At 32.8% G+C, this 120,488-nt stretch overlaps 2 protein-coding genes and 1 long non-coding RNA gene across 5 annotated transcripts; 1 reads left to right on the plus strand and 2 right to left on the minus strand.

Annotated features, from left to right (window-relative positions):
* The first annotated feature begins 6,929 nt into the window (after positions 1–6,929).
* Positions 6,930–39,147, plus strand: LOC143068629 (uncharacterized). 2 transcript variants are annotated; one of them, XM_076242842.1, is made up of 3 exons: positions 6,930–7,030; positions 8,717–8,819; positions 35,361–39,147. In XM_076242842.1, the coding sequence occupies exon 3, from the start codon at positions 35,423–35,425 to the stop codon at positions 38,102–38,104; it is 2,682 nt and encodes an 893-aa protein (XP_076098957.1). In that variant the 5' UTR covers positions 6,930–7,030; positions 8,717–8,819; positions 35,361–35,422; the 3' UTR covers positions 38,105–39,147. The 2 variants fall into 2 exon arrangements, with proteins under 2 accessions (XP_076098957.1, XP_076098958.1); XM_076242843.1 differs by lacking the exon at positions 8,717–8,819 and having other exon boundaries at positions 6,952–7,030.
* Positions 39,148–50,591: 11,444 nt separating this feature from the next.
* LOC143068630 (uncharacterized) lies at positions 50,592–79,397 on the minus strand. 2 transcript variants are annotated; one of them, XM_076242845.1, is made up of 5 exons: positions 79,214–79,397; positions 62,966–63,147; positions 60,536–60,644; positions 56,543–56,675; positions 50,592–51,520 (listed from the first exon to the last, which is right to left on the minus strand). In XM_076242845.1, exons 1-5 carry the CDS (start codon positions 79,307–79,309, stop codon positions 51,429–51,431), a joined length of 612 nt encoding a protein of 203 aa, XP_076098960.1. In that variant the 5' UTR covers positions 79,310–79,397; the 3' UTR covers positions 50,592–51,428. The 2 variants fall into 2 exon arrangements, with proteins under 2 accessions (XP_076098960.1, XP_076098961.1); XM_076242846.1 differs by having other exon boundaries at positions 56,468–56,675; positions 79,214–79,392.
* A 32,666-nt stretch (positions 79,398–112,063) lies between these two features.
* LOC143068631 (uncharacterized) lies at positions 112,064–114,660 on the minus strand. The gene is made up of 3 exons (XR_012976214.1): positions 114,415–114,660; positions 113,341–113,574; positions 112,064–112,093 (listed from the first exon to the last, which is right to left on the minus strand). It is a non-coding gene; the product is annotated as an uncharacterized LOC143068631 (long non-coding RNA).
* Between the last annotated feature and the right edge of the window lie 5,828 nt (positions 114,661–120,488).

Below are 120,488 nucleotides of genomic sequence, written 5' to 3' on the forward strand. Positions count from 1 at the left end.
AAGAATTAGGGGCAAAAAAGGGGGAAAACAAGGGTTTTCAGGTTTATTGACAATTAAGACAATTTTAAAGCAGTGTAAGGGAGGTAATCCAATCACATTTAAAGAACAATATAATTAAATGTGTATTTATGGTTGCAAACTCCATTAGAAATTAGAATTGAGATTGACCAAATCTTGAGGGAGATTTTTTGGGGGGAAAAGGGAAAGGGGAAGGGGCAGTGAAAAAAGGGGAAAAATAAGAAATTGTTGGAGGGGACAATGGACATTTTTTTCTCATTTCAGAAATTGAAAGAAAATTTCTTCAAATATTTTTTTTTTGCAAAAAAATGGGGGCGAGTCAATTCGCAGCAGCAAAAAATGAATATGAATTAAAATCATATAACCAATTCTAAGTTCTTTGACTACAGTTATTCTGTGTCAGAAACCTATTATGTGTCAAATATTTAATTACATTCCAAATTCAGACCTGTATCAAGTGCTAATATTGTGTCTATTTTTGAGTTTTATGTATATTTTCAAACTGAAATCAGTGTTGCATGCAACTGGAATAAAAGCCTAAAAATCGATAAAACAACTAAAAAAAAAATAATAAGGCATATAGATGAGTAACGTTTTATCATTATATGATAAACAGTATATTAGAATCCTAAAATTTGACAATGTGATTTTAAAGAAGAAAAAAATAACGTGTATGAAACTACCATGCAAATTTCTAGGGGGCAATGTTTATTGCTGTGTACTTTATAATTAGAAAGCAAATTATTTGGTGAACTACAGACTTTATGTCAATGCTGATTTAATGTATTTAAAAAGGAACAAGTTTTTTTTACATGCCTTAGGAGTCGATTTAAAAAAGAAATAATCAAACAATTTATTGAATGAATGTCTTTATCGGAATTGCATGAATCTCATAGTTTATACAAATGATTCATATAGTTCCGATAATTATTTTGCAAAAGAGACGATTTTTTAAAACTTTTATGCAGTGACAATCATACGGAAGTGGAAGTGTTGCGATTCTTTTGTCTTTCAGTCTCCTACAAAAGAGTACTCGACTAGTTTCGGATCCATTACAGTCTGTGCTAAACCGAAACCGCCCACATTTTTTTTTTTTATAAAACTGTCTGATTAGTGCTTGGTAAGGTCAGATTATTAAACATTCGGTAAGTTTTTTTTTTATTTCAACAGATAAGAGTATTCTTATAAAAAGTAAACTCACAAAAATTGTGAACTCCGAGCAAAATTCAAAACGGAAAGTCACTAAGGCAGCAACCATTTGATTTTCTGGGGGGGGGGCTATGGTTTTTTTTGGAAAAAAAAGTTTGTTTCCAGTTTTTGGAGAAAAAAATAATTTGTTTTTGATTCTGAGAAAAAAAAATTGTTTGTTTCACCCCCAGCTGCCACTATATGTAATGCTAAAATTGAAAGAAAAAAATTGTTTTCGACTTGTCGCAAAAAAAAATAGATTGTTTTTCGCCATAGGCGAAAAAAAAAGTTTGTACAGAAAAAAAAACCATAGCCCCCCCCCCCCCCCCAGAAAATCAAATGGTTGCTGCCTAATTATCAAATGGCAAAATCAAATGACAAAACCCATAAAACGAATGGACAACAACCGTCATATTCCTGACTTAGTACAGGCAATTTCAAATGTAGAAAATGGGGAATTGAACCTGGTTTTACAGCGCTTAACCCACAGGCACTTGTTTCTGTCGATGTGGGGTTTACTATCCATACCAGTACAAAAAAAAACACAAGTGTTTTTTTGTACTGGTATGGATAGTAAACCCCACATTGACAGAAACAAGTGCCTGTGGCTTAACCTCTCAATTGTATGACAGTCGCATCAAATTCCATTATATTTACAACGATATAAACGGACTACTTGTTAAAAAAAATAATATGACTACCACAAATAAATTTACATTTTCCTACAAAGTCATCCACCGATTTTGTTTTGAGAATTTTTTCATTTATTTTAAGTTTTCTGTTGTTATACACAAAATCGTACACTCACAGTGTAGTCTACTCTTGTCGCCCCCTATATACATTCTTATGTCGGCCAAAAATAAGAATAGACGTCGCCCCTATATTCTTATGTCAGGCGAAAATAAGAATAGATTGACAAAAGCTGTACGTTTGAACTATAGAAAACGTATCTATTATGAATCTAATTTTCAACAAACAATTTGTTTAGCATAACTCTCTGCTGCGTCTTTATCCCCCACCGCACCGCAGAGCAGGCAACATAAACGACAGAGGTGTCTATCTGTCTATCGGTCTCATTGTAATGTACATTTGTAAGCGCTCTCGCACTCTTATTTTTGTCTAGACCGAATTCTTCTGTCCCTATAATGCATATATTTACTAATTTACATTTGATTTTTATTAATTTTGCTCTTTCTATTTTTTTATTTTTATTTTTATTTTTGCAATATATTGAAATATATTATATAAATAGAAAATAGCAAAATTAATAAAAAGCAAATGTAAATTAGTAAATATATGCATTATAGGAATTTTGCTATTTCTGTTTTTTTATTTTTTAAGTTTATTTTTGCAATATATTGTCAAAAAAAATAAAATAGAAAATAGCAAAATTAATAAAAAGCAAATGTAAATTAGTAAATATATGCATTATAGGAACAGAAGAATTCGGTCTAATTTTTGTCATGTTTTAATGAAATGTATTTCAAAAGTTTATATAAGCAATGCTTGAACAAGTTCGAAAATCTTAACATTAAATATTTTAAGAAATATACTTTTAATTAGCCCTTAGAAATAGAAATTATATAGAAATTCAAATTGAAGTCGTTATCAAGCTTTAACTTTTGTCAGTCTTTAAGGAAATTTGTAAAAATGAAGTGCATATAGGATGAAAAATTTGTCCTGCATTTTGTTTTAGTTGTAATCCCTGTCCTGTCTTTTTATTTTCCACTCTTCGGTCTTCCCTTTATTATTCATTATCTGTCTCTTTTTACACAAATAGGCATCCTGCCTTTATTATTCATTTATCCGCCTCTTTTCCTCGCACCCCCCGTCCCCCATTTATAGAAATCAAATGGTAACTATAAAACAATCATTAATGAATTATGATTGTTGTATTAACTCATTGTAAACTATCTCCAGATATTTAAATATAAATAAAAAGATGTGGTATGAATGTCAATTAGACAACTCTTCATCCAAGAAAGTGGACCATTATAGATCAAAGGACGGCCTTCAACAAGGAGCCTTGCCTCACAGCGAACAGAAAGCTATAAAGAGCACCAACATTTCTAGTTTAAAACAATTCAAACAGGAAATCAACGGTCTAATATATATTATTTAAACCCAAGGGCGGATTTAGGCGGGGGCGTGGCGGGCGTGCGCCCCCCTAAAATTTGCAAAGCATGGGTTGACTTCAACATATTTAAGTATCAGAAGAGACCATTCAATCTTTTTTAACATTCAAAGTATATGAAACAGTCAGTTTAACAGAATCAACGTGATTACTAATCAACTGACCTACGCTTTATTAAAGTTCTATAAATAATTTCAAAGGAAGGTGTCAAACGCGGAGCTGCGTTTGATGATAAATATAATAGGTTTTTAGCAGTTAAAGTAAAAACAAATGTTTCATTGTATTTGCGGTTTTTATAATCAATTTGTTTGATAATCGAAGTTCCAAAACATCCCTTACTCACTTTCACAATTTCGTCCTGACACGGTCAAGAAAACAGTCGGCAGGTGAGCATGGTGAGATTCTTTTATAATATCCGTAATGAAAGATAGAAATACTGTTTCAAGCGAAAGGTTAGTTTATTAATTTGTATCTCTGTGTCTATATTTATTTCTCACTTGCAACCTAAATATTTAGCCGAATTCTGTACCGTATTACTGTATGCTTGGGATCCCAAGAAAATAAATATAACTGCGTAAATGCATCTCATTCTGATTTTAGTTGTTTGTGGCGAACACAGTAAAGTCTGGCACGACCTCCGAAAATCAAAAAAGTAAAAAACAGATAGTATGAAAAGACAATTAAAAATCGCTGGTAAAAGTAGAACTTTTCGTTTGAAAATATATTGGTCAGGTGAGCAATTGTAATCTGTCTCGTCTCACTTTGCGTCCGTCTGTCCGCCCGTCTATCTGTAGATTGTTGTCAGGTGTGGATTAAGGCGGTTTCAGCTTAAAACTTTAATTCCTCGCTAATTTTAACACACAATAGTTCGAGATATCTATATTTCACCCCTTTAGAAGAATATTTCAATAATTTTACCTAAAAAAAACTCCAAAATTTTTTCGCCTCGCTCCCCTCGGCAAAATCATAATTTGCGCCCCCCCCCCTAACTGGAAATCCTGGATCCGCCCCTGAAACCACATCAACAAACGATCACCCTTCTGAACCACTGAACAACGAGACTCCAGTTTTGGAACAGGTGCGTACGAATGCAGCGGGTTGAAACGTTTTAACAGGGGCCATCCTTCACCCTAACATGAAACAGTAGCGTAACATTACAAAATAAACAGCAGCCCGGCACACTATAAGTCATAATTTGAAATGGATAAACTCGATAAAAAGCATGATCATTGGCTTCGATTCTGACCCATCAACGCAAGTTTTAATCGTATACCATATAAATAAAAAAGAAGATATTCTACTTTACAGGTTTGTCGAAAAAAGGGATTTTGGTAGTCGGTCTCTCATTTGAAAGAAGGCTCAGCAGTAATTTCTACCGATCATTTGATCTACGACCGAGGGTAAAATGCATTGGAACGTTCATCGGTTGTAATATACCAACACCAAACGAGGTAGAACACTTTGCCAACAGGCCGAATGCGTGAACAGCGTGAAGTTTGTAGGCATTGTCAATATCCTGTCAATATGGGTGAAAATGATATTTACTTGAAGCAGTATGCAGTCACAAAGTTAAATGCATCATACCCGCGTTGATAGGCAACAATCAGGATATCATTTTATTAGCACAACCAAGAAACATAAGATAAACACAAACTTTGGTTGCTGAATAAAGAAAATCAACCTCGGCAATATATTTATAAATACGAATTTCCGTCGTGGATTACTTAAAGACTTTGTTCTGCTTCGGTGTTGTCTTTTTCACGGATTCTAGTATGGTAAAAAAAAACTTTTGCCATTGAAGCTGAAATTCTTAAGACATAGGAACTACATATAGAGGAATGCCTGTCAGAGCGAGAAGATAAACTAAAATCAAAATGATTACAAAAACGGCCTTTTTAGGGCCTCCAATATTGTTGAATCGAATTGTTGTACATTAGTTCAAAATCTTACAATAGCTAAACCCATTCTTCTTATAAACACTGTCGTTTTTTATTTGATACCATATTGAGTATTTCTTTATTTCTTTGACCCCAAAATGTATAAATGAAAATGACACTTAATTTATTGATGAATATTAAATGAAATACTATTAATTTCATTCTTTTTCAATTTACCATCTATTTTGTTTTAGGGATATCTGTTATATCTGCATGTATTACCGTTAAGGCACAACAATTTATTAATAGTATCCTTTGTTTATTTTTTTGTTGATTCCCAAGAAAGTTGGCAACATATATGTATAGATACTAAGACATATTAAAGACCAACTGATGTTGATAAAGAATCATACACAATCAGAAACCACTTTCTATTAATAGTATCTAAATATTTCGGTACGAAATGTTTAAAAATGTCTTATACACATAAAAAGCACTTTCTAGTAATGTTTGTGCTGTTTAATTTATGTTGTAATAATACTACGTGTTGGTTCTTACACAAACTGCCTGTTTCGCTCCACAGGCATTTGCCGCTGAAAAAAAAATCTTTTACCGGTATACCTTAACATATATATACCACTAGGATATATTTTTTCAGAGACAAGTGCCTAGAAAATATTTTATTACCGTTATTGTAATTTTTTCACCTCAAATATGAAAATGGCTGCAAACTTGAGTTACATTATTTTTGTTTCACAATTTATTACGAATTTATTAATCAATGACGTATCGTCACTCTCCACATTGAGACCAAATGAAATTGACAGTAATTGATTACCGTACGACGTTCAGAAATGATCATTCATATGTTTTAGTATTATTTAAAAAAAAAATGGCTTCTTCGCCAAAGAACGAGAACCCCCCACCCCCGTCTACAATTACAGACCAATTATCACCTATTAAGAGGTGGCTTAGTAAAAACTGTACTCTTTTTTATTCAACTCTATAAATACATCTTTTTGGTGATAAGGCTGTAAAAAAGTTGGGTTCAGAATTTTAAAGGAAAGTAGTGATTTGGTCCTGCTGAAAAAGGTTAAAAATGAGCACTTCGGAAGCTGTCAAAAAATTTCAAGACGCCCTACACATAAAATTGTCCATATTTTGAGTTAGAGCCGATGAAGTTTTCTATAATTTTGATATAATTTGTCCCAAAAGTAGTACAACACACTGTAAAAATTTCATTAAGAAAGCGCAGGTGTGATTTTTAAAATTTTCATTTATGTTCTAAAAGAAATGCACTACCAATTAATTGTGGTCTCGGACCATCGTTTTTAAAATACGGTAATAAACTAAAGTAAGACAAATAGACAAAAATACTAACTTTCTATCATTTACTATCAATTTTCAGTTTAAGTTTGGTAGAAAAGATAGTCCAAATAATTATGACGTCTGGCAAGGCTATTTTATTTTTTTCTGGGACGCCCCTACGTCTCGTAATAATTATGACGGCTTGCAAGGCTATTTTATTTTTTTCTGGGACGCATAGCCTTGCCAGATGACATAGGAAGGCGTCCCAGAAAAAAAAATTAAAATAGCCTTGCCAGAGTGAGACGTCATAATTATTTGGACTAATAGAAAAAGGTGCATTTCATTTTTGCATTTGTTGATCTGGGATCCGTGGAAATTCCAGGTGTTCTCTTTCAGGTCCGCGTTTATTATATGTAAAACGTATCCGGAGAATATGTTTACGCGGTAAAGTTGTATCTGTAGATGATCGTAGAAGAAATACATAGACACGTGCGACAAGCTTAAGGTAAATGACAACACATTTGATTATGTTGAGCCATATTTGATATCCATGTACACTCATTTTTAAACTTCCAAGTCCAAATAGTTATTTTATGAAAGGGCGATGTCATTGGGACATCCGCAGTGCCAAACTGATTTAGGGTTTGACTGCGGACCAAAAGAGAAATCTGAACTTTTCTACTATGATCTACTATATATTCAACAAATACACTCTTAAAAGTTCTGTCTGACCGAAAGATTTTTTGTCTGACATTTTATCGGTCAGACAGAGTTCACACTGCATTGACAGTTCATTCAGATGCACCATATTTGATGTACAATAATACTTTCTAGAGAAACTTTAAAAGTATCTATCTAATTATTCTCCTTTTATCAAAAATACAATATACATGACTACATGTACTAAACTTCAACAAGAACTAAAAGTGACTTCCGATGCATTTAAGCCTGCTTATCATCTTAATAGCTTAACATTTGTAAAATAAGATTTGAAGATAGAGCCGGGAGATAGACTAACCCGTATGTTTGACTTTTATATCCGGGTCCGTATTTATGAAATGCCTCACTGTCGGAGGGGGTTATTTTGGGCCATGGCGCAATGACTTTAAAAGCCAAACTTATATCTCAATCTGGAATTCTATAGTCTTTGATATTGTATGTATATGCTTTCAGTGGGAAGGAGGTTCTTCCGAAACATCCCTGGCTGCAAGCCGTGTGATTTTAATAAACTTGCTTTAAAATATTGCACTTTATGCACTTAAGCATTTTTTAATACCTAAGGCCAAATAAAAAAGACGTGTGTTTACTATTACCCTACTCTCCCTATTTTTTAAGCTAAGAAATAGCCTTCACTAAAGTTTTTTGGTCATTTTTCAATAAGCATTGTTAAAGTTATAATGTCCCTCCCAGAGTCTCAAAACAAAAACAAAAAATCGTAAAATAAAAAAAAATCCCTACCTACCTACCACACTTTTTTTAAAGATGTAATAGGAAACACACATATTATATTTTTTTGCGTAATACTTTCAGTGACAAGTGTCTGTGTAAAGATGTTTTTATGTTAAGTTTCTTTAGTAGGATCAGATTGTTAGGTCAAAGTAGGTTTGTTTTGTGTATTTGTGTATTCCATCCGTTATTTAAATACCATAAACTTTTGCTCTCGAGTATTCAATGATAAAATTATTTAAATTTCGAAAAAAAGCATTTAAAAGAAAAAAAATGTTTCTAAAACGATAAAAAAAAACCTCCAAAGATAATATTACATGGAACTCTCGGTTCAGACGTTTAGTCTACTAGTACATGTTAAAACAATATTCTAAAATCCTAAAATTCAACATTTGAATAAAACGAAAGTATGAAATTTTGGTACCTATCTTCAAATTAACTTTTGAGGGGCAGGGTTTTAATTCGGAATAAAAACGAAATATTTTTTTCAATAGCAATTTTTTTTTAATCACTGCTGAGATAATAATTTTTCAAGGAAGTTAGAATCAATCAATAATATTCATTAGAACCCGTACCCACACATTTAATGAAGGATTAGTGTCCCACAGGTTGATAAAAATAATTCATATAAGTCCTAGTAATATTTTGCATGAGCGATGATGTTAAACTTTAATGCAGAGAGACACTCCTACTGAAGTGTTGCGCTTCTTTCATTAGCTAGTATATATTGTTTTTTTTTTGCAAGGAATACTCGACTAGTTTCTCACAGCTGAAGTCCGTGCAAAACGAAATCTCCAACCTTTTCAACTTGCTAGTGTTTTGTTAAAGTCAGATTTTTAGAACATCTGGTAAGTGTTTTATTTCAACAGATGCAATACTATCTTTACTGTTAAACATATAATCTATCACAAATACCTAAGGATCATGTACCCTTGTGTCGATTCAATGCTATTAAAACACACGGAAATTTTATAGATAATCCAGCCTTTCCCCTTGTACTCTCATAATTAGCAATTCGGTGATTGATAGACAAAGGACTATTGCATGCAGTGCTAGCAATGATTTCCTTAAAACAAGTTTTTAAATTTAGATATTGGTTAAAACAAATAATGAACTAATTCAAGTACACCTTCTAGGGTGTGCCCGACTTTAGTGACTCAGCACGTTTTTATTTTGGAGAAGAAAGATTGTTTATGATTTCTTATAAAAAAATAAATGATAGCACTTCATAGACACACAAGTGAGTAATTTATGTTATGTATTTTATAACAAAAATCTCTGTTTTAAAGTCTGTTGATTTTCTGCATCATCTGTGTCACATGGCCACATTCCCAATGATATTAAGATAAGATATTTTTTATTTCCAATTATGGGCCCCAAAGGGCATAAACATTACAACATCAATAATTTTTTCATAATACAATACAAACAATGAGATAATAATAAAAAAAAAAAGATAAACGAGAACTATTTAAGTTCTTAAAGAATACGTAGATAAAGAATCTATAGTATGTTTTTTTTTTTTAATACTAATGCATTTTATTGCAAGTGTGGTTGATATAGATAACAAACAAGCAGCCCAAAAAGAAAAAAAGAAAAATAGATATCCACATATGTATAGTACACAAAAAGTTGGATCAATTAAATATATAATAATTAGCCAAAAAGAAAGTAGAAATTAAACATGTCCATGACTCATCCTGTGTCAGCAGCAAATAGGAAAGCATTATGGTTTCCTAAAGGCAGCTGACACCAGGGGGCGATACCTTATGGGCCATAGGCATGTAAAATGTGTGTAAATGTCTCCTTCCTACCTGTATCAAAAGCAAACAAGGAAGCATCATAGGTAACTTGAATGCAGTTGATACCAGGGGACGATGCCTCAAGGATATAAGAGAACATTTGGATAAATAATATATCTTAACAATTATTTTTTTTTTCAATGTATTTCACATATGTTTATTTTTATTCAAACTATAAAAACAAAGTCCCCATTCTTTATTTAATGTGTAGGTATATCCTTATTTACTTTATATTTCCATCAATTTATTACTATACATAGAAAAATGGGTTTGAACCGACCTTCAAACGCCATTATTCTAAAATGAGGACTACCCGAACTGCATCCATGCTTAAATCCACATCCGTTGTAATAATAACATAATAACTTATAAACTGATTTTTATGCCCCACCTACGATAGTAGAGGGGCATTATGTTTTCTGGTCTGTGCGTCCGTTCGTCTGTCCGTCCGTTCGTCCGTCCGTCCGTCTGTCTGTCTGTTCGTCCGTCTGTCCCGCTTCAGGTTAAAGTTTTTGGTCAAGGTAGTTTTTGATGAAGTTGAAGTCCAATTGACTTCAAACTTGGTACACATGTTCCCTATGATATGATCTTTTTAATTTTAATGCCAAATTAGAGATTTTACCCGAATTTCACGGTCCACTGAACATAGAAAATGATAGTGCGAGTGGGGCATTCGTGTACTGAGGACACATTCTTGTTTGTTTTATTTTCCAAATTTTCAGAACAATTTGACAATATTCCATACTTTCATTTTTGAAGGAATAGATGCAATTTGCATATTTCTTTGAAATGGTAACTCTAGAAAGTTGACCTTGTGTGGACGTCTCCGCTTTTTCTAGCCAATACAGCAGTGTTTCATCTGTTGATATATATACTATGAACGTTTTATGAACTTTTGAATATATTAAGACATGTAAAAATGATGAAAGACGTGCATAATTTTCAAATTTTAAAAATATCTATCATTTATTAGTCTTAAATAAAACTTGTACGATCTCCGCTGCTTTTTTTGTTGCTAAATTTGTGAAATTTGGGTACTGTGACGTTACATTTATTTTTCGAAATTTTTAACATGGTAATTGGTGTCTTGCGTATTGCTGTACGAAATGTGTTAGCACTTGTAAATCAACAATTTTCTGGCGTGAATCGGAATACTTTATTTCATCTGAAATTTTTGCACAGCAGATTTCAAGTTTACTACAAATCTTTGTTAATTTCGTCTTTTGACTTCAGATGATTCGGCGTAAGAACTTTTAGTGTATTTCTGGATGAACCAATATCATACAAAGAAAAAAACTGCAGAAAACGAAGTTATCTTTCAAAATTATATCGTAATAGGCAAAGGTATAGGAATATTCATTAGGATTTTTTTCTTAGAAACCTTATCTCGTAATCCTCGTAGTGAACAAATCGAAAGCGGAAGGGGTTATTTGAGAGTCAGGAATGAGTTTTGACAGCATAGAGAATAATTCGACCTCAACTGAATAAAACAAAGGAATATTGATATCAAATGAACAGAAAAAAGAGAGATGCTAAAATATAAAAAAAAAGAGAATAACTGTCTGATAAATGTTAAATGAACGATTTGTTTTTGCAGTTATTAGATATTTAATTGCAGCCGATCTGAAGTTATAACTCAAACACACGAATCAGCAGGTCACACCTTCATGAAAAACTTAATCTTGGACAGAGGTTCATCATAATCGAAACACAGTATAAACTGTAGCATTAACGCTTAACTTTTGAGTCCACAAGCCAGAAGCTCATTTTTTTGAAATTTTAATTGGATTCTGTTGGATTATAGAGAAGAATTTTACAAGCCAATACCGTAGAACTTGTGGTAAAGCGGGAAGACTTAATTATGGGATGTTTTGAATTATTCTGTTTTACTCAAAATTAAGCAAAGATATATTTTATGAAATAAAGGAGATATGGTATGAACTAACTATCCATCTAATTTCAAATAAAAAAGTGAATGTTAGCAATTAAAGGCAAACGTACGGCCTTCAACAATGTAAAAAAAAACACATACTGAATAGTCTTTTTCCTTTTTTTGAACGGCAATCTATAGTATTTATGAGGGAAAGAGAACTTGCTAAATAGTGTTGATAATACAGGGGCTTGAGCACTTGAAACGTAGTTGTTTCTGGTTAATTCAAAATTTGAGTAAAATTTGCGTAGAATATAGTGGAATGTATCCGAACACTTATAAAATTTGGCAGCCATGCACGTGCACATAATAGACAATTGTGCTGAAAGTGGCGTTAAAGATCAACAAATCAATCAAATAATCATAGAATGTTCGAGCATATGATGGCCTTTTTTCTTAAGTAGTTCACTGATATTAGTTTTTTTCAGTCTTTGGAATTTGTTTTATAAAACAATTGTGTATAAACCACTTTCTATAATGTTAAATATGTTTATCCTCTTTTAGCTTTTCGGACAGAATACCCATATGGCTTGAGCGTCCGTCGTAAAAATGTAATACGTAAACTGTTCAGAAATTCTATCCACTGTTAGTATCTTACCAGATTTACAAATTAATTAATCATTAGTTTGCTGATTTGAGTTTTCTAAATTGTTTTGACCAACTACCGTCATGGCTTACTTATTTATGGGTTTTTAACGACCTTGAATGGCTATGAAGCCCTCGCACGGTCGGCATGGCTTAATATTGTGTGACTTAAAAATGTACGCAACCGTCTTACATTTCTGTGCCACAACCTCTTGTTGTATCATTAGCAATCATATCTTTTTATCTCACCCGAACGGTTTCGATACATCGACAAACATGGTCGCCATAGCTGAAAATAGAACATAGGGGTCAGATGCAATATTTAGCTTATATCTTAAAAACTAAATCTCTAAGAGCAAATCTGACGTGGGATAATTTTGTTCAATTGGTCAAGATCTATCAGCCCTGACACTTTCAGATGAATCGAATAACCGATTGTTGGATTGCTGTCACTAAATTGTTAAAGGGGCACCAGCTGTCAAATTCATGTTCACCGATTTGACTCAAATTCTCATATTTGATTTATAACTATGTTAAACATTTATCCAAACTATCAAAAGTCTAAAATAAACAGTTTACAGAGCATGGGGTAGATAATATATATAGGTTCGTTTCGTGTGTATTTTAGTCCATCTAATTAACTATCGATTTGACCTCAGATGACCATATAAGCGATGTAAACATGAATAAAGATATAAATAGATTAAACCAACACGTGCAATTGGATTTTTATAGGTCTGTTTGATTTTATTTTATAGATTAAAAATAGATGTTTCTCATTGTTTTTAACCGTATAAGAATGATTTTATGTGCATCGAATTAGTAATCAAATGATTAACCGTAGTTTCACTTTCATTGTTGACATTCTTTTTCTTTAAATAACCAGTACACGTACAATGCATGCGTTGTCAATCTTTAGCTAGGGGTTAACTTGAAGTTCACATAAATACGGATTTAAAGAGGTCGACTCATTCACTTGCAAGTGAATAACTAATTATCAATGTTTCTAAGCGTAATTTGACAAAATTGAACCTTTTTGGCTGCAAAAAGTGAATTGTTATTTCACCTTTTCATTTTCATTATTGATTGAACAGAAAAAAATCAAACTTTAAATTTTTTATATATCTCGTAGCTAGTGCCCCTTTAAATAAGCAGCAATCAAAAATTTCACACTTTTATTGCAAGTAGACGAAACACCTAATCGCTGTTTATTCCATTCCGGATAAGTTCTAAAATTACACAACTTTTTCATCCAGTTGAAGCTATATCTTGGACCCTGTTTAAACAATTCACCATGCATGGTACTTTTTAATGAGACCTTTTTAAACTACCGTAAATACTTCAAACAAAATATTTTTTACTTCAATTTTAATTTCGAAAAAAGTGGATCATACTCTATCAAAGTGTCTTGATGATCGCTTTCTAAAGTTTTTCTTCTCTCATCTGACTACTGATGACCTCTATTATCGGCGGCCTGACCCAAACAGGAAGTTGTATAAATGACTTTTTTTCCCGGATTGGACTAAATAGCGATAAGGTGTATTTATATAGATTGATGATATCATATAAACGGTAAACAGCAATAATGTTCAGCAAAGTAAGATCTACAAAAAAGTTTATATGACCGAAATTTTCAATTGACCCCTTAAGGAGTTATAGCCCTTTAAAGGGCATTTTACAGAATTTGTTTGTCAAGTTTGTTAACATTTAAAAATCTTTTCTGAAACTATCGTGCCTTTTACTTCTTAACTTCTTAACTTTAAATGAATGTTCCTGTAGGAATTTTAAAAATGGCCAAAAGGTCAAGATCTATCAGCTCTGAAATTTATAGACAAACCGAACATTCCATTGTTGGGTTGCTGTCACTATAATAATGACAAAAACTGTCATTTAACCCCTAAAGGAGTTATTGCCTCAAAGGACAATTTTACACAAATTGTTTATGTTTTTCTACTTTAAAAGTTACCTCAAATGAATCTAGTATAAATTTGGAATTTTATTTCCTTGTACGCCAAGAAACATAGACACTTTCGTTAAAATAGAACATATGGGTAAAATGCATTTATTTGCTTTTGAAGAAAATATGACAGATACAACGAACAGTTAAATGGCATGTTTACGCCACTCATTACTATATATTGAAATAAATGCAAAAATAATCATTGATGAAAGATTCAAGCAAAAAAAATAACAGATGAGCGATTCTGGCCCTTGAGAGCCGGTCAAAAGAGCCACTTGTTTATAATATCTCATCTTTTTTATATTTACACCCTGAAGCCATAAATATGTTATGGGTTCAGGAAATCAGACTAACTAGTGGTTAAACTGGAAGCATATCAATTATCTGGAATATTCCTTCAAAAACGATTTTGTCCAATTTTAACGTTTTTGCTAAATGAACCCACACCTGTCTTGGCAGGGTCGGGATTGAGAAAACAAACAATACATAAATTAAGTCCCTATGAAGATATGCATGAGGGTCTAGATTGGGGGTTTGTTATTCTGTAAATATTTAATTTTCACCCCTTTTTTTTCTCTAATCTTCAAAAAATTAACCCCTTTTTTCTCTAATCTTCAAAACATTAGACCACGCATTTCTCTATTCTTCATTTTTTTTGCCCGTTATTCTCTAATCTTCATTTTTCAGGACATTATTCTTTATTCATTTAACCCCATCCAAACACTCATGCGTATATATATATATATATATATATATATGCAGAAATCGTAAATCACAAAATGATCACACATCAGTGTGTGCCAAAATGGTTTGGGGTTTGTTTGACCGAAAACAGAAATTTGAACTTTTACTTTATATTCAACCAAAATATCTTAAAAGTTCTGTCTGACAGAATGATTTTCTGTCAGACATTTTGTCGGTTAGACAGAGATTGGGATAAACTGACAAATTCTTCTAAATTGCATTAAAGGGGCACAAGCTACGAGATATATAAAAAATCATATATATATTTTTTTTTTTGCTCAATCATTAATGAAATGCAAATAGTGAAATATTAATTCGCTTTTAGCATCCATATTGGTTCAATTTTGTCAAAATAAGCAAGATAACATTGATTATGAATTATTCACCTGCATGTGAATAATTCGACCTCATTGAATCCGTATTCATGCGAACTTCAATTTAACCCCTAAACTTGAGATGGATAACACGTGAATTGTATGTGTATAGTTATTTAAAGAATTGAAAGTGAAACATTTGATTGACTGATTCGATCCATAAAGAATCATTCTTATTTAGGTAAAACGATTATAAACACTCATTTTTCATCTATAAAATGAAATTAAATAGACCTAAAATAATCCAACAGCACGAGTTTGCTTAATCTATTTATATCAATATTTATGTTTACATGGCTAATATGGTCATCAGATGACTTTAGAGGTCAACTCGTTAATTAATTAGATCGCGTTTAGACTAAAATACACACAAAACGAAGCTACGTATTTTCATACCAGTGCTCTGTTTATTGTCTATTTTAGACGTTTAATAGTTTTGATAGATGTTTTACGTTGTTAAAAATCAAATATGAGAATTTAATTAAAATCGGTGAATATGAATTTGACAGCTAGTGCCCCTTTAATTGAAACTATAATTTTGTCAACAATATCAATAGTGTAATTACGATTAACTGGGTCAACACCACTGCTGTTTGACTATTAGTTCACGAGTGCATCATGAGCCCCGTAGTCAGTGTTTTGGTTTCAACATGATTTTAACAATATATGCTAAATTTTTCCGTTGATGAATAGAAATTGTTATAAAAAAAACCGATTCAACTTCTCTCAAGCAAATCTGGTCTGTCAAATGAATTTGGCTGTTCTTTTTGTTTTTATTCACCTCCTTACGTTTTCGTGTATTTATAGTTCTACATATTTGGATTTAAAATTTTTAAAGAATTGAGATTTCTTTTCAAAGGTATAGCCAATAAATCACCTCTCACACAATATCTGCTATTTTCATTGATTCCTTATATTAGATATTGCCGTTGGATAATGATATTTTTGTATTTTCAGCACTTTTTAATAAAATATATAAATGTAAACAAAACGCGTTCTAAGTTATATGGAATTCGAGTTTTTTTTAACTGTTTCATATATAATATGGAGTTAGTATCCCTGAATGGCGATTAATTTGTAATTATGACTATAGAACATTTAACAAGAACATGCTAAGACTATATGACGTTCAATGAGTACCTGATTTGACTATAAGACATTCCAAAAGTACATACTAGGACTATAGACATTCAACAAGTACATGCTACGACTATATGACATTATAAAAGTTCCTGATACAACTATAAGACATTCAAAGAGTACCTTTTTGACTATAGAGCATTCACCAAGAAAATGCTATGACTATATGACATTCAAAAGTACCTGATGCAACTAAAAGATTTTCAACGAGTACCTGTTTTGACAATAGGTTATTCAACGAGTACTTGATACAAAAATAAGACATTCAATGAGTACCTGTTTCGACTATAGGACATTCAACAAGTACATGCTATGACTATATGACATTCAATGAGTACCTTTTTTGACCATAGGACATTCAACGAGTACCTGTTTTGACAATAAGACATTCAACAAGTACATGCTAGGGCTATAGGACATCCAACAAGTACATGCTACGACTAAATGACATTTAACAAGTACCTGATAAATCTGGAAGACATTCAAAAAGTACCTGTTTTGACTTTATGGCATTCAACAAGTACATGCTATGACTATATGACATTCAACAAGTACCTGATACAACTAAAATATTTTCAATGAGTACCTGTTTTATTATAGGTCATTCAAAGAGTACTTGATACAAAAATAAGACATTCAATAAGCACCTGTTTCGACTATAGGACATTCAACAAGTACCTGATACAACTATGAGCCATTCAACAAGTACCCGATACACCTATGAGACATTCAGCAAGTACATGCTATGACTATAGGTCATTCAACAAGTACCTGATACAATTATAAGATATTCAAAAAGTACCTGTTTTGACTATAGAACATGCAACAAGTACCTGATACATCTATGAGACATTCAACAAGTACCTGATACAACAATGATACATTCAGCCAGTTCATGCTATGACTAAAGGTCATTCAACAAGTACCTGATACAATTATAAGATATTCAAAGAGTACCTATTTTGACTATAGAACATTTAACAAGTACCGGATACAACTAAATGACTTTTAACAAGTACCTGATACACAACTTAAAAGACATTCTAAGAGTACCTGTTTGGACGATAGGCCAATCAACGAGTACTTGATACAAAAATAAGACATTCAATGAGTACCTGTTTTAACTATAGAACATTGAACAAGTACCTGATACAACTATAAGACATTCAAAGAGTACCTGTTCTAACTACAGGACATTCAACAAGTTCCGGATATTTATATAAGACTTTCAACAAGTAATTGATAAAATTATAATAAATTCAAAGAGTACCTGTTTTGACTCTAAGACATTCAACAAGTACATGCTAGGACTATAGGACACTCAACAAGTACATGCTAAGACTACAGGACATTCAACAAGTACATGCTACGACTATATGACATTTAACAAGTACCTCATACAACTAGAAGACATTCAACCAGTACCTGTCTTGACTATATGGCATTCAACAAGTACATGCTATGATTATATGACATTCAACAAGTACCTGATACAACTAAAATATTTTCAGTTAGTACCTGTTTTGTCTATAGGTCATTCAACGAGTACTCGATACAAAAATAAGACATTCAATAAGTACCTGTTTCGACTATAGGACATTCAACAAGTACCTGATACAACTATGAAACATTCAAAGAGTACCTGTTTTAACAACATGACATTCAACAAGTACATGCTATGATTATAGGTCATGCAATAAGTACCTGATACAATTATAAGATATTCAAAGAGTACCTGTTTTGACTATAGAACATTGAACAAGTACCTGATACAACTATAGGACATTCAACATGTACTTGCTATGACTATAGATCATTCAACAAGTACCTGATACAATTATAATATATTCAAAGAGTACCTGTTTTGACAATAAGACATCCAACAAGTACATGCTAGGACTATAGGACAGTCAACAAGTACAAGCTATGACTATATGACATTCAAAAAGTACTTGATACAACTAAAATATTTTCATTGAGTACCTGTTTTGTCTATAAGTCATTCAACGAGTACTTGATACAGCTATGAGACATTCAACAAGTACCTGATACAACTATGAGAAATTCAACAGGTATCTTATACAACTATGAGACATTCAGCAAGTACATGCTATGACTATAGGTCATTCATACAATTATAAGATATTCAAAGAGTACTGTTTTGACTATAGAACATTCAACAAGTACAGGATACAACTAAATGACTTTCAACAAGTACCTGATACACCTTTAAGACATTCCATGAGTACCTGTTTTGACTAAAGGTCATTTAAGAAGTACCTGATACAACTATAAGACATTCAAAGAGTACCTGTTTTGACTATAGGGCATTCAACAAGTACATGCTATGACTATTTGACATTCAACAAGTACCTGTTACAACTAAAATATTTTCAATGAGAACCTGTTATGACTATAGTACATTCAACGAGTACTTGATACAACTATGAGACATTCAAAGAGTTCCTGTTTTTAACTATTAGACATTCAACAAGTACATTCTATGACAAAAGGTCATTCAACAAGTACCTGATACAATTATAATATATCCATAGAGTACCTGTTTTGACTGTAGAACATTGAACAAGTACCGGATACAACTAAATGATATTGAAAAAGTACTTGGTACACATATAAGACATTCCATGAGTATTTTTGACCTGTTTTGACTAAAAACATTCAACAAGTACCGGATACAACTATAAGACAATCAACAAGTACCTGTTTTGACTAAAGGACATTCAATAAGTACCTGTATCTACTACAGGACATTCAACAAATACCTGTTTCGACTATAGGAAATTCAACAAGTACATGCTATGACTATTGGACATTCAATGAGTACCTGTTTTCACTATAGAACATTCAACAAGTACATGCTATGAATATTGGTCATTCAACAAGTACCTGAAACAATTATAAGATATTCAAAGAGTACCTGTTTTGACTATAGAACATTCAAAACGTACCGGATACAACTAAATGACATTCAACAAGTACCTGATACACCTTTACATTCCATCATTACCTGTTTTGACTAATGGACATTTAACAAGTACCTTATGCAACTTAAAAGACATTCAAAGAGTACCTGCTTTGACTATAGGGCATTCAACAAGTACATGCTCTGACTATAGGACATTCAACAAGTACCGGATACAACTAAAAGATTTACAATAAGTACCTGTTTTGACTATAGGACAATCAACGAGTACTTGATACAAAAATAAGATATTCAAAGAGAACCTGTTTTAACTATAGGACATTCAATATGTACATGCTATGAATATAGGTCATGCAACAAGTACCTGATACAATTATAAGATATTCAAAGAGAGCCTGTTTTGACTAAAGAACATTCAACAAGTACCGGATACTACTATAGGACATTCAGCAAGTACATGCTATGACTATAGGACATTTAACAAATGCATGACATGACTGTAGGAAATTCAGCAAGTACATGATTATACCGTAGGACATTCAACAAGTACATGGTTATACCGTAGGACATTCAACAAGTACATGATTAGACCATAGGACATTTTTTAAGCACATGCAATGACTATAGAACATTCAACAAGTACCTCTTTGACTATAGAAAGTTTAACAGTACTTGCTTTGAATATAGGACATTCAACAAGTACCTGATTTGACTATAAGACATTAAACAAATTCCTGTTTTGACTATAGGAAAGTCAACAAGTACATGCTTTGACTATTGGACATTCAATGAGTACCTGGTTTGACTATAGGACATTCAACAAGTACATGATGTGACTTTAGGACATGCAACAAGTACAAGATTAGAAAATTGAAAACGACACGTTTAATAATTTCTACGTCTAAAGCTCTTTTCTGGATTTACCTTCATTAGAAACGCTCGAAGACAAACATTTGAAATCCAAAGTTCCGAAACCGTTAAAGAGCAATAGGTAAAAAATACCTAAAATAAATAGCCAAATTCATCTAAAGCCAACTTTGCCTGAGGGAGTTGAAACCTTAGTTATAAACGGACAATTTTAGTAAAGTTTGTTACATCATGTCAGTACCGAAATACTGACTTCTGAGCTGATGATACCCTCAGGAACTGATAGTCCACCAGAAGTGGATCGACCCAGTGATGTAAAAAATTGAAAACAACACGTTTAATACGTTCTTGCGTCCGAAGTGCTTTTCTGGATTTACCTTCATCAGGAACGCTATAAGCCAAACATTTGAAATCCGAAGATGTATAAGTTCAGAAACCGTTCAAGAGCTATATGTCAAAAATAACTAAAATAAATTGCCAAATTCATCTCAAGCCAACTTTGCCTGAGGGAGTTGAAACCTTAGTTTCTTAATAATTTAAAAATTTATAAACGGACAATTTTAGTAAAGTTTGTTAAATCATGACAGTACCGAAATACTGACTACTGAGTTGATGACACCCTCGGTGACTGATAGTCCACCATCAGATAGAGGTATCGACCCAGTGATGTAAAAAATTGAAAACAACACGTGCGTCCGAAGCGCTATAGGACATTCAATAAGCACATGTTATGACTATAGGAAAGTCAACAAGAACATGATATGACTAAAGGACATTCAACAAGTACATGAGTAGACTATATGACATTCATTTAGCACATGCTATGACTACAGGACATTCAACAAATACATGTTATGACTACAGGATATTCAACAAATACATGTTATGACTACAGGACATTCAACAAATACATGTAAAGACTACAGGAAATTCCACAAATACATGCTATGACTATAGGACATTCAACAAGTACATGATTAGACGAGAGGACATTCAACAAGTACATGATTAGACTAGAGGACATCCAATGAGCACATGCTATGACTACAGGACAGTCAACAAATACTTGTTATCACTATAGGACATTCAACAAGTACATGCCATGACTACAGAACATTCAACAAATACATGCTTTGACTACAGGACATTAAAAAAATACATGTTATGACTATAGGACATTCAACAAATACATGCTATGACTACAGGACATTCAACAAATACATGCTATGACTATATGACATTCAACAAGTACATGCTATGACTACAGGACATTCAACAAATACATGCTTTGACTACAGGACATTGAAAAAATGCATGTTATGACTATAGGACATTCAACAAATACATGCTATGACTACAGGACATTCAACAAATACATGCTAGGACTATTGGACATTCAACAAGTACATGCTATGACTACAGGACATTAACAAAATACATGCTATGACTATAGGACATTCAACAAATACATGCTATCACTACAGGACATTCAACAAATACATGCTATGACTATAGGACATTAAACAAATACATGCTATCACTACAGGACATTCAACAAATACAGGCTTTGACTACAGGACATGCAAAAAATACATGTTATGACTATAGGACATTCAACAAATACATGCTATGACTATAGGACATTAAAAAAAAAATGCTATGATTATAGGACATTCAACAAGTACCTGTTTTGACAATAGGACATTCAACAAGTACATACAATGACTATAGGACATCCAACAAGTACATGGTTAGACAATCGGCCATCCAATTAGCTTATGCTATGACTACAGGACATTCAACAAATACATGCTAGGACTATAGGACATTCAACAAGTACCTGTTTTGACAAAAGGGCATTCATGAAGTACATTCTATGACTAAAGGACATTCAACAAGTACATGCTTAGACTAGATGACATTCAACAAGTACATTATTAGACTTTAGGACATCCAATGAGCATATGCTATGATTATAGGACATTCAACAAGTACCTGTTTTGACAATAGGACATTCAGCAAGTACATGCAATGACTAGATGACATTCAACAAGTACATGATTAGACAATAGGACATCCAATTAGCTTATGCTATGACTACAGGACATTCAACAAATACATGCTAGGACTATAGGACATTCAACAAGTACCTGTTTTGACAATAGGACATTCATGAAGTACATTCTATGACTAAAGGACATCCAACAAGTACATGCTTAGACTAGATGACATTCAACAAGTACATTATTAGACTTTAGGACATCCAATGAGCATATGCTATGACTATAGGACATTCAACAAACAAGTACCTGTTTTGACAATAGGACATTCAACAAGTACACGTTATGACTAGGACATTCAACAAGTACTTGCTATGACTATAGGACATTCAACAAAAACATGCTATGACAATAGAACATTCAACAAGTACATGATATGACTATAGAACATTAAAATAAATACATGATATGACTATAGGATCTTCAACAAATACATGCTATGACTATAGACCATTCAACAAGTACATGTTATGACTATAGAGCATTCAATAAGTACTTGCTATGACTTTAGAACATTCAACATGTACATGCTTTGACTATTATACATTCAATGAATACTTGCTATAGCTATATAATATGAATCAATGACCTATAATAATACTTAAGTGTTTCGTTAAGATGGCAAGCAATGCCATCATACTACAGTAAGGTTTATGAAGAAAAACACTTTTTTCAAGTTAAGATGTTAAACATTTTCCCGAGTTATCGAGTACACGTGAGTATCAGGACCGAGTACTATGTACAGTATTAAGTTTCAGATATTTTGACATCCCTAGTATCCGACTATGATAATATCTAGACAACCCATATATTCAGATACACCTATATTACGCCATGTTATTCAGCAGTCTGATATATAATGATAAGGATAAACAGGAAAGCCAACTTGTAAAGTGAAATCAATGTTCATGAAAAAAAGAACCAATATTTTAAAATGCCAAAACTAGAAAAACCTGTACAGCTCGTGAGTCGTCTTGAATATGCATGGCATATTTGCTACTCGATTTATTTAACAACGCAAATTAAGTCAGTGATTTGCTTCTTGGAAACCAAATGGGCCTTTAAACTCAACCATAAACCATGTAGCGCAAAATTTCCTTAGATTTGACGATTCTTTGACAGTGTCGTGGAAAGTACAACATGGAATTAGGGAAAATAACATTTCTTGGCCGTCAACATGCATGTTCTACCAAATTGAATTCAAAGTTTTATGAAAGATTGGTCAAATTATTAATTTGATTTTAGGGGCAAATTCAGCAAAATAAAGGGTATGTTAATTTAATATTTAAGAAAAAAGATGTGATCAATGATTTATAAATAATGATATTAAATAGAGAATAAATTTCACAACGGCTTGCCAAATATACGAAATTAGTGCCAGTTATAACTTATTTACTTATAAATATCGTTATATTAAGTATACTATTACCAGGATTCTTGTTTGTTGCAAACTGGCATCTAATTTTGAATTTCGTATTAATGTAACAAAAAAAAAAAAGCAGCAGTATTCAATTCTTAAACACTATCAGTTGACAGTCATTTGAAACGATGGATATGATTGGACAATTTAATTTAGCATTCTCGATCACCCACTGTGATTGGGAACATATCCAATGCCATAGAAAACAGGGCGTAAATTTATTTACGAATCGCACGTTTAACTGTTATTATCCAATAATGTGGTTCCGACGTTCCTTTATTATAGATTATCGATCATTATCGACGTTAATGCATTTATGATCGAAAATGATAGATGGTCTCAATAATTTCTTAAATGCATTTAGGACCGATAATAATAGTTGAGGTAAATTTACGCCGTTCATCTATTATGATCGACCACAGATAATCTATCATTATCCTCGATAAAATGTGATTATCTCATTTATGTGGTTCTAGTGTACCATATGTAACGGAACATTTCGCGCTATTATATTATCGTAATAAGGACAACACTTATAACCGTTACAAATAATATCTTGAACCCCAGATATACAAGATGAAAGAGTCAACATCAAATATGATCAGCAATATAATAACAACAACTACGTATTAATAAAGACGCAAAAAATAAAAATAAAAACATCTGCCAATTGAATAGTTCAGAAAATTTTCCATAAATGATAAAAACCAAATATTTGTATTTCATTTTAAATACTTTTATTTCGAAAACAACAGAAACAGTTTAAACTGAACTTGACCGGAATGTTCTTTATCGTGGGGAAATTTGATATATGATTTGTAAATCTATAATCTAACGTTAGATATTGCTACTACCACGAAAAATAGCGTTAAGTAAATATTTGACGGGAATTTTTTTTATAGAAATGCTGAAATAAAAAATTCAAATCATACATGAAAATAAAGATTGATTCTTAAATTTTCACACTATGATAGAGAAAGAATAAAAATATAATATTCATAGGCTTAGGAAGACACAGATTACGTGAGGAAAAAAAAAACGTTTACTGAGCGTTGTCCCATGTAACAAACTCGAAACATAAAACTCGAACAATTCGCGAAATGTTCACGCAACTCTTCGAAATTTTGCATGAACATTATATGACGTGAAATATTTCAGTATTGGTTAACATGGCTGTCACCATTTGAAATTTGCATACATATTTTCAAAAGAAAATGATGTACGGAAATGTCCCATCGGAAATTTAATTTGGAAACTTGAAACATTTCAGTTCAAAAATAAAATTTTGACAGATAATTCATTAAATTGTAAGCACGATCGTTTTGTACTAAGTGTTAGCTCCCAAAATTCGAATTGAAAAATAAATTGAGCAACATATTCAATTCAAAACAATAGATTTGCAATGTCTTGCAGGGACTAAACTTAACTGTTTTTCCATAGGGGCCAGCTGGCCCCCAAGATATTTTTTTCAGAGGCCCGCTTAAAATTTTAGGAGCCCACTAATCTTTATAATAAAATAAAACAAAACTGAAAATTACTTAGTATATACTTACTAACAGTGTTCCAGCTTAAATCTCAGGGCAGAAGGGTGCTAGTTTTCTGAAAGGGCACTTTAGCGTAATAACCGGGATTGTAAGGATACTTTGTATAAGTTACCTTGAATATTGCTAGCTATAGGCTCAGCTGGAGAACATTAGTTGTATTTAAACCTTATTCAGAAATTAATATGTTCTTGATGTTGGTTCCAGTCAGATTTTTTTTTATCAAATTATCATACCATGAAGCAAAGCAAATCATTTTGATGTTTATGTTAACAAACTTGTACATTTGTTAAGTGCTCCCACGTAAGGAGGATCATTCATACAAGAAGTAAAACAGGAAGTAGTCTTCATATATGTTCAAATACAAACTTCTTTGATTCTTCTTTAAATGTATGTTCATGGTATGAAACAAAACAGTTTTTCTAATGAAGCCTTATTGTGAAATCCTACTTGTAGTCTTGAAAATGTTTTCTATGGTAACCATTATAATATTTGAATTATTGCCACCAGAAATGCATCATAAGATTTGACAATATTTATTTTAGGTTGTTTCCTAACAAAATTATCTCCCTTCAAATTTTCAACTTCCTGTTGACCTTAGACAATATGGCTTTTTCTTTGAACATTAAATATTATCTCAATCCAAGCCATCCTCTAATATTGATGATCAAAATATATTTTTCAATAAGTTTTTAATGAAGATTGGATATCAAACTAGATATTGGGATTTTTATTTACGAGATTTTAAATTTCGTTTTTTATTAAATATTTTTGTAAAAAACGATTCAGGGACAAGTTACCGTCTAACACAGGCTTGTAATGAATCGCAGGACAATAAAAAACATCCCTTTCACGATGCTTATTGAACAGTCAAATAGAAAACACTGTTCAATAATGAAATTATCGTAGAAAATTTAGCAGAATTAAGAAAACATGCGGAAAGAAGAAGGTATATATATGCAACATCGTGACTCCGGATTGAAAACATAGCTATTCGACTGGGTTCAGTTATTAGAAATAACCTACTGGTTTTCGGAAATACTCTATATTTCTATATCGCTTTGATAAGACAAACAGGTTTCCTTTTGGGAACAGTCTTTGTTAATATTTCGGGGGAAAGGGTACAAATGGGATTTACTTCAATTTTTTTACAGTCGCCAGCTGGGCGACCATGATGACTAAATATATTCGCCCAGCCGAAAATCTGGTCGCCTCGGGCGCCCGGGCGAGCGTTAAGTTTAGTCCCTGTCTTGCGGAAATGTCCGAGTTAAACGTTCATGCCTTCGCAAAACTTTTACGGCCAAAAAAACAGAGATTTGATTTCGTGAAGATTATTTTTCGGCTTTGATAACTATACCAATAAAAAGTACTTTTAAAGTTGAAGTTGGTACACCAAATAGCATTAAGATTACAGGGTTATCTATAAATAATACGGATTAATGAAAATGTCTTGCAAGTTTGTCCGTTATCATAATTTGACGTCGCCACAAGCGTAATATGCTAGGGACGGCATGAACTGCATTCGCGTGTTCCTACCTCCACCAAATATAAATGTACTGCTTTCAACAAAACAAATTGATGCACACATTACAAAAATACACATCTATAAGACGATCAAAAAGTAAGAAAACTTCAGTATCATAAGTATAAGCTATTGTATGTCACTGCTTGAATAAAATCATACTCGGCCGGTTGAATATATAATAATAATAATAATAATAATAATAATAATAATAATAATAATAATAATAATAAATTCTTTATTTAAAGAGGGTAACTCAATTTGAAATAGTCTAATTTTCATTGAGGCCCTCAAACAAAATACATGCATACAGTTAACATTCCTACATTCATACATTAATTTACAATATATATTACTAGTATATACACAATTCAATCATTGAAATATACAAAGGGTATATAATGCAGCAATATTCCTCCAAAAACACATAATTGCTAGCAGTAAAATTGAATATCCTATATTGATTATAAATCATATTGGATTGGATTCTCACGGCATTAATAATTGTGTGTTATACTTTGCATTTACCCAAAAAGGAAAGCAGGAAGAATAAGAAAAAGCGCGTTTCCAATTACCTTTTACCGCGTTTATCTGACGTTGCGTCGTTATTAAACGAGAAGACCTCATTATGTGTGTCGCTTCTCTTCTTTTCACAATAAATTAATCAACACGCATCTGTGTCCTATAGGTACAGTGCATAGTCGCATTTGTCATCCATTTATATGATTATTCAGATTGAGTTATTTTGGGAGAAAAAAGAAGAATTTAGGTGTCAGACCACCAATTACTCCCTCCAATAAAAGTAGGCCTACTCGGACAAAAAATAGTGCATTTGATGTCATTGTTTACTTAAACTACCCAACAAATTTGCAGAAATGAAACTTTTGGTGAAAGAGAAATATATTAAGACTATTTTGAGCCCAAATTTACTTGTCTATGAGTTGACATTAAAAATTGAGGATTAATGCGCTCCATAGTATACTAATTTAAGATTTCCAGAAAACCGGGAGTTATTTTGGTAGTACCTGTCTTTTCAAAATCAGAAATTTGTTACAAGACTTTAAACATTGGTTGAAAATTGGCATGTAGGAAGGTGATACATGTACAATTCAGGATATACCTGGTTTCCTTGAAGTTAAACTTAAGGTAAAATATTTAGAAAGCTGTGAAAATTGCAAAATTTGGTTGAACAGATAGGGATTTTTAATTGGTGGTCTGACACCAAAAGGCATCCGGATATTGTCCCGTCATTGGCCGAAATTTTAAGTTAGATTAGACTTCCGGTTTGCGTTTTTCTGTATACTTTGAACATACATATACTACGAATAAAGTGTATTTTAATTCTATCTGCTATCATTTTCAAGTTTACTATCCACGGCGGTCACAGAGTTTATTAAATGGAGAGGGTCTGTATACTATATCAATAGACCACCCATGGATGGATTAGTAAACTTGGAATTGAAAGTAAATACACTATTTATATAGTAATGAATGTTCATAATATACAGATAAGCGCTAAAATTATTCATGTGAACTTTTGATACCTTTTCTTAAATTCTCGAGTCATTAAATCTTTTACAAAATTCATTTATTACAACAACAAAAAAAGATGTGGTATGATTGCCATGTTGAGACAACTCTCCACAAGAGACCAAATGACAAAGAAATTAACAACTATAGGTCACCGTACGGCCTTCAACAACGAGAAAAGCCTATACCGCATACTCAGCTTTAAAAGGCCCCGAAAGTAAATACACTTTATTTATATAGTAATGAATGTTCATAATATACAGATAAGCGCTAAAATTATTCATGTGAACTTTTGATACCTTTTCTGAAATTCTCCAGTCATTAAATCTTTTACAAAATTCATTTATTACAACAAAAAGAGATGTGGTAATTGCCATGTTGAGACAACTCTCCACAAGAGACCAAAATGATACAGAAATTAACAACTGTAGGTCACCGTACGGCCTTCAACAACGAGCAAAGCCCATACCGCATACTCAGCTTTAAAAGGCCCCGAAATGACGATGTAAAACAATTCAAACGAGAAAACTAGCGGCATATATATTTAAAACAAAAAAAGAAAGAAAAACAAATATGTAACACATAAACAAACGACAACCACCGAATTACAGGTTCCTTACTTAAATGTTCATAATATACTAAATGTATGTTCATATTGAAATTGATAGAAAATCAAAAATTGGGAATTTTGGAAATGAAGGAGGAGGGATAAAAAAAAACATTTTCCTGTCCCAAATAACCTATGACTTATGATACATTTGCTGAAATTCTCCAGTCATTCAATATTGTACAAAATTCTTCAAACAACACTTTACATACTTTAAACTACGCTCTGAATGCCCGCGATTTCGCGGGTGTGTTCTAGTGTAATTGATTTTAACTCTCATTTAACCATGCTGAGTGACAAAGTCACATATCGAAGTTTTAGCTTTTTAAAGATCAAAATACAAATAATTACTGGTATTTTTAATATGACTCTTGATCATACTCCGAAAGTCAAGATTTGTAATCAATGATAATGAAGATTTTATACATTGTCAATAGCTTCTTAATCTTTTTTTTTTAATGTATATTAATGTTAAAGGGAAACTTCGCAAAAAAATCAAAAATTGATATTATGTTTATTCTGTATAAAAATGCTCAAATTCATAGATATTAAAGTTTTATTCTGCTAGATAAGAGATCACCATCGATTTTAAATTTAGAGTATCAATTCTCTGCGATCAGCCATTTTGTCACCTTCTCCGATTTGCAGTCACGATATGTCTAAGGACCAAAACTACAGTAACCCGATGTAGTCGTAATTGCGTGTCGATATCTCGTCAATCGTATGGTTGTTTTATCCGACTAGTTAACTAGTTAACTAACTTGATTATTGATACGGAAAATTTTCTTCTTTTTTTTTTTAAATAACCATGATCTGTTATTTTTAGACTGATAATATAGGAATTTAATAGTGAAAAAGTCAAAATTTCAAATCATAAATAAGTCTTCCGTGAATCTTGAATTGTTTTCGGAAATCTAATTAGTTCTTTTATGTAATAAACTTTATTCAAATAAATTAGGATCTTCGCTCCCCTGATCACCCGCATGGCTAAAGGTATTACTCCCAAAGATATTGTAGGGTGTGTGAGGTGACACGTTCAGGTATTCAAGCGATTTCCTGTCGAGTTTGCAAATTCATGCATCGTTTCACTTCTTAGTGTATTGATAAGTGTACACGGCCGATAACTTATAACTTTCCATTTTGAACTATTAGGTGTATAATATAGATCTCTATCTTGCGTGTCCGAAAGTGATATTACTAAACTCATACGCTTGTTTATGAATAACATTTCTGGTGAAAAGAAAATTATTTATAAAAATATAAATAATACCAAAAAAAAACCAAACAGATTTGATGAAATAAAAATCTATATACGTATTTTTTCCGGGCAGAATCAATTTGCGCCAATTGCAGTTTTAAAAAGGTATTAATTGCGCCACTCTCTTTTATTTTGATGGTATTAATTAAAATTGGCGAAATTAGATGATTATTTTATTGGCGCAAATGATACCTATAGTTTTGAAAATAAGGTGGCGCAAAAGAAGTATTGGCGCAATTAAGTTGTGGCGCAAATGAGTTACTTTTTGGCGCAAAAAGATACCGCCCTTTTTTCCAAGGGTAAATTTGGTAAAATGTAATATATACTCGTTGTCAATGGTGAAGGCCAGAAATATTGATTTAAAACTAGAGGCTCTCAAGAGCCTGTATCGCTCACCTGATTCTACTTGGGTTTTTGAAATCATATAAAAAAATATAAAATTTGGCTAAAAGTGACAACACAACCTCATTTATAAGGAAAGGAACATGTTTAATTTCATTCAAAAGTCCCCCACTGGCGGCCATCTTGGATGACGGATCGGCTACAAAGTAACAACACTTGGTCAGCACCTCATAAGGAACATTCATGCCATGTTTGGTTTTATTCCATTCAGTGGTTCTCTAAAAGAAGTCATTTGTATGCATTTCCAATAGGGTCCTATGTTAAACTAAGTCCCCTGCTGGCGGCCATCTTGGATGATGGATCGGCTACAAAGTAACAACACTTGGTCAGCACCTCATAAGGAACATTCATGCAATGTTTGGTTTTATTCCATTCAGTAGTTCTCTAAAAGAAGTCATTTGTATGCATTTCCCATAGGGTCCTATGTTAAACTAAGTCCCCCGCTGGCGGCCATCTTGGATGATGGATCGGCTACAAAGTAACAACACTTGGTCAGCACTCCATAAGGAACATTCATGCTATGTTTGGTTTCATTCCATTCAGTGGTTCTCTAAAAGAAGTCATTTGTATGCATTTCCCATAGGGTCCTATGTTAATCTAAGTCCCCCGCTGGCGGCCATCTTGGATGATGGATCGGCTACAAAGTAACAACACTTGGTCAGCACCCCATAACGAACATTCATGCTATGTTTAGTTTTATTCCATTCAGTGGTTCTCTAAAAGAAGTCATTTGTATGCATTTCCCATAGGATCCTATGTTAAACTAAGTCCCCTGCTGGCGGCCATCTTTGATGATGGATCGGCTACAAAGTAACAACACTTGGTCAGCACATCATAAGGAACATTCATGCCATGTTTGGTTTCATTCCATTCAGTGGTTCACTAGAAGAAGTCATTTGTATGCATTTCCCATAGGGTCCTATGTTAATCTAAGTCCCCCGCTGGCGGCCATCTTGGATGATGGATCGGCTACAAAGTAACAACACTTGGTCAGCAAACCCATAAGGAACATTCATGCTATGTTTAGTTTTATTCCATTCAGTGGTTCTCTAAAAGAAGTCATTTGTATGCATTTCCCATAGGGTCCTATGTTAAACTAAGTCCCCGGCTGGCGGCCATCTTGGATGATGGATCGGCAACAAAATAACAACACTTGGTCAGCACCTCATAAGAAACATTCATGCCATGTTTGGTTTCATTCTATTCAGTGGTTCTCTAAAAGAAGTCATTTGTATGCATTTCCCATAGCGTCCTATGTTAAACTAAGTCCCCTGCTGGCGGCCATCTTGGATGATGGATCGGCTACAAAGTAACAACACTTGGTCAGCACCTCATAAGGAACATTCATGCCATGTTTGGTTCCATTCCATTCAGTGGTTCTCTAGAAGAAGTTCAAAATGTAAATTGTTAACGACGACGACGACGGACGACGACGACGGACGACGGACGCCAAGTGGTGAGAAAAGCTCACTTGGCCCTTCGGGCCAGGTGAGCTAAAAATGTACGCACTTGTCGACCATTCGTATATACGCCTGGATTATAAGTTACGGACCTATAGCGCAAATTAAAACATATACATGTATACATAGAACATAAGAAAGAAACATACATTTTGCGTAAATTGGGGTAAAAGTTTTGTAAAATGACAAGTCCACGTATGCCAACATGCAGTATGTAATCATCAAATGACGATAGACTATAGTATACCAAAAGAAGAAGAAGAAGAGATTTAAATACAGGTCGATGTATAACTTTATTTGGCTCATCGAAGTTATGGACATTTATATATCACTTAGATTGTTCTCGAAAAAAGGAAGAAATTCGCCATCATCACCATTGTTCCGACATGCATGTAATATATACGCAACTGGAAGTACACTAATACCGAGGGATGTGAATATTTTCCAGGAAAACTATAGAGTATCAAAGTTTCAAATCAATTTCGGGATTTATTTTCTCTCTTGATATTCAATGACAGCAATTTAAAGAATAAACTGCTTGTCCGTTTTAGTGGTATTCTTGCCAGTTGAAACAGACTTATAATTACATTAAAAAAACAGGGAAAGATGACATTTAATTCGTTCATTTTTTTTAATACATCGTTGGTCAAATAGCTAAAGTATTATATATAGTTACGGTGTGAGACAAAGAGTATTTTAAGAAGGACATTCCCGATTATGTATAAATTTTGTTGATGTTTTTCACACTTGAAAAGCATATCTGTTCGTAATTTGTTGATTCCATTCCAATTAGATCCTTTAATTTCCTGTCAATTTTTTAAAACATCTTTTTTCAAACATCTGAAGTATTCATGTGTTGTGAGATTTAAAATATTTTGATGAGCAGTTTAATTCCTAAATAGGTAATTAAAGATCACTTTGGATGGACTAAATTATATAATTGCAATTGTTAATGATCTGTTTGAAATATTTAAGGTTGCCGTTCCTAATTTGAAATAGTACAATTTTTAGTTCATAAACTCGTGTTTAGAAGGCAATTTTATTTATAAATTCTTCAATTAAAATAATTCAGTATTTTATCGTTACTAAAGTAATCAAAAGTCATAATTCATTAAAAGTGATCTTATGCAAAATATAAAAATATACAACAGCTATCCAGTTATTGTGCGATCTTTTTATTCCCGTTATTTAATTTTAATTTTTTTTTTTACATTCATGTGAAACTTTGTCTGACTCCCGTTTACAATTGATACGAAATGTTGTTCACACCTGAAATGCCAGTGAACCGTGACGCCTAGATTTCACTGAATGAGGATCAAAAGATTAGAATTACATAATGCTAATCTTTTAATTACCTTGAGTTAAACTACGCATTCCACATTCTTTAGGTGTCACAAAACAATACACATTTTATTGTTTCCACCGTACAAGCAAGTGAAAATGATTGCTGGAATGAAGCAAAAAGGTCAGAATACAAACATGTATTTTTAATACACTATCGATCATGTCAGTTTCGTATGTTTGTTTAAAGTATTTTTAGAAAAAAAATCATAAAAATGTTCTATTGTATAATTTACTTTTATTATTAAAATTCGTTTTAAAAAAACCACACGATCTTATTTTAAAAGTTGCATGGCTATCACTTATTTTTCGTTGGTTAATAGCTACACCAAAAGTCGTCGATGCGCTTTAAATCGCGTTATTAGATGGTTAACGAACAAGACTTAAATGAGATATTTTCACTCCCGGCATGCATCAAAGACTTAAACTACGTCACATAAGTCAGGAAGTTTCAAAAAATAAAATTAATAATTCCCAATTTTCTTCTTTATTAGATTTCATATCAAAATAAAACTTGGTGAATATGTTTTTTATGGTATTATGAACATAATAAGATGAAAAGTGAAAAATCGCGAATTATCCCTTTAAGGATGTTTTTTTACTCCAAGAGTTATATAATGGAATTTAATGCGACTGTCGTAGAGGTTTAGGTAGCTTTGAAACCAGGAATAATCAAGCATTTTGTACATAATTAAATACCTGTACCAAGTCAGGAATATGACTTGTAATCCGTTCGTTTCGTGTGTCTGAGTTTAGTGTCTTTTGCCTTTCGATTAGGGACAATTTGAAATTCCCATTGGAGTTCACTAGACAGTATTTGAGTGATTTTATTTTTTATTCTAGCTCATTAGAGCCTCTAGTTCAGACACAAAAAAGGATAATTATCTTAAAGCGTCATTAAAATCAAGATTAGCAGTAAGATGAGCAGCAGTAACTGATGTAGTAACAAAGTCTCTTCCAGCAGATTTTAAGAAATTGAATGAGTTTTTCTAAATATTCAGTAGTAATATCACCATTATTCTCCTCTAATCATAGTCTGTTAAATGGCACTTTCCAAAAAGAAAAAAAAGAATAATTTGCAGAGTGTTATTCATCTTTGTTTCAAATAAAGACATACTTGACATGAATAAAGTTTTATCCTGTCAAGTACTAAGACACGTTTTCAGATAAAAATTCATTGCATTTAAACTAAACAACCACACTGGGAGTTATCAAATCAAATGTTTACCTAGATTTTTTTCTGTAACCTCAAGTTTTCAAATTCTTTTATAGAAACACCAAATAAGAAAAGAATGGCGCTTAGAAACACCTAAGATATTTTCATAATTTTTATAATCCTGGTACCTTTGATAACTATTTACACCACTGGGTCGATGCCACTGCTGGTGGACGTTTCGTCCCCGAGGGTATCACCAGCCCAGTAGTCAACATTTCGGTGTTGACATGAATATCAATAATGTGGTCATTTTTATAAATTTCCTATTTTCAAAACTTAAATTTTTTTCGAAAAACTAAGGATTTTCTTATCCCATGCATAGATTACCATAGCCGTATTTGGCACAACTTTTTTAAATTTTGGATCCTCAATGCTCTTCAACTTTGTACTTGTTTGGCTTTATAAATATTTTGATATGAGCGTCACTGATGAGTCTTATGTAGACGAAACGCGCATCTGGCGTACTAAATTATAATCCTGGTACCTCTGATAACTATATTCATGACTCAGGAATTTTTTTTGCAATGGAGTTCAGGGTTAATTTCCTTCAATTTCAAATCCAATGAAATGTTTTTGTCCCTTTACATGAAAGAAAATGGATGTGACGTAATAGAATTTATGATTTGGATGTATTATACCTTTGATAAAATAACTTGTTGATAAATGATTAACTTTTTATATTTTAGAGTCATCGATATCAAATAATTATTTGAAACAAAGGAAGATATATAGAAAGTGAGAACTATTTATGAGTTACATTGGTGCTGACAGCATAATGACCGAGAGTGCACTCAATTCAGCAGCAGCTATGGATATTGCTAATCCCGAAAATATAGAACTAAACAAAAGTTATAATGGTTCATCTGAAAAATGTCAACTTGGCATTGGGCAGCAAGAAAATTTTGACCAATTTAATACAGGTATAACTACAGTCCATAGTTTACCTTTCGAATCTCATAAGATTTTGGTTCAAAATGAAAATATAATGGCGGTTTCTTCCACTGTTAATGAAGAACCTATCAAAATCGATAGTTCAAAGAATAACAGGATGTCGAATGGGAAATTGTACAGTTTTGAAGGTGGAAATTTAAGAAGTCCTATAAATCCTTCTTGTGGTAAAATTCACAAAAAAAAATCAAACAAGGAAAATGTGAACAATGTTAACATTTCACCACTAGCTGAACTCAAACACTTTCCAACCCAACCAGTAAAAGCTAAACAAAATATTCATCAAGAAAAAGGTATAACCGAACTCATTAATGCCCTTTATGGAAAACGTGAAGGAGATTCTGTTGATAAAGAAGACAAGCTAAAATCTAGTATTTCCTTTTCAAAAATAAAGGTTAAAGAAGATATTGTAGATAAAAAGGATGTGAAACAATCAAATATTTTCGAAAATGTTTATGATGGTGTTTACAAGGGAGAAGACACGAAAAAGCCTGATTTAAATTCTTGTATGAAAGTTCAAACTTCTGATGAGAAACCTAATTATGTTTCGCTTACACACTGTAAGAAAGACATCTTAACAAAGGTTGAGGTTGAGGTCACTGAAGCTAAGATACCTACCAGTTGTACTGACTCCAAAGATAACAAGTTTGTTAAAGATGATTTAGACAAATCCGATGTAATCGCATCACTTCAGGACGTAAATAGGTGTGATTTCTGTGGATTGGAAATTACTGATAATATTAAGTTCAAATCTCACATGAGATTGCACTTACGAAAGAAATCGTTTCCTTGTGACGCATGCGATAAAAAATTTAAAACTTTAGATTATTTAAAGACCCACAAGAGATTTCATACTGGTCATAACCTGAGCAGCTGCGATGTTTGTGGTAAAGATTTCATTTGTAAGAAAGATTTACTTAGACACATGAGAATACATAATGGGGAACAACCATACGTTTGCAGTATATGCTCTGAAAGTTTTAGCTCTCCACAAAGCTTGAATATTCACATGAGATCTCACACAGGAGAGAAACCGTATAGCTGCAATATTTGTCCTAAAAGATTTACAAATCATGGCGACATGAGAAGACATAAGAGAAAACATGATGGCAAAGTCGAAAAGACGCACAACTGTACAATATGTAGTCAAAGCTTCAAATCTATGAATGGATTAGAAATTCACAACATGAAGCATACCGGGGACCTCCCTCACTCATGTGAGGTTTGTGGGAAAGGCTTTAGAGGTTTCGGAAACTTATCGCTTCATATGAAAATACATACTGGAGAAAAACCGTATAATTGCAAAATATGTGGTAAAAGTTTCGTACAGAGTACACACTTGAGAAGTCATATTAGACAGCATAACCAAAGTCCATACTGTTGCACATTATGTAGAAAAATGTTCAAATTGTCGAGTGATTTGGCAACACATATGAAAATACATACTGATGAAAAACCATACATTTGTGTAATATGTAGTGAGAGTTTTGGAGACAAACATGAACTAAAAAAACATATACGTGTTCATAAAGAAAGATCGAAGCCGAAACAATTTACGTGTCGTATTTGTAATAGAACATTAAGTTGTGGAAGCCTGACAACCCATATGAGAGTACACACTAATGAAAAACCCTTCATTTGTAAAATTTGTGGGAAAGGATTTAAACAGGGTAGTAATCTTAAAACTCATCTGAAAATGCATACCGGCGAAAAATCACATAAGTGCGATATATGTGGCGAGAGTTTTCGATTTCCAAGCATTCTTTTGAACCATGTTCGAGTTCATACAGGTGAAACACCTTACGTTTGTACTACTTGTGGCAAAGGATTTACCACAAACTCTAGTTTGAGTTCTCATCTTATGATACATACAGACATAAAGCCTTTCAAGTGTGACATTTGTGGTAATACCTTCAGACGGAGTAATCATTATGATAGTCACATGAGAACACATACTGGCGAAAAACCGTTTAAATGTGTAGAATGTGGTAAAAGTTTTAGCGAGAACAGTGCACTCAAAGGGCACATGAGAACACATACAGGTGAATTGCCTTATGAATGTGAAATATGTAATAAAAAGTTTGCCTATCTTAGCAATTTACAAAGGCATGTGAAAACACACTCTGGTGAAAAGCCAAGATGTTGTACTACCTGCGGGAAAAGGTTTGGAGATAATGCCCAATTGAAAACGCATATGAGAACACATAGTAAAGAGATGTTAAGCTGCGAAACATGTGGTAAAGAATTAAAGGACAAACGTTCAGTGAAAAGACATATCTTAATGCATTCTGGAAAAACGCCTTACGAGTGCGATGTATGCAGCAAAACGTTCTTCACAGGAAAAGAATTGAATCAACACCTTAAAACACACACAGGTGAAAAACCCTACAGTTGTCCTTATTGCATCGGACGTGACTACCTTTCAAAACAACGCTTTAATGATCATATGAGAAAACATGACATTAAGAATGATCTGTCATAAAAAGGTCTGACTCAATGGTTTTCTTTTTCATAAAAAGTTAGCTTATTTTTGAAAACATATTCTGATCCTGAAATTGTTTTATGTACAGTTATGAATGAACACTTGTAGTACACATAATTTCGATATTAGTATTACGAGTTTATTTTAAAACATCAACTCTAAAAGGATATGTACTACTGTACATGTATTTAGGTTGCACAAAATCTGACTGAACTATCTGTGACAGAATTTAAGGGGATACAACTCAAATGTAACGTCTTGTTTTGTAAATTGAACATGAAAACCAATAGGCACCAGGAATAGTTGATAATATATAAACATTCAAAATGACACTGCTTTGCAAACCACGAGCGCTTTATACAAATACTATTTATTATCCTCATGGTTCTAAAGGTGTCTATCATGTACATTCATGTTATTTAATTTTTATAAAATTATAAAAAAAAGGCAACACTTCTCGAGCTGCTTTCCTCACAGTTTTTATTTGGATTCAAATTTTTGATCTTCGTGAATATAATTATCAATTTCCCAAACATGTTTTCTACATTTGGTTTGCATTTCGAGTGATTTTTCATTTTCCGAAAATGTTTTATTGGGATAATGCTCTGTGTTCATCTTAATATGCAGATAATGTTACTAACGATTTTGTCAATCGCCATTTGAACACAGTTTTCGAACTAAAATTTGTAGTTTAGTTTTTTCCCAATGATGAGTTATATTGTTATGTAAGTGTGTCCGTCTGACGTGTTGTGTCTGACATTGACTAATACATGGACACTTGAAAATGTTAAGTTTATATTTCACTGTTGTAAAAGTTTTTATTCACATACAAATAGTTATTTCCATTAAAGTCGGCAATTTCAGCGTGTTTTTAAACAATCCAAACCTTAAACGAAACCAAGTTTCGGTCTTAAAATTGTATTTTCATGGAATAATGTTTGATTATTTGATTTGATTATTAAGTTTGTTATCGGTTTAATTTTGTTTTAAGTTTGTTTCATTAGTTTTTTTAATTGATTCATTAAAATAATTTGTTTTCGCTTTTTAAAGTTTATTGCCATAGGTACCACATTAATGTGAAAAGGAGTTTCACACGCTGCTAGTTTAAGAGTTTCTATCAAATTGATATTACATTGTCTATGAATGAACGTACCATAGATACCAAGATTTAAAAAAAAATATCGTCAGGGCAGACCCACGGTTCGCCTAAACTGGACCCCTGCTGTGTTCACTTATCGCTACACTGACAACAGGTATGGCCTTAATCCCGTGGTCAGAATTCTGACCACGGGATTTAATAATGCGACGAGACTAGTACATTATGTGCTATGGTGGTTATGTATTCTTCTGATAAAAAAAATAAAAATAAATTAGCACATTTATCCCTGCTGAGTTCTTAAGGGAATGAAAGATACCGGCTCAGTTTGTCAAGAAGATGTTAACACGCTCGTTGGTCATTTATCTGCGCTACCACCATAGAGTTAATTAACAGATACTTGTTTATTTTGCGGCATCGCAGTATTAACATTTGAGGTCAATTTCCTATCACTTTTGTTGGCCAATTTGATTAGCGAATCGTTGAATTTGTAAGACTCGTCCAATTAATGACAAGGTGACAATAGCTCCAACCCGTTCCTTCGGTGCGAAGCTATAGATAGAACGGTAGACCAGTTTACGGTTCGTCTAGAAAAGACTCATCAGTGTCGGTCTAATCGGCACTTTGTGTCTTACCTTTTTTTGTGTTTATTGTTGTCACTCTGCTCTTGCCAGGTTTAACCTTTTGGTTCCTATTAAACACTACTGGATTTACCTTCATTTGGAGGACCAACAAAATGAAAGTTGATGAGGCATTCCGCTCTGTGATAAGAGAGGAAAGGAAGACACTAAATGTTATTATAAAAAATATAACTAATGTCATCTGTGAAATATACACTAGGTCCTAGAGAGATAGAACAATGATAATCGAATGCACAACACACGCAGACGCATGTAAGACCAAGGCTTAATCATGTCTCTTCTGGACAACCCAAAATCAAAAGAGATTTATGTCAATTATGCCTCGAAAAATACCAACCGTATATTTAGTACAAGCATGTTATTTATTTAATTGATATTTTTACATGGATATGTATTCAAATAATACAGTAAAACTATTTCCTTTATATAAAAGTGACAGTTCCAAGCACTAGTTTGATTTCTGATGGCGACGTGGATAACTGGCAGTTAATTAACATATGACAGACCTAGTGTAAATCAAAAGAATGCTACAACATGGTTTCTAAAAAACAACAACATATTACGGTAGTTATAGACGAAAAAACAAAGGCCAAATGTGTTGAAGACGAAACAATGAAATAACACCAATGATAACAATGTACTGCACTAGATATGTATTTGATGTTCGTCAAAGATGTGTGCGAGGTGACAATGCTTGAAAGTAAAAAAAACCTTCGTTAACTTTGAAAAGCTGGTTAAACAAGAACAACAAACGAACCAAACCTTGACCTCGAATTTGAACTTTGCAAAAGGGAGATATGTTTTTAATCCAAAATGATTACAGAAATTTTAAGTCAAAATTAGAAAACAAAATCTGAATGTTTCTTTAAAACTTAGAATCAAGTTAATGTGAAGAGGAAGAGAAGAGAAGATCACAATATTTAATTTGAAAGGCTTTTATCAAAGAAACTAAAGAATATAAGATTATTAAACGCTCATCCATTTACAAATTTAGGTATTAATAGCTTTGATAGTAAACATTGATTATTGAGATATCATTCAACGGATCGGCCAGTCCCGGAATTTTGCGTTTCACTTGTCAATCAACGAGAAGATAAATTGATTCGTTTAATTTTTCTTTAAAAAAAACAGTAATCAACAAATTCCTCAATAAAAGATAAGACAAAACATTGATTGACAATATGTGGTAACGACAATAAAAGTAACTTTATCATTAAGTTTATATCGCGCTTCTCTTCATCTAATAGAGAGGACATCAATATTTACAATAGTTAATTATTTACGTGATTTTATCCATGTTTTCTGTTAAATTTTAACATTATAAAAAAGTTACGAAACGCGCGTCTGGCGTACTAAATTACAATTCTGCTACCTTTGATAACTAATTACGAAGGCAAAAATGTGTCTAAATGCAATGTTGAATAATCAGAAAAGAGACATCCATTCAACCATGCATTTGATAATCGCCCATTCTATATGTGGTTGACCGTTATGGAATAACCGTTTCACAAATGATATCGGATATGTTACTTACGTCGTAACTACAATCCCTTTCCCTTTCATGAATATGACCTACCGAATTAAACTATTACCGGATTTGTTTTTACATAAGCAACACGACGGGTGCCACATGTGGAGCAGGATCTGCTTACCCTTCCGGAGCACCTGAGATCACCCCTAGTTTTTGGTGGGGTTCTTTAGTTTTCTATGTTGTGTCATATGTACTATAATTATTGTTTGTCTGTTTGTTGTTTTTTTTTTTGCCGTGGCGTTGTCAGTTTGTTTTCGATTTATGAGTTTCACTGTACCTCTGGTATCTTTCGTCCCTCTTTTTGAATAGTTTCAATCGTGACAAGATTCATATAAAAACATAATTGACAACATATGCCATCAAAACCGTTTCAAAAATGGTTATTAAACCTTTGCCTGCTGGTTGTGATTTATTTCCCCGAGGGTACCACCAGCCCAGTAGTCATTACTTCTGTGTTGACTTGAGTTCTCATTGATATGTTCATAATAATAAATTAACTGTTGACACAACTTTGAATTTTTAAATACTAAGGCTTTTCTACCTCAGGAATAGATTACCTTAGATTTGGCAAAACTTTTAGGAATTTTTGGTCCTCAATGCTATTCAACTTCGTAATTTATTTGGCCTTTTAAACATTAGTCTTTTGTAGACGAAACGCGCGTATGGCGTAAGTGTAAAATTTTAGTTCTGGTATCTATGTTGAATTTATTTGTTATTCACTCTGAATATGATAGTAACGTCACCATGATTCGGGGTTTTGAAAGCGCAGAATTTACCTATTGTAAAATTATTTATTCGTTTAAAAAATGCACCGATTCCTTGTAATAAATAACTTAATTCTGTACAGATATTTTCTGAGCATAGTACACAGTTTTCATATTGTGTATGATGATACAGTATGAAATATACTTTGAAATATAACCTGCTAAATTTTTCAACAGGTTGGGTTCAGTATTATTGTTATTATTTTTAGACATTTTATTGTTTTGCTTGTGATGTAGATTTAAGTGTTCTACTTATACTGTTTTTTTTTACTTTTTAAAGATCGAATTAAATATGGAGCGATGAGATATCAGAAAATGTATTTAACTCATCCGCATGCGCCTGTCGAAAGTCAGGGACCTCATCAGTGATTATCTTATGTCATGTTTAGTTTTTCTTGATATTATCCAATATTTTTTGTCATTGAAATTATGACAGAAATAGAGGATATTCCAGCAATTCAACTTTAAAAAAACAGAAGATAATAAATCCATGTTGGAATAGCAGGAACAATGACTCATATAAACTTTTAAGTTGGATTAGGTTGTAAAATATCAGGTTGATTTATTGCAGCCAATTGTCATAAAATACGTTTGGTTTTAATTCAATTTGATATTTGATAAACTGTTTTAAATTTGTTTTTTTTTTAATATAATCCTATCCTGTTGTCTCATTACCCTTTACTCCTATACGAATTGGTTGAACTGAACCTATTCAAATCTCCCAAAAATGAAACTTCTGAACAACAAAATAAGTTGCCTTGAATAAATATATTTGAACAAAATAGAATGAAATTCAAAACAGTGTGGCTGTGGCCATTGATTGACACATTAAATTCATCCATTGACTGGGACAATTTACGTGAACGTTTGTCTGTAACGACCACTGTTCACGACGTACCTACGATAGACATTTAAACTGTGGGGTCACCAAAGGTTTCTTAACGCCTTTAATTATAAAATAATTCGAAAAATTAATCAGGAATAACCTTTATGTTTTGATTTATGTAATTGATATAAATCAAAACATCGTGTTATTTTTGATTAATTTTTCGAATTACTTTATTAAGGTGTTGAGAACCTTTGGTGACCCCATAGTTTAAGTGTCTTTAAAAAGTACATAGTGAGCAGTGGTCGTTACATACAAACGTTCACCTAAATTGTCCCAGTCAATGGATGAATTTAATGTGTCAATCAATGGCCACAGCCACACTGTTTTGAATTTCATTCTATGAATAAGGTTACTGTGCGCGATATCGCTCCTTTTGGGATTCAATCGAATTCCTCAGTTTTTGTTTGTGTCTTGAAAATCATTTATGAGATCTGAACATCAATTAACTAGTGATGCCTTAATTTTCTCTGCACATCAATGAATATGTCACAAAGATCAGTCCACTGGAAACAAGGCTGATATACAGCATCTGCTTACATTGATGATAACCAAACAATAATATACAATGACGGCATAGATAATCGTTGGGGCAATTTTATCTACATAATTCGTATCAAATGTGATGAAAAGCATCCCCCTATGACATTTCAATCAAATCAATATATCAGTATAATTTTGGAAGGAACTCTATGGTTTGTGTCCCAGCGACATTGCTTATCATATCAAAACATCAATTAAATTCAAGCAATTTTTGCACTTTTTATGTTTCTTAAACACTGAATTTGATAACCAAAACAATGTTTGTACGACAAATTTCTACCAAACGTATCTTGAAATTATAATCTGTTTTAAAGTAATAATGTTTCCCGAATTGTTGAGACTTAAAAGTTATAAATTAAACTTGTTCATTGCTTCATGTAAATGCTGCCAAATGAATAATTAAAAAATATTTTCTGAACCTATGATGAAAGAAAAACACACAATTCAGTTTATTTATCAATAAAAGCGCCGCGAAGAGAAGACCATAAACTATGTAATGACAAAATACATTTATTGCAGTTTCAATATTTTTTCGGATCTGTAAAAAGACAGCTGCCAACATCCCTTTTGAAAGTCAAGAGTTGTTAAAATGTCAGAATTTGTCTTGAGTCTTAATAATTGTATAGTTTAAAGTTGATGCATATATGAATACCATGAAGCTGACGATGTAAAGTGCTATTGGAGTATATATTTAGGAATTATGTAATGTCAAGGATTTACAATTTAAATTGATGAAAAATGCCCACATTGGTGCAGATTTGAAAAATGAATTATTATTACTCCGAAATTTGTCTCTCTTGTAAATTCGCATGTTATCTATAGAATTATCCACCAACGTTTTAATTTAAGATTAAAGGTTTACATTTATGTTACCCAAAGACTCATAGCAAACTGTATTCCTTGTAAACACATCTTGCAATAACACAACCAGAGAACAAAACATATCAATCAGATTTTGTGCTCTGGTCGTCTGGATAATTTGTTTACTTTAATAAAAGCAATTTATATCACTTTTATGACTGCTTTATTAACACCTAGAAGTTGTCAGTTGAACAAAATCAAGACAAGCAATAATGACCACATCCTGCACTGATCGCTGTTATCAAGTATTGCAACAGAAATTAATTATAGATGACAATGGAAGGAAAGGTTTATTTGAACGAGAAAGGAGAATATATAACACTTTTTTGTACATTTTTGGGAATCATATGGCTCATACGACAGTATGATAGGTACGGAAAAAACAGACGAAATGAGAAGAGTTTTGAAATACAAAACTTTAGATCAGGTCAACAGTAAAGATTTAATGTTCTTTTAGGGTAAAAAAAATTGGGAAAAAACAAGCAATAATTTGATGAAAATACGGATTTTCTGTCCATGCCATGCTAGGAACCGACAGCATGAAACAATGATGAACTGTTCTAACTTCACACATAATATGCATTCATACGGGTGATGTCTAAAAACTCACTTTTATGTAAAAAAATCCAGGTTTAAATAAACATGTTAAAAGGGATACATTCAATCGTGTATGCTTTAGGCAAGACAAAATTATACTATACATTTAAAATATGGGCAAGAATTTGATTGTTTGAATTTATTTTAGATTGTTTCACTTAAAAGCAAGTTGCACATTTAAGCAACACGTTCCCGAAGTAAAAAAAGTATAGTCATTTTTCTGTCATAAGCAGTATTTAAACAGGATATAATTTATCAAGCAAGCATTGTGAAAAGTATTGTAATTATACGCTAATCATGTTCAATTGATAACCATATCACGTACAGGCCACGGTAATTAAGTATTAGCCTTTTGTAACTGATTAATTTTGATGACAATAAAAGAACAACATTGTACAAATGTATTATATTTATAACAGTATTGACAATAATGCAAGAAAACTTAGTAAGATATTTTTGTTATAAAACACTAGAAAACACCCGCAAAATCTCGGGCATATTCAGCTTATGAACTGTTGTAGGATAATTTTTGTAAAATATATTATGTATGGAGAGTTTCATAAAAGGTTTCAAAAGCCCTCTCCGATATTTGTTTCCTTTCTGTTAAATTCAATTATTTTTCGTGTTTCTGGCCTCAGACCACAATTATTCTTTTCCTTTGCTGCAATGCATCTTGTGGTAAAAGTCAAATTAAATTAAAAATTTGCGCCGCTTCAAATATGAAATAAATGTAACTGCTTATATATAGACCATTATTAGTCTAATTAAATATGCTTCTAGGACAGCCCATTAGTGCTTTTTCTTTTGAGCGCCTTATTAACATGCCAATGGTAGGATATGAATCTTGTATAAATAACTAAAACCAACTAAGGCTAATTTGAGGGGTGGTAGGAGGGGTCCTGATCCCGAAACCCCGGGCTTAAAAACATGAAATCCCGAGATGCAGAATTTAGAGAGATTAATAACCAGAGATTCCGCAATCGAAAAATTGTAAGGTTCAATCCCCAAATCCCGAGCTTAAAAACACACGATTCCGACGTCCCGAAAAAGGTCCTGCCTCCCTCTGATCTCTACCTACTTTCATTTTTCCCAAATTACTACTTTGACTTTCAACAATAAATTTTTATGCTTTATGAGCATTGTGTTCTCTAGTCTGTGCATCCGTGCGTTCGTTCGTCCGTCTGTCCCGCTTCAAGTTAAAGTTTTTGGTCGAGGTAGTTTTTGATTAAGTTGAAGTCCAATCAACTCGAAACTTGGTAATATATAGTGCCGATGTGGCATCCCTATACTATGGATACATTCTTGTTTCCACATGTTTTACTTATTTTAATATATACTAGAACACACCCGCGAAATCGTCGGCATTCAGAGCGTAATTGAAAGTATGTAAAGTGTTGTTGGAAGAATTTTGTAAAATATTGAATGACTAGAGAATTTCAGGAAAAGTATTAAAAGTCATAGGTTCTTGGGGACAGGAAAATGTTTTTTTTTTTATCCCTCCTCCTTTATTTCCAAAATTCCCAATTTTTGGTTGTCTATTAATTTCAATATTTAGTATGATATGAACATTCAATTAATGAGCCTGTAATCAAGTGGTTGCCGTTTGTTTATGTATTACATATTTGTTTTTCGTTCATTTTTTTGTACATAAATAAGGCCAGTAGTTTTCTCGTTTGAATATGTTTTATATTGTCATTTCGGGGCCTTTTATAGCCGACAATGCGGTATGGGCTTTGCTAGTTGTTGAAGGCCGTACGGTGACCTTTAGTTTGCAAATTTCTGTGTCATTTTGGTCTTTTGTGGAGAGTTGTCTCAACATGGCAATCATACCACATCTTCTTTTTTTTGTAATCAATTTTTTTTTTTTTAAATTTAATGACTTGAGAATTACCGAAAATGTATCAAAATTTCACATGAATAATTTTAGCACTTATTTGTATGATCCTGTATATTATGAATATTCATTACTATATAAATAAAGTTTACTAATCGATCGGAGGTCACTGATATATCATACAGACCCTTTCTATTTAATAAACTCTGTGACCGCCGTGGATAGTAAACCTGAAAATGATAGCAGATAGAATTCACAAAATACACTTTATTCGTAGTATATTTTATGTTCAAAGTATACAGAAAAAACGCAAACCGGAAGTCTAATCTGACTTACAATTTCGTCCAATGACGGAAACAATATCCGGATGCCTTTTTTTCTCGTTTTTCTCCCAAAATAACTCAATCTGAATAATCATATGAATGGATGACAAATGCGACTATGCACTGTACCTATAGGACACAGCGACACACAAAATGAAGTCTTCTCGTTTAATAGTATAGATGCAACTGGTATGACCCCTTAAATAGTAAAATTTCAAAGAAAAGAGTAGACAGAATACAGAGAGTCTCTATATATTAAAAAATAATAATCGTAGTTTACATGTAGATAAACGCGAAAAATAATTGTCCTCTCTAAGGAGGTATAATAGTTGTGGTTCTTGCGATCTAAACATGATATGGAGAACGCTCTGATTGGCTTATTTATTTTTCATTTTTGTTATCTATCATACGATTGGTTGTACTTGTGCATGTTTCAAACCGGAAGTCTTATCTATGACTAAAAGTTAGGCTGATGACGGAATAAATATCCGGACTCCGTTTTTGTCGTTTTTCTCCAAAAATAACTCAATCTGAATGGTCATAAGAGTGGATGACAAATGCGACTACACATGTAACCTATATAACACAGAGGCATGATGATTAATTTATCGTGGAAGGAAGAGAAGCGACACACAAAATGAGGTCTTCTCGTTTAAAAGTATAGATTTGAATAATTTAGGTGTTGCTGTTAACGGATAATGCAGTACAGGAAGTTAGGAATGTTGGAGATTTATTTATGTATTCTATATCAGCAAAACAACTAGTAGTTAATATCATTCAAATGAAAAAAAGGAAAGTAGTTTAAGGATTTGAATGGGATGAAAGGGTCTTGAAAATCTAAAATACCTCAAGGAAATCTTAAACCGGGGAGTAATTGGGGTTAGGTGGTTCATACTGAATTATAGCAAAGGTAAAATTAATCTAAGAAATGCGCGCATGACGAACTACCTTTTGTTGGGTTAGTTTTCATCATACATTTCTTACCAATTTACCAGATTTCCAAATTATTTCAGATTCAAATAATTTCTAGTCTTTCTAAGGTGTACATCTATCAGTAGAGTAGAGGGATATGGTTAAGTTCAAAACATGGTCTATAAGTTATGTTCCAATTCTAGAATTTAGTAGCTTCGATTAATGTAAAATGATGTATTTTTCACAATAAATGTAATTAAAAACATTCATAAATTTATAGCAAAATGATTAGCTTTAATAGTGCTTCGATTAATACAACTATTAATGTTGTTGTTTCTCGGTTCAGATGGGGATTGCATAATTGTCGTGTCGTCAAAATGTGAGACACACATTTAAAATCAATTCATTTGTTATAATAAAGTAAAATAATAACATTTCATTCCAAACAAGTATATCTATAAAGTATAACCAGACAATGCCTCTATTTTCTGTAAATTTTATATTGTGAATTGTTCAGTTCATATATTTAGGGATCTATGTGTGTTTGATTCTGTTGATTTTCCCTTATACTCTCAGTGGTTTATCCTGTTATGTAACTTCCTTGTGGTGATCATGCAATAAGAGAGCCTTATTGAAAATTGGTGTAATCCAAAAGAGTTACTCTCTCTAAATAAAGATATTATTATTATTATTATTATGCACTGTCATCTCTTGATTCATTTATTTGAATCTATGCATGTTGCACCAATAATTTTTATGTCTCGCTCTAACCTGTCTGCATGTTTACCTAACTTTTTTTAAGGGTTTAGTCACTTCTCATTACTCTGTAACATTTCCCCTGTTGCCTAGCGTAGGGAGAGTGTCAAGCTCTTTTCACGTCTAGAACCCTAGAAGCAACTCTTTGATGGGTCTGTAGGTGTCTTTTTCCAAGGCTTAATTTCTATCCCTTTATAATTCACCATAATTTTCCGGGGGTAGTACATAGTTCCCGGACATCATCCAGGTCGATACCCTATTTAAGGACCTATCTACTGTATGAATTGTTATTTAATTGTCTTGAACATACATGCAAAAAATGAAAATGTCTACTGAAAAAACAGGTGTTAAGCAACAATACCTTTTTTTATTACGTTGTATTGGAAAAAAGGATTATTATCATTAATTAAATATGCCATGTTATATTGTTCATATCACTTTTATTAAAACAAGTAGCTTTGTTGTCGTTAGATTCCCGTTTAATATATGTTAACTATCACATATACCTATTTTATGATTATTAATAGGCGATATCTTATAGACAAAAAACCCAACATTATTAGATAGTGACAAACTAGTTCAGATATGTAAAATGGATAAGTTTTGTGCGTCCGAATGTAGTATCCATTTGTTCGCAACACAATGGTTAAACACGCAATGCAAAATTATTTATCAAAATTAGAGACTATGACACACCTAAGGATTTTCCTATCCCATGCATAGGTTTTGAGTCCTTAATGCTCTTCAACTTTTTGTACTTGATAGGCTTTCTAACTATTTTGATCTGAGCGTCACTGATGATACTTATGTAGACGAAACGCGCGTCTGGCGTATTAAATTATAAGTCTAGTACCTTTGATAACAATTTACAACACTGTCGATGCCACTGCTTGTGGACGTTTCGTCCACCAGGGTATAATCAGCCCAGTAGTCAACGCATCAGTGTTGACATGAATATTAATTATATGGTCACTTTTATAAATTTTCTGTTTACAAAGTATGAATTGGTCGAAATACTAAAGCTTTTTTTTTTTTATCCCAGGCAAAGATTACCTTAGTCGTATTTGGCACAACTTTTTGGAATTTTTGGTCCTCAATGCTCTTCAACTTTGTACTTGTTTGGCTTTATAACTATTTTGATCTAGCGTCACTGATTAGTCTTATGTAGACGAAACGTGCGTCTGACGTATTAAATTATAAGCCTGGTACCTTTGATAACTACCAAGACACCTTCCACTCTAGTCAGATGCACAATATCCTTAATGTTTCGTTTTATCATATTAAATTCAGGCAGTGCTTCGATCGTTTTAAAGACCAACACACGGAAACATACGATACTAAAACTGCACGTGTCAACCTTCTGTCGTAATAATTAAACATAAAATGAAACGAGTGAGCATAACTTAGAAAGATTTAAAACTAAATATTCTTTCTGAAGCATGATTGTTTTGTGGAACATGTAGCGAACAAGTGTTGAACATGAATTAAAGGATTCCCTATATAAAACCAGAATTTTTTGTAGTATTCCTTTCCAATCACGGCAAATAAGTTTTTTTTTATTAAAATTTGTTACATCATACTAAAAAGTCTGCATATGAAAGCAGAAAGATAGAAAAGTACATGGATGCAATGAAATAAATGTGTCATGAATAGCAAACACAATCATTTCAACTGATATGATCATGGGTTGAATACCAATCAAATAGACTGATTGAATAATAATAAACAAAATAAAGTCGAACCATGAGTAGGAATTTTATTTTCCAGAAGAAGATTCTGAGTCGGTATTATTGACGAATGACAGTTGGTAACAAAGAAACATTTTACAATTTCAACAGCAATTATGTATCTTACAAGGTGAAAATATGGTGATGAAAACAAAAAAGTGAATAAGCAAAAAAAAAAAGAATTGTTACTACACACTTTAACTATGACTGACATATGTATTTTAATTGCTAAATATTAATGATCAAAGTATAACAAAAATAGAAGCAAATTGTCCATTAAAACCTGTAATTCTAGAAAGGTAAAATTGTGGGTACGCAAATAATATCATGCGTTGTTTCAGTACCATTTGGTTGATCATCAGTTCCACGGTACCATTGGTATTTTCATGGTTTAATTGATACAATATGTCTGATTTTTTTTTATAAAGTTTCATTTGATTATCTAATTGTGTTAAAAAAACGATTGCATCTTACACACGCAAAGTTGTCATTAGACGGTTTTGCTCGCTCTTGTTATCCTTATTTAAATAAAAATTTATTTTCGTGCGTTAGCGATGAAGGTTTTAGGAAAAATGTGTTTGGTACACAAAAGTTATAACTTTTTACTTAAAGTTTATACTTAATCATGACAAAAAGTCATATGTTCCATTTCAATTAAGATTATGAAATGCGATAATAATTTGAATAACAAATGGAACGATATCCTTAATAAGAGTTTAGACAAATTGCTGATTATAGTACTATTAATTGGACTGAAATATATGTGAATGTTACATAATTTGATATGCTTTAAATAATATAAAAAGTAGATATTCTTATTAGAAACACATGGTATATATGTATGCATTGAAATCTATGATCGCGAACGTCTAGTTTGTCTATTTGTATTTCGATTACGCTGACTTCGATTGTTGTTTTGTCTGTTTCTTCTGTCTGGTCTTCGTCCTGAAAAAAGGGAAAACATTAATTAAAAACAACAAAGATTGAGGTTTGAAAAAATGACGGGGGGGGGGGGGGTGGGGGGGGGGGGGGCGTGCGAATGTCAATTTTCTTTCTTCGAGCGAAAGAAACATTTTTGATCCGCATTTATCCCACAACAATTTATTTTTACAATAACTTTGATACTTTATTGTAGCCCGGAATAGAAATTTAATTTGATTTGTCGTATATTTATTTCCCCTAATTTTTAATATGAATTAACTCATTACTTTTTTCATCAGTTCCTAATTGAAACAAAAAAAAAAAAATTCTGGAAATTACGAATCAAATATTAAATTGAAAACAAACCGACATCACCCTTTTCCCCTCAATCAAAGATGAATGAGCTATGCCTAAGGTAATTGGGGTGACACAACTTGAATGTATGAACTAAAGAAGATGTAAGGTATATTTCAACCAGACAAAATCAGTATCTACTATATTGTTGATATAATGGTTACTGTTCTAGTCCATTTACCTATGGAAAATGCCTTCCATGGGTCCAAATATATCCATTTAACGATATTACAGATTACTTTGGGAACTTAAAATAAAATAAAGAAATATCATCTCGTATTTTGTTTTAAATGATAAATATTTGTATCGATGGTCATACAAAGCGTTCAACACAAAAGATGTACATAATGTTAATCCTGGTAGCTATGATGAGTTTATTTCCAAATATAACTTGCTTTAAGTTCGTTTATTTCCAAATGTCAAAAGTTATAAGATATATTCGAAGTTTCACTTATTTTCGACTTCCTTCTGATAACATTAAACTAATTTTAATGTTTGGCATTATATCATCGGTATTTCAATTCCTTTATCATATTTTCGTATGTTACTCAGAAAAGAAATTCACAGGAGATTTAAAACAAATTAATTATAGCATGAATCTACGTCAGGGTAATGCTGTCGTCCATTTTAGTTTTTAACTTATTAAGTTATATAGTAATTCTAGAAATTCCCTATAAAGATGTCCTAGTGACATACAATACTTTAAATGTCCAATAATATTAATTTGGTGGTTGTTGTGGAGTGGGAGAGTATAATCAACCATACATTGGAACACCATAACTAATAGAAATACGGTCAGTACGACAGTATGCGTTTGACAAAATAGACCTTTTTTCTTTTTTTTGTCCAAAAATAGAAACATGAAAATAATTAAAACATATGTGGGAGTTGATTTAGTGTATATTATAAAGTAGTATCGCATGGTTATTTATATTTCCTGTAAGGACATCAAATATCATTAACATATTTAAAAATAACGTTTGCAAAACATTGAATGTTAATAATTTTCCATCACAAAAATAGATACTCTTAGCTGAATATGACAAAACCTTTAAGCCTCGGTCATACCTTACCGGATAGCTCGAACGGACGCCTAACGGATAACTTTTATTTCAATCCGTTCATGTCCGTTAGACGTCCGTTCTTATCCGTTAGACGTCCGTCCATATCCGTTTCATGTCCGTTTAGCGTACGTTTTATCCGATGACGTCCGCTCTGTCCGTTGGAAAATTTTGAGCATGTTCAAACCTCTGAACGGACGTCCAACGGATGATTTGTCCGTTGAACGTCCGTTAGTCATCAGTTTGTACGGTACTCGTCCGTTTCCGTTTCCGTTTCGTATCCGTTACTTGTCCGTTAAACATCCGTTGGAGGTCTTGTAGACAAATTCACTAACGGACGTCTACCGGACGTTTAACGGATAAAACGGATGTCGAACGAATGTTAAACGGACTTCTACCGGACGTATAACGGATAAAACGGATGATAAACGGATCTGAAACGGATAAATGCAAATTGAAAATTTCGCGTAAGAAATACCAATTATTGGTATGTCAGATTTCTTCAGTGTCATGAATTTTTCATAATCGATCTTTAAGTAAGTGCATGTCTTCACTATCAAGGAGCTCATAATCAGACCAGACACTACCCTTTGGTAGCATTTTGAAGAACAAACCAAAACCAGTTACACAGAAACCTTTTTGGATATTTATTCGATTTACATGTATTATTATTGTCGTCTTTAAATTTCTGTAAATCTTGTTCATCCGTTTTATCCGGAACGCTTCCGTTAGGTGTCCGTTTTTAATGCGTACTCGTCCGTTGAATGTTTTCGACATCCGTTCTGTCCGGTACGTTTCCGTTTCTCGTATGTTGCATATCCGGTGTGTGTCCGTTATGCATGCGTTACGCGTCCGTCTTATTCGGTCAGCACATCAACGGACTCCCAACGGATAACAATTTTGTCAACGGACAACTTTTATTTTCATCCGTTAGTCGTCCGTTCGTGCTATCCGGTAAGGTGTGGCAGAGGCTTAAGGAATCTTTGTTATTTGATGCTCTTAAACTTCTTATCTTAAAAATCTTTTAACTACTTTAATTCGAGCGTCACTAATGAGTCTTTTGTATACCAAAACCGTGTTTAGGAGAGAAAATCTTAAGCCTTATAACTACGATGATCTTTTTATGCATAGAAAATAACAAGCAAAACTTATTACAAGGCAAGGAGCGACACTATTTTGTATGGACTATTCCTTAAGCAAGATGGAGGTCAACGAGTTGGAGGGCTAAATATCTTGCATTTCCATAACATCTTTCAATAAATTACAGGCAAATATACAATTGCCGAAATCCTTTCATTATTTTTTTATCATAGAAGATAGTAAATGTTATAATACTGTCATCCTATATTACCAAGGTACATGATCGATGTATACACAAAATTTACATATGTTCAATATGACAAATTATCCATAAAAACCCTAACAAAACAAACTGAAAGAAAAACAAGCAAAACCAGAAAAAAAAACCCTATTTAAACATCTTTGGTTGCTAAAATATCTGGCTGCATTGACTTTAGTGTGCCATTTATATTTCAATATTTTTGGATAAAATGTTATCGATCTTTATTGGTACCAAGTTTAAGCTATGGAAGTCCTAGATTACAAAAAATAGGCCCTGCAGCCAGCTGTGCGTCGATATTATCATTACAGATTTGAAAGATGCTGTCTTTACATTTTCGGTTAATTAACTTTGTATTGGAAACTAAAATAATGGTTTCTGTAGGTTAGTGCGGTGTTGAACACACATCTAACATTTTTCATTCTAAAAACCAAAGTGTATAAAATTTAAATTTGTCCTTTATTTGACCTGTTATTGTTTTCATCGATTGATCAATCATGACTGACGCTGGTCGAAATGATCATACCTAAGATAGCAGGGAAAATGTCTCAGGCAATGAATTATAGATACTATTTTTTTTTATCTTTTATGTCCTAGTATGAGATAAATCTAAAATGAAAATTAATCAATATAAAAAATATGAAAACGGACCAGAAGGACGGGCATTTTATTTTTAAATTGAGAAGTATTATCATATTAGTAGAATTTAAAAAAATCATGACATGAAAGTCTATATTCTTGTCTCAATATCAAAAACAGAACTTATCAGACATCAGGAAATAATAAAGATAAACTTGTTATTTAAATTCATTATGGTAATTTGTGATAATTTAAAACTATAAAACCTACAGATTAGGTGCATACTTTTGCCCAATTACCGATGTTATCACTTTAATATCCAACCTTCATTACATAATGTTTAACATATATATATATAATTTAGTGCAATAAACCCAAATTTTGATATTGAGAAAATTAATTTTGACATCGTTTTAGCACAGGATTTGCATACCAAAAAATGCTAAACCACAGATATGTATGTTGCATAACGAAAATTATGTAATTTATACATTGTATATAAAAACTGCATTTCAAAGTTGAATACTTTTGTTTTAATATATAACCCAATCTGTAAAAGTTCAGAATTGTCAACTGATGTTTAAATGATTCCTTTCATTATTCCGACGAATCATTCATTATATTGTTAAACCTTTTATGATTATAAGATAAAAGACATGTACAAATTTTATTACGGATCCATATCCAAAGCACCGCCAAACTCCAATAGCTGATATCGAATTACACCTAAAAATGAATGTTTATTAGTCATTGACAGCATAGCGTTTGTATAATTGTTACTGGAATTGTGAACTTGTACGGATGAATATGTTGGGAACAGTTTCGGGAGTTTTTACAAACAGGATTGAAGGTTAATTGCAACCATTTTTTAAAGTTGCTCTTGTTGGTATATTTTTTGTGTTTCTCGAGTTTTTTAGAGACTACTTTTCGTCTTGTATTATATTTTTTTTTTTAAGTGTTGTCCGTCTTTCTTGTTTCATTGTAGCAATCTTCTTATTAGCATAAGCATGTTCTTATTGGAATTATCTGTGCCAGATACTGTAATTTCATATGAAATGAGAAGTGTCTCTGATTTGAAAACTACACATTTTTGTACTTTTTTTTAAAAAATATCTTGAGAATGGTAACCATATTACATAGTTTAACTAATAATAATTCTTATCAGATTAATGTGATATTGAAGTTTATCAAAACGTAAGACTCTTCTATGTCTTATGTCTATCTATTCCTTGTTTTAGATTGAATAAAAAGACATATGAAATATTTCAGGCGTATGATAGGGTAGATGCGCGTTCCGTCAATATAAGACTAACAAGCGGGGCTCGTCTCGAAATAGTTTAAAGGTCAAATCAAATCAAGATAAGAGGTGCATTGAAAACCAAAAAATCAGAAACGCTGTTCCAAATTAGAGGCAACATTAGTATATCGATGTTCAAATCGCATAAATACATCAAACATACATTTGTGGCTTAACGGTAGTCATTTTTCAAAAACTAAAATCTACCAGAAGTTTTAAAAACGTCTTGGCAAATGATTTCCGGCTAGAAAATAGAAAAACTTACATAAGATAACAATGATAAAATGGTACTCATTAATTGATGGAAAAGGTAAAAAAAACTATTCATAGCACTAAATTACCTGATTCATGTATATTAGTAAGTTGTTAGTAGGTGTCGAGTCCTTCAAGATCATCGAGGAACTCTTCTCTCATACCTGAACATCTGTACGGTCGAACTTGGGCATAATCTGAAGAATCGAATCGGGATGGATATGTTTCATATGTTGATTTTCCTTTTCTTCCTCTTCCTTCTACTGGGTTGAAATGTCTAGGACATGTACACAGAATCTAAATATAATATGGATCAAAGTTACATTGCTTATTTATATAAAATATATGAATTTTGAGTTTTAACGTCAAATTGTGCAACTTTTTCTATTATGTTTATGTGGTGGACAACATAACTTTAATCTTGTCAGTAAAGCCGAGGAGAAGTATAGGGGAAAAACAAAGCCTATGCATTAAATTAATTGAACACAGTGCACAGAAACGAAGGTAAAAACCTAAACATCCTTTGTTGTATGTTTTTGCATGGGCTTAGAGTAAGAAAAATATATCTTCTCTTTCGTTCAGCTAAAGTTTTATACACCTATGAATAATCATAGATGTAAGTCAATATATTATGTACTATAACCTGACTACCCTTAAAACCACCAAGTGGTCGACAACAAGAACAAGTGTCTGTACTATATGTCGAGCTATATATCATCCACAGTAAAAAAAAAAAAAAAAAGACTGGGAATTAATTCAACAGAAGCGAATAAAGATCCTAATAAAATTTCAGAATATTGTTTTAAAATTATTAAATTTTGAGTTCATTTGGTATTGATACGGTCATTTGGAGCGGTCAACGGTCGGGTAAATTAAAAATGTTTTTTTTAACATTGAAATTGAAAATGTTGGTAACAACATTTCAGGTTTTAAAAAAAATTGTTTTTAAAACACATCTGGATAGTTTGATCATCTCTGAAAGTTGCATTTTTTTCTTTGAAGTTGAAAAAACTATTTTCATTATAGCCTGATTAACAAACTATTCATTTTTTGTAGATTTAAGAAGAAGACTTGATAGAAACTGAAACTTTTGTACGAAAGGTATACAATTAAAACTGTGATGGTTTAGAAAATCCGTTTATAATGCTCGCAAAATAAATCCATTTATTGTTAGCATCAATACAAAATATTTACGACAATATTGAATTTGGGGCTTATGGTCTTTTAGATGTTGTTGATATGCAGGTGGTGCATTGACTATTAGCAATCGCATTCGATCCGATGTAAAAAGTTACTATTAAACAGCAGGTATAATTCCTTTTCTTTACTTTCACATAGAGTTTAGAAGATTACAATATGTTACCAGCGAGTCCTATTGGTAGAATACACTATTTGTCAATGCAACTTGAAAAATCTTCATGTACAACATTGACGGATGTGTCTTCACTGTAAATAACTGCTATGAAAGACGTAAAATATATTAAGACAAATCAAAACTAACACTCAGCGTCGTTTGGAGTTTCTACGTCTATACACTAAATGAATCTTTAGGATTACCGCAAATTTAGGTTTATAGCTGAACGTAATTGAAAGTTACGAGAGTTTGATCTTTGGTTATGGTTTAACAATATATTGAAAACAATAGGAAATATGTGCACTTTACAAAAATAAATCTACATATAACAGCCAGCCACTTAGAAAGATAAAGGCAACCACAAATAATGTTTCAAACTTGAAACAGGCACATATACACGTGGCGAGGTTATACAAATTGTTTTTAAAACTGAAATCTTTTGTTTTATCTTAATCTAGATCAGTTGATGTAAAAGAGGGACGAAAGATACCAAAGGGACAGTCAAACTCATAAATCTAAAACAAACTGACAACGCCATGGCTAAAAATGAAAAAGACAAACAGAAAAACAATAGTACACATGACACAACATAGAAAACTAAAGAATAAACAACACGAACCCCACCAAAAACTAGGGGTGATCTCAGGTGCTCCGGAAGGGTAAGTAAGGTGCACGAAATAAAATGCAATACAGATATCAGAATATAATAACAATAAAATAGATATCAAGGCCACACAAATCTAATGGTCCAAAATCATCGAGTATTCGCAGCTATTGAGTACAAGCTCAACATACTTAACCTTAAATAGTTAACGAATGTTAAAAATATTACCTATCATCAGAAACAACATCAGTTCAACTCTAACCTGTTATTGAACAGATAACTCTTCCCATTTAAAAGAAAAAATACAACATTATAATTGAAAAATGTCTATCGTTTTTTTCAGGTTGGTATGTTTAGGAATCCTCTTTTATATCGTTTCATCTTTACATGTTTTCAGATTGACGTTATCGACTGATCAATGGACTGTAGAGTTATATATTACAGCTTTCTGCACTTTACTTTTCATAACATAATTAGACATTCGGTTATCATTTGTAAAGATGTTCAATTTCATTATCTTTTTCATAATAACCCCCAGGTCAGCTTTCTTCGATTTTTATTGATTCCTTTCTGGATTCTAGAAATTTTCAATCTTTTAATTAAAATTTCATGTATCATCTTTAACCCATCAAATCTTATTTTCGGATCTAATTCAAAAATCAGTAGTCCGTCTTGTATTTTATACGTTTTTAACACTATGGAGACGAAAATGAAGGACTAAATTGACAAATTTGATGATTGTTATGACAAACTGGATGTCCCTTACATCAAAATATGTTTTTTAAGATTCATTATAGAATAGCACTAGGATGCTAATCAATGTATTGTTTATATTTTGTTCCATCAATGATCAAGGAAGATCACTTCTGTAAAAAATTCTATCTTATAAATGCCTGAAGATATTGAAAAAGCAATATCGACTCGATGATCGCCGATATTGTAAGATTTTCAAAAAGTGGGTTAAAAATAAAAAATCCTACATCCGTTTTTAAATGTATATATAAGTATTGAGGCTCATGGATTTTGATTTGTAAGTACATGAAGTAAGTAAGGTCTCAGGTTTTTGAAGTCATGGTAAGATCACATCTGATATTTCCTTCCTGAGGTGTTCAAATTGTACAAAAAATAAATAAATAAAAATATGCACTTATTCAAAAAAGAGTAAAGAACAAAATGTTCGATTGGTGAGTAACTTTCAAGAAATGTTCGATTGGTGAGTAACTCTCAAGAAATGTTCGATTGGTCAGTAACTCTCAAGAAATGTTCGATCGGTGAGTAACTTTCAAGAAATGTTCGATTGGTTAGTAACTTTCAAGAAATGATTTTCAAATACTCGTCTCCTACAAGATCAATGATATAGTTTTCTTTATCAATGATACTAGAAACCGAAATTAACAGAATATGGAGACAATGCATTCTGTTATTTGTCGCTAGAAAACAAATGTTGTTTATCAAAAACTAAACTGTTTTTAAAGATATCCGTTAAACGTTTGGGTAAAAATTCTCTTTGTTATGTAAGTTACGACGCAAAAGAGTTATTAAACTATCTTTTAATTGTAATCAAATATTGTGATAGCAGTTACATTCCTGCCAATTATCCATATGTAAATGAGATAAATACTACATAAATTGACTGTAGGTCAAGTAAATAAACCTAGATCATAAACAATTATCCTTCAATGTTATTAACTATACGCATTAGATGTAGTTACACGTATATGAGATGACTGCATAATGAATAATTCGTTTATATTTTATCGCATTCTAAAATGAGCAATTTAACTTTATAAACCGAAATGTTTCTGTTATAATTTAAAATTTTCCAAATGCAGTTACACTTTCAAATGACTATTTTTCATAGTTATAGATTTAGAATTAATCTCAATTGGCCCAATGTCTGTCATAAATCTGATACATTATCACTACTTTCGTAGGACAATATGCATCGCTATTATATCCAATCTTTTTCTGGTGTAATTGCTAGAACCTGATAAATGGTAATACTTCTATGTACATATAAATACGTTATTAGGTTATCAGGATTAGTGTAATTAGAGCTTTACTACTATATTTTTGTGAGCTAAAAGATGAATAAAACTCTTCGTTTCGTATGCAGTTATTGACATCTTATTTTATCTGAGAAATTACTTTCAAATACCAGTAAAATATATTCTCTAGCATAAAATTAATAGAATCTACCTCAAAATATGACTGTCCATCTAAATTATCAGAGTTCATACGTAATTGCCGGGCTGTTTGTCCTGGTCTGCAGGTATTGTATGAGCTCACTGGTGCACAAAGAGCTTCTCTGAAAACAAATACCAAAATGAATAGTTGTTTATAATGTTAAAAAATTACGCAAAATATTTCAACTCATAATGTGATGTCAAATAAAGGCAACAGTTGACTACCGGTGTTCAAAAGTCAGATAAATCTATTGAGAGAAAACACATTTGGGTTACTTACTTAAACCGAGGGCAATACACCAACTATAAGAGGAAAACAAAGAAAAAACAGGAACACTGAAGTGAAAAACAAACGCTAACATACATAGAAATGATCTATTTGATAACAACTGCCATGTTCCTGACTTTGTAACGTTATAGTTGATTTCACTGTACAAGTTGAGTTAAAATTATGCACTGCAAATTGCAAATTAAGCTAATCAAATGATAAAAACAAATAATGTAGAGTGGTTGGAAAGGATAAGAAGTATCTGTTATATGATAATTGCACACATAAATACAAAATCGGTTGTATCCCATAAAAGCAATAGAACCCAGAAAGAAAAAAAATGTTCTGTAGAATATTTCCAATTTGGTGTAGATCAGGGAGTTAAAAAACGTAACACTACTCTAATAACGAAGGTAAAATGATTATGAGTAAATAAATTTTCCTCATAGATTTAATTTCTCCATACGTATGTTTCGACTTCTTAACACATAAATCTGTGGCACTTGAATAAAAACAACAGGAAGGCCAACACAAGCAACAAATATGTTGAATAAGTCAGTTCTAAGAAAAAGGTAGGTATTAAACACATCGCTGCATTTAACAATCCCTACACCACATTGCAAGTGTTTAATAGAATTTACATCTTGAATATCTTTTCGTTGACATCTGTCAACAAATACTAATAAGGCGTTAAACAATATTCCTTAAAATATACGGTCATTACTCACCATCGAATGCATCACAATATGTTTATGAAAGACACATAATGTTTTTTTAGCATTGAAGAGATTAAAACCAATATATAGAACGTCATTCAAACTTTGGACTTGTCATTTTTGATATATTTTCTAAATGAGACGTAAAAGACTATCTCCATATTTGCGCTTTGTCATTTGCTTCTGACAGACGTCATCACGGTTATTCATGGTACCGACTGAGAAACTGATAAGATTTTATGCTGTCTGACGACATGTAATGGTGGAATTACTCCTACCATTAAATATCTCCATTTTTGCAACGGGATTTGTTAAACTAATACATAGGATTCAGTTTAATTAAGATATTATTCAAATAGGCTGAAATTGTCAATATAGCTTGTTCGACTATGCAAAACTTTTATGACAAAGGATTTCTACAATACAAAATAATCTTTTATGATAAAACTTAACGATGTCATACAATAAACCGACTGACTCCTATGTAAAAAGCCGTTTATCGTCTAAAATATACGATTCTATTATGTAAGACTCTCAGTGTAACTCTTCAGTGTTTTATGCATTTGCGTCATTCGGCGCCCTTTTATTTTTCTGCTGGTCCCTCCGTTTCCTTATGAAATCATATTACGGGGGGGGGGGGTGTTCAGTGCAGAAAATGCTTGTCAAGTTCACTCACCTGGTTTCTCTTATTTTGACTTGATACAACTCTAATGCTGTCACTAATATGTGTTTATGTTTCCAAGGACTTGTATAGGGTTGGTGGATTAAACATAGTTACATTCAAGGTCTTCAACAGATTGTTAGTAAATCATAACCATATTTCGAGGTGAAGACTTACATAATGAAAATGAATGGTTATTGTAACTTTTATTTTAGTTTCCATGAATCTATAAGTAATAAAAGAAAAATACAACGAAACACAAATAGATAAAAAAAAACAAAACTGTCTACATCATGACAAAGTTTAAGTTGTTAGGGATTTATCGGTTCTCGCGACTTTTTGAAAATGTTAAACCTATGGGAAAGGACACTCATGGTGATGTCCTATGACGTCATTATTAGGTATTATGGGAGTAATTAATTAAATGAATTATTTCCTTTTAAGAATAAGCTTATTACTGAGTGTTATGTTACTAATAACAGAATTAATTAATTAATAATAATTAATAAACAGTATTGACTTATATGTTAAGATGGTTATCTCTATCCTTAATTTGTATTGATTAAATGGCAGGTAAACGATTGTAATAGAACCGGTAGTTCCCCTTCTACGCATGTCTGTAATTCCCCTGAGTACCCTTTAAGAAATATTTATCCTTTAGTAGAACAAAGACAGCTATGATGTGCCTAAATGTGAACAGACAAAGTATTTTTTTTAAACGTATTTAGTTTTATTTAGTTGGTCTGTTTTGAAATTGAAATCGTTTTGCTATTTATATTTTTAGAAATCCTGTTTTACCTGTGTGTTGTACTTTGGAAGATCGTGTGATCATCATCAAAATTACAGCCATCAGTACCAGGACATATACAGTTTGTTATATGGCGGTTTTCTGGTCGTCTTGTGCCGTCTTTGAGCAATCTTCTTTGGAAAAATATATCACCACATGTGGCATTTCCAGGACAAAACAGTAACTTTGGTCTCTGAAAGAAACAAACCAAAATGTATATTGTATGGAAAGAACAAACATTTCTCCCTATTTGTTTGTCAGTAATATCTGAAGATGAATACATGTCCTTGCTACATTCTATTTGAGCATTTAGTTAATTTATCTACACGACACAATCATATTTAGCATGCATTAAGAACGTGGGTGTGATTTAATTGATACATACGGAATCTAGATTTTCTAATAACACAAGTAAAACATTTTTTGGGGATTTAAAAAAGACATTTATCCTACAATACAGTCAATATTCAATAATAGTATTAATGCTTAAATATGAAAAACGTCTTTTTCATAAATATTGTGAACCCAGATATATCAAAATGTTTAAAACTTTGGAATTACGCAACCAAACAGACTTCATCACGCAAGAAAAGGATGAATATTCAAACACGAGATATTTATCTTGTCCGGTTTGCGTTTTCCTTAGCAACACTATATATGAAATATTACGCTTTGACTTCGGAATTTTAACTTTAGCTTAAGATTTACGGTGAATGAATAGAATACTGTCTGATGCCTCAGATCTCAGTTTATTCTAAACGTTTTGAAGTAATGGCGAACACGTTGAATGGGAAGAACAAATAATATTCAATTCTTAGAATTTTTGTAATTTTTAATTGTAATTTTGTAATATAACTGATAAAGTTGAAAACAATTTCACTGCACGAAACAATTATATAGCATGTATTTTGCGTATATTGTATTTCTGCTTACCCTTCCGGAGCACCTGAGATCACCCCTAGTTTTTGGTGGGGTTCGTGTTGTTTATTCTTTAGTTTTCTATGTTGTGTCATGTGTACTATTGTTTTTCTGTTTGTCTTTTTCATTTTAAGCCATGGCGTTGTCAGTATATGTTAGATTTGTGAGTTTGACTGTCCCTTTGGTATCTTTCGTCCCTCTTTTGTACTGATTGTGTATCAAAAATCTAGATTTTCTAATAAACAATTGCTGCATACGATATCTAGAAATTTTAAGAGACACGTGTAAAGCATCGTTTTGTCGCGATTTAAAAAAAAAAGAAAAAGTATCGTACATTACAGTAAATATCCATATTTATGCTTAAATGAAAACTGTCTTGTTTCAACCATGAGTTATACTCTAAAATGTTAAAAACTACAGAACCACACAGCCAAACAGATTATCACTCAAGAAAATGGATGAATATTCAAAAATGGAATTATCTTATCCAGTTTAATTTTTCCTCAGCAACAATAAGTCTGTAATAGACTTGGCTTTTACTTTTGGCTTTAGATTTTCGATGAATGGAAAGACCGTCTGATAAAAATTGTCAGTCATTCCGTAAGTCATTCAACAAATCATATGCCTCAGATCTTAGTTAGTTCTAAACGTTATGAAGTAATCTCGAATATGTTGAAAGTGAAGAAGAAATAACATTCAATTCTTAGAATTTTTGTCATTTTTTAATGTATTTCGTTTAACTAAAGTTTAAAACAAATCCTTGCTACATTTTATGTAAGAATTTAGGTAATGTCACTACACGAAACAAACAATTATGTATAGCATGTACTGATTTTGCATCAGAAATCTAGAGTTTCTAATCAACAATTGCTGCATACGATATTTAGAATTTCTTATAGTTTTGTCGCGATTAAAAAAAGTAGCATACAATCAATATCCAATATATAGTTATGCTTAAAACTGTTTTAGCCAAATGTTATCGCCATGATACTTCAAAAGGTTGAAAACTACAGAAACACGCAGCCAAACAGATTATCGGTCAAGAAAATGACTGAATATTCAAAAGTGGAATTATCTTATCCAGTTTAATTTTTTCCTCAGCAACAATAAGTCTGTGATAGAATAACTTTTGGCTTACGATTTTCGATGAATGGAAAGACCGTCTGATAAAAATTGTCAGTCATTCCGTAAGTAATTCACCAAATCATATGCCTCAGATCTTAGATATTTCTAAACGTAATGAAGTAGGTAAAATGCGCAGATATGAAGAATGTCTTAATGAGTTTGATGCTGGAATTAATAGACATTTTAAATACAGTTAATCGACGATACTGATGAGACTTGTCAAGCGTACTGAAAAGCACGATTGAAATTCTAAAAGATAATCTTATCTTGTACAAAAAAAAAAAAGCAAATATCTTTTAAAGCCTAATTAAAAATAATTTAAATGAACCCACTTTACCACATTTTCTGTCTTATGAATTTGCCGTTAATACACCAGACAGACGCATTCGACTCTTAAAGAGACGCTCCTAGAAGCATGAACTGCTTAACCGGAAAACTATCAAATTTAGATGTTTATTTTTTTCTGGCCGTCAATTTTTTTTCGGAAATCAATTATGTGTTTTGAAATATACCGGTTTTCGATTGCTTTTAATTGTAATGAAGCTCAACGAATTATTATTTCTCTAGTATCGAGATCGTTATATAAATGATTATCATTAAGATTGATAAACTCATTGGCAACTTCATTTTATATTTTCGGTAAAACACCAAAGGCTCATAAACATTATCCTTTATGACTTTATCTTTGACACATATCTTTTGTACAGTATTGGTCATAAGATTTCATTGGCAATCGGGCATTTATTATCATTTTGTTATGTTTACAGTTTCTGTCTATTTTTAATATTTTGTAAGATAACAAAAAGAAATGCTGGACAAGTGTTGTTAATAATGGGCAATTAAAACTACAAGAAAATCGATTGATGGTTTAAGTCATATTAGTAATTCAAGATCCTGTTTTGCTGATAGTTTTCCTTTACAGTTTCCGATATTAGTATTTACGCTTGTCGTTAAATATAATTGGATATTCGGTATCTATCATGTCTTTTCCTAAATAAACGGTCAAATCCTGAAAGACACCCTCTTAAGTGATTGACATCGATTCTATTGTTTAACCGTAAAATATTGGTGTCAGCAAATTCGACTAACGCCGTCCAAGGACCTACCTATTTAATACGTATAAATAAAGGCAACAGTATTATACCGGTATTCAAAAGTCATAATAGTTTCAAAATATATGATAAGAAGAAATGCTATAACTGACCAAAGCGCAGAATTTATTGGCTTCTATAAGTAGTCTTCATATACGCATTCTTGTGGATCTCGTATTGCTGACTATTATCGTTGTTTTTAATTTCCGCGTTTTCCGCCAATATTGGTAAACATCGTAATTTGAGGTAAACAACTATCTGGAGTCAATAAAACCCTTCAGTCAATAATATAACCATTGTAAATTTGGTATTGATGACTATTTACGCTGATAACTGTCTATTAAATGGTTTCAGGACAAAACGTTAGAATTGGTAAAACAACGTGTAAATTGAAAGGCAGCACTAGAAGCTTATATTATAGACTATCATCATCATAGATAATTGATGGTTTCATTATTTTTATTATCATAGATTAAAGATGTTATAGAGATCCAACTCAATATCAGTTGATAGGTATTTATAACAATGCCTGCAGATATGTAGACAGTAATTCTTTGTAAACTATATTATTCTGAATAAACAAATGCAATCTCTTCACAAGAACTCACTTAATAAACCCAACATTATTAGTAAAAGTAATCGATATCGTTTTAGAGTAAAAACATATAACAGATAACAAGTGTCACCATTAACTTTGAACAGTACAACAGACTATATCAACCACCCAACTACTAATACAAGTTTTGATTCACCCCCCCCCCCAAAAAAAAACCCCCAAAAAACAACGAACAAAACTTTATGAAGTTAGTACAGGACGGGCAAATTATAGCTGCTTCTTAATGTTGTTTTCATGTCAAATAGTTTTACAAAGTGGACGACTTTTCCTTTCTTATTGTTAACTTTCCCTTTTATGAAGTGTACGGTTAAATATGCGCGTGTTTACTGGGACTCAAAAGAGAGACTTCTACAGCAAGGATAAACTTTAGAAATGAATTATATCACATATATGTTGATTATAAATCTAACAAGTTTTGGAATATCATTTAAATTTTACCATTTAGCTTTTCTATAGATAAACAAATATTCGTAAATTCATAGATTTTTTTCGTCTTTTTGCAATGAATTTGTGTACAGGTTTTTTCTGGACATTGTACAAAATCCGTGTCTTTATGCACTGACTGTTGCTTTGCTGTAAGAAAACAGGTTAAAACTACGAGCACCGATATAAGAGTTTGTAAAACGAGAAGAATTCATATCAGATATAGTGAAATATAGATTAAAGGTTGCTTTAAGTAACTAAAAGAATCCATTAATACGATAGCGTGTTGTATTGTTTTGAATATACCTTATTTTTGTTAAAGATTTCTGTTATTATGAAGCAAATTGGTTTTCCTGTACAAAATTTGTGTTGTAAAATCTGAAATAATTACAGCTTCAATCTGTCTTATCTTCGAAAATTAAATCAGATTTAAGAAACGCTCGGAACATAAAATATTAAAACATTGATACAACATGTGTAATGGAAAGCATTTCGGAAATTCCTAACTCATAATAGGGGTTTGATTTGCGAATTATGTATTAAAAGTAGATCATTTGACACACGTTTATGATAAACAAGTTATAAAGTCTTGTAGATAAACCCCCCCCTTTTTTTCTCGTCTTCATGTATTAGATAAAATACAAAGGTAACAAAGAAACAGGCCGGTAACAACCGTTGCCGGGTAGTTTTTCTGCACGAGTAGTCAGGTCAAGGTCCGAGGCGATAGCCGAGGACCTTGACCTGACTACAAGTGCAGAAAAAACTATTCGGCTGGTTGTTACCGGCCTGTTTCTTTTGTTACTTTTGTTTTTTTATCTGAGTTGTACGACGTTTCAAGAAAGTAATAATATATTTTACAAGACTAAACATTTGAGAAACTTAGATAGCCATAAAGCAGTAAATGTAAGTTACAGTATAAACTCCTTTATTTTTTTCATTTCCCTTCAACCGAGAATCTTATAATTTGATAAAAAAAAAGAACCATTTGAAGTAAAAGATGAATGTTGTACACATTTAAGACTTTTTAGAATGCAACTTCGTAAAAAAGTATATGATGAATGGATGAAACAGAAAGCGGGAAAGGGGGGGGGGGGGCTAATTCATTTTAAAATAAACAGGCTGTGATCTTTATTTTTGATGAAAAAATGCAGAATGTGCCATTACATTCCCCCCAATCCCCCCCTTAAAAAAATCGTAAAAATCGCGCGTTTGTTGCCAAATGCATGAATATAACATTCAGTGGTGGGGGTTCCCTGTGTTGGAACAACCCTTTTTTATTATCAATGCATTTAAATGGGGACATAAAGTTGCCCCCTTATTTGTCCTGGATTTGGACCTGGATCCGCCACTGATATAAATTCGATAACAATATAAATGTATCAAAAGAATGAATTTCCTAGTTCATTAGTGAATGAAAAAATGGATTTTGTCTTAATATTATATAAATTCAGGCATATATTTTAATTTTTTTTAAAATTCATGCTCGTCTCTAGATCTGCAAGTTTTGATCGGGATTAAACACGTGTTACATTATGATCCAATCGCAGCTTATACCGATTGATGACATAAGTTGAATGATTTTCTTCTAGATTTGCTGCTTATTTGGACGTGTATTACATGAACACTTTTTGTTTATATGATCAATCGTGCATTGGTGAGTTGATAGGGATTTTATCTTTTGATAAGATTTGATTTTTATTTATTTATTTCCTGTCTTATTTTTATTGAAATATACACGTCAGTATCATCATTTCTTTACTCTCAGTGTTGTCCAAAATACTATTCATGTCCATATATTGAAGAAAACATTTATCGACCTAATATTTTGCTTCATAAAGTGGGCGGTATGTTCTTTTTTGAGTATACTAACTATATACTTTTCAACGCTATCACCCAATTTTTTTTGTTTAAATTAGCACTATTTACGGTATTCGGAAAATCAGGAATCATACAAAACAGTAATTTGTCATCTGCTTGACCATAATAATTTTTTCTCGTAAAATTTGGGATCAAAATATCTTTTTAGGAGAAACCATACCCCCCCTTTTGAAGTTAAATGTCTAATCCCTTAGTGTACTGATATGAATAGTATTTTACTGGAAATGTTTGAAAAAAGATATTGATGCTAACGTAAATATTTTGTTCAATAAAAAGACAGGAAATAAGTCGGTGAACCAAAAAGTTCGAATCTAATTGAAAGTTAAAGTGCCCATGAACTCACTGATCATGCACGAGTGATTCTATTCATAAAAAGTGTCCGTGTAACAACTAAAAAGAGTCCGTGTATCATCTAAAAAGAGTCCGTGTAACACCCGTTAATGTACTGTTTTTCTATAGCTCTGCGGGGGGCAAAGTCGTACAAATGCGTTGAAATACAAGCATAGATCTCGCTCCGTTTAACAGTTAAAAGGTATATAATGCGAAACTTAAAATTTATCTATGAATATCAATGGTATATGTGATTATCAAAACATAAATTTTGAGTTTATCCTTAAAGACGATGTCAATGCGAGTTTCAAGTGAAAAGAGGTAAACAAAACAAATAACGTTTTTAAAATCATTTGTTTGTCTAAAAGAGAATATGAATAAGACTTATAAAAGTGTGTAAATTGTATTACAGGATAATACTTCTTTATTATTTGCGTCAGACTCGCATTTCATCTACAAAAGACTCATTCATGACGCTTGAATAAAAAAAAAAGTTAAAAAGGCCAAAATAAAGTACGAAGTTAACTAGTACAAGACCAAATTTCCTAAAAGTGTTGTCTAATACAACCAAGGTTATCTAATACACGCATACTTATTTTTTCCTATTGGGTGTATTTAATTGAAACCGAGATATTATACTAGTAGTTAGTTTAAAAGTGTAGATTTTAATGATTTTTAATGAGGTCTCCCAGCAATCTCATATAGAAAAGCATGATAAAATGTTGTCTCGTTTGGATCCTCTATGCTCTTCAACTTTGTATTGTTTGGCTTTATAACTATTTTGATATGAGAGTCACTAATGAGTCTTATGTAGACAAAACTCGTGTCTGGCCTACTACATTATAATCCTGGTACTTTTGATATCTATTGTGCATTGTTATAGTATCTATCATAAGTTGTTACGTTGAATCTCTATGGCATCTTTATTCTATGATAGTATGAATGAAACCATCAGTTGTGTATCTATTATAGAACTTACTTACTGAGTTTGTTATTTATAAATCATTAATTGTTTTACCGCCAATATTGTCCTGAATCGGTTTGATAAATACAAATAAATGATGATGATGATGTAAAAATAAGTTTATATGTATATAGTATATCTTAAAAGTCTCTCATAAATCTTTTTAAGATTGGTACATGCAATGCAAATGTTTTAATGTTTTAAATCTATGTATGTGAATCTCATTTTATGTTTGTATGTGGTGAGACTATAATAAAATATTGAATCTGAATCTGAATCTACAAATAATCAGGGTAAATGGTAATTAATTCATGATTAACAAAATGTATAGCATGACTGAAAGGAACAATTGACTCCTAATAATTCCCTCAAATTACGTTGTTTCCAATATTGGTGGAAAATTCAAAAACAACGAGTAAAGACATCAATACAAGATCTAACACAACGCAAATGTAAACTGATGTATAAATTGCTTATTATAGAAGTCATTGGCAATAAATGCTGCTTTTATCAATTATTGCATTTCTTCCTAGTTTATATATGGAAACGTTTATAAGTACTTGATAGAACGATGAAGGCGTTAACTTGGGTGAGACACCACTCGAGATATTATAGTTAACACAATATTGTAGAGTTCAATCATTTAGGACGCAATTTGACCTTATAGTTAGGAAATATGATAAATACAGAATATATAATTACTTTTAACGATATCTTGCTTTAGGAATTTTCATTTTTTGTAATAGAAAACAACGAAATTATTTAATATGTAAAAAATGTCATTTTTTGAAATATTATAATGTCACTGAAATCGATATAAGCAACAGCATACCAAACACACAAAGGCTCATTTTGAGAAGAAAATTATATGTTTTAGTTGCGATTTTCATGTACATTGCTGTAGCATTGGTATGATGTCCGAATATATATACACTCTCGATTTGAAAAAAAAACTGTAAACCCGGTCCTTCCTCAGTTTCTAAGCTTCATAAATAAAACTTGATATTTTCCTGATATTGACATAATAGTATACATATATTTACATATATGTACCAATCAACTGTATTGGCAGAAAGTTTAAAAGATTAAGATCTTTGCTATAGCGGGGACAAAATACTGGATCTGATTTGAAATCGCATGAATATTCCGATAACATGCATTTATTGTGCATTTTATAACCAAGGTACAACGTAACAAATAAGGGGTTCTAAGTTCTTATACAGCTTATTTAATTTTTTTAAATCAGCTAAATTTATCGATAATATAAGTTTAAAAAATTTTGCAATAAGTTTCTGAGTACAGTTATTGTTATGAACATATCTTTATTTCGCATATGCTGACTGCGTGCTTTTATCACACGCATTTTTCGAGCAAAATGAAATTTATCAATTAATTTGGCATGCTTTAATTGTAATTTTAGAAACAGAACACAATGTAACAATTAATGCGAGTGAATATACCGATAGCATGCATAAGTTGTGCATTTTACAACCACAATACAATTGTACAATTAATTCGCGTAAATATACAGATTTCATGATTTTATTGAGAATTTTACAACCGCAATACAAATGATCAAATAAATTGGCGTAAATATGCCGATTTTAATAGATTATCGTTGGTCATCACCAATGATAATTTGTTTATCGCTATTTTACCTATGACGACGTTGTCAATCTCATCTCAATTTCATTAGCAAAGCCACGTGCCTCCTTAGTTTCTAGCGATAATTTTCCATCTCAAGCGGTTAGCATCATATGAAAAATTATCACAAAAAAAAAAAAAAAAGATCAAAGAAAAAATGCACAAAATAGCGATAACATGATTTAACTGTGCATTTTACAACCACAATGTAATACAATGCATGATCAAATTAATATGCCGATATCATGATTTTACAGTGCATTTTACAACCACAATACAATGATCAAATTAATTGTAAACGTAACCATCAGTTTATGGTCAGTCGATTGCATGTTTTTTTGTGCATTTTACAACTAAAATCAAACGGAACTATGAAGTCGTCCGATAGTACCGATATCGTGCTTTTATTGTGCGTTTTAGAACTGAAATACAACGCAACCATTAATTCGCATGGTGATGCAAAAGCATGCTATTATTCGTGTATTTTACAACTAAAATACAACGTAACAATAATTAATTAGAAAAAAAAATCCCAAAATCCAATGGGAGAATTGTACCTGAAATTCTTGCATGGAAAATACTCAGGTGAGAAGAGCAAGAAAAAAAAGTGTTTTGAATACTGAAACAAAAATTAATTACATAACTTTGATTTGTCCAATGAAAATAAAATTCACTCAGAATATTCAATGTCGTTTATGCTAAAATCACAGAACCTGCCATTCAGAACACACACACGTATCTAGATTAGATTGAATTACAAAAATATGATTATGACGGATCAGCGCAAGTTTGCCTTGTAACCTTAGTGAAAACAATTCACTGTTATGATGAAGTCTTTACTTTAGAAATTAAGTCGCATTGTTTTCATTTCATTTTCATTTTTTCCACCTCGTTTTCCTTTTTTAAACATTTATGTATCCCCATTTTTATTTTGCTGAAAAGAAAGTGATGGATTGCAAATTTTAATTATAATTGTAACAATTGCCAATTTTCAAGAATAGGATCAATAACGATGGCATTTATTGTAAAGAACAATAAACTAAGACAATTATCTTTTCACTTATTGTCGTATAATTCGTTTGAAGCGTTGAGGACAAAGTTTATTTCTAGACATATCTTTTATTAGTGTTTCGATCATACATCATGTAGGTGTACATGACTGAATTTATTAAGGACTATTTTTTGCAAACTCGTCTGAAATTGGAGACGGATCGTTCCTTAATGATTGGATTTAAATATATGTTTTTAAATAATCAATCACAAGAAACAGTCGTGAATCTTTAAAACCTCTGCATGTTTATATTTATATTTTTATTTCAATTCTTGTGTGTGAGTTCAATAATAACTGGTAATAAGATTCATGTTGAAGCATAGCGCACATTACCATAACGACGTTTATAAATTAATTGTTTTGTTGTTGTAATCTATATATTACACATACGACAGTTTTTTTAAAACACTTGTATCAGCAATATCAAATTACATACAGTAACCATCATAAGATTGTACTGATTACTACGTACTGTTTGACCAATAGAAGTGGTCTAATTCTTTGCGCTGTTGAGATTCTGTCTCATTGACCTATACACCTGATCTCTTATTATTCATATTATAAATTGACCAAAGAAAAAAGAAGATTTAAGTCAGTCACTCTTATACAGGGCGGGTTTACTAACAACTGAAGAAAATATTTTTTTAAAGCCCACTGGTGCCACATGCAGCAGATACATTTTTTGTTATTTTTCAGTGTTGTGTATTGTACGGATGTTGGTGTGATAAAATTGTATTCACTGTTGCTTGTAAGTTGAACTGGTCTTTTATTGTCCTATAATTTGTGCATGTTGAATAATTACCTAAAGTGACGCCGGAAATAGCCAACTCTGCCGGAACAACCGAGTTCCCCTGGCTTTTGTAAGGTTCCAGTTGTTCAATCTTTAGTTCTTTGAATAGTGTTCAAAGAACCGTTGGTTTGTCTTTTGGTATTTTTTTGTTTGTCATAGTGTTGTCTGTTTAATTGATTATTAGTTTGCGGGTATTTAATTCATTTATCAACGGACTAGCAGTTTATAAATCTGCACATGAAAAACATTCCCTTTTAAACTTTTAGGTTTATTATTGCTATGGTTTTGTTTTATAATCCATTACACTCTTTGTAAATCAATCAAGCAACTGTAAAATATCATGCAATAATAATGCATTGGGGAATAAAAATACATTTACAAAACAGTTAGATAATAAAATTTTGGTTGTTAAGAGCATACACATTTTCTTTAAGTGGTTTGATGAGACATATTATTCTCTTGCTGCTAATTTTGTTCATTTTTTTGTTAGTTTTTGTCGAGTTGAGCAAGCGAATCATATTTGGAATTTCCATCTCTATTTACCAATTCTATTAACTTTGAACTTTCAATAAATTGACACTTATATATAATATTTATAACAAAACCATGAAATCATGTGCTTGTCTTTCTTTCTCCGCCGCAGTGTTTTCATACATTTCACAATAAATAAGATGTAAAAGGTTAGTTGATATAGATAAGATCGAAACATCAAAACAATGCGCAAAACAATTAAAGTACCCGATGAAGTATTAATAAATAAATAGATATATTTATACATTATAAATATATAAATATAAATAGATTATGATTTAATAAATATATAAACATATATCATCTGTTTAATTTATTGTCAACTCTCTTTGACTCCAGACGACTCAGAGCTTGACATACTGTTATGGCTCTTATCTGTTGTTGATTTGTTGAGCTCTTAATGACTAGTATACCCTTTTGTGTATGTATATATGTCAAACTGACCGACATACACATTTGGTAAAAATATATCAAATGCAAAAGTAATTTAGCGGCTCAAAAACAAGACCTTCACAGGTCAGTGTGTTGTCTACAACAATAGACAAATATCTATACAATATGCAAAGCTCCTAAATCCTTGCGATTCGAGAAAAAAGACGTGAATTTTAACAGGACTTTCACGTTAATTTATTACATACAGATATTTCGTTTACAAAATAGCCAGAATGAAAAAAATCATTAAGTGCATCGACACAGAATACTGGCGCGCGAGATGAAACGCTAAACTAATATTGTCCTATATTAAAGAAAACTAAGGATATTAGGTACCATCCATGACAGAAAATCAGGACATGCACAGCAAACAAACACACAAAAACAAAGGAACAGCGCTTTTATTGCTGTTCTTCATCGCAAAATCCCAGTAAGGTCTTAAAAACGGGCCAAACATATCATCTCCTCAGAGCACATTAAGACAGTCCTTAGCACAGGTTTGAGTGTTTTTGTTTGGCAAAATAATCCATAAAGACTAGTCTTACGTACACAAAATGATAGTATGATATGTTAGTAAACTTTTAAAATTAATTTCTATCTAAAATTTAAAAGATATACATCCAATATGCAGGAAACAAAATCCCCAAATATATCGCGCAAAAAAACCCCAACAGAAGACGAGGTTAGCATGTGTTTATTTTAAACATCATTCGATAAAATCGTTCACATGTTATGCATTCATGTACTTGTGCACCCTAATTTTTTTTCCTTCATAATATGACCTGTTTTCCCCATTATCTTTAGTTTTGTTTTTACGTTGACGCGTGCTTAATACTTATACTTGTATATGTTGAACATGTTTATTGAGGCCAAGGATATTAGAGTTCCAAGTATGTTAATTCAAAATTATCTAACTAAATATTCTTACAATAAAACCATTATTAAAAACGGAGATTGTCTGTGTAAGGTACGTAAATCGAAAGCATTGTGTCATGTATTAACCATAAAATAATAATTAAACGAAAAGTAATTACCGACCAACGACATTTTAATGTTAAATTGTTCATAATTTCAAACCTAGGAAACCATTTACCATTAAAGTTCAATAATTTACTGCTTTTCAGGACATCATATTAAAAGAATGTAGCTTAATATTGTATTCAGTTCATCCATTTAATATAAAATAAGGAGATGAGATATGAGTGTCAATGAGACAACCATCCATCAAAGCTCAAATGACGAACTAAATTAAATCAACCATTGGCCACCTTACGATCTTCAACAATGAACAATACCCATATCGTGCAGTCAGCTATGAAAGCCATGTTTCGTAATGGATGCTTTATATGGTCTTAAATATTGCCTTCCGGACGGGACTAATAGACATGCCTCTATAATATGGAATTTACGATTCGCTGAAAGGTTTTTTTTTGTACTAAAGGACTAAAGGAATCAATTTACATTAGACATTCAGTTAAAATATACAAATGTATACAGCTGTATGCGTAATTAAAATTGTAATAAAAAATAGTTATCGACTGGCGGTAGCATGTCTAAACCGAAACAAACCAATAATTGTATCTTTAAAACAAACTCGCCCATGTATTTCTTTTATACATCTTAAATAATTATATTGAATTTATTTTAAACTAGTATTTCACAGTATAGTTTATTAGAATATTAATTTTCTTGTTAAAAATATATGAAAGTATGAACATTTATAAAACAATTCAGCCGTTTTCTTTAAAATATTGCAAATAATCACACTTGTTATTTGTTATGATAGTAACATATTTTTTCCCTGCAAAATTTACCAAAACGTCGAAACATTGAACAAATTTATATTGAAGAATGGTGTTTGCGAAAGAAGAAAAATAGTCGAGAAAGGGTACAATTCTATAGGCCATTAGGGGAAAGAGATGGTATGACCGCTTATAAGACAACTTTTCACCGGGGACCAAACGGAGTGCATATTAGCAACTATATGTCACCATACGGTCTTCAACAAACAGCAAATTACCTATTAGATAGCAATAAAAGTACACGACAAGACAAAATGTATTTCTATTCAAACGCGAAAACAGACGGCTTCCTGTATGATTTACAAAACAAAATGTGACAGCAACAAACGACAGCCACTTAACTATATGCTACTGACTTCGGATAGGCATACTCAGGCATTCCTTAACATGGGACAGTGGTATAACAACACACCATAAAATTACTGTAAAACTCAGTTTGAAAGAAAATTAAAACTTACAAATAAATCACGTCTACCATATTAAAATCAGTAGCGGATCCAGGGAACGCGAAGGGTGTACGTCTCCCCAAAAAGATTTATCATATCATGTTTTTTTCGGGAATCATATGGTGTTTTAGCATCTATATAATCCGTTAAATGGAATTACACCATACCTTTTTATATTTCTTGGATCCAACCCTAAAACTACCAATGAGTACACTTCCAACAGACTTAGTGTTTATACGCCATTAACAATCTGGTTATAGGAATTATAAAGTTACTATACGAATCCTTGCAGTAACATAATTATCTGTGATCCAATATAAATAAAGGAAGATGTTTTATACACGACAACAGAACCAGCCCAACATGATAAATCCAACCAATATGAAGAACAGGAAGTTTGCCAAAGTAACTAGTTAACATTTTTGTAATATGTCAAGTTATATATTTAAAAAAAAACCTTTGTCTAAAGATAAAGATAGATTTTATATATGCAATCAATGATATGCTATTAATGCTCAATTTTCAAAATTATTGGGAACAAAATGAGGCATGAGACATAAACAAATAATTGCTGGCGATGATGGTCCTAAATTCGGACGAGCCCTAGGCCTTGCACACGGGAAATAGTTAAGCTAGGGTGAAATAAAAGTATATGCGTACATATTTTATTTTAAACTGCGATTTCTGTAAGGCTAAATTCCACCTGAAGAATTTTGTTAAAATAAAATTAAGAATGGAAATGGGGGAAAGACTATTAGTTCTAGCTGTGAACATTTCCTTTAAAACACATATAGAACGGAATTATAGGGATCACAGTCTCACAGATTATTTTGTGTAGTCCTATTATTTGTTTGAGTGATGTAGGGGAGGGGGATATAAACAAGCACGAAAACTCACGATTTTGAAAGGCGACACTGTCACGAAAGTCCGAATACTCACCTTATTGGGCAAGTTTTGCCGTAGCTCTTTAATAACGACAGGTTTAAAATGAAAAACAGAAGAACAAAAACAATAGAAGGAATAACTTTCGAAAACAATACCTTATCAAAGAGTACCAGCAGTTATAATACAGAAAGCAAACTTATGGGTGCGGGAGTTTCTCTCTATATTGAAGACCCATTGGTGGCTTCGGCTGTTGTCAGCTCTATGGTCGGGTTGTTGTCGCTTTGACACATTCCCAATTTCCTTTCTCAATTTTATTACAATACTACTTGGTCTGATGAATATGTCAATTTCATAATAACATGCAGCCAATATTCAAACTTATTGAAGATGAAAAAGTAAAAATGTTAATTTCGTAATAGACATTTCATATGCATTACATAAAAGAAACTCGCATCTATGGATTTTAAAATAATAAGCACAAATTATTTGGTAAATAGACCAAACAATCCACGTGTAACCTTTACACAAAGCATAATGAAAGCTATAAGTAAACTAATTTGCTTAATTTTACACAGCAGCTGCACCGGAATGCTCCGCTTGTTAGAATGCTAATGGTTATTTTATTTCAAACACTGTTAAGATATAATTTAAAACCAAATGAATACAAAAGTAACATAATTGATTGATTCTAAATCAATTTCTATCCCTGAAATAATTCAAAACTGAGAGTATTTTTCAAAATTATTTCATTATATTCACAGACTATAAAATCAAAACATTTTTTGTTTTGTTGATTTATCAATATTCTATTCCTAGAAATCCACAACGAAGACTAAAATTCATACGACTTTTTTTTTTTTTTTTTTTTTTTTTTTTTAAAGTAAAGACATTACAATTATTGTTAACGCAATTTTATTTTTCTAAGAACCAGAAGTTATTTAAACGACAGCATATATATAATATCATAGATGTACATCTATGATAATACTAAATAATAGTTTTTAAAAAAGTTTTTTTTTCAGAATGACAATGTTTTAAATCAGTGGTTCAGTTTTTTTTTTTTAAATTTTAGACGCAGCTGCAGTCCTGTTTTAATAACAAACAAAAAATTATGTAATAAGTTAACCTTGTCAGAATATTGACTTTGGGTTCTAAAACAAAGTTCAACTTGACATTTGCAATTGAAAACTTTGTTAAAGCGTAGCTGAGAACACGATCACACTACAATAGCATACACTAAAAATATAGAAATAACATAAATCATAACAATTCGATGAAGAAAAAAAGAAAAAAAAAGATTAGTTCAAAATAGGAAGAAAAAAGTAATAGTTACCGAAACGAAATCATTCCTTATTTCTTCTGAATCATCTTGTCCCAATGCATACGTCACAAAACATCCAACAACTATACAGAGTCTTACAAATTCCATAATATCGCAAACTACCAAAAGATATGCTCAAACTTTTATTCGCCTAGTTCTGTTACTGTTATAATTGACAAAATGAACAAAGTGGATGGTAATATACAGGTTGGGTAGGATGTAACTTACTTATCGATCGGTTCGGCGTAATCTGACTGGCGGGAAATAATGATAGACCACTAAAATAGCACGGAGATAGTTATGACACGAACAAAAGAAAGCATCATTTATCGAAGCTACTTAACTAGGATCATTAAGGAATTAAAGGGTATAGTGAATGGTTATTTTTAAAAGTAATCATTTACATGTCAGAGCTAGTGACATTTTAAGCGTTTAGGTTATAAATACTTTATTTTGATTCTAGAATAAAGTTTTCGTTGCATGCGACAAACAAAGATATTGGTAATTAATCAAATCTCTATAGTCCGTTTGACTTCTATAAATCCTCAGAAAATAATTCTTAAAAATTCATTTTTAAAGATAAATATTTGTTTTCTTCATGTGTGTTAATGTATGATATATACGAACTCTTGACTATGAATATCATAATGTTGAACCATTTATCTCATTTAAATAACTCTGGTCATGTGATTACTGAGTTTTCTGTATGTATGCTTTTGTATTTCTCATTGCATACAGAAAGCTCAGTAATCACATGACCAGAGTTATTTAAATGAGTAAAGTCACATGGTACAATAAAACAGGTTTAAAGCACATGTCTAATGTTTTTGTTTTGAATGGAAGGCTGTTACACTACTCACACTTACTCTATTGAGTATTTTATATTAAAAAAATAAAAGTAACATAGAGACCTAATGAGTAACTTTTTTTTATTATTGGTTCAAAATTGTGATATTCATAGTCTGAGTTCGTATATTTCATACATTAACACACATGAAAAAAAAAAATATTAAATTTTATTAGTAAAAATTAATTTTTAACAATTAATTTCTGAAGATTTATAGAAGTCAAACGGACTAAAGTACACAAAAGGATGAATTAAAACAAATGTCCACAAAAAAAAATCTTAATACAATTAATATGACTTCTACCAAAAAAAGAGTTTTGTCTTGTATCCTTATACTGTTTATATACAAAGACATAAACAAGGGTCTTACATTTTTGTAGTATTACGTTTATGAAAGTGACGTGTGCGAAGTTTTGTTGCCTTTTATACAAGAGAACATTAAAATTCTTATACATTGGTTACTATTTCTTGGATGATTATGAATTGTAAAGAATTTGAAGCTGCTTTCGCGTGAAATATCAGTCTTTGCAGCCAAAGACATCATAAATAAAATACAATCAAATAACGCAGACAGTCTACATATTTGTTTAATGTATACATGATTCAATGAAATATAAGAACATAATGAATAGAAATAAATTATTCATATTTTGTAATACTAAACTGTAATAAATATGACCCTTGTGGTCAATAAGATGGTGTAACAAATATCATTGTACAATAAATATCACACTGATTTACAGTATTTGTTTTATCAAATTGACATTTTCACAAGTAAAATTAATAATTTACTGAAATTAAGCACGAATGGTACTACAAACCGTGAAATGGACACATATGCACCAAAATAATAAAGACAGCGATATAATAAAGCGAGGAATATGGATATCCATGTGTAGGTGCTTCAGCTGTAAATAGGTACTAAAACACTGACTATAAACTCTTCAAAATCAACAAAAATTAGCCGACTACAGATCTATCCATAAGTAACTCATGACCCTACATCCTGTCGAAACTGCTTACTTATATTTTAGTCTTGTCCAAGGTCATGCGTTTCTCAGACTGTTTATGATGATTTGATCCTGAATTCGTTGGATGTGTAACAATTGATACTTTAGTAAAGCAGAACATGATTTATTTATTACTTGTAATCGGCTTTGAATTATATATCAGTAGTTGTTTTTGTGCCTCTTATCGTGGTTTGGCGTTAAGTCAATTGCAACTGTTTTTTACAGTCTGTTCTTATTTTGTGCACCAACACCACTGTTCAAAAATACGGGTTTTGTGGAACGCTAACAAACATATGCAACCCTGTCACGTTCTTGATGCGTCTTTCCAAAGTCAACAGCCTTTAGTTCAGTTATTGTCCGAAGTTTATGCCTGTACTAGTTATTCTGTATAAATTGTTTTGTTCAAAGTTATGTCTTTAGTATTCTCTAAGGAATTGTTTCATATTTTTCACGTCACGCCTTTTATAGCCGACTATATTGCACGAGTTTGTCTGATTTGTCTTATATCCACCGATTTGAACTTTGGTTGATAGTTTTATACATTCTTCTTAATTTTATACAGTGCGATTGGGTCACATGATAGTCTTTCATTTTTGCTTATATGCTTTCTCTGTATGCCATTTTCCTTGTCGACATTTTTGTTGGTTTTTAGTTTAAGTTTAAACATATTTATTTATAGTGGATTGGGAAACAAGTTTTGCAACTTATAGTAATCCCTTTCCACTTTGCGGGTGCGAGTGCTGCCTTGTAGCGGCATTAGCCTACTCTTTTTCGAAATCTACAAGGGTGTCTTTAACGTGCAAGAGATATGGCTCTCTTTTAACACGGGTCAGCAATTTATAGTCCCCTTCCGACGAACTATCATCGTGTCCTCAAGACCATACTCGCAGATGGTGTCAAGGGAGAGCTTTTTTATATAGTGATTGAGATTCTAACAAAATGTTGACTGCTGTACCCCAATTTTTGACATTTTTACCTATTATGTCTGTTTGTTTTGTTGTCAATATACATGACATGGAATGTTGTACGTAGATCATAAAAGTGAGAGGTTTAACTAGCTATAAAACCAGGTTTAAATCACAATTTTCTACTCAAGAAAATGCCTGTACCAAGTCAGGAATGTGATATTCGTTTAATGTGTTTGAGCTTTTGTTTTTTTCAAAAAGAGACCTTCCGTTTTGAGTTTTTCTTCGTGTTTTTTTTTTACTTTTTACTTAAGACCAAATATCTATCACCCTTGTTTTTTGTAGTTGATAAGCAGTTTAAATTTGCATTTAAAAAGTATTTCACACAACTGTAGAATATTTTACTTTGAATGACATTCCTTATGACTTTTTTGTCTAGTTTACCGTATCTATTTTCCTGACAATTGCAAAAGCACCACGGCCAATTTTGAAATGAAGGTAATTTCAAATGAAAATTACACTTTTAATTTGTTCTTCCGAAGTGAGTCTAAGAAGATCACATGACATCTACAATTCGTTACCCCATTTAGAAAAAAATATTTTATTTTTATTTCTTAATATGCATCGTATTAAATTTCTAAGAATGCTTCACTTTTTAAAAATCCTAAATAAACTGTATATCCTTTTAAACAAAACAGTCAATTATTCGTTGGTTGTTTTTGTCTGTCTCTCTGTTTGTGAGAAAGCAACGATCAATCTCTATGTGCGTGTCTGTTTTTTTAAGCAGATTCTATGGCGTTAATTGTTTGAGTAGGTTTTCAAGCGAGTAAATCAATTTCTTACAAGTGACATCATACTGTTATATTTAAACTAATTCTAAGTATAATTGCTGATGTTGAAAATTGAAAACGTCTTAGACAGATTTTCTCTTTACAGAATGTTTGAAAAGTATCATAGATATATGGTTCAATCCGTTTTCTAGAGTTAAATACAACAAAATCACGCTAGGTTCTTCATAAAAAATGTTTTATAATGACAATCGAAAAATGACCGTCTAGATTCAGAAGTCCAATAATATTATTAACGCTTTATTCTTAGCAATTGCTTGTGACAGAGTATCATTTCATTTGGACGAGCTGTCAATTATTTCTGAAGTAAACAAGCGCATGAACGTGTTCTCCGATAATGGAGATAAAAAGTGTTTAACTGCTCCTTTATTCTACGTATTAATGGAGGGAAGCAGTACCGGTTTACACTAATTAATGATTCTTGTGATCATTTATAGGGTAATTACTCATTGAAGCTAACTTGAGCTGTGTTGAAAAAATCGAGAAGGCAACAAACAATCAATTTAACCCACTATATATCTAACAAACTATAACAAAATTGTTGATAAAGAATTTTTTATTTCAGGAGCTTGTCAATTTTGTTTGGATTATTGCGACTATATACCAGAGTTCATTTCTATATTTAATGCAATATTGACTTCGAAATCGTGATATGTTATGTTAATTATTTTTCTTAATTGAAAACTCTTCTTGAATGAAGTATCGCCAAGTTGGATGTAGCGATGAAACGTTATTTACACAGTATATATGCAGAGGTTACAAGTTGTCACAAGCATTCTCGCCACCTATTGTACATAATGAACAAAAGGGATATGGTTTATTATGGTATATTTTAACACTGCTGTCAATTGAATAAAATAGAATGTTCTTGAAGGTTAACTTTAATATAGATGGTGCATTACGAAAATCACTAGTATAATCGTCATCGTTGTTACATGTAAAATTATCATCATCGTCTTCTTCGTTGCTGTCATCGTTGTCAGTTGTTGCTTGCTCGATTTGGTTATTATCAACGCTCTCCATAGCTGCCGACTTTTGTGTCAATCTCTGTATTTGTAGTGGTCTTTCCGAGAACCCTCCGCCCACCTTTATTTCTAGTCATGCTTTTTTACACAGCATTTTTAATTGTCATACATACAATGCTAAGGCCACACCAATTTGATTCCTTGTTCGACGGACCCGCCGCACCTATTTTTTTCAAATCAGAATTTTTTTATTTTTTTTATATTCCCGCTTCCCGCATCCGGAAATGTAATCATGTCCATTTCCCGCACCGTTTTTTAGTAAATATTATAAAAATCAACATTTGTTTTTAAAATCACAGTCTATTAACCTGTATATAACGATTTTAAACACCAAAGCACCCCACCACACTGTGTAAATATCTGTGAGAATATTTGTTTCAGCATGAAACCTATTTATTCAAAGTGGGAGTGCTCCGATTTAAATTTATAACAGCGTAAAATACCTGTAAAGAACAAAAGATTGATTTCTTTCCCCCTTACTTATATTCCCTATCAAAAAGAATAAAGTACAAAGAACTTCTGAAGGATTTGCCTAACCTTCAACTGCAATTATATTGTATGCTGGCGAAACAAAACTATCCATAGCCGCTGCATGTTTATGCACATGTCCTGATTGATTCAGGGGCCTGTCGTTCAGCAGTTATCGTTTGTTGATCTGTTGATGTTGTTCATTGGTATTTTTCCGTTTGGATATATAAATTAGATCGTTGGTTTTCCTCTTCGAATTGTGTACGCTAATAATTTTAGGGTCCTTTATAGCTTGCTGTTTGGTCTGTATCAAAGTCCTGTGTAAAAGGCCGTACTTTGACCTGTGTTTGTTATTATCAGGTTGAGAACAACCCTCCCTCAGACAAGGGGTCATTTTACTGATGTAGAAAAGAAACTAGAAATACCAAGGATTTGTATAGTTCTTCTATACAAAACCTTTGAAAACTTAGAATTTTGTACTCAAAAAGAGGAGAGTTACATCATATTTTAAACAACTTTTTCTAAAAGAGGGGTCCACTTACATGACTTATTTTGAATAATATTAAACTGTTATTAAAAGTAAATGTGTTAATTTAACATGGTTAAAGTCCAGGAATATTACAAAATTCTTGGACATGTTTTGACCATTTAATACCAGATAGATATATAGTACTTTGAGAAAATATGAGCCCTTTTGTACAAACAAATATATTATATTAAACTTATATTGATCCCTCTTAAAACATGTAAAAGGGATATTTATAACATTAAGGGGTTGCCCCCAAACTGATTATGACTTGGATTGAGAATTAATGTCTCATTGTCAGTCACACATACATAGACCAGATTTAACTATTTCTTGGTGAACATGATGAACAGGGAAAAAATACTTCAAAAATTAAAGAAATGTCGAAGTACAAGTGATAAATCAAGTTTTAATATTGTCAAAACCTACTATTTTATGTTTACAAAAAAAAATTATAATCGCTCGCCTTTACTTTTCAAGCTTCGCCTCAAAAATTTGCAAATTAAATATTTTTTTATTAAAATTTTCAAATCGCTCGCTCGCCCCAAATTTTGCAGTCCAAAAATCCGTAGAACAAGAAATTAAATTGGTGTGGCCTAAAACAGTTTTTTTTTTTAGAGTTAAATGCATTTCTGATTAAATCTCGCAACGTTCTTTGAGGTACTAACTTGGAATTACCGTTGAAGTCAATTATTGTTTTAATGAACGTGTTGATCGTAGTGTATGATTATCTCAGTAAATCTCTTGTATAAATATAGAGAAAATTTGCCTTTCCACAATAGGCAACTCTTTTATAGTACAAAAATTCTTGTATACATAGACTTTTGTAGTTCAACTTCGGAATGTATTCAACAAATTCCGATAAAATATCAAAGCTCCTGTAAACTGAGATAATCAAGAATTATCTTTGCATATAAAGCGTTATTTGGACAGCTACGATGTACCCTTCGTTCGTCACAAGCGATTATACAGCATTTACTTGGTGTAAATGAGTCTTAAACTCACCTGGTACCAAAAATATGGCGCCTTGCCGTCTTGCTCGTGTCGTAGAGTTGAGACGAATGGAAGAGGAGTATGATCGCAGTCATCTGTGAACCTATATCAAATATCCACTCGAAACTATCGGACAGTTTCAGCATATATACGTTCCCCATATCACGAGTTCCCTTAGAATCCTTGTTATAGACAATGCCTTTATATATGTTCCTTTTGGAACAAATATTCTAAACCTTTTATTTCGTTTTTTTTTTCTATTTGAAACTCATATTACAAAGGAACCACGATGTCATGACAACAGTACTAGTTCTATCTCGGCAGACCTCATAGCTCTACTGTAGGCAATTACGTACAAGACATGCCTTTATAGTTTGCCATGTGCTAAGGGTTTTACTTAGTGTTTTAAGAATGCCCCCTTGGTACAAAAAAAATCGTCCGCTTCTTTTTTTGAATGTGAATTGTCATAGATCTATGGATAAACATATCCCTATTTTGGAGGTTACAGAGATATATGATATGTAAATGCTGACTGCTATATGGATTACATATGGTTTGCATTAATATTCTGTGCAATAATAATGCATGCATATTCAAGACGAGAACCAATTAGCAATAAAACAAATAAAAAGGTTTGATAAATGTTGAAAAGGAAGGGAATTCTGACGGATCCTGGAATAAATAAAAGTAAGCTGATTATGACTAATTATTATTATATTGATGTTTTTGAAGGCGACTTTCCTGATATGGATTAGATTATGACTAATACCCGCCGATGGAACTTTAATATAATTGTTACAAAGGCTCTATAACATGACAAAAAGAGTCGCACTCTCACTATAAAAGTCATCAGATTTAACTATAACGACCGGAAGTGTATATATACATTCAGCACATATAAACAAACCCTATCTTTAGAAGTCAAACATTTTTGATTGTTTGCCACTTGGCTTCTTAAAACACAAACTCAACGGCAACGAAAAAACATATGATAAAGATGATATAATAGAATAATTGAAATCAAATATCATCAAGTACATGTACATATATATGTACTACCTTTATTTCATAGACCTTTGAATATGTTTTACCAAAATGAATGGCGGAAAGGGTAAATAAATTGTTTTCAACAAAAATAGTAGCAATTTGAATTCTCTAATTTATCAATAATATTTTTTTCGAATTTTGAAATGAATCATTTTTTTTTATAGAATAACTGCACATTCTAACCTTTTTTTTGTATTTTTGTCTTGCCTGTGACATATAAATGCTTGTATGGTATATGATATCTGCTAGCTCTTTGCGTAAACAAGTTTCTATTTCAAAAGGTAGACGACCTGGATACTTCATATCTTGTACACAGATGACAACTGATAAAAAGTTTCCGTCTAAAGTCCCAGTCCCACTAGACCACGATCGCACCATGCTCAACGCGATCTAAAATAAATTCAGATCGTGGTGAGGTCGCGATATGAGCGGCCTGAAAATGTAAGTGTTCGTTGATTTCACGATGCTACGACGTCCTCACTATTACGTTTCCACAACGATCTAACTACGATTATACCACGTTCTCACCGCGCGTATTCTGCGACCTTACTACACTTATCAAGATCGTTTTACGCTCTTCACGTTCTTATTACGACCATACCACGAGTTATCCCATTGCAGCACGATCTTACCATGATTACACTACGTTTATTCTGTTTCACATTCAATGTTTATTACATGTTTTCATATTTATCCGGAACAAATTGAACTGGACCGATTTCTCAAATCACCGTATTATCGACTACCTTTAATTTCTGTGACACCGTCCGCTTCAATATTTCAACACATGGAAAATGGACGACATTTGAACTTCCTACGGAAATCGAGACATACCACTGTCAAGTACGTTTGATTCAATCATAAACTGTGATAAATTAATCTGTTTTAACTCCGTTATTTTTGGATAAGTGGTTTATAAATACATACGAACTGTAAGTTATTTATTTCCGAGAAATGAACTGTAAATTCTACTTTCGCTTTTGACTCGATTAATAATCTTGTATTTAACATTCATATTTAATTCGTACACATTGTAAAATATTGTATTTTTATTTCTTTCAGTTTACCAATCTACTGACTACTTGTAAACCTTTCTGGTGGAATATATTAATTACAATTTTCAAAACAAGTTGTGTTCGTTATATATTCATCGAGATTGCGATTGCAGTCACCTGGTTAAACTAGTTGAGTCCGGCTCAGCATAGTAAATTGACAACAACTTGTCTACACATCTCCTGAATAGGAAATACAACGGAGCATCGTTCGTAGCTGTTACCTTGACACTACGCAACACAGCTTGTGCGTCCTAGGCAGCAAACCAACAACGTTGAACAAACATTGCCTACAAATAGTTGATTTACATCATGGATCCAAGTCACGCGGAACAGCAAGAAGAGGTTCAGCCCCCAGAGGGAGATGTCACTGAAGAAACAGAAGAAAATCCGTCTAAAACAACAAATGTAGATGAAAATGCCGAGACTAGGCGAGTGCGTGAACTTACCGAAAAGGGACAGGGAGCCTTTATAGAAAAACGGGACAAGTTCTATCACGACTTAGAGGCCCTATGGTCAAACCTAGAATCTCAGTTATTAGAAACGGCCAAGCCTCCTAACGACCTCCAGCAATTGTTAACAGCACAAGATAAAATTGTACAATCCTGTACTAAGTATCGCAGGCTCACAGACGAGTACTTGACATTTCTGAAAAATACAAAAACATTAGACAGCCTTCAAGACATTGATACGTGCAAATTCTCAACGGATATTCGAATGTCTAAAGTAGAACTGGCAGTTGAAACTTTGCACGAGCATCGCCTTACCTTGACAAAGGCTAAATCTACAAAATCGAGGACATCTAAGGGCAAGACCACCTCGCACAGTGGGAGCTCACACGCCTCCGACATGTCGAGCCTAGCACGGAGATAGCCTTTGCCGAGCAAGAAGCTGCCCTCCTAAAGCAGGAGGCCGTTTTACAGGAACAGACCCTATATAGACAAACAGAAATCAAGGCCGAAATGGAACAAGAAGCTATCCGTGCAAAACAAGAGGCCGCACATAGAAAAGCCGAAGCAGAACAGGAGGAAGAGCACATCAAAGCTAAAAAAGAACATGAGGCCGTTCGCAGGAAAACTCAAATGGAACAGGAAGCCGCACGTGCGGTCCGAGAAAAAGCCGAACTTAAAGCCGCTAGGAACATTCTCGAAGCAAAAAGAGAAGCTGCAGCCGCAGAAGCCGAGGCTCGTGTCCTGGAAGACGACGGAAGCCAAGCAGTTAGCGATCTTCCTGACGAAAAGGAAGACCCGCTCCAGCGTGTGCAAGATTTCGTCAATAAACTTCCTGTATTAACTGCTGTAAAGGAAGTAACAGGAACTCACAAGATAAGACAAAGTCCTGGTACGATTGAACTGAGTCATGAAGCACCAGCGTTCGTGCCATCCGTGGCACTGAACTTGCCGCCACAGACATCTGCTGTCTTGCCTTCCGATACTAAGTCACCGGAAGTTACCTTAATCCCAGATCTGGGAATAGTAACCGGAAATACAAAAACTAGGCCTTTCAGATGAAATCCCCGCTGAACACCAAAAGCAGGGTGTTAAAGAAGCGATCCCTGTCTTACGCACAAAACAAGACGTTATAGAAGAGATCCCTGTTTCACACCAAACACAAAGCGTAATAGAAGAGATCCCTGTTGCACACCATCAACAAATCAACCCCACATCGGAGATTACTAGATTTCTCTTGCGTAAAGACCTGCTTTTCTCCCGATTAACAAGCTTTAACGATCGGGCAGAATCCTTCCATACATGGAAAGCAAGCTTTAAAAACGTGACAGACGAGTTACAAGTATCTGACTCGGAACAGATTGATTTATTGATCAAGTGGCTCGGTCCTGAGTCTGCTAAACATGCCATAAGCATAAGAGCGTCGAACGCCAATAATCCTACAATAGGTATACAAAGATTATGGAAGAGGCTTGACGAGCGGTATGGTGCTCCAGAAATGTTGGAAGCCTCTCTCAGGAGTAAACTTGACAAATTCCCAACCTTGACGAATAAGGACAACGCACGTCTTTATGAACTGTCTGACATTCTATCAGAAATAAAATACCACAAGGAAAATCCCAAGCTGGGATGTCTGCTAGCTTATTTTGATTCACCGACCGGAATAAACCCTGTCATTGAAAAACTACCATATGGACTTCAGGAAAAGTGGATTACAAGGGCGTCTAGATACAAATCTAACCACGGCGCTGCCTTTCCTCCTTTTACAGAGTTATCTGCATTCATCAGTGAAATTAGTAGAATTAAAAACGATCCTGGATTCATCTTTGGGTCAAAAGTCACACCAAATACAAAAGGTGCTGCGCCAAGGTTCACGTCTTACCCCGAGACTAAAGTTGGTACTCATAAAACAGCGGTTGAGCAGCAATCCGGAGACGCCAACAAACAAGGTCTTTGTATTCTGCACAATACAAAGCATTCCTTAAATGAATGTCGAGCGTTCCGAGCCAAATCAATAGAGGAACGCAAAGGTCTTTTGAAAGAAGACAATGTCTGTTACAAGTGTTGTGATTCTACCAAACACAGAAGCCGGGAATGCAATGCACGCATAAGTTGTAAAGAATGTGGAAGTAAACAACACACTACCGCACTACACATCGCTAGACCACAGCAACCTGCAAGTTCTCAGTCAAGCATACCTAAACAAGCCTACGGCGGGGAGCCTACAGAATCGGCTGAAACTAAGTCAACCTCAGTTAACTCTATCTGTACTGAGATCTGCAAAGATACATATAGCGGGAAATCATGTGCTAAAATACTTCCTGTGAACGTTTATCACAAAGATAACCAGTACAAAGTTATTCGCATGTACGCCATCATTGATGACCAAAGCAACCGGTCACTAGCATCACCTGAATTCTTCAATCTTTTCGACGTAAAAGATAAACCGGAGAACTATACTTTATCAACATGCTCCGGCAAAGTAGTCACTTCCGGGAAAAGAGGAAGAGGTTTCATCATGGAATCAATTACTGGTAGTGACAGATTTGACCTGCCGTTCCTGATAGAATGTGATCATATTCCCAATAATAGGGACGAAATTCCTACTCCGGAAGTCACAATGCATCACCCTCATCTAAAAGAACTCAGAGGAAGCATTCCACCATTAGAGGAAAATTGCCAAATTATTCTCCTAATTGGCAGAGACCTTATAGAGGCACACCACGTCCTTGACCAGCGCATAGGACCACCCAGAACTCCATATGCACAACAATTGAAACTTGGATGGGTAGTGATAGGAGAGACCTGCATTAACAAGCAGCACGTGCCCTTTGAATTAAACGTCAAAATAACCAACATTCTACCAACTGGACAACCGTCAACCTTTCAACCATGCACAAGCAAATTTGATATCCGGGAAAATTACACAGACCCCATAACGAAAGATTTACAATCGCCACTCTTTGAAAAAACAAGGGACGATGATAAGCCTGGACAGTCATATGAGGACAAAATGTTCATGAAGCAGATGGACAACGAATTTGTGAGAGACTCGGAAGGAAGTTGGGTAGCACCGTTGCCGTTCCGAGTGCCAAGACAGCCATTGCCAAGCAACAGACAACAAGCTCTTCATCGTGCTAATATGTTAGACACCAGTCTGAATAAAAACCCAGTTAAGCGGGAACACTTTCTTACATTTATGAGTAAGATCCTAGACAATAATCATGCAGAGCTCGCTCCACCATTGCATGAACACGAGGAGTGCTGGTATTTGCCATTGTTTGGTGTTTATCATCCGAAGAAACCCGATCAGATAAGAGGTGTGTTTGATTCTTCCGCCAAATGTAACGGAGTTTCACTTAACAGCGTCCTGCTTACAGGACCAGACTTGACCAATGATCTCTTGGGAGTACTGCTGCGTTTCAGGAAAGAAATGGTCGCAGTAACTGCAGACGTTCAACATATGTTTCACTGCTTTGTTGTCAGAAAAGACCACCGAAATTACCTGAGATTTTTATGGCATAAAGACAATGACCTACAGGAGAACCTTGTCGAATACCGCATGAGAGTTCATGTTTTCGGAAATAGTCCGTCACCTGCCGTTGCTACGCTTGGACTCAGAAAAGCAGCTCAGGCATCAGAACAAGAGTTCGGCAGTCACGTGACTAGCTTTGTTACAAGAGACTTCTACGTTGACGACGGTCTTACGTCATGTCCTACCAAAGAGGAAGCTGTTAAGCTCATGAAGGACACACAGCAAGCATTAGCAAAATATGGAAACTTACGCCTTCACAAGTTTGCCTCTAATTGTGCGGAAGTTATGTCTGCATTTCATGCCAGTGATTTGGCTTCGAATCTTAAAGATCTAGACTTAGAATGCGACAGTAAACCCTTACAACGTAGCCTTGGACTCAGTTGGGATGTAAACACTGACAATTTCTTATTTCAATTATCATCTGAAAACAAACCAATAACTCGGAGAGGAATTTTATCGACGATAAACAGTCTCTACGATCCTCTTGGATTTTTGGCTCCTGTGATTATAAAAGGGAAACTACTATTAAGGAAAATAGTATCAGAAACCGTCGACTGGGACCAACCTCTCTCTGATGACACAGCAGCTGAGTGGAAATCTTGGTGAGATACTTTAATTGCTATCGAAACACTACGCATTCCACGTACCTACGTGCCGTATCTTAGCAAAACTGCCACAAAGGAGTTACATGTCTTCTCTGATGCATCAGAAAAAGCTATAGCGGCTGTTGCATATCTACGCACGACCGATAGTAGTGGTGAACCTAACATTGGGTTTATTCTTGGGAAAGCTAAAGTTGCACCAACAAGTGGTCATACTATTCCACGACTTGAACTATCTGCTGCTGTATTAGCAGTTGAGATCACACAAACCATTATGGATAACTTAGATTTACACATAGACAACGTGAAATTCTACACAGACAGTAAAGTGGTCTTAGGTAATCAGTAATGAGACAAGAAGGTTCTTTATCTATGTCGCCAATAGAGTAGAGAAATTAAGGAAATTTAGCTCTCCAAGTCAATGGAATTACGTACCAACTAACCGTAATCCCGCAGATTCGGGAACAAGGTCCGTACCAGCCCACGAAATTCATAGCAGTGAATGGTTATTGGGACCAAGACAACTTCTTTCCTCAGAACAGAAGAATTCTGAGGACATATATCAGCTAATAGATCCAGAGGAAGATGATGAAATTCGTGCAACTGTAAATGTTGCAAAAACATTTGCCACACTTGAGCATAAAGGGATCGGAACTGAAAGATTCAACAGATTCTCAAACTGGACATCACTTGTGCGAGCGATAGCCTTTTTAGAACGTTTCTCCCGTTTACACGGGTCAAAACAAGCAGCACCAGTGAATTCTCTGGAAGGATTTTCGAATGCCGAAAATTTCATCTTAATATCTGCTCAATTTGAAGTTTACGGAGAAGAAATAAATTGCATTAAACGTCGGGAACAAATTCATAAGCGGAGCCCGATAGCTAACTTAAATCCGTTTTTGGACGAACGAGGACTATTACGAGTAGGAGGTCGTATTGCTAAATCTGACTTAGACCTCCGTGAAAAGAAACCATTGATCGTCCCTGGACGCCATCATATAGCAACATTATTAGTCCGACACTACCATGACAAGATAAAACATCAAGGTCGCCACTTCACAGATGGAGCGATTCGATCCGCAGGATTCTGGATCGTCGGAGCAAAGCGCTTGATCTCTTCTCTCATTCACAAATGTGTGACATGCCGCAAACTAAGAGGAAAACCTGAGTGTCAAATCATGTCTGATTTGCCAGAGGACCGTCTTGAACCGTCACCTCCGTTTACCAACGTTGGAATAGAAACATTTGGACCCTGGACAATTGTTTCACGTAAAACACGTGGTGGATACGCAAACTCAAAACGTTGGGCAATTCTTTTCACATGCTTAGTGACTAGAGCTGTTCACATCGAACTAATCGAGGAAATGAGCTCTTCAGCCTTCATAAACGCCGTCAGAAGATTCGCCGCTATAAGAGGTCAAGTTAAAATTTTCCGATCCGACCGTGGAACAAACTTTATTGGCGCAATCGACGATTTAAAGATTGACTCAATCAACGTTGAAGATGGACCCTTCAAGAACTTTCTGTACAATTCTGGTACAACTTGGATCTTCAATCCGCCGCATTCGTCCCACATGGGTGGAGCCTGGGAGAGAATGATTGGTATCACCAGGAGAATTCTTGATTCTATGCTTCTAAATGCAGCCGGAAGAAGCCTTACGCATGACGTGCTCAACACACTAATGGCAGAAGTTTCAGCAATAGTGAACTCTAGACCTCTGGTACCGGTATCAACAGATCCAGAGAATCCGTTAATATTAACTCCGGCTATGTTATTGACACAGAAAACCGACTACATATTCACCTCAGATCATCTTGGAGAATTCGATAAACGAATCTATGTCTTGCCGAATGGAGACGAGTACAGGCTCTTGCCAGTGTTTTCTGGTCCCGTTGGAGGAAAGAGTACCTGCCGTTACTACAACAACGACGAAAATGGACCGAAGATCGCCGTGATCTCATCGAAGGAGACGTCATTCTTTTAAAGGACAAAAACCTTTGCCGTACCCAATGGCCCGTTGGAATTATAGTGAACTCACTTAAAAGTTCAGACGAACATGTCCGAAAAGCAGAAGTGCGAGTAATCGTTAACGGAAAAGCCACAACCTACACACGCCCTATCGTGGACATGATTCTTCTCGTAGAGAACAACCCTGTGTAATTATTTGTATATATATATATATTGGATTTAGATAGGACATTCACATGTGTTATAATTTATGGAATAGTGATATCAGATAGATTTCAGACGGGGAGTATTCTGTTTCACATTCAATGTTTATTACATGTTTTCATATTTATCCGGAACAAATTGAACTGGACCGATTTCTCAAATCACCGTATTATCGACTACCTTTAATTTCTGTGACACCGTCCGCTTCAATATTTCAACACATGGAAAATGGACGACATTTGAACTTCCTACGGAAATCGAGACATACCACTGTCAAGTACGTTTGATTCAATCATAAACTGTGATAAATTAATCTGTTTTAACTCCGTTATTTTTGGATAAGTGGTTTATAAATACATACGAACTGTAAGTTATTTATTTCCGAGAAATGAACTGTAAATTCTACTTTCGCTTTTGACTCGATTAATAATCTTGTATTTAACATTCATATTTAATTCGTACACATTGTAAAATATTGTATTTTTATTTCTTTCAGTTTACCAATCTACTGACTACTTGTAAACCTTTCTGGTGGAATATATTAATTACAATTTTCAAAACAAGTTGTGTTCGTTATATATTCATCGAGATTGCGATTGCAGTCACCTGGTTAAACTAGTTGAGTCCGGCTCAGCATAACGTTCATACCGCGATCTTACAACGTTCCCAGCAATAACGTCAATATTTTGTTCCATATCAATACAGTTCTATTCCTTCATTTCTGATTAATACGTAGATTTCTTGGAAACAATACAGTCATGCCACCAAAATATACTAGAACACGTGGGCGAGGTGCCAGAGGTTGATGTAGAGGCAGAGGGAGCATAGTAACTAATCCTGATCAATTCAACCTAAATTACAACCTATTGCTGGTCCATAAAGCTCAAATGACGATATTTTAGTGAACGATAGCAGAGATGACACAGATGTGTCATTTAATAGATATAGGAAGATGTGGTATGATTGACAATGAGACAACTCTCCATCCATGTAACAGTTTATAAAACTAAACTATTATAGGCCAGTTACGGCCTTCAACACGGAGCCTTGACTCACATCGAACAGCAAGCTATAAAAGGCCCAAAATATTACTAGTTTAAAACCATCTAAACGGGAAAACCAACGGTCTAATGTGTATAAAAATGAGCATGGTTGAGCCTTTAGAGCAAATGGATAATTACATACAAACTAATACCGCAGTCCCACTAGGCCACGATCGCACTACGATCTGTGAAAAAAAATGAAAATTTTGATGATCGTAGTACGATCGTGTAGATTGCAGTAAGGTCGTATCACAGTCGTGGTGAGGTCTTCAAGATCGTGGCCAACTTTGAACATGTTCAAAATAATCGTGGTGCGGTCGTGGCGAAATCAGGTCGTAGTAGAAGCGTAGTGAGAGTGCACTTAGGTCGTAGTAAGATCGCAAAGGTCGCTGTACCATCGTAACGAAAGCGTGATTCTATTCGGAGAAACTGCACTACGATCTCATAGCGACGTTATATAACGACCTCACTACGACCATCACGTTCTCATCACGACCCAACTACGCTTCCACTACGACTATATCACGTTAACACCACGCTTTTCAAGAACATAGTACGATTATAGCACGCCCTTGCCGTCCTCATCACGCTCTTTTTACGATCTGACTACGTTCATACTACGACCATCATTCTCATTGTCATTTTCACATAAAATATATTATATATCTCCAGGTTTTGTTTATCTGTATGTACTTCTTGTCCATTTTCTCTAACGGCTCAACCATGATTCTCGTTTATATAAATTAGACCGTTGGTTTTCCCGTTTGAATGGGTTTACACTATAGTATTTTTTGGGGCCCTTCATAGCTTACTGTTCGGTGTGAGCCAAGGCTCCGTGTTTAAGGCCGTACTTTGACCTATAATGGTCTACTTTTATAAATTGTTACTTAGATATAGATTTGTCTCATTGGCACTCATACCGCATCTTCCTATATCTATTGACACATCTGTGTCATCTCTGCTATCGTTCACTAAAATATCGTCATTTGAGCTTTATGGACCAGCAAAAGGTTGTAATTAATTTAGGTTGGATTGGTCGGTCCGAAATTTCTGCTTGATCAGGATTCGTTACTATCAGAGCTCCCTCTGCATGCCTCTACATCAACCCCCTACCACCACGCCTACGTGATCTAGAAGATTGTATTGTTTCCGAGAAAACTCTGTATTTATCAGAAATAGAAGGAACTGAATTGTATTGATATGGAACACGATGTTGACGTTATTTTTCGTTGATTTCTATTACCATCACCGGAATTACTAACGTAAAACGTTGGTTAAATTTGTTTGTGACGGTAGACCTTTAAGGTTCATATGCTCAATATTTTTTGTTTAATGCTATAAATGAGTATAACTGTCCGAATAAATGCCGTTCAGATGTAATAAAATAGGATGCATGTTATATTTTCTGACTAAATGAAAAGTTTTGCACATTTTTAATCAATGTTAATAATTTCTTTATAGAACAAGTTTTTTAAACGTTGTTGTGACAGTGTACTTAAGGCAGCAACCATTTGATTTTCGGGGGGGGGGGGGGGGGGGGGGGGCTATGGTTTTTTTTGGAAAAAAAAGTTTGTTTCCAGTTTTTGGAGAAAAAAATAATTTGTTTTTGATTCTGAGAAAAAAAAATTGTTTGTTTCACCCTCAGCTGCCACTATATGTAATGCTAAAATTGAAAGAAAAAAATTGTTTTTGACTTGTCGCGAAAAAAATAGATTGTTTTTCGCCGCAGGCGAAAAAAAAAATTTGTCCAGAAAAAAAAACCATAGCCCCCCCCCCCCCAGAAAATCAAATGGTTGCTGCCTAAGGCTAGGTTTTTGGAAATGATGTCGAAGTTTTCACGGGATTCGCTCATTTACATTAGATTTCTTTGCTTTCATAGAATTTTTCAAACTTGTTTTACAAAAGGATATGCGCTATCGTCAATTTGAGAATATAATATTCTCGCTATAAATGCATTCTAAACTGTTAAGCCGTAAGGGAGTGATATTTTTTCTTGGTGTCTACAATCAAAAATGACTTCTTTCAATGCCTACTCGGTCCACAAATTGCGTTATTTACGTTTTAGACACATGTCACCCCAAAGCCCTAACGCTCCTCTTCCCAATGGTGTAGCAATATTATATTTTACATACCTATAAGTACCCGAAAAAAGAAGGAATACTCGAAGAACAACATTATGATGTTACCCGTCTACACGAAAAATACAAGATTTTTCTTGTTAATAATAATAATAATAATAATATCTTTATTTAGAGAGAGTAACTCATTTGGATTACACCAATTTTCAATAAGGCTCTCTTAATACAATAATAATTACATTACAAATAAACAATGCATCAATAATAATGGTAAATAAAGATTATGTTCAATTTAAAATACAATAAACAATTATGATATGGCATTACAGTAAAAATATGATGGTAATGTTAAAAGTACATAGATTTGTATTTATGTTTAAATTCGGATGCTGTATTTGATTTTTTTTTTATTGAATTAGGAAGAGCATTCCACACTTTTGGTCCATTGTACGAGAAACTAGACTTATACAACTCTGTATTTGGTTTTGGAATAATAAAATTATCTGAGGATGAAAATCTCGTATTATATTTTTGGTTTGCAGAAGCTGATACAATAAGACTGGACATATATTCTGGAGGTAAGCCATGTTTTGCCTTATACATTAATAATGATTTGTGATAAAGTATTCTTTGTGTGATTGGCACAATGTTACATTCGTGAAATAATTCTCTTGAAGGTTTGGTGTAATCATGTTCGTCTAAAATTATTCTTGCTGCCCTTTTTTGCAGTTTTAGTAAACTATCTAATAGAAAGTTATTACAGTTTCCCCATATTGAACAACAATAATCTAAGTGAGGTAAAACGTAAGCGTTATAGTACATTTGTCTAGCTTTATGATTTAAATATTTCTTTATCCTTTTTAGTAAAGCTAAAGAAGAGTTAACTTTTTTGATTATATAATCGATATGAGAAGACCAAGATAGAGATGCATCAATAAAAACACCTAGAACTTTTTCACATGTACTTTCTATAATTTGTTGTCCATTTAAAGCAAGATTAATGTTTTCATTTGATGTAACGGAAAGCTTTTGTTTAGATCCAATGCATATAGCTTTCGTTTTAGATACATTTACAGCCATTTTATTGTCATCACACCAGCGAAAAATATCTTGTAAAACCGTATTAAGTTTTTGACTGATGCAACTTTTGTTTTGTCCAATGACTGATATGGTGCTATCATCAGCAAATAAATCGGTGTTATGATTAGGATTAGACAAAGGAAGATCAGTAATAAAAATTAAAAACAACACCGGTCCTAATACGGATCCTTGAGGTACACCCGTTTTTTGTTTTTGTACGTCTGATAATGTATTTGAAATAGATACTTTCTGATATCTGTCAGCCAAATATGATGTAAACCAACGTAATGAAGTATAAGCTAATTTGTATTTGTTTAATTTTTGAATAAGCAGTTCATGATTGAGAAGATCAAAGGCTTTTGCTAGATCTAGAAATACTGCTCCAACAAGATCGCCATCATCAATGGCTTTAAGCCATTTATCTATTAAAGCTGTTAAAGCAGTTTGACAAGAATGGTTTGCACGAAAGCCTGACTGCATTCTATACAATACCTTGTATTTATTAAGATATTTTACTAAGTGTGTTTTCACATGTTTTTCAAGGATTTTAGAAATGAGTGGTAAAATTGCAATTGGTCTATAATTAAAAACATCCTGTTTTGAGCCTTTGTTCTTATAAACTGGTATGACTTTTGCCAGTTTAAATGAGGATGGAAAAATACATTTTTTGATACTCAAATTAAAAATATGACAAAGTGGTAGTGAAATAGCACGAGAAGACATCTTTAAAAATTTTGCACTTATGGTATCAAGGCCTGTTGCTTTTGATTCATCTAGTGCTTTTAGTTGTAAACACACAAAATCATAACTCATAAGTGGTATAGAAAAATACACGTCATCTGGTACATGACCCGATATAAAATTACCAAGTTTGTTAAAACAACTACTAGAATTGTTGATGTTTTGATCTATATTAAGATTATCTGTGATATTTGTGAAATAAGCATTAAAAACATGAGCAATGCCTTTTGGTTCTAAAATTTCCTTTTTGTTACAATCACTTATGATTTTTATACTGGTATGATTGTCGGTACCGCTGACAGTATGTAGGTGCTTCCATAATTTACTGCTGTTGCTCTTTTTTTGTTCTATGATATTGGTATAATAATTTTGTTTAGAGTTTTCGATGAGATATTTGACTTTATTTCTCCAAAGTCTATAACTATACATATCTTTTTTTTTATGATAAAAATCACGTTTTCTCATGCTATCTAGAATTTCATCATTCATCCACTCATTTTGATACAAACGTTTTACTCTCTTTTTAATGAGTGGAGCATGATGATTTAATACTTTAGTAAAAATATTCAAAAAAGACAACAGTGCTTCTTCGGGGTCATCAATTTCTAATACACAATTAAATGAACACTGTGATATGTGATTGACAAAACCATTTTCATTAAAATGTTTAGTAGATCTGAACGTAATATATTCATGAATTTTCTTTTTCGATTTTAACCCTCTTTTGTGAGAAATGCATACTGGATAATGGTCACTGATAGAATACTTCGGAACAGATATAAAATGAATATTATGTGGTTCATTGCTATAAATATGGTCTACCAAAGAGGAAGATGTTTGTGTGACTCGAGTAGGAACTGAGACTATTTGAGACAAGTTAAAAATGTTTTTTAAATGTGACCATTTAGCTGGAATCTTTCTCGACGACAAATTAATATTAAAGTCACCCAAAATAATCATTTCCTTATCTTCAATATCGACATTTGTTAACATTAATTCAAATTTTGTAACCCACTCTGCATTACTTTTTGGTGGTTTATAAATGTTACCAATTAATATAGGTTTTTGATGAACAAAAATAATTTCGATCCACATTGATTCTATATCATCATTTTCCAAATCATATCGTCTTATTGTGGTTAACATGTTAGAAATATAAATTAAAAACCCACCGCCAGATTTTCCAATTCTGTTTTTTCTGTTTGTATCATAACCCTTAATATCTATTTCTTTGTTTTGGACAGAATCTGACAAAAATGTTTCACTTAAACACAGCACATCTGTGTTAGATTTTGATAGCAAATATTTAATTTCAGAAAACTTTGGCAATATATGATTTATGTTTAAGTGACATATATTAAGTGACTTGTGTGGAAATATAAAAGGGTTTGTAAATGGAGATGATTTGGAATTAGATGATAGAATATGTGTTGCAGTACATAAATACAAAATAACAATACTGACAATATTTCCTAAAATAGAATTACATGTTCTGGTAGTAGAAAAGTTATTGGTTAAATTTACCTCCAGTACGTTTGACTGGACACACTTTGTTCTTGAGTTGTTGTGTTATTGAATGGTATAAATCTCCTCCCTGTTGACCTCACCGATTGAAAATTTGATTCAGTTTCTGATGTACAATTTGAGAATTGAAACAAATTGTTGACGCAGGAGATAATGTTGTGGCTTAAAACTTTGGCACCAGCAACATTTGTGTGAACATGGTCTGCAAATAAAGTAAGATTGGCTGGTCTCCATATAGAAAGTCTAAAGTATTGTCCAAAATTTCCACATGTTGTTCCTCTAGAGAGAACAGATGATTATTGACATTGTAAATTGTACGATTAGCTTGAGAATTGGTTGGCCTTGGTAGAATTGAGGAAATTACCAGCTTAGTTCTTGGTAAGCTTTGCCTGACTGTACAAATCAAATTTTTGAAGTCGTCCATAATAGCATGAACAGAGTCTCCATCTGATACATTGTTAGTGCCCACATGAATAACAATAACATCAACACAATCAAGTCTGCCTTCTGATATGTACTGAATTAGGCAATCTTCAATGTCTCTGATCCGTCCTCCCCGGATAGTCTTTACTTTGGTATTGATTTGTTGAGTTGACATTTTCCTAGGAGACATCTTTTTAAGAGTTGAACTCCCAATAAGAAATAAGTTTTTCTTGTCAAAAGACCGATGAAAATGTGGATTAGTAGAGTTGACTTCACGGTCCGTGTATTTTGTATTTATTGGTGACCTTTGTTTTTCCACATAAGTAGGACTTTGAGCATTATGCTTGTTACCTAGATTTGTTCTATTTAAAGAAACTGGCTTATTAGAGCTGCTTGGTAAACCACTTCTTACAGCGTTGCTGTATGTTCCAGGTGTTGGTTTATTTAAAGCTGAAATTCTTTCCTCTCTTTTGCGATTTGGTGTTTCTGTCACAGTTTTTGTTAAATCGTTGACGTGAGATGATTTTAAATTTACAGATTTAATCTCATTTGAAACGGCATTTAATTTGTCCCACAAACTGTTGGATTCATTTATAAATGCCTTATTGTTTACATCTATATCCGATTTAATGAGCTGTGTTTGTGTAAAAACTTCTTGGACGGAGGTTAAAGCTGAATTGGTTTGAACTTTAACCGTATTTGTTAGTGATGCAAACTTGTCTTTCATCTCTTGAAATTGATTGTTTGACGAGTCAATATGACAGTTAAGGGCATCATTTAAATTTAAAACTTCCTCAGAAGTTGACAATAAAAGACTTTCAATTCTCCTGAGTGTTGACATGGTACAGAAAATCGGAGAGTTTGCCTTATTATTATTTTTGCGAAATTTATTGGTGGAGATACTTCGACGCGGGGTTGTAACCTTCATCGGTATAGTTTCCTCTTCATCGTCGGTCCATTCAATGTTGTTACACACATTCACGATACTATGATTATTTGCTTGAACGGTGTTTCCAGACGTTTTTATATTTAAAGCAAGTTTTGCGAGTTTATCGGCTTCAATCTGACCGATTTCAGAATCACGAGCAACGTGCGCCCACGTTACTTTTATATTTGATAACAAATGATCTATCTCTGACCAGAGATCTTTGTTTTTCACATCATTTCCGGAAGATTTAAGTTTCCAGTTGTTGCTTTTCCAATAAACAATGTCATTTGTTATACCTCTAACTAAATATTCACTGTCGGTTTTAATGATAATGTTTGATAATTGATTTTCGTGTATTTGTTGAAGGCATTTTACGGCAGCATACAGTTCCCCCTTATTGTTTGTTTGCTTGTAAGATTCAGGAACTGGACCATTTATATTTTTGATGTTATTTGGTTCCCAAAATATACCATAACTGGCCTTTGCCAATGGCTTGCCGTTATTCTTGCATGCTCCATCAATGTATACTTCCATTATTTAAAAATGTCCGAACAGTTCAGGAAAACGTTAACGTTGTTTTCGCGGGCTTTCTGATATGACGTGATGAACATGGTTTTGATTTATAAATTTTGCTTCGTTTGTCTTTTGTTACGATAAAAATGTTAATATTGATAACAAATAGTAAAATTTACCATACCGTTATACATTTTGAAGTCTATCAAACAGTAAAATCCATCGTAAATCACGAATCGAGTTTTCCTAAAAAACAACATCCACAACGGACCACTGCAACTCGTCTCAAATGTAGAATACACTATAGGAGTGTCCAGTAATAACAAATAACTTCGAACAATGTTAAACGATGCTTTAGAAAATAATTTCAACACTTTAAAAGTCCTGTGATCAACGGAAATAGATAATAATCCTGCATTGAATGATCGTGAATTTTTTAGGCAGCCATTAGACCTTCGTGACGTCGCAGTCGTTATTATTATATTGTTAGGATTAGGTAAACAGATTGACAAAACTGAATAAAAACCGATAAACTATCTGTAACTTAATTTTTGTAGAGCTTTAAATGTTTTTTACACATAATAACACTTGTCCTTCATATTTTTTTTCTTGTTTAAGGCCATTTTTAAGTGTCGGGTACGTGAAATCTGAAAACGTCACCAACATTGTGCGTAACGTCTGATAACGTAGTAAGATCACGGTATGAACGTATAGTATAATCGTGGTAAGAACGTAGTTATAATCGCATTAAAAGTGTGGTAAGATCGTGTTGCTATCGGATAATTCTTGGTATGATCGTAGTGAAAACATGATGAGCGTAGAAATATCTTGATAACCGTGATGAGGTCGCAGAAAAAGCGTGGTGTGAACGTTGCAAAAGGTAATGAGGACGTAATTGCATCGTTTTCATGCACTATCCCGCGAACTAACCACGATCTGAATTTATTTTAGATCGCGGTGAGCGTAGTGCAATCGTGGTCTAGTGGGACTGGGGCTTAACAAAATCTTTTTTTATATTCTTTTTGTGAAAAAGACAATGAGAATGATGGTCGTAGTATGAACGTAGTCAGGTCGTAAGAAGAGCGTGATGAGGATGGCAAGGGCGTGCTAGAATCGCAGTATGGTCGTAAACAGCGTGGTATAGTCGTATAGTGGAAGCCTAGTTGGGTCGTGGTGAGAACGTGATGGTCGAAGTGAGGTCGTAATAACGTCGCTGTGAGATCGTAGCGTAGTTTCTCCAAATAGAATCACGCTTTCGCTACGACGGTACAGCGATCTTACTACGCTCTCACTACGCTTCTACTATACGACCTGATTTCGCCACGACCGCACCACGATTGTTTTGAACATGTTTTAAGTTGGCCTCGCTCATCACGATCCTGAAGACCTCACCACGACCGTGATACGACCTTACTGCGATCTACACGATCGTATTACGATCATCAATATCTTCATTTTTTTCACAGATCGTAGTGGGATCGTGACCTTGTGGGACTGTGGTATAACTTGTCTGTTGACCTTGTCATCAATTTCATCTGTTACAGTACTATAGGCCACTAGAAAAAATGACCTTATTGTCTTGTACAATGAAATCATGAATTATCCATGATTAGATTAGTTTTCAGATACTGTTAGCAACAGGTCAACTGCATTTGGTATATGATTGTAAGGTTTATACTACGTTGGGCAAATGTGATTTCGTGATAATGTCAATTCTTTGATACTATTAGCAATAGGTAAACTATATAAGGTTTCTAGAATGATTGCAAGATATTAAAGGCTGTTTAGATGCATGAGTTGGGAAATAATTTCAGGAAAAAAGTATTGAATTATGTTTGGGTGGACATATCCGTTTGGCAGGTTTCATCTCGCATATTTGTTTTTATCGGCCAATGTTCAATTTTTGTGATACTGTCCGTTTAACAGATATCAGCAATCATTACGACACATTCCTGTTTGTTGTATTTAATGATTGTAATGTGTATTAATCTTCCCAGGCGGGGTTCAACTGACCTAACCCTCATTTTCATGGTTAGTTGATCTAAGTTGAATTTTGGAGATCATGTTTGTTTTCAGATACTATAAGCAATAGGTTAAATATGGTAGGTGTATAAAAGGATTTTCAGATCCACATGTCTGTCTTTCAAGGTTCAGCCGACCTTGACCTTATTTTTATAGATTACCAATAACGTAAAGTGCGTCCAAACCTTGTCGTAAAGTCTTTCCATTAGAATTTTGTAATTAAGAAGGCGGGAATTTAAGAGTGTCGTCAATACCAAATGGAGAGATACGTGAACCTGATTGCTGATGAAATACATTGCTTTCAAAAGCTTTGCATAAAGAATACAAATATCCTTTTCTAAAAACATAACATTTGAATTTTACCAAATTCCTTGTGGACATGATGATAGAGGAATTCTCAAGATAAGAACGAGAGCGAATTTTGTCAATAAAGATAATTTGAAATATCAATAATTCTTAACTTGCAAACACAGCATGGGATATGAATTAGGGCTTTATATGGATCAATTATTTAACTGGTTATCAGACTATTTACATTTAAGATGTTTAAAAAAAAAGAAAGTAAAAGAGATGATATATTTAAATTACTCTAGACTTCTAAGATACAATACAATTAAGGCATTTATAGACATTTTCCCAAATCACTTCTTTAATATTCCCTTCGTTCAGTTCAATATTTAACGGAATCACGATGAACTTTTTTTTTGGAAGAACATATTAATAATGATTTATGTAATTTAGGATTTTTCATGGATATAAAACATTACAACATTCCCTTATGATTTATTCGATACGTTTTACGCAAATAAATTCATCCTGTGCCGTTTTACCACCCTTCACGTTATAAAATAATTTCCGTAGTTCTTTTGAAAAAGAAAATAAATGATTGCAAAAATATCATTACCAAGACATTTCAATAAATCAACCGCTTTCTGTCCATGAATATACGGTGGATGGTTGAAAGACTGGGACTTATATCCGCGAACATTTTTAAGTGCCTTATACAGACGCAATTAATCAGTAAATGATACAAGGGAATGTTATCTTTTACACATTATAAAGAACACTTTTCATGTTAAGAATATCAGATTTCGAGATTCTGTTAATAGTTAAGACATTAAATTGCGGAAAGACAAAAATTGACGCAATAAACTCGGTGTAAACCAATGATTAATTTCCCTTCGATTAAACCGCTATGGCGAAATCTACAATAATTCGGGCAAAGATAAAGGTTCGTTATGAATTTCAGTGCTGCTCAATTGAGATAAGCGAACCTAAATGACAGGCAAGCATCACCGACATTGGCTTTTAATTAAATAGTATCAAGTCAATGCTTATGATGGAAGAATCATTTTTCCTCATGGTCGCTACAATGTTAATGATTTAAACTTCAGAATTCTAATTATGCTGTTTTTGAATGACTAAAACGGAAAAGGGAAGTTTAATGACGATTTCGTAAGACTAAAATTAGTGCAAAATTAAAAAAACAACGGTTGCTGAAGAAATGAACTCGAAAGTGCATAAAAATTGTATGCTATTTAATTTCATTTCTAGAAGAAAATTGCATTACTTAACAAGGCCACAAAAGAGGATTGGTTTCATTATTTTAAATTGCAAAATGTATGGTTTGAGAAACTTCTGTGAATTGAAAGAACATATTTTTAAAGGACAAAACATCATGCAAATTATATTTGTTCTGCTAAACAAAGTTTTAAATTAATAAAATTTGCTAGATTTAATGTTTCAGAGTTAATGAATTATTTGCATACTGAAATTTGTCATAAAACCGAGTTATTGATGAACCGAATAATCAAAAAATGTTTAGTAAAGTATTTTTATGCATATCAAACACAAGACTATGTAATGTCATTTGGAAGCCTACTTTCTATGCTTTCTAATTTAAATTGATATATCACACGGTTCATTTTTCCATATACATGTGAATGTCAAAAGGTCAAAGATAAACAATCTTAAATAAGATTTTTCTGGCTTCTTCGTACAATGAAACAAAACCATTAGTTTAACATAAATATAAAGAATATCAAGTAAATACACAGATAATCACGTCCAATCTTATAAATTAATGCTATTTTTTTCTACCAGTAAAAGAATGATTTTGGTGAGCAAAATCGGTCATCGAAATGGGTTCTTCCCGATTACTATGAAATGAAATGTTCTTTTCCAAGCGTTTGGTCAAGTCGGTCAAGAGGCCTATGATAACTGACGATCATAGAAAAAAAGTGTTGAGCATGGAACTCGTACTAGGCGTATTACTTGCTTATTACAGCCACTGGATTGGATACCGTTACTCACGACTATCCGTCTAGGTCTGACGTAATCCTAAAAGTAGCGATTTTTTTAAATCCAAAAAACATTGTCAAATGTCTATATCAAAGTCAACCCCTGGACCAGAGAAAGTCGTCAATCTAGTATAAATTTGACCCTAACCTGCAAGTAATTGCAACAGAAGATTTTCAAGTTTTAATCTTTAGCATTATACCCCAAATATACACAGAAAAAAGTCCCATAAAAACTTATTTGAGGAAGACTAAAAAAATCACCATTTAAAATTCCTAAGGAGATTTGCATTGAAAAGGGAGATAACTCTTGCAAAAAAGTCAGAAATACCGATGAAAATTGATACAAAATTATAACTTTACCGCTTCTGTTCATCAGAATGTATTGATTCTCGATTTTTTAGCGGTCTTTAGAGTATAAAATCTAAAGGTGTTTTCATATCTTTTATCTATCTATAATCTAGATTTCGTAATTGATTAGTTGACCATTTCAACATGTCAAGGTAAAGAATCTCAAATTTAATAAAAATAATTCTTCTTTTTGTGGTTCAAAGTTTCTTTAGATAAGAAAGATGCTGAAAACATATAATATACAGATATAAACAATACCAAATTTTCACACTATTTTTTCAAAATGGTCACAAAGTTTCAAATTTTTCAATTTCTTACATGGAAAAATGCACAAAAAAAATAAAACTACCCATAACACTTCGGTTTTGTACATTTCATGAGAAGAAGATTATATAATATAGTTAAATACAAACTTATAACCCCATCAAAGTATCATACTTTACATAAATTTCAAGAAAATCAACCAAAAAAAAAGACCCCAAAAAGACTCATTTTTGCGGAGTTATCTCCCCTTCAAGTGTTAATTTCCATAGGAAATTAAAAATGCTAATTTTGAGTTTTCCTCAAGGTAGATTGTATGGGACTTTTTTCTGTGAATAGAAAGGACATTATGCTATAGATAAGAACTAAAACATTTTCTGTTGCAATTAGTTTGAGGTTAAATCTTAGTTTGACTGGACCAGCCCCAGCTTGTCTGGCAAAACAGCCGTTGGACGTCAGAGTAATCTCGGACTACTTATGATGAGGAATTCCAACTAGCAGAGGAGACGGCTTTTCAAGATTGATTGTTTTGAAGCCTTTGATTTTTAATGCCATGTCTCGTTCTCTTTGAGAATTTATTAAATCAGTCTATTTATTTGATTAAAGGGGAAATATAATTATTAGTATTTTAAGAACATTTTCTATTAATAAAGATATTATTTTATTTGCTGCTCTGTGGATCTGCTTCTGTTGTTTACTCAATATTCCACACAATGATTCAACACATACTAGTATGATATTCACTTTTTTTCTTTTTCTATAACATTAGATTTTTTTTTCACAAACAAAACACGATAATTTGCGGTCAGAAAGGAATTCATATAAAGATAAACAAATCTTTTTTGATGAACGAGTTAATCAGTTGGTAGCTTAGTGTAAATCTTGAGATAATTCCGCATGAATAATTGACCATTTTTCATTGACGAGGACTTTAAGCATTAATGTTACCACTGTAGATTTTTTTGACAAATGGTCCGAGACCACAATTAATTCGTAGTGTTTTTTTCTTTTAGAACATATTAAAATGAAAATTAAAAAAATCCGACCTGCGCTTTCTCAATGAAATTTTTACAGTGTGTCGTACTACTTTTGGGACAAATTATATCAAAATTATAGAAAACTTCATCAGCTCTAACTCAAAATATGGACAATTTTATGTTTAGGGCGTCTTGAAATCTTTTGACAGCTTCCGAAGTGCTAATTTTTAACCTTTTTCAGCTGGACCAAATCACTACTTTCCTTTAAAATTCTGAACCCAACTTTTCTTTGTGTAATTTCACCCCCCCCCTCCTACTTACAATTTGAGGCATAAAACATGAAGAAATAAATTTGGAAGGGGTATAAAAAATATTGGCAAGTAACCCACTGTCAACACTAGGGACTATATTTGTCAAGGGACGACAATTGTGGTCTCGGACCAAATCATTTGTGATAAGTATATAAAGACAGAACTCTTGCAGCTCTTCTATGAAAACAAACTGATACACTTTCAAACAAGATTTAAATACATAAATTAAATACATCCTATAGTTGATAGTATTGAAGGATATCAAATGCTCTGTGATCAATTCAAATTTTATCGTTAGGCTCCAAGCTCCCTTGAGCATTTTTTTGTGACTCTGGGTTCTTCTGATAGGATTGCGGTTGTTTACTTTAAGCCAGATGCATGCAGGTTCATATTAAAATATGAAAACTGTAAAAATAGAAAAGAAAATAAAAATATGAAAGTTAGATGTTGCATAATTAAAGATTTGTCTGCTTTGGGTTTCCTTCTTAATTGAACAATAGTTTGTGACTCTTTTTTTTCATATAACAAATATCTCATTTATGTTTTGTAGACAAGAAAAAAAAAACCATTGATTTAAATCTGCTACATAATTTAAGCTTAGCAGAACGATCGATGAAACATAGGTGAAATGGGATTATCTCCCTTTTACTAGAAAAAAATCAAACTGTTTGTTCCGTTTCTGATAGGTTCAATACAACATACAACATGTATTTCTCTAGTCTGACGTCTTTTTAATCTATTCTTGTTTGATAATTTTCATGCCCCACCTACGATAGAAGAGGGGCATTGTATTTTCTAGTCTGGGTTCGTTCGTCGTCTGTCCCGCTTCAGGTAAAAGTTGAGGTAGTTTTTGATGAAGTTGAAGTCTAATCAACTTTAAACTCAGTACTCATGTTCCCTAGGATATGATCGTTTTAATTAAATGCCAAATTATATTTTTGACCCCAATTTCACGAATCAGGCTCCATTGAACATAGAAAATAATAGTGCGAGTGGGGTATCCATGTACTATGGACACATTCTGGTTTTATATGTGGTTTAAATCAATCTGATGAATCAATCCCTTTACACCTGATTTCTACAGTGTGGTTTTAGTTGCCACACAAATGTCCCGGGCTAGTGGAAACAAAAAAATGTTTCACCTTGCCACTGATTCTTTATGAGCCTGACCTATGTCAGAAATCGGTAATTCAGTGGTCATCGTTGGTGCTGCCTATTTAGTGTTTCTCGTTTATTCTGTAGCATAAATTATGCTGTTGGTTTTTCGTAATAAGGTGTTTTACATTTGTCATTCCGGGGCAGAGCACTTTCCATTTTCATCAGCTAAGAGTCGACTAGCCCTTTTTGAAAGGCTAATGCTTGTTTTGTATTGTGTCTCTGATGTCTTCTCTATACGCAGTATGTACATGTATGTGTTCACTGTTGGAGGCCTTACGGGGATTTGCAATTGTTTCAATTCTTAGCTGCTAAATCTATGCCAACTGAATGCACGTAATCAAACTCTCAAATTTGATTTAATATACTAAAACGTTATTCAGAACCTCTAGAAGTTCTAGTATACCATGTATACACTATGTCTGGAATTTATAAAGTATCAACATTTTTTGTGTAGTGCTGACTCGATGCTATCAAATAAGCTTACGAACTGACCCTAGAAAACTGACAATGAACATGTGACAACGTTGTAATATAAATATAAAATGAAAGTCTATTAACATAAGATAGGCATACACAGGGATAAGCACGTGTAATAGTACAATGTTGATTTTCGTAGTTCTTTGTGATAATTTGTATAGAAGTACTGATTTCTGTGCGGGTCTTAAAAATCAAAGACATCAGTCTTCCTTCTGTTACTTTCCCTATTTTCTATTGTTCAGTTGACATTCGTTTCAAAAACTTGATTTTCTGAGCATATACGCAGCATATCTTTAACAAATGTGGACTTCAATAAGGTTAATTTATTGACTTGCAAGCGACTAATACATCAGGAGTGTTTTGGGTGTATTCAAACTTTCAGCATTTTAAACAAACAAAAGTCTACATCGTTCCTAGTACCAAGTAAAAAACTTGTAGAGACTTATAATAACACCACATTATTGTGTAAATGACAAGAAAATGGAAAGACAATAGAGATGTATATGAACCACAAATTACGACCACAGCAGAAAAAAAGGTTACATTACACAACTACAATCAAGTATTAATGAAAATATAATCTAAAATAATGAGAGACATGCACAGTATGAAGTAAGGAAGAACACAATATAATATATTCATCATATTAAAAAAAAAAAGCTTATTAAAACCCGGTTTGTCACTAATGTAATTAGCACAAACATTTCTCGTACCATTCAACATTGTTTCGGTTGTCCACCTTGTTTTTCTGAAAACTGTAAATTTGTAAAATCTCCTGAACTATTAGCATGTCTTTTGCATCATCAACGTAAATCTCAAATGCAACATTCTTATTTCCGCGGTTCAACAGAGAAATCATGTGGATAAATAAATGTTCATCAACGCATTCGTTCATATTTCCGTGAAAACTGAGATTGTAATGCAATCCTGCTGTTGTGTAAGAATACGTTCCGAAAGACATCAGCACTGCGGGTGAACTTGTCATATTTGAACCAATGACAAGAGTCCTTTTGTCCATAACCAAGTCAACATTTGAAACTACTGGCTTGTACAGAATATCTGATTTGAGAAGTCGTTCATCCTTAAACAGATGCTGATGCGATTCGGGAAAACTGAGGATTTTCTTCACATCACGACCAAATAAGCGTTTTGATGATTTCAATTGGATGCTGTGCTTTTTCTGTTTTTCATGTAGGTCTGTTATCTTTGTGTGGAAAGTTTCTTTCGTCTGCAAAAGAGTTGACTGCATTGTATAATCGTACAATTATTATATGTTAAAAATTTGATCAAATAAAGTACGAGCAAGTTGCATTTTTATAAGTGAGATATTTTGATTTGATAACTATTTACACCACTGGGTCGATGCCACTGCTGGTAGACGTTTCGTCCCCGAGGGTATCACCAGCCCAGTAGTCAACACTTCGGTGTTGACATGAATATCAATAATGAGGTCATTTTAAATTTATAAATTTCCTGTTTACAAATATAAAAAAGAAGATGTGGTATGATTGACAATGAGACAACTGTCCACAAAAGACCAAAATGACACAAACAACTATAGGTCACCGTACGGCCTTCAACAATGAGCAAAGCCCATACCGCATAGAGAGCTATAAAAGGCCCCGATAAGACAATGTAAAACAATTCAAATGAGAAAACTAACGGCCTTATTTATGTAAAAAAAAATGAACGAAAAACAAATATGTAACAAATAAAACTTAGAATTTTTCGAAAATGTTTTTTTGATATGAGCTTCACTGATGAGTCTTATGTAGACGAAACGTGCGTCTGGCGTACTAAATTATAACCCTGGTACCTTTGATAACTATTGATACATAGTTGAACAATAGCAGGTAAATGACGAACCGTAAACTAGTATACTTATTACTAATTAACCCTACTTTATATAAATTTTGTTTTGACGTCTGCTGTTCTTTGCAACTATTTTAAGAAAACATCTTCCGAGGAAAGAAACGCATATCAACTGTTGTTTGTAAAAAAAAGTTCTAGATGTCAAGGTTATCAATAAGAATTGTTTACAAGTTGGTTAATGTCACCATAATCATGTTTGATAACTAGCTTGTTTGTGTGACCATGACCTACGTACCTTTAGTTATAAAATTAAAAACATTATATAATCGTGTTATAGATTAGAATACGGTTAATATATTTTTGACATATGTAATATTCTTTTAGCGTCAACGTGTCGTCTTTGGAAATGTTCTTACTTTTACAGGGGCCTCGATTGTCGAATAAGAATATATCCATGTGTCATTAGCCAATTAAATCAACAGTGAGGTTATGAGTTCGAACCCAGCAAGTGTCAGGTGTGTTCGACTTCAGTCTAATTAACTATTGTTAGTTTTCCTGCGGAGGTTGGTGGTTCTTGACGGCTTCCTCTACCAATTACGACTTACCGACATAATATAACCAACAGTCCCGAAAGTGGCATTAAACACCAACAGTCAGTCTTACCTTTACTGTCACTAAGTTCCAATCTTTAACTGAATAATCTTCTAGTGCATGTGTATCAGTCATCTTAGGGTCAAAGTTGATTGAAGCAGTTTTTATCATAGGGTCTTGTGTCTGTTTAATGTGCTCGTATACAGTTTTCTTTATTTTCTTGTTATCGCTTCCTTCTTCGACTCGCAATTTATCCAGCACCAATGTTGAACCATCGTCGATAAGGTGTGTTAGCAGAAATCCTACCTGAAAATTAATGTACCATGTCTTTTAATAGACAAAGCCAACATATTAACATTTGGGAATCTACTTGTACTACTATAGTTAAGATTGGTTGTTGTCAGGAATGGTCCCCCTTAAAAATACAATTTAAAATCAAGCTAAAATAAAGCTATGGTTTGCCATTTATTATTTATTTTACAATATGTACATGTACTTTACAATTTTTTTTTGATGAGAAGATGGTTTTTTTTGTATTCTTTAATTTGTTTCAAAATTTTAGGCAATACTATCAAGGACAATGGACATTCGCCGCACGGAAACTTCAGAACATGAATATCTAGTTCTCTTATCTTCTGAAATGTTTTGGTTTGTCGCACAGAACTCTTATGATATGGTTTCCCTAAGACACTTTGAACTTTGTGCTATATAAAAAGTCTCGGTGTTGAGCGTTTTGAATACTGATACACACTGGAAAACTTTTCAGACACAGCAATATTTCAACGCTAAAAACATTCAGATTATCCCTAAAATATCGAAACAATCATAAGGGGTCACGGTGACCTATTAGTCTAAGTAGTCCAACTACCATATCACTTGCCTGTCAACACAGAGCTTGTTGGTTTAACCCGTACGTGCCAGATACATTCGATTCCAATTGACTATAGGGTGATGAAGGTTGGTGATTCCCTCTGGCTTCATACATATTAAAAATAAGATGTGACAACTCTTCACGATAAACCAAATGATTATTTAATTAGCTATAATATATAGGTCACCGTACGCCCTTCAACAATGAGTAAAGCCAATATAGCTATACAAGGCCCCGAAAAGCCTTTTTTCAAAAGTAAATATACAAGTACTTACGTCTTTTCCATCAAGATTTGCCACATATCCTGTATTCGTTTTACGACTAATGAAAGAACAGTATCTATCTACCAGGTGGTCAGTTGTATTGGTCTGATTCGGAATGGCTATGACAGTATTATAATCAGACAGAGTCGCTTTACGGATGTTTACGGTACTATCTCCGTAAAGTCCGTGGCTTTCGTTGACTTTATAATTCGAAGATTCCAAAGCCAAATTATTTCTAATTCCAGAGTGAAAAAGTCTGTTTGGTAAGAATCCTAAATAATTTGATGTCCATCGTGACAGCGACGTTCTGAACATGGTAAAATGTTCAAGGTCTCTTCTAAACTGATAAGTCTATAGACTTTGACGTTCAAATAAATAGAATGGTATTTGATGTTTACAAAACAATAAGTTTTTTTTCACCTAGAATTTGCGAACTGTTGTCATGATTAATTCATTGACAGATGTAATTGACTAATCTCATAAAAATGTAATCCTTTAGATGAACAGATAATCCCTAAAGCGGATATGTATTTCAATATGCGAGACTAAATTTGTACGATGAGTTACCTATAAGCAGTTAAAAAATGTAAACAAACAAATTGCGTACTATTGTTTACAAACAACAACAGCATGTACAAATGTAACCATGTGATGATAGATGCAATTAATTTGTTGGGCTTTCACTTAAAGTTCACCCACCGTAGACGGTACGTATCATGTACTGAAAGTGTGTTACAAACAAATGAATATGAGTAATATGACCTGGCTGGGTGGATATACGAAGACACAATGTACTTATCACAAAGATAAACAGTATATTTTTAACTCTAACATGTCTAAGAGGATAAACATTGTCAACTACTTTTTCTTATCAAGAATATTGCTATTCAGGTCGAAGTCCAAGGCCGTATATTATGTTTACTAACTTTTGTTACATCTAAATATTACGAAAATCCTTTAATCACGCGGTAATGCTTTATTTTCATTTTTTAAGTATTTGGTACTGCTGTTTACAGAAGTTTACATTTAATGCGGATAAGTATAAATAAGCATTTTTTTTGTGTATTTAAATCCCATAAACCATACGAGAAAGGAAGAAATTTCTAGAGGAAAAAAGGGGGTATAAGATAAGGGTCAATAAAAGATTGTTGCTGTTATTCAACTCGTTATTCATTTTCAGATTTCTGTTAAAAGATGAAGAGATGCAAATGAACTCTTTTATCAGATCGATTTTTGTATCATTACGTGGATTTCTTTATGCAACGGAATTTATTGATATGCTTCTTAAAGATTAAAAAAATGCACCTACCAAAATCCGCAGTTTTGCGCATTCTTTTGCTCAATGCTATTATTTTGTGTATACAAATCTATATAACCAACAGTAAATATTTTATTGCACAGCTGCATTTAACTTTTAATGACCATAGCAACAGATGTAAACAATGCAAAAATTGCAACTTAGTCGATGTTTACCTTCTTTGATAAAGAGTTCAATTTATTATGTGTATATCAACTGGATATCTCACTGTTAGGATGCAGTCGCTGCGAAACGTTCAAGAATATATCCTCAAGTCGGAAAATTATTGATTTGATTTGATTTTTGGTGTTCTTAACGCCACTTTTAAGAACCGCATTTAGGCTATTTCGTGGCAGCCAGTTTTTATTCGTGGAGGAAACTGGAATGCCCAGAGAAAACCACAGACCTCCGATAGGAAAACCGACTATCCTTATTACGATTGGAGTGGAGTGCACGCGCACGCGCACCAGCGGGGTTCAAACGTCACAATCTCAGTGGTACTGGCTAGTGATTGCAGTAGTAACTACTTAGACCACTCGGCCACCGAGGCCCCCGAAACTCATTGAATGTTGTGTTTAATTTGCATTTGTTCCATGTTAAAAGTCTTATTTTGACTTTATGAAGAGGAACAGCAACAATAGCATATTCATTTTGCTTAACGGAGACATATAATACATGTCTCTGACTTTCTGTTTTAGCAACTGCGTGTTTTATATAATGATATCCAGTCACTTCCACGAAATATAAATCAAGACAAATATAGATTTAAAATTAATAAAACACTCGTTCTTCAAATAGTAAATTATTTAAAAAAAAAGAAGAATATAAACCCAAGTTTTACAATGCCTTTCTTCATATTTATTATCAAATTCTATAATATTTGAACTTCTAGTATATAAATTTGTTTTATCATGGCATTCATTTGCTTGTACTGTTGATTATGTAAGAAGTAGTTACTTATTTATAGATTGTACTACTACATGTCAAGTTATATCATTTATGAGCACTGAATTTTTCGATGTACACCGAAATATCCTCCCCCCCTTTTTTTTAAAAGTATAATTGATCTTTCAACTGCAATGACTTTGATTTATAATAATACTAAATTGACTCTGAATAAGATTTGTTAATTTAGATTTTACTTAATCATAGTTGTACTTTGCCCAACTATAATATTGAATTTAAATTATGGCTGATTCTTATTGAAATCTTGTAGATATAAAATATAAATAAGTTTATTAACATACTGCTCCAAGCGAAGGGAGAAAAGTAAGAAAAACGAAAATGATGAAAGATTTTTTAGAAATTGTTGTTTACCCCCTCCCCAATTGCACACACAGCACTGACAAAGGTAATTAAGGCTACGAATGTATGAAGCATGTTGGCACTTAGACTGAAGGTTGTATTTACTACGCATATTTTTAGAACATTTTTGTATCTTAAAGCAGCCAATAGAATCGAAGAGGAAGTGTTTTTATTGATTTTTTCCAAGGATTTTCAATACATAATATAAGTTGTGAAGTACAAATGTACTATAAATGTAGTGGAAAAGAATCTTGAATACCTGCTACTATATGGTATGCTGCAGATGGTTTGGTTATTTTTACCCGCCACTAGTCTAAGACAAAACAATGAATTGTTACTGCTTAATATAAGTTGTTATCTAAATGGCAGTAAATTCAAAACATCTTGTGACACATTCTACCATTTGGTAGTTTGTGGATGTTTTCGTCGTCTTTTCCACAACATACAATATATAGAATCTATAATAATGTGGAGATTAAAAAATGTCTTCAACAGAAAAAATACTAACATAAGGTTTATGACCCCTTCTGTGGCCTGATAATTACGAAATTTTCAAACTGCAATAGTATCAAAACAGCAAAGATAATGAATAATAGGGATGGACCATTTTGTACATGGGAAAACTTTGTGCAAAGCATTAATTGCATTACGTAGAAAAAGTCAAGGTTTATGTACCTTCTGTAGCCATTTTTGTACGAATTTTTCAAACCTCAATTGTATCAAAACTAAAGATATAATAAATAATAGAGATAGGCCATTTAGTACATGTTCCAAGGGGAAACTTGATGCAAAGCATTATTTTTTACTGTTTCATTGCATTTGATAGAAAAAGAGGACTTTGTGGCAAATAAATCAAGATTTTTATAGAAAATCCACAGCCTTTAATACAGAGATTTTTGTTATAAAATTTGAAACATAAATTACTCACTTGATTTTCTATGATGTGCTAGTGTTTATTTTTTACAAAAAGTTCTAAGTAACCTGTAAATTCCAAAACACCTCGTGCTGAGTCACTAAAGTCGAGCGCACCCTAAAAGGTGTACTTGATTTTGGCCATATTTATACTTGTGTTAACCAATAACTACATTTATAAACTTGTTTTAAGGAAATCAATGCTAGCACTGCATGCAATAATCCTATATCTATCAGTCATCAAATTGCCAAATATGAGAGTACAAGGATAAAGGCTGTGGATTTTCTATAAATTGATTTATTTGCCACAAAGTCCTCTTTTTCTATTAAATGCAATGGAACAGTAAAAAATAATGCTTTGCATCAAGTTTCCCCTTGGAATATGTACAAAATGGCCTATCTCTATTATTCATAATATCTGTAGTTTTGATACAATTGAAGTTTGAAAAGTTCGTACAAAAATGGCTACAGAAGGGTACATAAACCTTAATTTGGTGAAAATAAAACCAAGATTTTTGTAGAAAATCCACATACTTTAATATAGAGATTTGTGTTCTTAAATTTTAAACAATGATTACTCACTTGTTTTTCTATGATCACCTAGCGTTTATTGTTTACAAAAAGTCTTTAACAGCCTTTAAATTCCAAAACAACTCGTGCTGAGTCACTAAAGTCGAGCGCACTCTAACAGGTGTACTTGAATTAATCCATATTTATCTAAATTTATAAAATTGTTTTAAGGAAATCATTGTAAGCACAACATGCAATAATCCTTTATCTATAAAGCATCGAATTGCCAAATATGAGAGTAAAATGGGGAAAGGCTGTGGATTTTCTATAAAATTTCCATATGTTGAGCATTGAATCAACACAAGGGTACATAAACCTTAAAGTAAGACTTTTCTTTTCAGCATATACAATAACAATTTTATTTCACATAACATCTTGTGAAATCTGCCACCCATAATTAAACTACAGAATTTCAGGGGGTTTCCAACTGACTGTCGCATAAACTAAAATTGAAAATTATAAGAATAGACTGTACATAAAGGAGTAGGTTCAGTAAGACCCCTTTTTGGCCCCACAATATAGCAGTTTTAGAAAATTGTGGATATGTAATCGGTAAGATATTTATTGAAAAGTAGAATGCTTCTGCTACATAAATATGGGTTGTTTTGACAACACAATGCATATAAATATCGAGTACTAACATCTTTAATTCGTACTAAATTACTGAAATCTTCTTAATCTGATCATTTAAGGTGGTACCTAACACTACAGGGAGATAACTCTGTAAAATCAGCTAAACGTTTTAATTACGTTGTGTTGTAAAGGGAATATTAAGCTTCTCAATGATCAAAATTGGTGTTTGTGAAACTGCTATATAACCAGTGTAATTTTTCTGACAAAACGGTTGGTTCAAAATTTTTGAAATTTTTGTATTTTTGTTTAAAAGTCAAAGTAAATACTTTGTCAAAATTTTATGAAAATTAAACGAGCCAAATTAATTTTAGTGAAAGTGTTGGGTACCACCTTAAGTTAAATTTTAGACGGTTTCCGTCTTAAATGAAAGTGGCCGCATTTGTGTTCATCCATAATATTGAAATGTAAGTTGTATTTGATGGTAATACATATATATAAAGGTTGAGGATGAACACGGATGCGGCCACTTTCGTTTTTCACAAAAACCTTCTGAAAAGTGACGATTTTTGGCATATTAGATACAGATTTTTCATAGTTAAGCTTGAATAGGAGCGTTTTTAGTAGACGTCATCAGTTAAAATCTTTCCCATAAACTAATTGAATCAATTGAAATAGACACTTAAGTGTTTAAAAAGTGTCTAAAATCTTTCGTTAAATGAACTTGTAAATTGAGGCCGAAATCAGGCCTTACCGGACCTTCTCCTTTGCTTTTTTTTTACTGAACAGAAAAGTTTCGTACAGCAAAAAAGGATCATGTACATCGACTGTTAATTAAGACTTGAGGAGTGCAGATGGTTACGTAATTCGAATAACGAACATCAGTCTGTAGTCCATCAGCTAGTTTTCAAAAGCGCTCTAGTTAAGGAGTTTGTGTTACACCCCAGGGTACCGCAATTTTTTTTGATAGAATTCCACTTCAGTATCTTATTAATAAAATACAAGGTGTTAGACCAAAAAAAAAAGTGTCCAAAAGAGGTTTAAAAACGTCTCTTACAATGGTCCTCTTATTTAGCTATAACGACTAAGTAATTTTTAATTAAATTTTTTAATATAAAGCGATTGAAAAAAAATAAAGTATAGGTTAAAACAACTAAAACAGATATAAAACTATCATATTTAATGTAAAACTAAAGATTTTTTGTTTAAAAAAAGTGTGTATTTACATTACAAACAATCCGATTTTTTGGGGTTAAAATTAAGGTATATTTTCTCATTTCTTAAAGAAATTCGTAATACAATTATCCGTTTTTGTGAATTAAACTTTAAAATTGACCAGTATGCAATGTTTAAACTATTTGCAGTATGTATATATCGTCTAAAATATGAGTTATTCAATAAAACATATGTACGTGCAAATACTCGTGAAATA

Source organism: Mytilus galloprovincialis, chromosome 3 (assembly GCF_965363235.1).
Source record: "Mytilus galloprovincialis chromosome 3, xbMytGall1.hap1.1, whole genome shotgun sequence".
Classification (NCBI taxonomy): domain Eukaryota; kingdom Metazoa; phylum Mollusca; class Bivalvia; order Mytilida; family Mytilidae; genus Mytilus; species Mytilus galloprovincialis.

What these genes read in the sequence shown, in the direction of transcription:
- LOC143068629 (XM_076242842.1), top strand. Translation starts at nt 35,423, where the DNA reads ATGAGTTACATTGGTGCTGACAGCATAATGACCGAGAGTGCACTCAAT.
- LOC143068630 (XM_076242845.1), bottom strand. Translation starts at nt 79,309, where the DNA reads ATGGAATTTGTAAGACTCTGTATAGTTGTTGGATGTTTTGTGACGTAT. An exon ending in ATGGACAGTCATATTTTGAG is followed by an intron (nt 56,676 to 60,535) that starts GTAGATTCTATT and finishes TATTATATTTAG; the next exon opens with ATTCTGTGTACATGTCCTAG. An exon ending in TCGACCGTACAGATGTTCAG is followed by an intron (nt 51,521 to 56,542) that starts GTATGAGAGAAG and finishes CCCTTTTTTCAG; the next exon opens with GACGAAGACCAGACAGAAGA.